At 46.6% G+C, this 144179-nt stretch overlaps 3 protein-coding genes and 1 long non-coding RNA gene across 5 annotated transcripts in view; 3 read left to right on the forward strand and 1 right to left on the reverse strand.

The window, feature by feature from the left end:
- Positions 1-672: 672 nt before the first annotated feature.
- Positions 673-30692, forward strand: CCDC126 (coiled-coil domain containing 126). Its single transcript, XM_068238651.1, has 3 exons — positions 673-1017; positions 22489-22871; positions 30009-30692. Exons 2-3 carry the CDS (start codon positions 22634-22636, stop codon positions 30188-30190), a joined length of 420 nt encoding a protein of 139 aa, XP_068094752.1. The 5' UTR covers positions 673-1017; positions 22489-22633; the 3' UTR covers positions 30191-30692.
- A 14096-nt stretch (positions 30693-44788) lies between these two features.
- Positions 44789-88781, forward strand: FAM221A (family with sequence similarity 221 member A). 2 transcript variants are annotated; one of them, XM_068236017.1, is made up of 7 exons: positions 44789-44920; positions 66789-66962; positions 68752-68942; positions 74127-74333; positions 74453-74545; positions 83951-84039; positions 88647-88781. In XM_068236017.1, the coding sequence occupies exons 2-7, from the start codon at positions 66871-66873 to the stop codon at positions 88704-88706; spliced, it is 732 nt and encodes a 243-aa protein (XP_068092118.1). In that variant the 5' UTR covers positions 44789-44920; positions 66789-66870; the 3' UTR covers positions 88707-88781. The 2 variants fall into 2 exon arrangements, with proteins under 2 accessions (XP_068092118.1, XP_068092117.1); XM_068236016.1 differs by lacking the exon at positions 44789-44920 and adding an exon at positions 59167-59316.
- An 8107-nt stretch (positions 88782-96888) lies between these two features.
- On the reverse strand, positions 96889-100367 carry LOC137519321 (uncharacterized). Its single transcript, XM_068238271.1, has 3 exons — positions 100079-100367; positions 97305-97706; positions 96889-96905 (listed from the first exon to the last, which is right to left on the reverse strand). The coding sequence occupies exons 1-3, from the start codon at positions 100365-100367 to the stop codon at positions 96889-96891; spliced, it is 708 nt and encodes a 235-aa protein (XP_068094372.1).
- Positions 100368-131673: 31306 nt separating this feature from the next.
- The window catches only part of LOC137518327 (uncharacterized), a 23989-nt gene continuing 11483 nt past the window's right edge, over positions 131674-144179 (forward strand). Inside the window, exons 1-2 of the long non-coding RNA XR_011020788.1 lie at positions 131674-131973; positions 133190-133341. This is a non-coding gene — a long non-coding RNA (uncharacterized lncRNA). The remainder of the gene's footprint in view (positions 131974-133189; positions 133342-144179) is intronic.

Genomic DNA, 144179 nt, shown 5'->3' on the forward strand with positions numbered 1-144179 from the left:
CCTATTATTAATCCGCTGTGTTTAGATATTTCTTCGTTAAAGGATAACAGGAACAGTTTCACTTGTCCACGGAAAAATCACTGGACACTGCAGCGATTTTCCCGCAATCGTGTTTAGCGCTTCTATAGCACTGAAACGCGATCGCCGGGAAATCGCCTGAAAATGGTGCAGGCTACGCGTTTGGCGATTTGCGTTAATCGCCAGCAATTAACGCAAATCGCCCAAGTGAGAACGGCCCCATAGAGTTTTATTACACTAGCGCTAGGGTTTGAGCGTTTTGCTGAAATGGCCGGCAAAACACTCTAGTGTGAATGGGGCCAAAATATAGCTTCTTCAGCCTGTACAAGACAGATTTCTGTATTGAATTGTTTTTCAAAACATTCTGCAACCTAAATTTACAAACTTTGTCTTATTAATTAATCATCAATCCTATCCATATCAGATCATAAATTGAGACTCATCCTGTAAATCATGAATAATGTAAGCCCTGCATCGTGTTTTCCACTAGTACAAGCTGTAGACATGCAGCCATTAGCCCTAGGAACAGGCAGAACGAATTAAAAAAAAATCCATAGCGTTCCGGAGAGTTCTTCAGCACGTGAAAGCAGATGACTACTAGCTCTAGCATTATAGGATAGACAGAGAACATAACAGCTCCCCTAGCCAGATATTCCCCAGCAATTATTGACAGGAAGGCAAGAGGCACTAGGAGGGGAGGGAGAGATCCTGACCAATCACAGGCCGCCTTACAAGCAGTCTCTCTGGGCCGGTGCGCCTCCTCCAATGGGAGGCGAGGTTTCATGGTCGGCAAGGAAGAGGCTCAGTGCTGTGTGGCTGCACTTGTCATTGTTCAATGTGGAGAGACAGCGAGAAGCAGAGATCAGCGATGGCTCAGCCTTGTCAACAAGGGCCAGTCTGAGGGCAACACCCAGAGAAGAAATCACAAGCCAATAATATCCACCTGCAGGCAGCCTCCACGCCTGCTTAACCAGCCCTGCTTCCCTCACTTCATTATAGGTAAGCAGAGAGTGAGCAGCACTAGTTTACTTTAGCACTAGTTGACTGTTGATCACATGAAAGCAAATTTGAACTTCATTTTTAATGCATACCTATGTAGAGGGAAGGCTCTGGATACTTATTGAGCCTTTTCAGGTTCTTGCTCTTTACTGTCGTTACTGTGCCTAGGAAGCCACCCATACTTCTAGCTCTTCGTCATCCTTGCGCAGCCTTTGTAAATACTCGTGCCCCTGGGTAGTTCCGAAGACCAGCGCGTCCATACTGTGCATGCGCGAGCCCAGTACGGATTTGCTTGTCTTTGGAAGTACTCGGGGGACGCAAGTCAATTTCTGAAGGCTGCGTAAACCTCCCGAAGAACTATTCAACCTACTAGGTCGAATATCTTCCATTGGGGACAGCGCAGCCACGACTCGAGGACTGGGGAGGCTCCAATGTCCTTTTACGCTGGCACGGCGCAAATTTGGAACCATCGCATCAATGAAAAGCCGCACTGCGTGCTATAACTGCGGTGCGGCCAAAGAAAATAGAAAATGAATGTGTAACTTCCGGTGCACTTTGTGATTACTGCGGAAGTCGCACGGTAACGCACTGCAGCGTCTGCGTTACCCGGAGTATTTGCGTCGCAGGCAGTGTGTCATGTTCCATTGCCAGTAATGGACATTGCAATGAGCTGCGTTGGGTAGTTACGTGGTAAATGTAGAGGGACCCTCAAATTTTCGATTCTTCCTAGGCTTGATACCATGCTTATAAAGTAGAGGGTCGTTGTGGGTAGCTACATTTGTCCTACACTTGACATTTGACTGTGATACGGTGGCCGGCTTTTTGGGCATGTTTGTTCAATGCTCCTGCTCTGTAATGACATGATTTCCTACACGCAGAATAGTGTACTTAGAGGCATATTCCTCTCTGTCACATTATAGCGTGCAGTGTGTTGTTCAGGCTTGAACAACCATTATTTCAATTAGGATAGATATCAGTCTCCGTGTAGATCAGGATTTGAGTGGCTTGTACTGTTTTACAATGCTAAATATTTGAAAACTGATTTAATACTTTCTAAAGTGTATTTTTCAAAATGGAGTATGTTCCCCTCAGCTGTCCAAAATAGTGGAAATCCATATAAACTTTAATGTATTTTCCTTCTTTTAAACCAATACATTTCTTGAGCTTGTAGAGGGACTATACATTAATTCATCTCTATAACTGGCAGTACACTCGGGTTGTAGTGACTGTATTGCCAATCTTGGCAGCAGTACTGTCTTTGGTGTTCTATATTGCCATAAAACATCCCACTGCTCTACAAGAGTAATTGCCTGCACAGGATAGGTGCCTTTTCCCTTCTCAGCAGCTGGCCTGATCCATTGCAATAATGGTTTTGCACATTAATTTTTTTTGGTTGACCTATCCCTATACAAACATGCTGTTCAGCTCTCCGCTGATCTCAGTTTTCTGCTGTGTGGAGGAGTTTAGAAGACAACTTCTGGCACCTGTGGCACGACATAACAATGATCAGGTATGGTTCCAACACCCCCTAATAGCTAATGAGTTTTTGGCATACATTTGGAAAAGTTACCTGAAGATTATCTTGATCATTTTGGGGAATCTAAAGCTATGTACACACATTCGATAAATATCGGTGTGAACCCAATTAAAACATCCATTTAACAAGCTTTTGACCAATTTTTAGGTAGGTAACTACGCACGACCAACAGTCACTGATGGCAACAAAGGACCGATACAGGGAGTAGGTTGAAATCCATACAATTGGATTTTTTTTCCATCAAGGATAGTTCATCAAAGGGAGTGTGTACAGTTGACTAAACAACATTTAATGTTGTGTACAGCACACTCACTACAGTCATTTGTTCATAATTGCTCATGTTTGTAGAGATATTGATAATTTCAGTTAATTGCACCTCGGATGTCACTTCCACATTATCTGTCAATACCTTCTCTCTTGGATTGTTCATGTGTATATACGAGTTGGTTGTTTAACATTGTTAACCTTCACTGATCAATCATTATATTTACTTAAGTTAGGGTTCTTTCAGACAGGCAACTGACAGGCGGTGAATTCCGCCTGTCAGCTGCTCTCCTGCAATGGCTGGCGCTTGTTAGTGTGTTACAACCGCTGCCATTTGGCTGCATTTAAATTGCACTGGTGGATGGCAGACGGATGCTGAACTGCTTGTCAAGCAATCAGTTCAGTGGTCTATCTGAAAGAGAACTTACAATCAGGCATGGGCTCACGAGTAGTTACAAGTCCCTAAGTACTCAGATTCGTGATTTAAATGATGCTTAATTGCCTCATGTGTGCGGTTGGATCTGAAGAGGTAAGTTACCCGTAAGTCTGTCGTCCTTCCTGTGCTCCAAACAGCTTGCACGTGTCCTATTGGACGCGTTGTAAGCCTCACTACGCGCACTTCCTCCTTCAAGCCAGCTGTTTGGAGCACAGGGAGGACGACAGACTTATGGGTAACTAAGGCCTCTTTTCCACGAACTGTTTCTAGGCAGTGAAATGCCTCTCAAACTCTCACAACTGCTCACTTCTGCCTGGCAACTGCTCACTGCTGCCTGGTAACTGCTCACTGCTGTCTGGCAACTGCTTGCTGAGCACACAGCTCAACAGTTCGTGGAAAAGAGGCCTAAGACCTGTTTTCCACGAACTGTTGAGCTGTGTGCTAAGCAAGCAGTTACCAGGCAGCAGTGAGCAGTTACCAGGCAGCAGCAGGCAGTTGTGAGAGTTTGAGAGGCATTTCACTGCCTATCAACAGTTTGTGGAAAAGAGGCCTAACCCCTTCAGTTCCAGCCGCACACCTGAGGCAATTAAAGAGACACTGAAGCGAGAATAAATCTCGCTTCAGTTCTTATATTCAGCAGGGGCATGTGTGCCCCTGCTAAAACGCCGCTATCCCGCGGCTGAACGGGGGTCCCTTCACCCCCAAACCCCCCCTGCAAAATCTACGACCAACTTGGTCGTAGATTTTGCTGCTCTTGAGGCAGGGCTAATGGCTGCAGCCCTGCCTCTCAGCGCCGTCTATCAGCGACGCATCGCCGCCTCTCCCCCGCCCCTCTCAGCGAAGGAAGACTGAGAGGGGCGGGGGAGAGGCGGAGATACACGCTGACAGACGCGCGTGAGGCAGGGCTGCGGCCATTAGCCCTGCCTGAATGTGGAAGAGATGCTCGCAAAGAACGGAGGGGATTTGGGAGGTAAGGGACCCCCGTTTAGCCGTGGGATAGTGGCGTTTTAGCAGGGGCACACATGCCCCTGCTGAATATAAGCACTGAAGCGAGATTTATTCTCGCTTCAGTGTCTCTTTAAGCCTCATTTAAATCACAAAGTTCTTAGGGAGTCGTAACTACTTGTGAGCCCATGCCTGCTTATAATGGTCGATGTGCTTTTTAGGCCAGTCTCAATACATAGGGGTCGATTCATAAAAGGCTGTGCGAAAAAAAAAATCTGGTCGGCAAAATACTGCATTTGGTATTTTAGACTTTTGTGTGCCAATTCATAAAAATGTTCACAGGTGCGGTAAATTACCAAAGCCCATTAACAAAAACCTTTGCGGTAACAGCAGAGCAGTGTGGAGTGTCTCTATGTTGTTGCAAGCTGTTCCGTGCAGTGAGGGCATTCAGATATCCCTTTAGATGTACAGGTTTTGTTATACTGCCTCTGCTTGCTATGAATCTGTCTATTAGTCTTAACATTCTATTTAACCAGCTGAGCGGTCTGGACGAGCTCAGCTCGTCCAACACCGCCAGCGGCTGCCGCTCAGGCCCTGCTGGGCCGATTTTAATGAAATAAAAAGCAGCACACGCAGCCGGCACTTTGCCAGCCGCGTGTGCCGCCTGATCGCCGCCGCTCTGCGGCGATTCGCCGCGAGCAGCGGCGAAAGAGGGTCCCCGCAGCCGCCTGAGCCCAGCGTAGCCGGAACAAAAAGTTCCGGCCAGCGCTAAGGGCTGGATCGGAGGCGGCTGACGTCACGACGTCGGCTGACGTCGATGACGTCACTCCGCTCGTCGCTATGGCGACGATATAAGCAAAACAAGGAAGGCCGCTCATTGCGGCCTTCCTTGTTTATTCTGGGCGCCGGAGGCGATCGGAAGATCGCCTCCGGAGCGCCCTCTAGTGGGCTTTCATGCAGCCAACTTTCAGTTGGCTGCATGAAATAGTTTTTTTTTTTATTTAAAAAAAACCCTCCCGCAGCCACCCTGGCGATTTAATCAGAACGCCAGGGTGGTTAATTGCGACAGCTTAGAAGAACTTCAAGAAACTTTATACATGCCATGCTTAGGTTATGTTCCCCACTAGTTCCTACACATCTTCAAACAGGAACCCAAGAGGTTAAACAGTCAAAGGTATTCATGGAAAGCCTGTTTTGTTCAGATCGCTCTGCTGCTGTTTGGGGGGTTTAGAAGCTTGTCCCGCCTGAGAAGGCTGTGGGTCCTATCAGATTCCATCATTCAGACTTGCCGGAGAACAGGGACTGTTTCTATGGGCTCCCTGCTCCTGTCAGTCACCGTTCTCACTACTACTACGCTTTTACTTGTGAGTCACGGCTACAGCACAGTCTCCTTGCACATACGCCGCATTCTTTTCACCACTTCAAAGCAGACAGTATTTTTTTGTGGCATTACTGCATGTTGTAGGCTTTATGATTGACATTTACTGACATTTGTTGAGGTATTTACCAGACAAGGTGTCATTTACCTCACTGCTTGATAATTTCAGATTTTCATGCAGTAACAGCCTTTATTATTTATTTATTGTATTTATAAAGCGCCAACCTATTACGCAGCACTGGACATTAGTTTAGGTTACAGACATTATTTAGGGGTGACATACAGCAATACGACAATACAGGGATACAAGAAAACCAGATCACACAGCACAGTATGAGTACAAGGTAAGTCAGTCACTGGATGGGAGCATGGAGATTAGGCAAGTTAGGTTCACTGAGATGCATAGCATGGTTTCACAGTAATAGAGGTGCATGATTAGGTAGGACACAAAAGGAGGAGGACCCTGCCCAAAGGCTTACAATCTAGAGTTGACAATGGCCTCAATTCACTAAGCTTATCTCCTGACTTTAATAACGTTTCTAGAGTTGTTACCAAGGTGATAAGGCATGTAGTATTCAGGAAACATTTTACCTCAGGCAAACCTAAAGTTAACTCTTCTGTCTTTAAGTTAACTCTCCAAATCCTTAAAATAACTCCAGAGTTAAAGACAGGCTGTTAATTAACTGTGTGTGAAAATAACTACAGAGGAGGTAACTTAAGGAAGGAAGAGATAAGATAACTCTCTCACTGTGTGGAGGTAAGTGTTTTTTTTTTTTTTTTTTTTTCCTCATGCCTTCTTATCTCCAGCATGATCTTGGTGAATTGAGGCCATTTTCCTAAGGGCTCTTTCACATCTAGAACGCGTACAGAAGCCATTCTGCACACATTATATGCCCTGCGGCGTGGCGTTGGGATGTAGCGGTGCAACGCAGTCAGCGGCCGTAGTAATTAATTCAACCCGACGGGAAAACGCCGGCTCCCGACGATTAAAAGCTCCTGGGTGCGTCGAACCTCAACACATCGAAATGCAGCATCGGGTGTGAAAGGTAAAATGAAAGTCTATGGACTTTAATTTTACCATGGTTCACCCAAAGTTTCGACGTTGCGATAAACCGCAGAAAACGGGCTCTGGTGTGAAATAGCCCTAAGTGCAAAGTTAAGTCAGCTGTTTTTTGCATTACCAAATGCGGTAATGCTTTATGAATCTACCCCATAGAGTCAGTGCTAATACGCTTGATTGAATTTAACACCTTTGATCATTTCATGCACGATTGCAGTTATAGCTTTTGACTGATCCATTTTCATGCTGCGTTAAATTAGCATCAACTTAGTTTTATGTACACCTTATTGAGCATTCCCGGCTCTCAACAAAAGATAGCCACACCTCCAGAACCGCTGGAATGCAATCACTGCTTGCTGGTTGCTCTGTAAGGGCCTGTTTCCACTTGTTGCCGCACGCGTCAGTAAGACGCGCAGGGGCACTTCCGGGTGTGCGGTATCGCAGGGGAATCCCAGAAGCCATGGCATGCAAGGCTATGGGATTCGCAGCCTCCCACTCGAAATCTGTGGCCAGTGTCGGCCGAATCGCTAGGGTAAGCGAATCGGCCGGCGACGCCATAGTTCCCTATGGCAGTTTCCCCGCGCGATTTGCCTGCGGGGAAACTCTGTGGTGGAAACGGGCCCTAACTCTGGGTGCTTAAAGTCCTACCCCATAGAGCCACATTAATCCATGCCATACACTGATTGAGGATCAGCCAATCCGAAACAGTCTGTATGCATGTTGGATTATTGTGGCTCTGTACAACAAGCTGACACATCATTGCATTCCAGCGGTTCTGAAAGTGTGGCCAGCTTACAGAGACACCAAAGAATGATTTGCATATTCAGTAGTGATGCATCGTGGGAGACATCTTATGCTTACTCCAACCTGAATAATCGCAAATACCTTCTGTTTTAAGAGCGAACATTTTTTTTTTATGCAAATATATCCAGCTTGAAAATGGACCAATCAGTTTTTAAACCTGGGTGACACTTGATTAGTCCATCTTCAAGCTGCATATATTTGCAAAAAAAAATTACATAATCCTGCATGAGCTCTGAATCATTTGCATCTCATTGACCAGCTCTGTGCAGGACTCACCTGAAATGCATGCTTTGAAGATTCCCTCTCCATAAGGCCTCTTTTCCAACAACTGTTTACAGAGAGTGAAATGCGTCTCGAACTCTCACAACTGCTCAACAGTTCGTGGAAAAGAGGCCTAAAGCAAGTACGTTAACCACTGATCATCACACTGAGTAGCAGAGTTTCCCTATGTGGAAATCTACAAAACATGCTGTAAGGCCTCATTTCCATGGACTGTTGAACTGTGTGCTCAGCAAGCAGTTACCAGGCAGTAGTGAGCAATTATCAGGCAACAGTGAGCAGTTACCAGGCAGCAGTGAGCAGTTGTGAGAGTTTGAGAGGCATTTCACTGCCTATCAACAGTCCGTGGAAAAGAGGCCTTAGTGAGTCCTGATGCTGCTGGCAGGGTAGCGCCCCATTCAAGGGTAGCGGTGTTGCGTTTCCTGTAAAGTCAGGAATTAAAGTAACAAAAAATTTGTATTGCACTTTATTTGACCTTTGCGTTGCATACAGTGATGCATACTGTCAATGAAAAGTATACTTCACAGCCACTGTTATTGCATGCATTACTGCACTGCATGCAGTGTTTTGGGATGCTGCATCCCGTCAGATCACACCGCATCGGATGAACCGTGAAGAACGTTGCATATATTTACCATTGCAGGGCGACTTTCTGCATTAGAATGCAGGGCTGTGGAGTCGGTACAAAAATCTTCCGACTCCAACTCCGACTCCTCAGTTTCTGAAACCACGACTCCGACTCCGGGTACCCAAAATTGCTCAGACTCCGACTCCTCGACTCCGACTCCTTAGTCTAATACTTAACAGTGCTGTGGATTTTGTACAAAAATCATGCGACTCCGACTCCCGACTCCGGGTGCCCAAAATTGCCCCGACTCCGACTCCAACTCCACAGCCCTGTTAGAATGTTTCCGTTATGTTGCACTGCAAAGTTCCACTGTGAAAGTGGGCCTCAAGCATTCCTCTGCAATTTTTCTGTGTTTAATTCAGGCATTAGGTCTGCATTTATTTCTTGTGTAATTCAGGTTTCAGTGCAAGTTAATAGCGACACAGTAAAACATTGTATGCAATTTTGATGTTAATTAGATACATTTTTATGTAAATTATAACTTAATTGTCCAAAGACAGGGCCAAGAGGCGCTCAATAATTTGTTTTGGAGGAGGCAGTTGAATTTCTTACAACAGAGATGAAGAGAAGTCTGTGAGGGGTCACACTGACCGAAAGTGACAGCAGTCTTTCAAGCACGATTTATAGTTAGCAGTGCACTTTTAACCCACGCGTCAGCTAAGACCCGCTGTCCACTGTGGGATATGCATGTGGTGTGCAATGTTATGCTTCATGGTTTTTTGTTTTTTTTTTTTTACTTTTTTAAATAGCGTTTTGTAAGCAATTTCATGAGCGTTTTCTGGCATTTTGGTAGCGATTTTAACAAGTAAAATGCTGCCGATCTGCACAAGTGTGATCCCTGCCGTAATTGCAGCCGAAAGGCACTCAGTGGCCAATAGATCGGAGGCTGAACTCCCTGCTGCCTGCTTCTGTACTGCTTTAAGTTGTAACCTCACCCTTCATCCATGTATGCCAAATATGTAGGTGTATTTTGCATGTGAGTAATGTGCATGGTTTATTTTTATTTTTTTGCTTTTCTTGTTCAAATAAACATGCCTTAAGGTACATACACACGTTGGATTTGCGCAAACGGTTTTGCGCCAAGCGGATCGCTCAAGTCAGCTGAACGACAGACTGTACACACGCCCGATTTGCCGTCCGAACAATCGGTCGTTTGGACGTCTAAACGGCGGGTCATTTGCGCAAATCCGACGTGTGTATGTACCTTAAGACTAATGGATACTGGCTGCAGGATCTAATGCCTGTAGTCTAGTTTTATACTGTATGTGCCATTGCATCTAGTATCAGACGATGACCATGATGTTAATGGAGGTCTTTTGTCGAAAGCTCAACAGATGACAAGTTTCTATTACATGGGTTTAGTATTGTTGCAGCTATCTTGTGTGAGTACAGGGTTAAAGATCAGTCTTATGTAATGAAATGTGATTGTGAACTGGTGCGTTTTACGCCTTACTAATCAAAAATAGTCTAGATAAATACATATGCAAACAGTCACTACTTGTTATCGCTTGTCCTTATAATAAAGCAAAGGAATACATTTTACTGCTGGGCAGAACATGTGGAGAGCTGCCAGTCCTCTCTCGCACATAAAACTAATGCCAGGTAAATGCGCAGTGAGAAAGATATAATGTGGCCCTCTCAAGGTGAAGTTCACTGGAGAAAATGACTAGTCCTGCCCTGAATGTATCAAAGGGAACCTGAGGTGGAATAAAATAAATAAAAAAGCAGATACTTGCCTAATGCTACGTACACACATGCGACTACGATCGTTCGTTGTTAACGACGAACGATCTTTTAATTGACGAAAGAACGACCGGAGTAAAGTTAGTTCTAAAAAGTGTGTAACGATCACATCGTTAGAACGAACGTTACACCACGTAAAAGCACTCAATGCGCCTGCGCATAAAATTGTAAAGTTCCCTGGAGAAAAAGTGAAATGCGCATGTCCAGCCTGGTACAAACGATCTTTACCAACGATGTACTACTTTTGCAAACGATCGTCGTTGGTTAAAATCCGCCGAGACAGAACTTTCTTTTGTAGCGATTTGGCTCGTTCGTCGTTAGACTTAATAGTCGGTGGTTCGTTTTTTGTAACGATCGTCGTTGGTAAAGATCGGGGAACGATCGTTACAAACGACTATAGTCGCATGTGTGTACGCACCTTTAGAATACGGAAAACTAGATCCTTCAGAGGCTTCCCGCGTCCTACTGAAGATCGCCGTTGCCATGCGCGGATCCCTGGAACATATCTGACAAGCTCATTGGATATGTTATCCTTGCCATGCCCCCCCCACCCCCCCTCTGTGTCCACGCTCCGCAACGGGGGATCGGAGGACAGCATGCGAAGCCTACAGGATCCAGAGGCTTCCCTTTTCTTGGGTAAGTATTTGACTTTTGACCCAAGTCAGACTGGATTAGCTGCATGCTTGTTTCAGGTGTGTGATTCTTCCGCTATTGCAGACAAAGATCGGCAGGACTGCCAAGCAACTGGTATTGTTTAAAAGGAGACAATAATATCCCTCTCAGTTAAGGTTCCCTTTAATGCCGTAGGGTGAGCCATTTATCAGCTTTACCCTGCGACCAGATCTCCCGGCGGCTTAATTTTACATATGCTGGTCGGGTTACCACATCCATTGGATGAGGAAAGCTGACAAATGGGCGGAGTGAGGAGACACCTCGTGCTGTGAGGGAAAGTTTGTTGGTAAATATATACTGTGTACCCCTGGATCACTGCACTATTGGAGGTGCGAAAGTGGGGCACAGTAATGGGTAAATGCACCTGTTCCATCTTGCATACATATTCAACTTAAGAACAAACCCACAGTACCTATTTCGTTGGTAAGCTGAGAACTGCCTGTTTTTGTTTTGCGATAAATCGGCAGCACTTTCTTCGTCCTCATTTATTGAATTTCCATAAGAATGCAGCAGTGCGACCTCCTCACCGCTCCAGTCGGTAGCACCTCAGCCCTTCTTGCTGTCCATGCTTTTCCATTGGATTCTGCCTGTCATAACCCTCTGCCCTCCTTCTCTTCCTTGGGCCATTTTCCAGTTCAGTACTGGGAATCCTCTTCATCTTCCTTTTACACATTTTGTTTGTGTGATCAGTCAATGGAAACATGTCTGCTTGTGCCACAGCCCTGCTTAGATGCCTGCTGACAAATCTGCTAAAGAGCACTTCTCTCTTGTATAGGGGATCACATAAGGGAATAAGGGACAGTTTATAGGATTTCACACTTCAGTACATCTTCTGTGTGTTTTGGATAAAATTGGAGGTGGCTATACAATCAGTACAGAGGTACATTTCAGTGTACCTGAGCCGAAGTTCTGGTACAAAATCGCATACTTGCCTTAGTTGCCTAAGAAGAGGGAAAATTCTGGATCCTATTGAAGCTTCCTTTGCTGTCCTCTGCTCCCCTGTCGTCGAGCCAGGACCCTCCAAAGATTACCGGCGAGGGCTTGTAGGTAATCCAGATGGGTTTGCACTCCTTCAAACAGGATCTCGGGCCATATTGCTTCTGTGCTTGCGCACTAAGATGGAGCCACTATTCATGGCTCTCGTGGCTGCAGCATGTCCACACTCATGCTAGAAGAGTAATACGGGCCTGATTAGCTGGAAAGTCCGCAAGCTGCAATGCTGGGGACCAGATACTGGCGAGGGATGCCTCATGAGGATCCAGAGGCTTTCCCTAGGTAAGTATCTGTTCATTTATTTATTTTTTTAAATAAATATTGGCCTCTGGTTTTCTAAAGAGGAACAGCAGTGAAAATATATATCTTTTTATTTTTTTAACACCATATTCATTTATAGATTTAGTCAGTGTTCGCCCATTTACATTCTGAAATGTATCACTGGTGGTGACATCTTTAGTTCTGAAAGGTGATCTGTACAGAATGCTCGCAAGGGCTGGTTTACACTACAAGAGCTTTTTCTAAACGCTTTGTGATTTGAAAATCTCTTGCTAATGTAATGCTATGTGTGTGTTCTCACTGGAGCAATGTGATTCTATAAAAATCCCCCATAGCATTGCATTAACGAGAGCTTTTGAAATCACTAGCACTTAAAAAAAAGCTCTTGCAGTGTGAACCAGCACTTACTGAGAGGTATATGCACAGAGGGATATACTACTTGCTTGGCAGTTGGAAAAGGCCATTATTTCTCACAATGCAACGAGGTTCACAGAGGGCAAACTGTCACAACCTTGGTCATGACATCACGCTGGGAGAGGTTTTACCACAATATCAGTCAAACCCCCATGATGATCTATTCGAGAAAAGGTTACGATTTCTCGTTGGAAAGAGGGTATCGACTACTAATTGGGATTAAGTTAAAATCCTTTTTAACGTTCCTCTTTAAGTTCTTGCCATATTCTAATTGTGGGGAAATAGTCTTTTTATGCAACAAAAATATCCATGTTTCCCAAGTGCAGACTGAATATGCGATATTATGGTAATAAGCCAAATGCATCCCTACTACCAGGTTAATAAGTGAGGTATACCAACAGAGCTTCCTGGGGAGAATCAGGAAATATTTGAGTTACCTGGATAGAATTGCCTTTGACAGCTGATGGGGTGATTTGTATGGCTTTGCTGACATGCCTGTTTCTTTCACTGAATACCTCTGTACTGCCCTTCTCACAGAAAACTGGAAATTGTAATGCAAAGACAACATAAAATATGCTGTATTCAGCACATAACTAAATGGGGCCCAGAGGCAAGTGAGGCCCAGTTTGTTCATAACCTGTTCACATTTCCTCAGATCTCACATCTCTTTGTGATATGCACTGTCGGGTGCTGTTGATTGTCTCCATACTGAGGAGGCAAAGTGGTCAGTCTCTGAAAGGTTGAACATTTCAGGGTCATTCCTCCATTTAATTTGTATGGTAGCATATGCCTTGCCTCAACTTCTGCTCCATCCTTCTCTAAGGCCACATACAAACACCAGACCATAGTCTTTTGAAAATGAAAGATCACAGACCAATTTTACCCCCTTCCATGTAGTATGAGAGCCGTACTCTACACAGTCTATTCTATGGAGCTGAACTCCCCATCAGACAGAAATCTTTGCAAGATGCTGCACACAAAGATGCTGTAAACATTCAAAAGATCAGTATCTGCAAAAGATCAGTATCTGCAAAAGATCTGTTCCTGCCAAAGATCCGTTCCTGCAAAATGCATTATATCTGCAGATCATCATACACACCTTGTTTAACAGACATTCAACTGCAGATCAGATCCACCAGGATGGATTTTCAGATCTGCAGATGATTGTCTGATCTGCAGATGAATGTCAGTTAAACAAGGTGTGTATAAGGATCTGCAGATCTCGTAGACTATGAATGCAATTTGCAGGAACGGATCTTTGGCAGGAACAGATCTTTTGCAGATCCTGATCTTTTGTGTCTGTACAGCATCTGTGTGTGCAGCAACTTGCAAAGATTTTTTTCTGATGGGGAGTTCAGCTCCATAGAATAGACTGTGTAGAGTATGGCTCTCATACTACATGAAAGGGGGTAAAATTGGTCTGTGATCTTTCATTTTCAAAAGACTATGGTCTGATGTGTGTATGAGCCTTTAGGCATTCCTCTCACCACTAGAGTCAGTCTTGAAAGCAGCTGCATAACTTCAGGTGGTCCTCCACTATGCCACATCACTTCTCCACACACCCAATTGATAAAAATGACAGCTTTTTGAAAGGCTATTGATAACATTTACTGTCTTTGGATAGGTTACTGGACTTAAATTGATCGACTAAAGTTGGTCTTTAAAGCGGACCTGAACTCTTGCACAGCACACAGTGAAGAGTCTTTATTCCACATATAATTGCTGGAAAAATGCACTTCTCTATATTCCGTGTTTCTTTAGGCAGATAAGCCTGTCTAATTACTGTAGTTCTTATCAGCCACTGTATAAAGACTGCAGGAGAACTATGTTTTAAACACTGAGGCTTAAAGAGAACCCGAGGTGGGATTTCATTATGCTAGTGGGGCACAGAGGCTGGTTGTACACACTAACACCAGCCTCTGTTGCCCCATGGTGTGCCTCCATGTCCCCCCTGCGCGCCACTATACCCCCGCAGTGCTGGCAACACGCAGCGTGTCGCCAGCACAATGTTTACCTAAGCACTGTCTGTCAGCGCCGCTCCCCCACCTCCACAGCATCCGCGCTACCCGCCCGTGTCCCTTCCCTCTCGCTGATAGGAGGGAAGTGACGCGGGCGGGTAGCGTCGATGCGGAGGAGGCGGGGAGCGGCGCTGTCAGACAGCGCTTAGGTAAATATTGTGCTGGCGACACGCTGCATGTCGCCAGCACTGCGGGGGTATAGCGGCGCGCAGGGGGGACATGGAGGCACACCATGGGGCAACGGAGGCTGGTCTTAGTGTGCACAACCAGCCTCTGTGCCCCAGTAACATAATTAAATACCACCTCGGGTTCTCTTTAACCCTTTCAGCGCCTTCTGCAAATGTGATACCAAGTTAAAAAAAAAGTTGTTTTTTTTTTTTTTTTTTTTTTTTTTTAGGATTTCCATAAATTGTAATGAGAATGTTTGTTTTTTCTATAAAGGTTATCATGCTGTGGCTGATCTTTTAGAGCAGAGAGGAAGTTCTGATTTTAGTTTCACTTTGATGTTTCATTTTAATGTTTATGTACTCCTAGGGCTGTGGAGTTGGTACAAAGGTAATCCGCCTCCAACTCCTCAGTTTATGAAACCTCCGACTCCAACTTCAGGTACCCAAAATGGTTCAGACTTCTTGACCCTGACTCCTTAGTCTAATGCTTACCAGGGCTGTGGATTTTGTACAAAAATCATCCGACTCCTCAGTTTATGAAACCACCGACTCCAACTCTGACTCCAGGTACCCAAAATTGCTCCGAATCCACAGCCCTTTGTACTCCAATGTCTAAGGCCCCATTCACACTTACAAAATGCAAAACGCCAGCAATTTTTGCAGGAGTGATTTTTTTTCCCGCCATTTCACACGGAAAAATCGCTGAACGCTGCAGCGATTTTGCCGCGAACGCGTTTAGCGCTTCTATAGCACTGAAACGCAATCTCCTGAAAATGGTGCAGGCGACGTGTTTGCGTTTCGCGGTTTTGCCCATTTTTGGGAGATTTGCAACGATTAGCGCAAATCGCCCAAGCAAGAACAGGCCCATAGGGTTTCATTATGCTAGCACTTTTAAAAAGCGCTAGCTCGCGGCAAAACGCTCTAGTGTGAATGGGGCCTCTTTGATTAACAAAAATCTATAGGGGCCTTTAGCTTTTATTTCTATGTTTCTGTAACTTTTCCTTTGCTGCCCTTTTCTGCAAATCACTTAATTAGGTATCTGTCCACTAAGGTCAGTGTTTCCCAACCTTTTCTGGCCCGGGGAACACTTTCTAACCAAATTTTTCTCCGGGGAACGGCGGGCGGGTGGGGTGGGTTGCGCGGGTGTTTGCGCGACCTAGTGAACAGTGCCATGTGCAGCAGGCTATGGGGGGGGGGGGGGGGGGGGCTGGGGTGCGGCTGCATAGCTAGCATAGTTGCCCCAATATTGGGGGGGTTTAGTTGCCCCAGTATGGCTAGTATAGTTACCCCAGTATAGTGCCCCAGTATAGCTAGTATAGTCCCAGTATGGATAGGTAGTGCCCCAGTATAGTGCCCAGTATAGGTAGGTAGTGCCCAAAATATCTAGTATAGTGCCCAGTATAGCTAGCATAGTGCCCAGTATAGGTAGGTAGTGCCCAGTATAGCTAGTATAGTGCCCAGTATAGGTAGGTAGTGCCCCAGTATAGTGCCCAGTATAGCTAGTATAGTGCCCAATATAGCTTACTAGTATGGGTAGGTGTGCTCCTCCCCCCTCCGCGGCTACCACTCCTGTTACCTTATCATGAGCGGGCGGCCGCTTGTCCGATTAGATTCCCCCGTAGTAGCGCTCTCCTCTGTGGCATCTCCTATTACAGCAGCGCGCGCTCGGCGGCTGCTGTGATGAGCAGGAAGCGGTACAGTGGCTTCCTGTAGCGGCGATATGCATCGCCGTTACCATGGGAACCGCTGTACCGCTTCCTGGTCATCACAGCAGCCGCCGAGCGCGCTGCTGTAATAGGAGATGCCACAGAGGAGAGCGGCTACTACGGGGGAATCTAATCGGACAAGCGGCCACCCGCTCATGATAAGGTGACAGGAGCCGTGGGGAGGAGCGAGAGGCCAGACCTGTACGGCACACCAGGCAACATCCCGCGGCACACTAGTGTGCCGCGGAACAGCGGTTGAAAAACGCTGACTTAGGTGATAGTATATCTGAATCCCTGGAAAACTAGTCATACAAGATTGGCACCCAGTGTGGCAAAACTATCAATTACTCTGCACATCACTTGAAAAATTGTTCGAACTGCACCATTGGATGTATTGCAATGCTATGGGCTGTCGATCTACCGCCGCTTCTGCCCCGCTGCCCCGTCCCGAATCGATCTAGATCTTCTATCCTGACTGATGAATACTTTTGGTTGATTTTGGTCAAAACTGACAAATGACCAATTACGGTAAAAAAATTTTTTGGAGTGGGAGGGGGCTTTAATTAGCAGACTGAGAGAATCTGCAGGGAATTAATCGGGAAAATCGATAAGTGTATGGGCATCTTATTTCTACTCGACTTCCCTTAGCTACTGAATAGAGCAAATGATATTTACATCCCCCTCTTTCCTTTTTGGTTCCTCGATATATTTTTAAAAAATAACAGGTGAATAGTCTGAGAGTTCAGAAAATGTCTCTGGGATTGTGCAATTTCTTTTCCTCCCATCAGACTTGCTCAGAGGTCTCATTTGCTATAACAACTTTCTCGGCCACTTATGTGCTCCACTTATCTGCTGTGCATTTCAGAACACTCAGGGCTTTTTTTTTAAGGAACAAAGGCAGCAACCGGTATCGGGCAGGAGGGCACACAGAGCCAAATATAACACAAATAGAACAGTTTGAGGATTAAAACTCTGAGATAAACGTACAACAATATAACAGGCTGTTGGATTTTATCTTGGCCACGTGGAAAATCATACTGTACTATTTCTGCAACCGGAGGGGCACTGTAATCGCTTCACCATGAACTGACCAGAGTATAAAATGCTAAAAGTCACCTGCAGCAGCAGGCATGGCCTCTATTCTTTCACAGCACCCCTCCACCATCTCCTCTTACCTATATGTACTTATGAAGAAGGGTCAGGTGTATGTAATGTTTTGTAATGGATACATTTTTAAAGGGGAAAAAAAAATGTTTTATATATAAATGTCTTATTCAGTGCCTTGGAGGCAAGAGAGGATTTTGCCAAGCCTGTATGCCACAAGTGGCAGCAGAAATTGCCTGTGGGAAAGTTGCGCTTGCAGAACTTTCCATAATTTCTTCCCTTCATACACTTTCTCACTAATTTCCACTTGGCATTCTTCACTGTGCACACAAAACCGGCTGTTGTCCATCCTGGTGACCTCCTCAAATCCAGTAAACCTAGCCACACAGTGTAAGTTGACAAGATATTGATGATCCACAACTTTCCTGATTCAGTCCCATCAATTCAATTTGAGCTGTGTCAAAAATGTGTGAGGACCTCAGAAGGATTAGGACAGTGTTTCTCAAACCTGTCCTTGTGACTCCCCAACAATGCATGTTTTGCTGGCAACTTCACATTTGCACAGGTTGGAGTAATTAGTGTCTCAGCTACATGGAATCCACCTGGCTGAGATGCCAATTACCCCACATGTGCATAGGTGAGTTTGCCTGCAAAACATGCACTGTTGGAGTCACAAGGACAAGTTTGAGAAACGGTGACCAAAAGCTGAGGTGGGAGTGGAGTCATAGAAGGTGACAGCCTTGTGGATGATTCTGTTCTGGTGAGGACCTCGACCCTTGAGGACTGGAGTTGGACAGCTCTGTATTGCAGTATCATGCTGCACCTCACCTGGAGACCTTGGTGAAATCTTTGCTTTAGGGCCTGTTCAGACTATCTGCGTATGAAGAATGCGTTTAAAATCAAAGAAACGCAAGTTGAAAAACGCATGCGTTTTTCTTGCGTTCTAATGCGTATTCTATTGCGTTTTGCACACACACGTGACCCAGGGGGAAAAAAAAGAATTATGGGAACCGCAGAGGAAAATGGACGCTAAAAACGCAATAGTACGCGTTTTTGATACGCGTCCATAGACTTTCATTGCGTCCGTTTCTATGCGTGACGGACAGAACTGCGTGCAGCAGTGCGGATGAGAAACGTATGCGTCTCATACGCATACATGTGAACTAGCCCATTCAAAAGCATTAGGAGCCGTTTCTATGTGTTTTTGGTACCCGTACGTGTTCCCTGAAAACGTCTAGGAACGCGCATAGTCTGAACAGGCCCTTACCATTCCTACCAAAACATGCATCTTGTATTGTGTGATTTGCCCATTGCACTATGCTTCTGTTCTATTTGTATTATGTTCTGTTTATATTTCTTGCTCACACATTGCACTCTGTATATAGCTCCATGCAAAATAACGATACTATACAAATAAAAACAAATAAGAAAGTGGCGGCAGTAACAGTTAAATCATACTGTGGTAAGCATGTCTGCCAGGTGCAGGAAAGGTCACGTTTTTCTGAAGTAGATATTAAGGATTTGTTAGCATTAAGACCTACCGTATATTGTTTTTTTCTTTCAATCTGCCATGTAGACATTTCCCCTGATCTATACTTATGTCGCTAAGCTAACTTGTAGTACTGTAAAATCGCGGTGAAAGCCAGGAGCTGAAAGCAACGGCATGGCATAAAGGTGTTCTGTGGAGAGATTATTGCGGCTTGTTCAGTATTAAATCATTAAACAGGCTTTGCTACTTTCAGAACAGATCCAGCTGTTAGGGTACACAGAGCCCAATGCATTTACCTCCACTCAAGATGAAAAACGGATTATTTTAGCAAGATTACCATTTGATTCTATTCATAGGAGAGAAAAATTCCAGGCCTCCTGAGGGATCAAAAAAGCAAACCATGTTTTAATAAGCCTAATTTGCTGCAGAACAGCTATTCCACTGAAACAAATACACCTCTGTGGTTTGAGGGCGCACAAAATGGTGTTCCTTCTTATTCGGGTATTACATTTTTTCAATAGACTTGGGGTTCTCTTTTGCTGCATAAAGGCTTTTTAAAGTGACCCTTGCACTTTCTCACATGAACTGAATTCAGGTTTGTGTAACTGCCATCTCCTGCATCATCCCACTCTGCCACTTCCTGTCTATATGGAGTAGTCTTCTCATAGACCTATATGTGCTCTCTTTATTGAAAACTGGAAAACAAAACTTCGCTTTTTTAAAAATGACAAAGCATTGGCAATTATTCAGGTTGAAGTGATTTTGGAGATGTCTTCCAGTGCATCACTGCTGAATATAGATATCCTCCATTGTTGTCCCTGCAAGATAAACACCTTTCCAGATCTGCTGGAATTCAATGATGTGTCAGCTTACAGAGCCACACTAATCCAACATGACTGTTTCAGACTGGTTGGTCTTCATCAGTGCATGGCATGGATTAATGTTGCTCTATGGAGTAAAATAAAATTCCCTTTTTAGATTTTTGAAAACCATTATTGCTGCTGATGAGACGTAGTGTAACTCTGAAGTGACTGAAAATATATTTTTTTTCATCACCACCTATTAAGATTAAACTGCTTCTCTCCGGGACAATTATTGTGTTTAAAGACTTCAACTTTGTGCTTAAAGAGGGATTGCCTGCCACAAAATCAAATTTCATTTACCCACTACACTGTTTTCATTAGGGCCTGAGCCCACTAACGCAGTTGTGTCCGATTTGCAGCATCTGTAACATTGATGTGTTGCTGAAAAGCGGACAAAACTGTGTATAACTGCGTTAGTGGACTCAGGCTCTTATGCAGCCTGGAACCTCACCCTGCATTGCAAGTACTCCAACCTAATCAGAAATGTTTCTGCTGTAATAAATCTTATCTCAGCCTGGCTGTATTTGGTCATTTGTTGACGAGAAGGAAGCTTGTCATCACCCCTCCCACATTCCTACTCCTCACTGATTGGCTGAGGGCAGTTCAGTGCTACTGAAATAAGATCTATGCCTGTGCTCTCGTGTTTACAAAGCAAGCTAGCTATGATAGTGCAGATTCTAGTAGAAAAAAAAGTAAGGCATTGGCTTCAGTCAGAGAGAATCAAAATGGCAAATCTTAGTAACGGAATTCTCTTTATTTACTAAATAAAATTATCTGAAATCAAAACGTGGACAGTACAAAACAACTGTTATATAAGTAGGTAACTACTTTTTCTACTTATATGTGTTTTTTTTTTTCCTAGCCCAGTATGACTGACCCTGCTGCTTTAAGGCTGCTTTCACAGTGGGACGTTAAAGTCCCACATTAGAGCAGCCTGTAACGCAGCCCAACTCACAGCACGGAAAAATCAATGTGCTGTTCACAGTGCCCACGTTGCGTTAGAGTATAACGCTGCACGTTTAATGAAAGTGCAGCATGCTGTGCGTTATACTGGTACTTTGCTGCGTTACACTGCTTGCACATGCTCAGTAAGCGGAGAGTCTGCAATTGTTTCTAGCCACATGGCTAATTAATCACTGCACTGTAGTGTTGTCCAGATCATGAACGATTCGGATCTTTGATCCGGATCTTTTTTGTGAGTCTTCCAGACATCCGGTTCACAGTGGATGTCTGGAAGAAACGGGAACTTCAGCTTCTGTGCACAAGCACAATCTTCCTGCTGCATCTCTCCCTTCCCCATTAGCACCCTCAATGTTCCCTCATTCTCCTGCACCTCTCACTCTGCTGCACCCCTGCTTCCTGCTTCCCTAGTAAAATTATTCAAAGATTCGGTTCAAAGATCCGATTCAAATCATCCGAATCATTGAAAAGATCCGAACTTCCCAGTATAGAACGAAAACGGTGCACCAAGAGCCGCATAACATGGCTCAATCTGACGTCCAACTTCAACACCACCATGCGTTGCGTTAGGGGCACGTTATGTGACCTTAACGTCCCCTAAAACGAAACGTCTTGCGTTTTTCAGCTTTTAACTTTTTGAGAACCAAACATTTTTAAAATCCTGTAAATGAAACCTAAAGTACAAAAAAAAAAAGTTTCACGTGAGGAGGTGGAGACGGGTTCGCTGGGTGTATGACCCCTCTGGGCCCTTCTGCCCCCACCTCCTACTTTGCTCTTCTGGGATGGGTTGAGGTCTGACCTTCCTACACATAAGGGCAGCTATGTGTTTTCACTTAATCAAAGGAGATAGTAGTCTATTTTATTTATATATATATATATATATACATACATACATACATACACCACACACCACACACCACACACCACACACCACACACCACACACCACACACCACACACCACACACCACACACCACACACCACACACCACACACACACACACACACACACACACACACACACACACACACACACACACACACACACACACACACACACACACACACACACACACACACACACACCTTTCGTATGAGTTATAGGCTTCTCTGTCTTAAAGATAGTACTCTGGTTTTTCCTTCCATTGTTATAGCACTGGTTTTAGAGAGACCCGCTGTGTGGTTCCTATGTTAATTCTTCATTTGCATTTCGTTCTGTAAACAATGTGACATTCAGATGGGTGATATTTTTATACTTGTTCTATTGTCTTATTGTTCTGTTTCTTTTTGAAAAAATAATAATAAAGAATCTTTAAAAAAAAAAAAGTTATCTGGGGCTTCTACCAGCCCCCTGTAGCTGCCCTGTGCCCGTGCTCTTACCAAACAATCCTACGTTCCCCCGCCGCAGCTCAATTTTGCTTTCTTCAGTTGTATCCTGGCCGCCCGTCCTCGTTTGCGCTCCTGTAGCCTAGTGCGTCCTGAGCAGAGATGTTCTCATACCACGCTTGTGCAGGACGCTCCCAGCGACAAGAGCGTGGCTAGGGCCACGGAGGCACAGAGCACGTCGACTTGTAAGTCAGCAAAAAATGCAACTGAGCCGCAGCGGGGGACCAGAGGATTGTTTAGTATTAGCATGGGCACAGGGCGGCTGCAGGAGTACTTCAGGTCCACTTTAAAGCTCTAAAAAGTTTATATTTATTTTCCCGATTGCTAAAATATTTTTTGTATTTTTAGATGCTGGAAATGATCCATGGAGAGGATCATTGTCTTATAATGGGCTGTGGGAATAACCGTGCCCCTTCCAGGAGAATTCCTCATGTCTGATATGCTGGGAAGAAGCAATATTTTGGTGTAAGCTGACTACACTGGGAGCCATACCATGTTTTTAACATTCTCCAGGAAGTCTATGTCACAGAAGCTCAGCATTCTACTTCTCGCCTTTGGATTCATTTGGGGACTAATGTTGCTGCGCTACACGTTTCAGTATCCCCGGCACCAGAGCAGCTCAGAGCTGCGGGAAGAGATACTGGACCTGAGCAGAAGATATGTCAAGGCCTTAGCTGAAGAGCATAAGGAACTCATCAATGGTGGGAATGGGAACTCCATGGCGGGATATGGTAGGTCTTACAACATGTGTATGAGAGTCATTAAAGAGAACCTGTAAGGAAAAAAAAAACTTACCTGGGAGGGGGAAACCTCTGGATCCTAATTAGGCTTTTCCTCTTCCTCCTGTGCAGCACAGATCCATTGCTGAGACCCCCGGACAGCAGCAGATGACAATATTTACATTTGGAAGCGCAGGCTCAGGACCATCTCTTCCCCCCCCCCCCCCCCCACCCCCTGAGCTCTGGCGTAAATAGCCAAGCCTGATCAGGTCCGCTGTACCGTAGACCCGATGGGGCTTGGTTCTACTGCAGGCACTACTGCACCGACAAGCTTGACAGCAGATGTTCGGAGCAGATTAGAAGCAGTTTGGAGATGTATACATGATAAAAAATGCCCGTCCGGTTACCCATTGATGGAACAGGAAATTGAATCATGTATACTCAGCATAATAGAGGAAGAATGGATAGTTATAGATCGCTAGTAGAATAAACAACGCCTCTAATACTGTTCACTCTCACAGGACATGCTCTGTTCCATGATCAGCCTTCTAGCTGCGATCGCAGATAGCAGGCTGTTAGTAGATAAAAGGTGAAATAAATCCCCTTTGTTTACATTCATACAGCGCTGCTATCTAGTGCAACGCTGTACTACGGACACTCGGCTGATGCCTATGAGGGGGATCACTCGGCCAAACCCTCAGACCCCCTTCTGATCGGTTGGCTGAACAATATGGCCAACCGATCCCTCTCTGATCTTTATCTGAACAGAGGGATGTATCTGCTCGAACCCCTTCACACTACACACAGATTTTCAATCGATTTCAGCATGAAATCTTTGAAAATCTGTGCATGCCTGCCGGGTCTCCCAGTTTCCCCTCCCCTCTCAGGGCCGTGTGATGTAGCTGAAGCCATCTCGCCTCTCCACTGTGCAGTCCTGGTCTCTGCTCTCCTTGCTGGCTGCTGCCGTCACTCCCCAGTCGCATGTGTGATGTAGTGCTGTAGACTTGTAGAGGACTGACACAAAAGACATCTTTGTGCCCCATTTCATGACTCTGCAGTCATGAGTTGGGGCACATACTGACTCACAGAAACCTCTGCGCTGTTTGTGACTATGCAAATGCATTTTTTTTTGCAAACTAAAACCTTTGCCTTTTTAATCACCTATAAGGGATAGGAGTTGTTCCTGAACTTGTTTGTGTTCAATAGTTTTTATTGATTTTACAACAAATAGTAAAAAAGACAATAGAACAGCAGAACATAAGGCGCGATTTCATAATAACATAAGAAATCATAACGGCCTTAAACTATATCTTGGTTGCACATAGATGTTTAAGAATACAACAATAAACATTCAATAGAAAAACATAGGATAGCAGCACTTTTAGGCTTATAAACAGCATTTGTATTGCAATGAAACAATAAATCACTAGTTTCGAATAGGAAAGGTTAATACGTATAGAATTGCAAAGCGGAACTCACGAGAACAACTTCCCATTAATTAGACCAAATATGGTTGGGTAGAGTTATTCTCTACAAAATGCTTCAGGGAGCTTGTGAGATCCAATCTCCAGCTAAGTTGGAACTTGATTCTGGCTGAACTTGTGTTTGAATGGCTGGTCTGCAATGAGTAATTGTGTGAGTGTGCAAAGGGTTCATTGATTTTTGCCTCATGAAGATGGGTATATGGGGTTATACAGTACACCAACTATAATGATCTATGTTCTAAATTCTGTTGCTGTGGTTGCCATTAAGTGAAAGTTTAATTTGTTCATTGACACTTTTTTTTTTTTTGTCTTATACTTGTCTGATATGTATACATGCTGAATCCATGTCATCTGGGTTGAGCTCGATCCTTCGGGCAACATTGCAGTGTACTGGCGTATCCAGCTACAGCTGTGGGATGTCACTGTTTCTATGGAGCAGGGATGGACCTGCATATGGTGGACAACAGAATGGCTTCTGGCAGGTTGGGTGAGGAGGGGAACAGTGCGATTGGGCTTTGTTGTTGACAAAAGAATTGGCATGCTGAATCTTTAAATAGACACTGATGCAAATAAATTTTGTCCTTTTTACCTTATTATTCACTTCAGTGCTCTCAACACACGTAAACCATCGCGTCTCCACCGCTAAACGAGGCCTGCAGAGCCCCCAAATCCCCGGGGGGCAATCCAGCCGGCATTTCCGCAAATAGGCAGAGTTTTCAGTTTCAGCTCTGCCTCTCCTGATATCAATCGCGGTGGATCGCCGCCTCTCCCCGCCCCTCTGTCTTCCTTCATAGAGAGGGGTGGGGAGAGGCGGAGATCCGTGCGGCGATTGATGTCAGGAGAGGCAGAGCTGCGACTCATAGCTCTGCCTCTCAACGCAGCAAAATCCATGACCAAGTTGGTCGTGGATGTTTGCAGAGGGATTTGGCGGTGGGTTACTTGTGCTGAGAGCACTGAAGCGAATTATAAGGTGAAAAGGGCAAAATGAATTTGCTTTAGTGTCTCTTTAAGTGACGTCTGAGGGCACCTGTACACACACTAGACTCTTAACCCGAGATGGTACTGAACAACCGCGTTGGCCGACGTCATCTAGCAAGTGAATGTAGATTTAGTGTATAGGTGGCATGTGAGGACAAAGGCTAGGTTCACAGTGGTTAGTGCATAGGTGGCACGGGAGGACACAGGCTAGGTTCCCAGTGGTTAGTGTATAGATGGCATGTGAGGACAAAGGCTAGGTTCACAGTGGTTAGTGTGTAGGTAGCACGTGAGGACAAAGGCTAGGTTCACAGTGGTTAGTGTATAGATGGCATGCGAGGACAAAGGCTAGGTTCACGGTGGTCAGTGTATAGGTGGCATGTGAGGACAAAGGCTAGGTTTTCAGTGGTTAGTGTATAGATGGCATGTGAGGACAAAGGCTAGGTTCACAGTGGTTAGTGTACAGATGGCTTGTGAGGACAAAGGCTAGGTTCACAGTGGTTAGTGTATAGGTGGCATGCAAGGACAAAGGCTAGGTTCACACAAGGCAGTTACATAACACACGCGTTATGTCTGTGAACTGCAATGGAGACTGGACATAGACTTTAATACAAAGCCTGCATGCAGCAAATTAGAATAACGCAATCGGTTACTACACCGTACTGTGACCAGGCCCATTTTTATTTATTTATTGGACGTTAGTTATGGTTACAGAAAATATTTAGGGGTGATATACGGGAATATATGTAAACCAGATCACGCAGCAGAGTATGAGTACAAGGTAATACTTAGTCAGTCACTGGATGGGTGCATGAAGATTAGGCAAGCTGAGTTCACTCAGATCCATAGGATGGGTATACGGTAAAGGAGTTGCGTGATCAGGTAGGAGACACAAGGAGCACCCTGCTGAAGGCTTACAATCTAGAGGGAAAAGTAGGGGCACGAGAGGTAGGGGACCAGAATTAATCTTTGGGTTTAGAGCACCAGTGAGAAGGAAGGGGGGGGGGGGGGGGGGTGTCAGACCAGAGTAAAAAGGTGCGTTTTTGACGGCCTTCGTAAAGATGTTGAAGGATGGAGCAACCTTAATGGGGGGAGGTGGGGAATTGTATGGTTAGTGAGTTGACGTGCAGAATTTTTCTGCAACGCAATTGAGCAATGTGAACTAACCTAAAAGGAGTAATCTTTTCATATCACTTCTGGCTCACTGTGCAAGATGTGGAATGTTAAGAAGGCACAAAGTCCTGCAGGGTGGAATTTGGATATTGTGTAACGAGTGAAGCAAGGTGTGGTATTGAAAGTCAAATTCAGAAAATGTCCCAAGCTTTGCATTAAAATTGAGAAACTTTTAAAACCCCCATAAGTATGTAGTTATGAGATGTTTAAAATGGCAGTTATCTGCCAAGTAGCCTGCTCTGTTTCCTGGAGAGGGCATAAAGAAGGATGAGTGGGAGGCACCCCACTGGAGTAACCACTAGATCACTGGCCAAGAATTTTCCAACTTGGCCAGTAGCTGAATGGGTGGTCAGCAATCTTTGGAGACTATGAAAATGGGGAAAGAGAAGACGGTACTCGCCTTTCTGATATTCCCCCCCAGTGGTTCGTCGCATGCCTCCGCTCTACCCGGCATCTTTGCTTGCTCTGTCTTAAAGAGAATCTGTATTGTTCAAATCGCACAAAAGTAAACATACCAGTGCGTTAGGGGACATCTCCTATTACCCTCTGTCACAATTTCGCCGCCCCCCGCCGCATTAAAAGTGGTTAAAAACAGTTTTAAGAAGTTTGTTTATAAACAAACAAAATGGCCACCAAAACAGGAAGTAGGTTGATGTACAGTATGTCCACACATAGAAAATACATCCATACACAAACAGGCTGTATACAGCCTTCCTTTTGAATCTCAAGAGATCATTTGTGTGTTTCTTTCCCCCTGCATCTCTCATGCACTGAAGTTTCAGGCTGCTCTTTTCTTCCTGCAAACAGCTCTGCCTGTGTCTGTAATTCTTCAGTATGTGAAAGCCCAGCCAGCTCAGAGGACGATTTATCCAGCTTGTAAAAGATAAGAGAGAAGAGAGAAGCTGCTCTAATCTAAATAACACACAGGCAGTGTGCATAGAGGGCCTGGAAGGGGGAGTTCATAGCAGAACCACAACACTGAAGAACTTGGCAGCCTTCCAGACACAGGCTGACAAGTCTGACAAGAGAGAGATAAGTTGATTTATTACAGAGACTGTGATAGTACAAAGTGCTGCAGTAAGCCAGAACACATTAGAATAGCTTTTGGAACTTGTAGGATGATAAAAAACAGGATGCAATTTTTGTTACGGAGTCTCTTTAAGTGTCTGGTCCTGGCTTGATGACGTCATCAAGCCGCGACCCAGAACTTAGAGTGAGTGTGAGCAGGCATGCCGGCCAGAGTGGAGGGGGCTAGAGATGCCCATCGCAGGACCCAGGAAGGTGAGTAAAAACCGCTGCTGGCTGTGCGGGGGACACCAATGGGGACTCTATATCTGTACTGGGGATCTGGCTGCCTGACCCCCCAAACGCCACCCCCCCCCCCCTCCCGCAGGTAAAATGCCCTGGTTCTTAAGGGGGGTTAGGCAGCCGATCCCCAGAGGGTTAATATGCAGTCGTGCAGAGTGGTAGTACAACTAAAGGTTGTTGCGCCTATTGTTATTAATGCTGTCGAAAGGTCAATTGCTGCATTATGGCATTCCCAATCCCCAACATCAAGCGGTATACTGATAAATAAGGTTGTAGAAGTTAAGTGGATGGAGGAGGAGTTAATGGATAGAGTAGACCAAATAATTCACTTGATAAATTCCACGATGCTTCAGCAGCCTTGGCAGATCCATAGAGGGATATAGAAATCTCGACACTACCTTAAGCCCCATCTACACGATTCTTTGTGCGATTCGATTACGATTCTATTTATGATCCGATTAAATTTGACATGTCCGATAGGGATTCGATTTGCCATTGTTTTGCAATGGCGAATCAGATCCCGATCGGACATTTGGGATTTAATTCGATCGTAATCGAATCGCACAAAGAATCGTATCGTGTAGATTGGGCTTTAAAACCTGGGGAGTTCTTGCCCAATGTCTATTTTCTGTTACTATACTTATACCTATCTGATACTTTGTGGCTGTCTTTGCAGTGGGTTGACTTGATTTGATTTCTTTATTTTATATTATACTGTTTTACTGTGGTATAGGCACAAAGGTTTTATGTACCTAATGATTGTATTTCTGTACCACTCTATACTGCTGCATATGTATATTTGTTTAAATTTTAATAAGAAGATAATACAGTATATTAAAATAGTAAAATAACAGGTGCAGACAAGTACTTAAAGTGACACGGAACAGATAATTAATAGGACATTAGTAGAAAAGAGTCTCTTTTTTTTTTATTTTTTTTTCAGTTTTATATGGGTTATTTACAGTATAACATTGCATCATTCATTCATTTAAAAAACACATTTTTAAACTGCATTTTAAGCTGTAAAACGGAGCAGAGCTAATGGCCCTTTGAACTTTCCTGCAGTAAAACCTTATCTCAAGCTGTGTGTTTCTTAGCTATTTAGAAAACAAGATTTAAATGGTTTTGTGGAAAGGTTAACCTCCCTGGCAGTAAGCCCGAGCTCAGCTCAGGCTATGCCGCGCAGGAGGATTTCTCAGGCCCTGCTTTTTTTTTTTTTTTTTTTTTTAATTAAACGCAGCTAGCACTTCGCTAGCTGTGTGTACTGCCCGATCGCCGCCCCCACCCTCCCCCAGACCCCACTCAGTGCCAGGCAGCGCTGAGGGGTGGATCGGGACTCCCTTTGACGTCACGATGTCGGTGACGTCATCCCGCCTGTCGCCATGGCGACGGTGGAAGCCCTAATGGAAATCCCATTCAGAACGGGAATCCCTGATGGGCCTGATCGCCGGAGGGGATGGGGGGATGCCACTGCTCAGCGGCTGTCATGTAGCTAGCGCTAGGCTAGCTACATGATTAAAAAAAAAAATAAAATAGTGCTACGCTGCCCCCTGGCGGTTTTAATTGACCGCCAGGAGGGTTAAATAAACAAAAACTGACTTACCTGGGGCTTATATCGCCCCCCCCCCTCCCCCGCAGCTGTCATGTCCTGCGCCATCCGCCTATGATCATCAGTTCCCCAATGCTGGCCCCAGGCTAATATTCGTCTAACAAGACTAATAATGCTCGTTCCCGCACGCGTCATTGGCAACTTGCGGCGCAGTACGAAGTTTTCTTGTACTGTGCAGTAAGCTCTTGATGACGTGCGCGGCCCGCGCAGCCACAGTCTAGATACCTGATTTAGACCGGGAACGGCGGAACGTAGGAGGACGGTGCGGGACATGACAGCTGCAGGGGCCAATAGAAGCCCCAAGTGTTGTTTTTTTGTTTATTTAACCCCTCCACAGAACCCATTTAAGGTTGAATTGGTTGAATAGCTCAGAGAAGCTCTATTGCTTAGATAAAAAAAATCAAGTGCTTTAACGCTTCCTGTACTGGAAAACATGAGACTTTTTTTTTCTTTGTTACTAATGTTCTATTTATCTGTTCTACACATACAATTCATTATCTCATAAGTTTATTTTTGCTTCAGATTTACTTTAAAAAGCTATAAACTGTGCCTAATGTGTGTACACCACATTTACACCTGTTTTGTCTCCAAAATGAACAGCTGACCTGAAGAGGACGATCGCAGTGCTTTTGGATGACATCCTGCAACGCCTTGGTAGACTAGAGAACAAAATTGACTATTTTGTTGTAAACGGATCGTCTAGCAACAGCACTAACAGCACCACTGGGAATCCAGTTCCACTTAGTACTAGTAAACGCAGCCCAGCCTCCGGAAAGAGATGATGCTAACACAGAAACAGAATGAACTGCTGGGCGTCTGACTGGATGCCTCTATCACCACCTCTCCAGCCGTAGGGATGGGTACAAGCTGTTTAGTCAAGAGCTTTAATACCAGAACAGACTGCTGTAATGCCGAGTGTTCACCACTTGTCACAGTTCAAGCATCATTGGCCATATTTTTTTTAAATAGTTATGTTTTCTATGTGAGTGGGTTTTATTATTGCCTTTTGATTTGTTCTAGGTTATAAACTTTAGTACTGTATAGTGATAAAAGGCAGAGAAATATTTTGAAGCTGTTGTACAGAAGTGTATACTTGTAATATACGGTATATTATATTTTGCTACTTAGAGCTTTTTATGTTACAGCTCGGGTTCCTGACAGTGTGACCCAAAGAATGTATTGATTTGCACTATTTGTTAAAAGCGTAACTATAGATGACTTGCTGTATTACTTATTTTATGAGTTCACATGAAGAAATAATAAAAGATAGAAACTTCACTGTAATTCAGACCAAATATTTGCATTAATAATTATTTTGGTAATAATAATGCTGTTAGAGGACCTGAACTGTTGCACAGTTGTTGTAGAAGGAAAACCGAGAGACATGCACCCTGTATGTATTTAGAGAGATTAGCCTGTCTAATCACCCCTCATTTGTGACTAAACACAAGTGTAATTTGGTATCTTCAGCCGTGTCAGCTCAGGAATCTCCCCTGCCAAGGCAGAGCTGCTAATTTGTAAACACAGGATGTTAACCCCATGTCTGCTTCCAAGAAAGCAGGAAGTAGACACGCTGCAGATTTGTAACAGCTGTAACAAAGAAATGTTTTTTCTTTAAAGGATACCTGAGGTGACGTGACATGAGATAGACATGGGTATGTACAGTGCCTAGCTCACAAATAACTATGCTGTGTTTCTCTTTTTTTTTATCTTTCTCTGCCTGAAAGAGTTAAATATCAGGTATGGAAGTGCCTGACTCAGGCAGGAAGTGACTACAGTGTGACTCTCACTGATGAGAAAGTCCAACTATAAAACACTTTCCTAGCAGAAAATGGCTTCTGAGAACAGGAAAGATATAACAAGGTCAATAGTTCATAGATTTTAGCTCTGACATACTTCAATGAATATGTCATTGAGCAAAAACAATAAAACAGTTAAACTTAAAAAGTAGATTTAACGACCCCCTAACGCCGATAGGCAGCAGCAGGTCGTAAGTTGTTTTACATGGAAACGGTCGCCTTTCCATGTCAGTTCACGGAGGGTGTCTCCGTGAACAGCCTGCGAGCCTCCGATCGCGGCTCGCAGGCTAAATGTAAACACGCGGGGAAGAAATCCCCTGTGTTTATATCATACGGCGCTGCTGCGATGATCCCCGGCCTCTGATTGGTCGGGGATCGCCGGGATCTGATAGGCTGAAGCCTATCAGAGGCGGCGCAGGACGGATCACCGTCTTGTGCCGCCCATAGGAAGGAGGGGAGGAAGGAAAGGACAGGGAGGCTGGGAATCGCTGCGGAGGGGGCTTTGAGGAACCCCCTCCGCTCGGCCACACAAAGCGGCGGCGATCAGACCCCTCCAGCAGGACATCCCCCTAGTGGGGAAAAAAGGGGGGGGGGGGAAGTGTGATCGCCCTGCCTAAAACCTGATCTGTGCTGCGGGCTGGAGAGCCCACGCAGCACAGATCAGCGAAAAACAGCCCAGTCCTTAATAAAATAAAACTGTGGAATATCATAAAAGTCATTTTTAGGAGATGGAAGATAGATTTCATTAGTTCATTTTTGCCTCGTGTCCTTTAAGGCCTCTTTTCCACGGGCATGTGATAGGCAGTGAAATGCCTCTCAAACTCTCAGGGCTGGTGCACACCAAGCGGCTTTTGTCACGTTTTCAGATCCGCTTCTGGATGTGTAAAACGCTAGGGTAATGTATTTCAATTGGGTGGTTCACACCAGAGCGGGAGCCGTTTTGCAGAAACGCATACTCCTGGGCTGCAGCATTTTTTGGATTTCAGAGGTGTTTCTGCCTCAATGTTAAGTATAGGAAAAATGCAAAACGCTTTGAAAAACGCCAGAACAGAGCAGTTTTCCAGGTGTTTTTGTTACTGAAGCTGTTCAGTAACAGCTTTTACTGTAACGATATTTAAATCTGCTACACAAAAAAGCTCCAAAAAACGCCAGCAAAACGCTTCATAATAATAAGAAAAGGCGTTTCAAAAACCGCTAGCATTTTGCGGATCTGCAAGCGATTTTTGGTGTGCACCAGCCCTCTCAACTTCTTGCTGCTGCCTGGAAACTGCTTGCTGCTGCCTGGCAACAGCTTGCTGAGCACACAGTTGAACTGCCCATGGAAAAGAGGCCTAAATTATGTTATGCTGTTGCGTATCTTTTAGAGCAGAGGAAGTTCTGAGTTCAGGTCCGCTTTAAAGGACTTATGAGGCGAAATAATCAGTTAAATACCTGCATGAAATATCAATGCACGGAGGGCACCGTTCCGCCGGGTCCCCGCAGCTCAATGTGCCCCCCGGGCCGGGCTCTCCTTCCTCCACTAAGATTGCCGCCGAAGCTGGCCGCGGCTGCGCAGTCCGCATATGCGCGAGTGCGGCTGCGCAGCTCTAGGGCCCCCCCACGCTATAGGCCGTCTCCTGTTGCGTGTATTGGGGGGAAGGCCCAAGAGCTGCGCAGCCACACTCGCGCATATGCGGACTGCGCAGCCGTGGCCAGCTCCGGTGGCCATCTTAGTGAAGGAAAGAGAGCCCGACCCGGGCTGTGGGGTCGGGACCGGCCCGGGGGGCACATTGAGCTGCGGGGACCCGGCGGAACGGCACGGAGGGCTCCGTGCATTGATATTTCATGCAGGTATTTAACCTTTTTTTTTTTACTATTTCGCCTCAAAAGTCCTTTAAGGGGAATCTGTACTGGGAGAAATATGGCGGCTGCTACTGCTACCCCCACTTGTAAGGGATGCCCTCTGGCCTGATTGCCAGATTTATCATCTTTTGTTCTACTGTATTACAGTTGGAGGCGACGGCTTGCAACAACCATGCAGCTGTTGATAATAGTTATTTATAACTAAATTGTAGACTCCTTTGAATCTTGGGTTATCAAATCACAGCGGATCAACATGGCAGCTGGCATGCAGCATTTGGTTTCCCCAAATATAGGTTTACTTAAAGGGGAACTGAAGAGAGAGGTATATGGAGGCTGCCATGTTTATTTCCTTTTAAGCAATACCAGTTGCCTGGCAGCCCTGCTGATCCTCTGCCTCTAATACTATTAGCCATAGCCCCTGAACAAGCATGCAGCAGATCAGGTGTTTCTGACTTTAAAGTCAGATCTGACAAGACTAGCTGCATGCTTGTTTCTGGTGTTATTCAGATACTACTGCAGAGAAATAGACCAGCAGGGCTGCCAGGCAACTGGTATTGATTAAAAGGAAATAAATATGGCAGCCTGCGTATACCTCTTACTTCAGTTCCCCTTTAAAGCGGGCCTGATCTGTGGATTTCAAATTGGATAAAATCCAATATGACATTAATCTGAATGACAGCCACCTTCTCATCTAATGCAGCAGATCTCTGAAAGATCCCTACTGTGGCACAGTGGCAGTTCTGCAAGCTTCCTACTGTGGCACTTGTGGAAGATCCCTACTGTGGCTGGCGCTCCACTCTCCTCCTCTCCACCACTCGGTGATGGCCTAGGAGAGACAAAGTCAACCATAGTACCTCTCAGGCCACAACTACCAGGCTCTTGTAAGGCCTCTTTTCCACAGACTGTTGATAGGCAGTGAAATGCCTCTCAAACTCTCACAACTGCTTACTGCTGCATGGTAACTGCTTGTTGCTGCCTGGTAACTGCTCACTGCTGCCTGGTAACTGCTTTCTGAGCACAGTTCAACTGCCCGTAGAAAAGAGGCCTAAGAGAGCTTCCACCCACCCATGACCCCATTTCCCAGCAGCCCTAGTGAGTACTAAAAGCTGCCATAACAGTTTTGTAATGGCACATAAGGCCAGTTTCAAACATTTAGGGCTTATTTTCACCAGTGGTCATATTGCTGTATATCCCTGCATGAGAATTCAGACCGGGAAATGCAGCCTATTGATGTCCCTTAAGCGAAGTACTCACCTCGCGATGCAGGGAGATGGATCCAGCGACGTCTTACTAACGACGAGGAATTAATCTTCCGGCCGGCAGATATGCGCGATGTTACAAGACAGGCACGACAAGAGTTCAAGCGATCACGGTACTTTACGTGGGAATCATCAGGGCTCTTAAAGATCCGATCCGCCGTGACGCTCATTATCGCTGCGCGACGCTATGCAACGTTCACATGATTGTGCGCCTGTACCCACGTCCCAAGATCGCGTAAACGCCCATGCGTCGCTCAAAAAACACCAATCTTCAGGAAAATCGTTGGAAGAATCGTGAGATGGATACAGGCATTTGCAGTCAAATATAATGCAAATTTGGGATCCGCAGTTCATTGCACTTGCTGCCATTTTTCTTCACTCTAGTTCTTGTGTTCCCATGCATAGCTAATATGTTTGGCCTGGTTTCCACGTCGTAGATTAGGGATGGTCAATGAGATGAAATAGTTCCAAGGTCATGCAGGGTTACGTAAATGATGTATGAAAATATATGGAGCTTGAAAACTGATCAATTCATTTCCACCTTGGCAGGATTCAATTGGTCCATTTTCAGGTTGCATAATTTTGCATACAGATTGCATACGCCTGTATTAACTCAGAACAATTTGCATTTCATTGACCATTCCTATTGAAATAGGGCTTTTATTTGCATGTCTTTTATGAAGACCATTTCTGAGTAGACTTCCCTGAACAGTAGATGTGGGGTACGAGGGTCCCACTGGTTCCTGCTAGTCTAAGCTGATGGTGCCACTGGAAATCTCACCCGCCTCTTTATGGCCTGAAATAGCCACCACTGCACTACAGGTCTCATTCTGTTGGCATATTAGGTCATTTGATAAATGAGCAGTGGATCCAAAATGGACTTGTGCCATCACTCTTTTTACATTTCCAAGACCTATAACCATTGTCAGACTGTTAGTTTAAATGGAACCTGAAGTGAGAGGGATATGGAGGCTGTCATATTTACTTTTAAACAATACCAGTTGCCTGGCAGCCCTGCTGATCTATTTGGCTGCAGTAGTGTCTGAATCGCACACCTGAAACAAGCATGCAGCTAATCTTGTCCGATCTGACAATGTCAGAAATTCCTGATCTGCTGCATGCTAGTTCAGGGTCTATGGCTAAGAGTATTAGAGGCAGAGCATCAGCAGGGCTGCCAGGTAACTGATAATGTTTAAAAGTGAATACATATGGCAGCCTACACATACTTCCCACTTCAGGTATACTGTAAGTGGTTTTTAATCTCCCTGGTGGTACGCAGATGCGGAGGCTGCGTCCGTGGGAGGGATTTTTTTTAATTCGAAGTATTTTTTTAATGTTAGTTAGCACTAGGCTAGCTAACTGTGGCCCCCACGTCTCCCGGCACCGGTCTGACTCCCCCAATCGCCGCCGGCAACACTCACCTGTCCGCGATGCCGCGAGAGCTGCAGCTTCCCAACTCGCTTCACTCGTTGCTATGGCGACAATCGGACATGACGTCATGCGCAGTTCTGATCCTCCCCATAGCGAAGCCGGGTGCTGATTGGGAGGCTGCGCCATCGCTGGATCCCTGGGGGGGTACATATACCGGCGGCGATCAGAGGGGACCGGAGGCACTTGGGGGACATGGTTATCTAGCAAAGTGCTAGCTTAACCAAATAACACCATTTTTATAAAAAAAAAAAATCCTCCCGGGGCCATGCGATCCCCTGTGGCGGCTAGCCCGACACTGTGTCGGGCTTACCGCCAGGGAGGTTAAATACTTTATCCAACATTATGTCGCATGACTGAGTCTGCCTGTTGCACTGCTTGACATAATGGCTGTTTTTCAAGCTTTAAGCCCAATCTACACCATACAATTCTTTGTACGATTCGATTAAGATTCTATTTACGATCTGATTAAATCCGACATGTCCGATCGGAATTCTATGTTCAGTCTCCATTGCAAATCACACTCATGATAACGCTTGCATTATGCAACTGACCACTGTGAACTTGTTTTCAGGTTTGTGAAAGGAAATCGTCAGATTACATTCTCTGTCCCCAAAGATGACTTTTGTGCTTCTGTAGTTGGTTGACAGCTCAGTTCATTATTCTTCCGACTTTTAATCATTTTCAACTCTTTGACGATTTAAATGCAGTAAAAAAAATATTGGAATCATGTATGTCTCAATGAACTAAGAAGAATGTAGGTGATGCTGAAGGGGACAGGCAAAAATGGTGCACAGCGCCAATAGTGTCAGAATGGCGCTGCACTTAAAACGATATTTATCGTTTTATGTTAATTTTTTTTTTTTTTTGCAGGGATCGGGCTGGAGAGGCAGCGGGCAGTAGACTGGCAGTGGGGGTCGGGCTGGAGAGGCAGCGGGCAATGGGCTGGCAGCGGGGTCAGGGTGGAGAGGCAGCGGGTAGTAGGCTGGCAGCGGGGGTCGGGCTGGAGAGGCAGCGGGCAGTGGGCTGGCAGCGGGGTCAGGGTGGAGAGGCAGCGGGCAGTAGGCTGGCAGCGGAGGTCGGGCTGGAGAGGCAGCGGGGTGGAGGGAGGATTACGTAGCATGTGTACATTACCTTGTCCCGGCCGGCGATCGCTCCTTCTCTTCATAGCTTGCAGGAAGCTGAAGCCGCATGGTGATTGGCTGGATGCAGGACTCGTGCAAGCTATGAAGTGAAGGAGCGATCGCCGGCCGGGACAAGGTAATGTATACACATGCTACCTAATCCTACTCCCTCCACCCCGCTGCCTCTCCAGCCCGACCCCCGCTGCCAGCCTACTGCCCGCTGCCTCTCCACCCTGACCCCGCTGCCAGCCCACTGCCCGCTGCCTCTCCAGCCCGACCCCCGCTGCCAGCCTACTACCCGCTGCCTCTCCACCCTGACCCCGCTGCCAGCCCACTGCCCGCTGCCTCTCCAGCCTGACCCCCACTGCCAGCCTACTGCCCGCTGCCTCTCCACCCTGACCCCGCTGCCAGCCCACTGCCCGCTGCCTCTCCAGCCCGACCCCCGCTGCCAGCCTACTACCCGCTGCCTCTCCACCCTGACCCCGCTGCCAGCCCACTGCCCGCTGCCTCTCCACCCTGACCCCGCTGCCAGCCCACTGCCCGCTGCCTCTCCAGCCTGACCCCCGCTGCCAGCCTACTACCCGCTGCCTCTCCACCCTGACCCCGCTGCCAGCCCACTGCCCGCTGCCTCTCCAGCCCGACCCCCGCTGCCAGCCTACTACCCGCTGTCTCTCCTCCAGCCTGACCCTGCTGCCTGCCCACTGCCTCTCCTCCAGCCCGACCTCCTCTGCCTGACTAGGTCCCTGAATTTTTCAATGGCGCACTGTTCTGCTGTTTTATAAAACGCTATTTACCGGTTTAATGTATTTACATTAAAACGGTAAATAGCGTTTTATAATCGGCAGAATGGTGCACCTATTTTTCACTGTATGCGATGCTGAAATAAAGAAAATACAAATGTTCAGTGTATAGCCACCTTATTGCTGAGGGGTAGCTGGGTGTGCAGTTTGCCTGCTGAATTATCTAAGCACAGTACACGCTGGAAGACTTGGCTTAGCTGATGCATGTTTATTTATAAGACTTCAGACACAGCCAATCCCTCTTCTCAAACAAGATAATCCTGCAGCATGTGGGAAAGTCCACAGAACACTGGAAGTGTGTGCGCTTCATGCCTGCTTCTCTCACCACCACCTCTGATGCTTCAAGGGAAGCTACCTACAGACCCAATTGTGGTCCATTATAATTGCCAACATCGACTGTTCTGGCTGATCTTTTGTTGCATGTGAATAGAATGACAGATCTTTCTTGGCTGAAAACCCAGAGCCTCTCTGGCCAAGCATTACAAGCAGGAGGGGAGTGTAACATAAGCCAGGGCAGCCCTCCTGAGGCCTCTTTCACATGGGTGGCAGGTGGTGAATTCACCACCTGTTAGCTGCTCACCTGCACCGGCCAGGTGCTTGCTAGAGCTCAGTACTGGAGCGTGACAAGTGTCCCCCTGCCACCCTAGAGGGCGATCTGAGTGGGGCCACAGACTCCGCATGTCACGGTCGTCTGACGCGTAGTAACACCACTGCAGGTTAGCACGATTAAATTGCAACGACAGGTGGCAGACAAGGCGCTGAATTGCTCGACAAATGCGCGCAGTTCAGCCTCCTGTCTGAAGGGGGCCTGACAGGCATGCATTTGAAAAATCTGCATGTTTAAAAGGGCGCAGGATAACGGTAGTAGAATCTGTAGTTCTACAGATATTCTACTGCATTAATATAGTAAAATATTGATATTTACTGATATTTTACTATGACCTAACCTCTCCCTACACTCATACAGAACCCTCCCCTAGTAGTGCCTAACCCTAGAACCTCCCCTGGCAGTGCCTAACCTATTAACCCCCCTGGTGGGCAACTTACCTTAAACCCCACCTAACCTTAACCCAAAGATCTTGTCTAAAAGGGCCCCTGAATTGCGGTTATAGTAGCTACAAATTGCAGCGACAAATAGCGGCTACACGTAGAAAATAGCGGCTACAAATTTAATCCTGTGTGCGCCAAGATTTCTGTACAGCCGCTAAAATCAATAGGGAAGGTAGCTGCAGACCTTTAAGGGTACGTTTCCACTTGTGCGGCGCGATTTGCTTGCGGAAAACGCGTCAATGAATCCGCATACGGTTGCGGATTCGTTGACGTTTCCATACGTATTTTCACGCGGAATCGTTCACGATTTTAACGACACGATTTTAACCATGTCAATGCCGGCAAGCATTGACATGGGTTTTTAAAGAAAATCGCACGCGGAAACGCTTGCTTGCGGTTTTTCTATTTAGTTACATGACCGACGATTCACGTGTGGTTGTGCGGCGTGCGTATTCTGACGGCTCTGCTGTGCAGATTTTTTCTGCATAGCGAGCCGCACACAATTCCTGAAAAGTGGAAACGGCGCCATCCACTTGTATTGGTTGAGCGAATCTGCATGCAGGAAACGCATGCAGATTCGCTCTAGTGGAAACGAGCCCTTAAACTTGCAGTGTTTTCAAATGACCCTCCTGACAGTGAGTGGAGAAAATCAATTCACAGCTTTGCCACCACACTGTTGACTGAACTCTGACAACCAAAACAGGGCAAACAGGCTAAGTACAGTACCGTAAGCTTTCACATACCTACTGTAAATATAAAGCTACAGCGATTAAACAAAAATATATCTATCACATATACACACTTTGGCCCTTATTCAGTTAACTTTTTCTCCTAAGTTTTCTCCCAGGATATAATTTTTCATCTTCTGTTTAAAATAACTTTTTTAGTACTCAGCAAATTAATAAGTACCAAAACGTGGGGGAGGGGGGAAATACCATCAAAATTATTCTGAGTATTTTCCTGCTTGCTGCCGGCTTAAAAGACATTTTCTTGATAAGGTGCAGAAATATCACCTCAGAAAAAACTTAGCAGAAAAAGTGAATAGAATAAGTTTGTGTGCTTGTATGTACAGTTTATAGATCATCGAGGCTAGAAAGAATGATTCACATCAGCAAATAAAAGGTAAACCAGATTTCTGAGAGAAAACAACATAGAACAGTGAGGCTAAGTTCACAGTGGGACGTTAAAGTCGCGCGTTAAAACAGCATTTAACGCAGAATAACTCACTGCAATAAAAATCAATGCCCTGTTCACAGTGCACACGTTGCGTTGGTGTCTAACGCTGCACGTTAAGTAAAAGTACTGCATGCAGTGCGTTATACACTTTATTAGCTGCGTTGGACTGTTTGCACATGCTCAGTAATGACTTGGAAGCAGGGGCGTAACAATAGGCCCTGCAGCCCCTGCGCCCGCGGGGGGGGGGGCCCAGCCCCCCCCCTGGGGCCCGCTCGTGGCCGTTTTTAGGGGCCTGGAGGGGTGGCAGCATGAGGGGAAAGCCTTGCCCACAGTCGGCGGGGAGAGGGGAAGATCCCCCCTCTCCCTCACCTCGGGGCTCTCCCCTCTGCGCTCCCCTCCAGCTAGTGTACCAGCTCCAGTGTGTGGGCAGCGGGCAGCGGCGGGCAGATACATACCTTCTTTCGTGCGTTCCATCGGAGACTTTTCGCTCTAGCGGCCGACGTCACTTCCGGAAGTGACGTCACTTCCGGAAGTGACGTCAGCCGGTAGAGCGAGAAGTCTCCGATGGAACGCACGGAAGAAGGTATGTATCTGCCCGCCGCTGCCCGCTGCCCACACACTGGAGCTAGTACACTAGCTGGAGGGGAGCGCAGAGGGGAGAGCCCCGAGGTGAGGGAGAGGGGGGAACTTCCCCTCTCCCCGCCGACTGTGGGCAAGGCTTTCCCCTCATGCTGCCACCCCTCCAGCCCCCTAAAAAACGGCCACGAGCGGGCCCCGGGGGGGCCCGCTGTTAATTTCTGCAGGGGGGCCCGGTGAGGCTTAGTTACGCCCCTGCTTGGAAGCATACTTTTCATTGCCTGTATTTTTTACTGTATCTGCTGTATGCGACGGTAACGCTGCGCTGCCACTTTTTGGGCGCATTGCGTTGTAAGCTTGCGGTGTGACTTTAACGTGGCATCAAAACGTAACGTCCCACTGTGAATCTAGCCTGAATATACTGTACATACAGTGTATAACAATAAGGGTTGGCAAAAGATTAATGTGCACATCCAGAGACCAGGGCAGTGTCTGCCTAGGAACATTGGTTTGGTCTCTGTCATATTGGTCTGCCTTGATAGAATTTTTCAAATATTTGATTTGTCTTTGAGTACTGTGGGGAGCCTCCTGCTTCCTCTCTCCCTTCCCTCCATAGGACAGTGCTAGATCTGGTCAGGGAGATGCTAAATTCCAGCTTGTGAACAAAATTAACTGTATGCAACTTAAAACTGGACCAATCAAAATCAGCAGGAGGTGCATTTGGCTGCCAGATTCCAAGCTGTCTGCAGAGTTCATACTGCTTCAACCCAGATAGATAGACCTACACTGGGAGCAGGGAAACAGTCAGTTGAAGCTGATGTGATTGTTGTACTAGATACACACAATGCAATTTCTCAACAGGTCGATGGGTAATCTAAGGCCCCATTCACACTTGAAAGCGCAAAACGCCGGCGATTACCACCGGCGTTTTGTGGGAGTGACTTTTCTGTTTTTTTTACACGAAAAAAAAATCGCTGGACACTGCGACGATTTTTCCGCGATCAGGTTTAGCGCTTCTATAGCACTGAAATGCGATCGCCGGGAAATCGCCTGAAAATGGTGCAGGCTACGCGTTTGGCGATTTGCGTTAATCGCCGGCGATTAACGCAAATCGCCCAAGTAAGAACGGGCCCAGAGGGTTTTATAGCACTAGCACTTTAAAAAGCGCTGGCGCTTGGGCGTTTTGCTGAAATCGGCAGCAAAACGCTCTAGTGTGAATAGGGCCTAACAGGACGTTGCATCATGTGCACATGTCTAAACTGCTTTCAGTTGACAATGGGATGGATGTTCAGATCATTACTTCACACAATTGATCCCCTTATCGATTGGACAAGCAGTTCGAACAAGTCGAAATAATTGGTGTGACTTGCTGATATGAAGGTCAATTGCATTGTGTGCACCTAGCATTATGGCCTGAAGAGTATCTGCACACAGTACAGCCCCCGAAAGACTTTGGCCCATTGACAAGATGGAAGACTTGACATTGGACGGTCTGCAGGTGGTGGTTTTTTTTCTGTTTGTTTTTTGCTGTTATCACTTGTACTTCAAATAAACATTTGTTTGTGGTTTCTTCAGTGCAGAATTACCATAAGGCTGGTTTTACATGTTTTTTCCATTGCAGTGAGAATGCGATGCTGCTCCTGCAACCCACCGCAATGCAAAAACCGACAATCGTGACCCTGCAGCAGAGTGCGCCGAGAGGGTCATATGCATAGCGCCATCTCCCACTGGGCAGGAAGTACGTGATTGGGAATCCTGTTGGTCTAAGCATGTGCACCGTATCTCGCTCTGCTATTTACACTATGTTTGTCGCCCTTATACTTCCATTACCCTAAGCACTGTGCGTTAAGCACTGTGCGTTAAGCACTGTGCGTTAAGCGCTGTGCTTGCGGCAACGTGCTGTTACCCTTACGTGAAAGTCTCTCCATAGACTTTCATTGTTTTTGCTGCAAAATAGGGTAACGCAACGCAGGTTTACCCTGCAAGTGTAAAAGGGGCCTTAAAGAGACACTGAAGCGAAAAACAAAATATGATATGATTTGTATGTGTAGTACAGCTAAGAAATAAACCTTTAGGAGCAGAGACATTCGGTAAAGGGGCCCATACACTCAGCCGATTTTCCCGATCGATCGATTGATCGTTTGCAAATCGGTTGGCCAATCGACCGATCGATGGCCGATTTCGATCGATTTCGATGGATTTCCATCGAGCTGGCAGGATGGAAAATTTAGGTCGATCTGATGAGATTGCTTATCAGTTTGCATTGCCATCAGATAGAATCAAACTGAAATCTATTGGAATTCTATGGGCTTGATTCACAAAGCGGTGCAAACACTTTGCACGCCTGTGAAAACCCCTTTATCACGCCTAAACTCAGTTTAGGCATGATAAGAAGAAACTCGCGCGAATTTTCCGCGTGCAACCGCGCGCGCAGCGGCCCCCGCTTCGCGCGAAGCTCCCATTAAGCCCTATGGGACTTTGCGCGTACGCGCGGAAACTTCACGCGAGTTAGAGCACAAAGCGGTGATAACTTTGCTGGTGCAAAGGTTATCACGCCTAAAGTCTTTTAGGCGTGATAACTGAGTTATCACCGCTTTGTGAATCAGGCCCTATGTCTAATATTGTTTCCAGTACAGGAAGAGTTAAGAAACTCTGGTTGTTATCTAGGAAAAAGAGCCATTGAGCTCCAGGACTTTCAAAGTCTTCTGAAGCTTATTATCTCAACTGTCAGTCACTGTGTTGTTTTTTCTTCAGCAGAGGACAGGTTAATAGTTCATTGGCCTGCTCTGTAAAATCATTTAGAATGCTTAGTAGTGTGTAAACTGCAAATATTAGAGAATGCTGCAGTGTTATAAAAAACACTATATAACTGAAAATAAAAATATGATATTTTCATTGCTACTAATGTTTTAGTAATTATCCGTACTACACAACCAATTCATTATATCATATTTTTTTTCGCTTCTCTTTAAAGCAACCTTAAAGCGGATCCAAGATGAAAAACTAACTATAACAAGTAACTTGTCTATATATCTTATCTAAAGTTTAGATGGTTTACACAGAAAATCTAGCTGCAAACAGCTTTAATAGAATATGATTATGTCTTCCTGCGATACAATGACAGCAGCCATGTTCTGTTTGTAAACATTACACAGAGGCAGGCTTATCTGTATCTTGATCAGAAAAACCTAATCCCCCCTCCCTTCTGCCTCTGAAATCAATGGCTAGTAACACCTCCCCCTCCTCCTGCCCAGACTGAGCTCCCATGAGCCCTTGCTACTGCCAAGGCTCTCTGAAAACCTGTGGGTGTGGCTTATTTAGTTTATAGGGAATTTGAGTATTAAAACAAAAACAAAAAAAGTATTTGACTTGAGGAATGCCCTATAAACAATAGGAAAGGAACACAATTATGCAATGAGTAAAAGTTCACCTCGGATCCACTTTAAGAAACTTGATACTTACCAAATTAGAGGGAAGGCCAGGATAGCATAGATCCTTCCTAGTCCTCTATCTAGCCTGTCATTCCTACACCTTCCCAGTGTTTAGCTATTTCACTGAAAAGCTCTTTGTAAGTACTTGGGTAATTCGTGGAACTACTTCGCTTCCTCAAGCATTTCCAAGGATCAGTGCATCCATACTGTGCATGCCTGCGTCCAGGCTTGCGAGTGCACAGTACGGATGCCGTTGTCCTCAGAACTTATTTGGGGATGCAAGCAGTTCCAAGAATTACCTAAGTACTTACAAAGAGCTTTTCGACCGAAAGGGCTGAATGGCTACATCGGGGGACGGTGCTGAAGGGAGGACTGGGAAGGCTCTATGCTATCCAGAACCTGAGTGTCCTCCTTGTCGCTGTTTGCCGGGACCCTCCATCAACGCTCCTCTGGCGTGGAAAGCCTCTATAGGATCCAAAGGCTTTCCTCTTAGGCAAGTTCACTTCGGGTACACTGTAACAGTCCCTGAGCAGTTAAAAATGAACAGGGACCTGAGCAGTTAAAAATGAAATTGGTACTAAACTTGGGCTTCCTCCAGCCCACTGTAGGCCGCGAGGTTCCCCGGCATCCTCCTGGCTCCTCTCCTGGTCCCGCTGGCGGCTCCGGTACTGGCGACTTTTGGGCTGGAAGTCGTCCATACACTTTCTGGATGGCCACACTCTGCGTCATTATGCCAGCTGCTACGCCTCATCATACCGGTGACAGCCCTGCACATGTGCGTTTTTCTAACTGAACCATGCATGTGCAGGACTGTCACGCCAACCGGAGTGATGACACTGAGCGTGGCCGGCCAGCAAGTATACGGATGACTTTAAGCCCGAAAGTCGTCAGTAACAGAGCTGCCAGCGGGACCGGGAGAGGAGCCAGGAACAACGGAACAGAATATGCTGCTGTCCTGGAAGCTGAGCAGCATATCTGTTGAAGTAAACCTGTAACTTGCCCAACAAAAGTTAGACACTTACCTACGGTAAGTAGAGGAAGGCCTCAGGATGGTCCAGAGGCTTTTAATGTTTTAGACTCCACCGCTGCTGGCCGTAACCCTCTTTACGGCCCTGCTCCCCTTCATGTACAAGTGTCACTGTACTGTGCATGCGCAAGTATGCCTGCACAGTAAGTCGAAGCTGCTCGAACGGCTTCAGTTTACTGAGTAGACGCTGCTGTACAAGGCCTTGTTAGATAATTTCGAAGGGACCCTCCGTACTAATGGTCGGTTTGTGGATGGATCGGGGATCTTTGGGACCATCCACAGATTTCCTTCTATTTGGTAAGTAACTTTTCTTTGGGTGGGAGGTCTGCACAGTGGACATTATGGATCTCGCAACCTTCTTCTGGCCAAATAAAGTCTCTTCTACCATCTAGTGGCAAAACAAAATCATTACATTTTATTGCAAATATAGTATAGTATCAATGTGCATTGATTTACTAGACTGTTAAAGGCTGTAGGCTTCACGACACCCTAGCCGAAATTCGTCTTTAGAGGGCCCCCCCCCCCAAACACACTGTTGTGATGTGGTAGCCAAAGGTGCCCCCCCAGTAGTTGGTAGCCAGAGGTAGCCCCCTGTACATGTAACCAGATGTGGTTCCCCCTCCCCAGTATAGTTAACCGATGGAGCTTCCAACATTAGGTAGAGAGGGCGCTCCCAGTATAAGGTTCGCAAAAGAACTGGACCACGCATGCGCAGTAGCTGCGACTAGAGCACTGTTTCCCAATCCTGTCCTCACGACCCACCAATACTACATTAGTGCGCAGGGGCTATTCTGGTTGCATGCTTCCTACATCCCGCGCCCACAGTGCTCTGCACATGCGCATGACGTAGTTGTGACGTCAGCGCATCTGGCTGCGGGTGTGCAATGTAAGATGTGTGCAAGTGAGTCAGTGCCTGCGCACTAATGCCGGCCCCGGAAGAGGCTGCCAAGTAGCAAATGAGGTGTAAGGAGGAAAACGGAGGAGCGGTGGGCATGAGGACAGCTTCCCATACATGCTTTTTTCCCTTGTTTTTCCAACTGACTCCACATTGACTTTTGCGTTAGACAATAAAATTACATTGCTAGCGCGATGTAACTGTATTGTAATGGTAAATTCACATTGGTGTGTCAACAATGCAGTGGAATGCATCAGCACAATAGATAGGGGGGGGGGGGGGGGGGGGGGTGAGCTGTCACTCTAAACGAAAAAAAACCCCACAGAGACAAAGGGAGCCCAAATGGTGCAATATGTCACACTCAATAGATGAAATAAGAAATCGTATACAGAGGGTACTCACAGAGGTAGGTTGTAATGGGGCAACCAACCACTGCAGGCAGGTGGAGATCAATAAACCTGACTCCACTCAGGGGTCCCGGTCAGCCGGAAATGGATGCACCTTCAAGGAAAAAAGGGTCCTAGGGATTCATAGACGGGGTCCCAAGACGGGGTCCCAGGGTATCCCCCACCCTGAGACAGGAAGGGGGGGGGTATTAAATGCACAACAGGATGAAAAGGCACCCAAAGGATAATAAAGTGAATTAAAATCTATAAAATAAATAAGGTGGCTTATCTTAATGAAGACAAATTCATATATATTTTGTGGGTCTCCGCTAGTGTTGGGCGAACATCTAGATGTTCGGGTTCGGGCCGAACAGGCCGAACATGGCCGCGATGTTCGGGTGTTCGACCCGAACTCCGAACATAATGGAAGTCAATGGGGACCCGAACTTTTGTGCTTTGTAAAGCCTCCTTACATGCTACATACCCCAAATTTACAGGGTATGTGCACCTTGGGAGTGGGTACAAGAGGGAAAAAAATTTAGCAAAAAGAGCTTATAGTTTTTGAGAAAATTGATTGTAAAGTTTCAAAGGAAAAATTGTCTTTTAAATGCTGAAAATGTCATGTTTCTTTGCACAGGTAACATGGTTTTTACCGCCAGGCAGTCATAAATGTAATAAAGAGAAGAGGTTCCATAAACAGGGACCGGTAACGCTAACCCAGCAGCAGCAGCAGCACACGTGATGGAACAGGAGGAGGCGCAGGAGGAGAAGGCCACGCTTTTTGAGACACAACAACCCAGGCCTTGCATGAGGACAAGAAGCGTGCGGATAGCATGCTTTTTACCGCCATGCAGTCATAAATGTAATAAAGATAAGAGGTTCAATAAACAGGGACCGGTAACGCTAACCCAGCAGCAGCAGCAGCACACGTGATGGAACAGGAGGAGGCGCAGGAGGAGAAGGCCACGCTTTTTGAGACACAACAACCCAGGCCTTGCATGAGGACAAGAAGCGTGCGGATATAGCAGCAATGCTTTTTGCCGCCATGCAGTCATAAATGTAATAAAGAGAAGAGGCTCAATAAACAGGGACCGGTAACGCTAACCCAGCAGCAGCAGCAGCACAGAGCACACGTGACGGAACAGGAGGAGGCGCAGGAGGAGAAGGCCACGCTTTGAGACACAACAACCCAGGCCTTGCATGAGGACAAGAAGCGTGCAGATAGCATGCTTTTTACCGCCATGCAGTCATAAATGTAATAAAGATAAGAGGTTCAATAAACAGGGACCGGTAACGCTAACCCAGCAGCAGCAGCAGCAGCACAGAGCACACATGATGGAACAGGAGGAGGCGCAGGAGGAGAAGGCTACGCTTTGAGACACAACAACCCAGGCCTTGCATGAGGACAAGAAGCGTGCGGATATAGCAATGCTTTTTGCCGCCATGCAGTCATAAATGTAATACAGATGAGAGGTTCAATAAACAGGGACCGGTAACGCTAACCCAGCAGCAGCAGCAGCACAGAGCACACGTGATGGAACAGGAGGAGGCGCAGGAGGAGAAGGCCACGCTTTTTGAGACGCAACCCAGGCCTTGCATGAGGACAAAAAGCGTGCGGATATAGCAATGCTTTTTGCCGCCATGCAGTCATAAATGTAATACAGATGAGAGGTTCAATAAACAGGGACCGGTAACGCTAACCCAGCAGCAGCAGCAGCACAGAGCACACGTGATGGAACAGGAGGAGGCGCAGGAGGAGAAGGCCACGCTTTTTGAGACGCAACCCAGGCCTTGCATGAGGACAAAAAGCGTGCGGATATAGCAATGCTTTTTGCCGCCATGCAGTCATAAATGTAATACAGATGAGAGGTTCCATAAACAGGGACCGGAAACGCTAACCCAGCAGCAGCAGCACACGTGATGGAACAGGAGCAGGCGCAGGAGGAGAAGGCCATGCTTTTTGAGACACAACAACCCAGGCCTTGCATGAGGACAAAAAGCGTGCGGATATAGCAGCAATGCTTTTTGCCGCCATGCAGTCATAAATGTAATACAGATGAGAGGTTCAATAAACAGGGACCGGAAACGCTAAACCATCCCAGATGTTCATTGGTCATGTTACTTGGTTGGGGTCCTGGAGTGTTGCGTAGTCATTTCCAATCCAGGATTGATTCATTTTAATTTGAGTCAGACGGTCTGCATTTTCTGTGGAGAGGCGGATACGTGAACCTTGCAGGCAACGGCATTCTTCAAGCTTCGGGTTATTTTGCTGACCACGTGCTCATGCAACTCAGGCACTGCAGAGCGCGCAAAGTGGTAGCGGCTGGGAACCACGTAACGTGGGATGGCCACTGACATCATGCCCTTGAAGCTGTTTGTCTCCACCACTCGATATGGCAGCATTTCGCAGGCCAGAAGCTTGGCTATGCTGGCTCTTACTGCCACGGCCCGGGGGTCATTTGCTGGCAATTTCCTCTTGCGCTCAAACATCTCCGAGACAGACAACTGAACCGTAGGGCTGCACAACGAAGGGCTGTTGGTTGTTGTGTTTGATGAACACTGGGAGACCTCAAGAGCACTACTCCGGAAAGTGACAGTGTCAGCGTCATCTGATTTTTTGGAATGTTTTGAACCACGCAATGGCTGGGCTACTGCTGCTGCTGAGGCGGGTCTGGTGGTGAGTCTGGTGAACCCAAGGGAGGCAGTGTTGCTGGTGGTACCCTGTCCTGCCGCGTTTGCCCACAGAGTGGGATGTTTGGATAGCATGTGGCGGCTCATGCTGGTGGTGGAGAGGTTGTTAATACTTTTCCCCCTGCTCAGGCGGGTCTTGCACACCTTGCAAATCGCCATGGTAACATCCTCAGTGCAGTCTTCAAAGAAAGCCCAGAATTTGGAGCACCTGCCTTGCTGGCGATTTCTGTTTGCGCCTCTTTTGCCTCTCACTTGAACTTCCACGCTTGTGGTGCCTGAAATTGCGCGCCGCCTACCTTGTGGCACAAGGCGAACTCGTGCAGCAGTGGGTTCTTCAACAGACTCATCTGTGCTGCTGCTACGACGGCGATGTTCTCGTTCACAAACAAAATCTGGGTCTATGTCCACATTGTCCATACCCTCCTCTTCCATCTCCTCAAACTCGTCATATGTCATTGTGGGGGGCCGCCGCCGTGGAGTACAGCTCCCCAGCACAACCGTCAGGGGAAACACCTCTTCCCTTGCCCCTCCCTCTTTCACCGGATTTCTTCCTCATTTCACTTATCCTTACAGTACACGCTGACTGGCAGCAGTACAGTGGCAGTACAGAAATGCTATACAGTGGTGGGTGAGCGGTGTACCACTATTGCCAGCAGCGACACAGAGCACAATGCTATACAGTGGCGGGTGAGCGGTGTACTACTGTTCCCAGCAGACAAAGAGTGGCAGTAAACACAATGCTATATAGTGTGGCTGAGCCGTGTACACAGAGTGGCAGTAAACACAATGCTATATAGTCTGCTATATAGTCACCCCGAACGGGGTGATGTTCTGCAGCACCCGAACAGTGGCGAACACTGTTCGCCCAACACTACTGGGAACGCAGATTTTAGTACCTAAACACACGATACAACATGTTTTCCGGGGTCGGACTCTGAGGCACATACAGATGGTCCCGATCATCATCCTCATCATACAACTCTTCTCCTGAGTCTGACCCACCCACCACCTCTGCCACCCCAACATCCCCAGACACAGTCACAGACCCCTCATCGTCCTCAACATTAACTTGGGATGCTGGCCTGAGCCCGACCTCCTCCTCCACATCAGGCCCCATCATCCCCTCAATGGCAGCCCTCATTAATCGCTCTGGCGCCGGACCGATGGACACAACGTTCTCCTCCGGGGAGGGCTGCTGCTGACCACTGGCTGCTGGGGTGGATGTTATAGCTTGCGTGGGGCGTTGGCTGTTGCTGTTGTTGGGAGTGCTGCTCACAGCGGAGGTCTCTGAGGAACTCATGGTGAGCTCATATAGTGGTTGACGGTGAGTGGAGTATTACTGATCCCAGCAATATACACACTGACTGGCAGAGTACGCAATGCTATATAGTCTGGCTGAGCCGTGTACACAGAGTGGCAGTGAACAATGCTATATAGTCTGGCTGAGCGGTGTACACAGAGTGGCAGTACACACAATGCTATATAGTCTGGCTGAGCCATGTACACAGAGTGGCAGTAAACAATAGTATATAGTCTGGCTGAGCGGTGTACACAGAGTGTCAGTAAACAATGGTATATAGTCTGGCTGAGCGGTGTACACAGAGTGTCAGTAAACAATGGTATATAGTCTGGCTGAGCGGTGTACACAGAGTGTCAGTAAACAATGGTATATAGTCTGGCTGAGCGGTGTACACCGAGTGTCAGTAAACAATGGTATATAGTCTGGCTGAGCGGTGTACACAGAGTGTCAGTAAACAATGGTATATAGTCTGGCTGAGCGGTGTACACAGAGTGTCAGTAAACAATGGTATATAGTCTGGCTGAGCGGTGTACACAGAGTGTCAGTAAACAATGGTATATAGTCTGGCTGAGCGGTGTACACAGAGTGGCAGTACACACAATGCTATATAGTCTGGCTGAGCGGTGTACACAGAGTGGCAGTACACACAATGCTATAGAGTCTGGCTGAGCGGTGTACACAGAGTGGCAGTACACACAATGCTATGTAGTCTGGCTGAGCGGTGTACACAGAGTGGCAGTAAACACAATGCTATATATAGCGTGGCTGAGCGAGGTGCACAGTGGCAGTACACACAATGCTATATAGTCAGGCTGAGCCGTGTACACAGAGTGGCAGTACACACAATGCTATATAGTGTGGCTGAGCGAGCGGTGTACTACTATTCCCAGCAGACACAGAACAGTAAACACAATGCTATATAGTGTGGGTGAGCGAGCGGTGTACCACTATTCCCAGCAGACACAGAACAGTAAACAGAATGCTATATAGTGTGGCTGAACGAGCGGTGTACCACTATTCCCAGCAGACACAGAACAGTAAACAGAATGCTATATAGTGTGGCTGAGCGAGCGGTGTACCACTATTCCCAGCAGACACAGAACAGTGAACAGAATGCTATATAGTGTGGCTGAGCGAGCGGTGTACTACTATTCCCAGCAGACACAGAACAGTAAACAGAATGCTATATAGTGTGGCTGAGCGAGGTACACAGAGTGGCAGTAAACAGAATGCTATATAGTGTGGCTGAGCGAGCGGTGTACTACTGTTCCCAGCAGCGACACACAATGACTGGGGGGGACCCTGGCTAGCGTGGCTGGAGAGCGAACTACCCTGCCTGCCTACCCAAAGCTAAACCCACAGAGAAATGGCGGAGATATGACGTGGTTCGGGTATTTATTTACCCGAACCACGTGACCGTTCGGCCAATCAGAGCGCGTTCGGGCCCGAACCACGTGACCCGTTCGGCCAATCACAGCGCTAGCCGAACGTTCGGGGAACGTTCGGCCATGCGCTCTTAGTTCGGCCATGTGGCCGAACGGTTTGGCCGAGCACCGTCAGGTGTTCGGCCGAACTCGAACATCACCCGAACAGGGTGATGTTCTGCAGAACCCGAACAGTGGCGAACACTGTTCGCCCATCACTAGTCTCCGCCCACCTCCTCAGGCCAAATCAAGTGCCACCCTACGTTCAGAGTTGGAAATAGTGCGTTCTATGTTCAGAGCCAGAAATAAGGTGCTCTATTTCTGGCTCTGGACATGGCACTTGATTTGGCCTGAGGAAGTGGGCAGAGACCCATAAAACGCATTGCCAGTGCTATTAACCAGTTAACGGCAAGCTGCCTTATTAAAATGTTCTGTTTGAGCCTGTTAACAGCCACAGGACGTTTTAATAAGTCACCCGCGCCTGCTGTGCACGTGTGCGCCCCCCGCCACCATTACACATCGGGACACCACGTTCTGTGATTGGGGAAGACGAGTGCTCCTCTACCCAATCGCAATGCCTGGAATGAATAGACATGACCCCAATCAGAGGCAATGTCCATTCATAAAACAGGGAGCAGTCAGAGGCTGTAAAATGTAAAAATATATATATATATATATATAAAAGACTCGAACACGTCCTATAAAACAGGAGAATGTTTGCAGCACCATCTTGTGGCCAAAAAGTAAAATTACACATACAGACATACATACACATACACTTATTATTATTATTATTATTATTATTTATTTATAAAGCGCCAACATATTCCGTGGCGCTGTACAATGTAAGAAAACAAACAAGGGATACATAATGATACAGACAATGATATACATGAAATATTAAGTTACCAAGACCGTGCATGTAGATGGAGAAGAGGAGGGGACCGAGGACAGAGCCTTGAGGTACCCCTACAGACAGAGGATGTGAAGAGGAGGCCTGATCTGAATAAGAAACAGTGAAAGACCTTCCAGACAGGTAGGAAGATATCCAGGAGAGAGAGAGGTCCTTTATTCCTATAGATGAAAGGATCTGTAGGAGTAGAGTGTGGTCGACAGTGTTGAATGCTGATGACAGATCTAGAAGGATGAGTATGGAATAATAGCCTTTGGATTTAGCTGTGAGGAGATCATTAGCTACTTTGGTGAGGGCTGTTTCTGTGGAGTGGTTTGGCCGGAAGCCAGATTGGAACTGATCGAGCAAGGAATTTGCAGATAAATACTGACTTAGTTCTGCATGGATGTGGCGTTCAAGTAATTTAGATGCAAATGGAAGAAGTGACACTGGGCGGTAGTTAGCAAGTTCGGTGGGGTCTAGAGATGGTTTTTTCAGTAGTGGTGTTACAACAGCCATCTTGAGTGAGGATGGAAAAATTCCAGTGGAGAGGGACAGGTTAAACAGCGATGTTAGGGCAGGGATGTGGATAGCTGTGGAATGAGATGTGATGGGATAGGATCCAAAGAACAGGTGGTTAGATGGGATTTGCAGATAAGGGAAGAGAGCGAATGTTCAGAGAGTGGAGAGAAACTGGAAAGAGAGCAGTCAACAAGAGGAGTGGAGATGGAGTTTGATGTCTGCGTGGAAAACACACTACGGATTTTTGCAATTTTATCTGTAAAGTATGTTGCAAATTCTTCAGCTGATAAGCATGAAGAAGGAGGAGGAGGGGGTGGACGGAGAAGGGAGTTGAAAGTACTGAACAGGCGCTTTGGATTGTGCAAGTGGGAGGATATGAGGGAGGAGAAGTATGATTGTTTTGCAGAAGAGAGAGCGGTTTTAAACGTGTTCAACTCTTTTTTGTAAGTAATGAAATCCTCATTAGTATTAGTTTTTCTCCAACGGCGTTCAGCTACCCTAGAGCACCCCTTTAGCTGTTTAGTAGCTTTGGTCAGCCAGGGTTGGCGACTGACACGGTGCGGGCGGACATTGGTGAGGGGTGCGATTTCATCCATGACTTGCGTGGTTGAGCAGTGATAGTGTGCAGCTGCTGAGTCAGGGTCAGTGAATGGTTGTGTGAGGAGAGGTGCCAAGGCATCAGAGACAGATTGCATGTCTATGTTGCGGTAGTGCCTGCGTGTATATGAGCGTGCTTGAGGCAGGGTGGTAGGAAGAGAGGAGGAGAGAGAGAAGTTTAGTAGGTTATGATCAGAGAGCGGGAGAGGAGAATTAGTGAAATCAGTGATAGAACAGAGACGAGTGAATATGAGGTCAAGTGTATGACCATTAGAGTGAGTTGGAGCAGTGGACCACTGAGACAGGCCGTAGGAGGAAGTAAGTGACAGAAGTTTAGTGGCGGCAGAATTGTTGGTGTCAACATGAATGTTAAAGTCGCCCATAATGATGGTAGGGATATCGGAGGACAGGAACTGGAGGAGCCATGCAGAGAAGTGATCTAGGAAGAAAGAAGCAAGGCCAGGAGGGCAGTAGATTATTGCGATCTGGAGGTTAGAGGGAGAGTATAGACGGACTGCATGGACTTCAAAGGAAGGTAGAGAAAGAGAAGGAATGGGGGTGAGTGGCTTGAAGGAGCATCTATCAGAGAAAAGAATGCCCACACCACCACGTTTATTCCCACTTCTAGGCGTGTGACTAAAGTGGAATCCCCCATAAGAGAGGGCGGCAGGTGAGACCGTGTCAGAAGGCGTCAGCCATGTTTCTGTGACCCCAAAGAAGGTAAAGGCGTTGGAATTGAAAAGGTCATGGATGAAAGGAAGTTTGTTGCAGACTGAGCGGGCATTCCAGAGAGCAGCAGAGATAGCTGGGGGAGGAGGGGGGAGAAGAGGAATATTAATAAGGTTGTGGCAGTTTCGGTGTGCATGTGGTTGGCTGTTAGCAGTGCGATTAGCGTGCAAGAGTGAGGAGCGAGCCGGCAGTGAGGGTCCGGGGTTTGGTGAAATGTCACCTGCAGCAAGGAGTAATAGGAGGCAGAGAGAGCGGAGGATAGGGTGGGATTTAGATTTATGGGTAGAGTTGGAGTATGAAATGTATAGCGCGGTTGTATGAATAAGAAAGTTTCGTGAGAAGCAACCTGTGGAGATGATAAAAGAGAGGGAGAAATGTAGAGCGTGTTGCTGACAGCAGGAGGATGCAGTGAGTGTACAGATTTGAGAATAGTGGGGGAAAGCAGGCTAATCATGAAGAGCAGAGACAACATTATTGCACTAACCGTGAATCAGATTGCTAAAGTCTTGTGTCTGTTCCTTCTGGTCTCTTCTGGCTTAATTCTGGTGTAATTCGGTCGTTCTCTTTGTACTTAGAAACCGGCGTACTTTGAAATACCGGTGCACAAATCGACCAAGGTGTAATCGACTGAGAGTTGCATTTATATAGTAAGCCTGATAAGCGTATGCTTAGCAGGCCTGATTGTAGCCTGACTGATGCAGGTGAGGGAATGAGCTCAGCCTGTAGCAGATCACAGTAACTCAGGTAATTAAGCAGGAAGCTGCTTGATTGTCTATAGGTGTTGAGGCCAAATTAGCATGGAGCCAGAGGAGAGCAGACTAATTAATGGAATATACAAAGCCAGTCACTTAGCTATAGTAAAATTCAAAGTATTACAGCACTTCAGAATATTCACAGATTGCAGTAAAATCGATAGTTCAAATAAGCGCGGATCATACCATAAGAGTTAGATTGCGTTCACAGAATGAAATATTAGTAACTTATACTTCTAAAGCCCCCCCCCCCCAAAAAAAAAATAATAATTTGTAAAATAAAGAAATAATCAGTTAAAAAAAAAACCATACCTAGTTTCCTTAGGAACTCTTTTAGCTTTTTAATCTATATTTTATGAGGGTATATGACTAATACTTTACTACATAGGGGCTTGTAATTATGGACCGGATTAAAAAAACAAACAAAAAACAACAACAGAAAAATAATACCTATATTTCCAAATATATTGTCACCATACATTGTGACAGAGACATACTGTAAATGGTTTAATAATCGGGACAAATGGGTAAATAAAACATGTGGGTTTTATCCACAGGAGAACGTTTTATTTTAAAACTATAATGGCCGAAAACTGAGAAATAATGAACTTTTTCCATTTTTTTCAAGTTGAAATACATTTAGAATAAAAAAAAAATACTTAGCAAAATGTGCCACCCACAGAAAGCCTAATTGGTGGCGAAAAAAAACAAGGTATAGATCATTTTGTTGTGATAAGTAGTAATAAAGTTATTGGCGAATAAAAGCGAGGAGCACTGACAGGTTAAAATTGCTCTGGTTAGGGTTTTTCCTGTAACTTGCCAAAATGTGTCAAGCAAGGGTCTAGTATACAGTGCAGGAGAGTATTGACGTGTATACATGTCAATACTGTTCACAGCATGTTTTGTATTGACGTGTATAACCGTCAATACCGTTAGGGAGGTTAAAGATTATTAATTTATCTATGAATTTATCTTCATTAAGGTAAGCCACCTCAAACCTTATTTATTTTATAGATTTTAGTTTATTTTATTTTCCTTTTCATCCTGTTTGTGCCGTCAGCACAGTGGACGTGTTAACAGGTGCAGTGAAGCATACTTTGTATGTACTGTATGCTTCACAGTATGTGTCGCACTGTACTGGGTGATATAATCATTAGCCTTACCCTGTGCTAAGTTTTAAGCCTCTGCTAATTCTTAAAGGGAACCAGAGAGGAAGCTATGTAAAAAATAGAGAAAGCTTTTATACATGCCTGGGGCTTCCTCCAGCCCCATAAACCTGGATCGCTCCCACGCCGCCATCCTCCGCTTTCTCTATCGGCGGTACCGGGTCACGTCACTTCCGGCGGACGCGGCCAATTTTCCGCATGAACAGCGGCTCCCTCCACAACCTTACGCATGGCACGCGTAAGGCTAAGGAGGGAGCCCCTGTGATGCGGAATATTGGTCGCATCTGCCCGCCGACTGGCGGAAGTAACGGGACCCAGTACCGGCGGACAGAGGAAGCCCCAGGTATGTATAAAACCTTTCCTCCCAACGTCTCAGGTTCCCTTTAACAGCTTGACCATACCTCCCAACTTTTTGAGATGAAAAAGAGGGACCCTTAAGCCATGCCCCTGCCACACCCCTGATCACGCCTCCATCACAACCCTAGTCACGCATTCCATGAAGATTTCATAAGAAAAATATAGTTTTATAATTCAAACCACACTGGTCCTTTCTATTCTGGTTCATTTTCCTTAACCTCCTGAGCGGTCTGGACGAGCTCAGCTCGTCCATCACCGCCGGAGGCTGCCGCTCAGGCCCTGCTGGGCCGATTTTTATCAAATAAAGTGCAGCACACGCAGCCGGCACTTTGCCAGCCACGTGTGCTGCCTGATCGCCGCCGCTCTGCGGCGATTCGCCGCGAGCAGCGGCGAAAGAGGGCCCCCCTAGCCGCCTGAGCCCTGCGCAGCCGGAACAAAAAGTTCCGGCCAGCGCTAAGGGCTGGATCGGAGGCGGCTGACGTCAGGACGTCGGCTGACGTCGATGACGTCACTCCGCTCGTCGCTATGGCGACGATATAAGCAAAACAAGGAAGGCCGCTCATTGCGGCCTTTCTTGTTTATTCTGGGCGCCGGAGGCGATCGGAAGATCGCCTCCGGAGCGCCCTCTAGTGGGCTTTCATGCAGCCAACTTTCAGTTGGCTGCATGAAATAGTTTTTTTTTTATTTAAAAAAAACCCTCCCGCAGCCACCCTGGCGATTTAATCAGAACGCCAGGGTGGTTAATATTAACACTTTAAAATTAGTAATGTGAATTTAAAGGAGGAGAGTAAAGTTTAAAATCAAACAAATTTTTTGTAGAGAAATATATATATTTCCATAGAAAGAGGGACAAAGTCCTGAAAGGCTTGACTGGTAAGTTGAATATCTAATCTTTAATAAATTAATACATATTATGCTTACCTGATGAAAATTTATGCGTGCTCTAACACCAAGTTTTAACCCTAGCAGGTCTGGCTCTGCAAATCTGGCTCAATTGGCTATTCATGAGGCAATGCTCATGCAAATATGCATTTGCTTTCGCACGCCAAACTATGCAGGGTCAAGAAACAAATACCGCAAAGCGGTCGCCCTGCGGGAATTAGTTCATGCCACATTAGCACTATTCAGGAGCGCCACGGGGAGGCTTCCCAATGCCCCCATACAACCGGGGGACCGCGAGGTCCCAGGCACTCTCACCGCCTGGGAACCACAGCAGCATCCCGGAGGGGGAGGCTGGGTGGCGCAGGCAACCCCCCCAAGCGTGGCCAGCGCCGGGGGAGCCGTCCGCTCCAACCTCCCAATATTAAAAACAGGCACTTACCTTAACGTCCATTGCGTTCTGCTACATGCGCATTAACTTGGGGGCACCACATGAGAAAGGAGTGAAGCATGGGTCACCCCAAGCTTTAGAGCTCAGGGCTGGCTCACACACAACACTCCAGAGGGGGGGGGAGGACAGGTGCAAACAACTCACTCCAGGGCTCACACCACCAGAGCAAGTCATCTTCCACCTGCCTCCAAAGGATACAACTGCAAAAAATGCTTACCTGAGGAAAATGTATGCGTGCATTAACACCAAGTTTTAACCCTAGCAAGTCTGGCTCTGCAAATCTGGCTCAATTGGCTATTCATGAGGCAATGCTCATGCAAATATGCATTTGCTTTCACACGCCAAACTATGCAGGGTCAAAAAACGAATACCGCAAAACGGTCGCCCTGCGGGAATTAGTTCATTCCACATTAGCACTATCCAGGAGCGCCACGGGGAGGCTTCCCAATGCCCCCTAGGAGGGAGCCCCTGTGATGCGGAATATTGGTCGCATCTGCCCGCCGACTGGCTGATGTAACGGGACCTAGTACCAGCGGACAGAGGAAGCTGAGGACGGCGGCGTGGCAGCGATCCAGTCTTATGGGGCTGGAGGAAGCCCCAGGTATGTATAAAACCTTTCCTCCCAACGTCTCAGGTTCCCTTTAACAGCTTGACCATACCTCCCAACTTTTTGAGATGAGAAAGAGGGACCCTTAAGCCACGCCCCTGCCACATCCCTGATCACGCCCCCATCACAACCCTAGTCACGCATTCCATGAAGATTTCATAAGAAAAATATAGTTTTATAATTCAAACCACACCGGTCTTTTCTATTCTGGTTCATTTTCCTTAATATTAACATTTTAAAATTAGTAATGTAAATTTAAAGGAGGAGAATAAAGTTTAAAATCATATTTCATAGAAAGAGTGACAAAGTCCTGAAAGGCTTGACTGGTTAATTGAATATCTAATCTTTAACAAATTAATACATATTATCTTTATAAGAGAAGATTAAAATCTCGTTTTACTATGAACATTTCATTTTAAAAGCCAAATGTTTCTGCAAATTATTGTAACACGTTGGAACTGGGAAGTTTGCAGCAGTGTGAGGATTCTTGAAGCTGTAGTTCAGGACGACACTTCCTGCCTATACAGGTGTGTCTCTGCAGGCCAGTCTCACTCTCTACCAGCAGCAGGAAGCCCATTATTGATGCTGCACGTTTGGATTCAGGATCCGCCCTTACGTGCTTCCTGAGCTTCCGTGTCAGATGCCTTCCTGGACCCTCCCCCTCCTCACGTCTAATTGGGGGAGACATGGAGAGGCTGCAGTTCAAGGGGGCTGCAGGGGCGATAGATGATTACCTGGAATACAAGAGGTGAGAACTCTGATAACTGGGGATATCCTCTGCAGTGTGTGGTGTGATCAGCATACAATATGCTGCAGTGCTGAGCTCTGTGGCTGCATTTGGTAGTGGTACATTCTAGAATTGTATTCCGTGTTCAGATCCCCATGGAGACTTTGTTGTAGCAACAACTCTTCTACGCCTTCCCCACTAGGGATACAGCTCGCACCTGCATTACTGTGTCTAGAATTCAGAATTGCAACTTACCCCAGGGATCCATCATACCATACAATACAAAAACATTTGTCATCTCTTGTGGGTTTCATCTAGGCTAGGGAAATAGAGAATAGTTCACAAAGCAGGGTACAGAATTCTCCACAGAAACACCCCCCCACCTTAAACTAAAAACTGATCATGATGACTTCTGGTATTGTGATATTAAAGGGGGCCCAAACTAAAAACCGATCATGTACACACAATAATAAACATTTAGTTGTAATATGTAATTCTGCATTAAAAAAAAAAAAGTTTTCACACTGTCCCGCCGATGTGTTGTGATAGCATTGCAGTGCAACCATACAGTGAAGCATACAGTATAATGAAAGTATGCCTCACTGCTACTGTAAACACGCACGTTGACTGGTAAACACACAGCATGCAGCAGTGTACTCAGTGTGAAAGCGCCATGTACCACTAAACAGACACAGTGTGAAGGGCACCACCTGGCATACTGTCAAGGTAAGGACTGTGTTGCATGTTGGGGCAACTACTAGGCAAGCTCCCAGAATCGCTAACAAAATTGCAGACAAATCACACGCATTTGCATTTTTCATGCGTTTTTAAATATGGTGGTTGAATTTGATACAGCAACCCACTTACAGTTTTTAAAACTGGGAACTATGGGAGTAGCAGCTACCGGTAGATAGTATTGTACTTTCTATTTATAATGCTGTGGGTGCAGTTTGTAGTTTAGTTTGGTTCCTATTTAAAGAGACTCTGAAGCGAGTGAGATAGAATTTGATTAGTGTAAAGCAGCTTACATAGTGCCAAAACGCCGCTATCCTGCGGCAAAATGAGGGGTTTTTACCCCCCCGAATTCCCCCTGCAAAATCCACGACTTTCTTGGTTGTGGATTTTGCTGCTCATGGAGGCAGAGCTATGAGCTGCAGCTCTGCCTCCATGCGTGTCAATTGCTGCACGGATCTCCGCCTCTCCCCCACCCCTGTCTGTGAAGGAAGAGTGAGAGGGGCGGGGAGAGGCGGCGATCAGCCGGGATTGCAGGAAGCGCTCTCTAGACAAGCAGGAAGCGCTCTCCAGACCTAGAAGAGGGGATTTGGGGGGCCCCTTGTTTTGCCACGGGGTGGTGGCGTTTTGGCACTATGTAAGGTGCTTTACACCAATCGAATCCTATCTCACTCACTTCAGAGTCTCTTAACCTAAAGTGACACTAAAATTTTCAGCCTTACTTCTATCCTATAAGTTCCTATACCTGTTCTAATGTGGTCTGGATTACTGCAGCCTTTTCTAGTTACACTGTCTCTGTAATATATCTCATCTTATTTTCTTTGTTAAACTTTGTCTACTCAGGGAGAAATGGGCTGCCTCTGTTGTAATGAATACAAGTTATTCACGCCCCCTGCAGGCTCTGTGTGCTTTGTTTACTCCTCACTCTCTGCTCTCAGTTTCAGCTTGTTTGTGAGGCTGAGGGGGGAGGGAGCTGCCCTCAATGTAATAAAAACTTGTAGTATACTGTAACAAATCTCTATATCATCACTTCTTGGTTAGCGGACATGTTTTTTGTTTGTAAACACTGCCTAAAACTGGCAATTAAAAGCCAGGATCGCGGCGAAACGGCAAAGAGGGATCCAGGAATTCACATTGACTCGATTGGTATGTTTTCTATTGTACAAATCAGAAAACAGATTCTCTTTAACTTACCTGGGGTTTTCTCCAGCTGAACGCTGTATAAACAGCACAGGAGATTTGGGCACAGCCAGCGCCACCATAGGCCATAATAGGAATTACGGCTATAGCAGCGCTCAGTGAGAAATTTGGGCGCTATCAAAAGACTGAGCACAAATTATTAAAGGGGAACTTCAGCCTAAACAAACATACTTAGTTATGTTAATTAAAATAGACAGGTAATATAATCTCTTACCCACTCTGTTTTAAAAGAACAGGCAAATCTTTGATTTCATGATGGCAGCCATCTTTTTGGTTGAAAGGAGGTGACGGAGCATGATACAGTTCCAACTGTCCTGTGTGCTGATCACCCCTCCCAGTTGCTAGGCAACGTGAATAACAACATAGGAAATCCCATCAGGCTCTGCAAAGCATCAGGGAAAAAAAGCCCGGGCTTTTTTTCTTTGATGGGTGGAGCTTAGGTAAAAATGCAGCTAAAAATGATGCTTTGGTAAGAAAAACAAAGTTCTGATGCTGTGAACCTGTTAAAGAAACACCAAGCCTTTTCAGTTTTGCTGAGTAGATTTTTAGTCCGGAGGTTTACTTTAACCACTTCAGCCCGAGAGCAATTTTCACATATAGGCGCTGCTCCCATTCATTTGCCAATAACTTTATTACTCCTTATCACAACTAAATGATCTATATATTTTTTTTTTCAGGACAAATTCGGCTTTTAGTGTGTGTTAATTTTGTTTAGTAATCACCTTATTTTCTATGCATTTTAAAGGGAAAATAAGGGAAAAAGATAAAAAAAAAACAATCTATTTCTCCATTTACATCCATTATAGCTTTAAATTAAACAGTGTTGACTAAGTTAAACCCACTAATTTTATTTGCTCATCCATCCTGGTTATTGCAACATTTAGATTATGTTCCTAGCACAATGTATGGAGAGAATATTGTATTTGGAAATAAAGGTGTCTTTTTTCTGTTTTGTGTTTTTTGCTTTCTCATTGTACACTGTCAATGATTACAAGGCCTTATTTTGAAAAATAATAGTAATATACCCTTATGGCATACATATTTAAAAAGCCAGGTTCCTAAGGTAACAAGATATGTTGTTTCTTTCATATTCTGTCACTTTGTTTTCATTTTACAAGTCTTTTATTTTGGTACAGAATATGCAAAAATGTTATTTCTTTTGATTCAGTTTGTGACTAAAAAAATACAGGAGACATGCGCCTCAACCCTAAAACTCTTTAAACTCTATTCTACTACTTATCACGGTTAAAATGATACCACATATGTCTCTTGTAGTGTTGCTAAAACTTTCCCAAGTTTGATCAGAATTCTGAAAATGACTTTTTATATTTGATTGAGTTTGTCCCTACCTACTTTTCATGTGACGTGGGTCACAGCTTTTAGACACACCAAAATGGATTCCACAACTCGTCACGGTTAAAATGATACCACATGTGCCTCATTTAGTAGCAAACTGGTGGTGCACTCTCCACAACAACACTGGACAAATTATATTTGTCCAGTTGGGCTTAAGTGGTTAAGAAAACGCTGTAATTTGGCCGCCAGCAATAGCTGGAAGCCAAATTACATCTTTACCCCACTATCCATGGTGACCTGTAGGGGGAAATAGTAATTAATGCTGCAGGGACTTGTGCAGGAGCAGGGTAAGCTGTTTATCGGCTTTACCCTGGGCTCAATTCTCCCGGCGGCTGAATAATAGGTACACCCTCCAGCCCCATGTCCTAGTGCCTGGCCATCATACGGCTCTTCTCCCTTCAGTTGCTATGCGCCACTGAAATCTGACCAAGCTGTGGATGCGTGACCTCAGCTACGTGCTTCCTTGACCGTGCTCCCTTAATTTTTTTGAGCTGCGCAAGTGTAGAACTCTACCGACTGCGGTAGCATGATGGAGGCGCGTGCGGCTGAAGGGACAAGTGCTGAAAGCCAGCAAGACACCGGGATGACTACGGGTGACTGGAAGAAGCCCCAGGTAAATTAAACTGGGGATCTTAGTCACTTTAGGTTCCTTTTGACCCCAATGAATGTTGAAAAATGCTTTCCATCTGTAAGTCATGTTACATTTTGCTAATTTCCAAAAAGCAGGGGGAGCGCAGCATAACATTACTGCTTTGAAAGCGCCCAGCTTTGGCCGGAATAACCTGCTTCGCTCTTTATCAAGGCATAATTCATTTGGGAATTACAGTGGGTTGCAAAAGTATTTGGCCCCCTTGAAGTTTTCCACATCTTGTCATATTACTGCCACAAACATGAATCAATTTTATTGGAATTCCACAAGAAAGACCAACACAAAGTGGTGTACACGTGAGAAGTGGAACGAAAATCATACGTGATTCCATTTTTTGCAAATAAATAACTGCAAAGTGGTGTGTGCATAATTATTCGGCCCCCTTTGATCTGAGTGCAGTCAGTTGCCTATAGACATTGCCTGATAAGTGCTAATGACTAAATAGAGTGTACCTGTGTGTAATCTAATGTCAGTACAAATACAGCTGCTCTGTGAGGGCCTCTGAGGTTGTCTAAGAGAATATTGGGAGCAACAACACCGTCAAGTCCAAAGAACACACAAGACAGGTCAGGGATCAAGTTATTGAGAAATTTAAAGCAGGCTTAGGCTACAAAAAGATTTCCAAAGCCTTGAACATCCCAAGGAGCACTGTTCAAGCTATCATTCAGAAATGGAAGGAGTATGGCACAACTCTAAACCTACCAAGGCAAGGCCATCCACCTAAACTCACAGGCCGAACAAGGAGAGGGCTGATCAGAAATGCAGTCAAGAGGCCCATGGTGACTCTGGACGAGCTGCAGAGATCTACAGCTCAGGTGGGAGACTCTGTCCATAGGACAACTCTTAGGCCACATACAGACATCAGACCATAGTCTTTGGAAAATGAAAGATCACGGACCAATCTTACCACCCTTCCTGTAGTATAAGAGCCATACTCTACACAGTCTTTTCTATGGAGCTGAACTCCACATCAGAAAAAAATCTTTGCAAGATGCTGCACACACAGATGCTGTACAGACACAAAAGATCAGTATCTGCAAAAGATCTGTTCCTGCCAAAAATCCATTCCTGCAAATTGCAATGATAGTCTATGAGATCTGCAGATCATCATACACACATGATTTAACTGACATTCATCTGCAGATCAGATCCACCAGGATGGATTTTCAGATCTGCAGATCTGCAGATGAATGTCAGTTAAATCATGTGTGTATGATGATCTGCAGATCTCATAGACTATCATTGCAATTTGCAGGAATGGATTTTTGGCAGGAACAGATCTTTTGCAGATACTGATCTTTTGTGTCTGTACAGCATCTGTGTGTGTAGCATCTTTCCAAGATTTTTTCCTGATGTGGAGTTCAGCTCCATAGAAAAGACTGTGTAGAGTATGGCTCTTATACTACAGGAAGGGTGGTAAGATTGGTCTGTGATCTTTCATTTTCCAAAGACTATGATCTGATGTCTGTATGTGGCCTTAGTCATGCACTGTACAAAGTTGGCCTTTATGGAAGAGTGGCAAGAAGAAAGGCATTGTTTACAGAAAGCATAAGAAGTCCCGTTTGCAGTTTGCCACAAGCCATGTGGGGGACACAGCAACCATGTAGAAGAAGGTGCTCTGGTCAGATGAGACCAAAATGGAACTTTTTGGCCAAAATGCAAAACGCTATGTGTGGCAGAAAACTAACACTGCACATCACTCTGAACACACCATCCCCACTGTCAAATATGGTGGTGGCAGCATCATGCTCCCCCCGGTGCATCTCTTCAGCAGGGACAGAGAAGCTGGTCAGAGTTGATGGGAAGATGGATGGAGCCAAATACAGGGCAAACTTGGAAGAAAACCTCTTGGAGACTGCAAAAGACTTGAGACTGGGGCGGAGGTTCACCTTCCAGCAGGACAATGACCCTAAACATAAAGCCAGGGCAACGGTGGAATGGTTTAAAACAAAACATATCTATGTGTTAGAATGGCCCAGTCAAAGTCCAGATCTAAATCCAATCGAGAATCTGTGGCAAGATCTGAAAACTGCTGTTCACAAACGCTGTCCATCTAATCTGACTGAGCTGGAGCTGTTTTGCAAAGAAGAATGGGCAAGGATTTCAGTCTCTAGATGTGCAAAGCTGGTAGCGACATACCCTAAAAGACTGGCAGCTGTAATTGCAGCAAAAGGTGGTTCTACAAAGTATTGACTCAGGGGGCCAAATAATTACGCACATCCCACTTTGCAGTTATTTATTTGTAAAAAATGTTTGGAATGATGTATGATTTTCGATCCACTTCTCACATGTACACCACTTTGTATTGGTCTTTCACATGGAATTCCAATAAAATTGATGCATGTTTGTGGCAGTAATGTGACAAAATGTGGAAAACTTCAAGGGGGCCGAATACTTTTGCAACCCACTGTATAGAACAATGTAAAATTGTATTTTATTATAGTATACCTCCCTTTCACTGTTTAAATTGTGCATGCAGCACTGCGAGTTCTCCATTTACTGTATTTAATGCTGCGTACACACGTGCGATAAGTTTTTTGGAAGATGAAAGATCCTGACTGATCAGTAGTTTAATCTTTGTAAAAAGTTTACAAAAGACTTCCAAAGATGGGGACAAAAGATATTTGTCTATTAAACTTTCAATCTATCCCGGCAGATTTGGTCTGCAGAGTATTGTTCGTTAAGGTGTGTATGAGATCACCAGATATTTCTTAACTTTTGTGTGCATGGCACATGTGTGAGAAAGAAGTAGACTACAAAAGCATTTCTCGGGTGTTTTTTTGCATGTTAATAGCATTGTTATGGTGCATACACACGTCACCCTTCGGGAATTGATCCTCTAAGCCAACATCGCTGGTCGGCTTGTACAGAGGTGTGTCAGCTATGTAGCTGATGATGCGTTCTGATGCTATGAAGGGGTGGAGGGACGACGAAGCGGCATGTTCATGATGTCATGCGGGGGAGTGGTGTAGAGTCTGTAGACAATGCGATTGGCCATCGGCGGGGGTGAGTTGATCAGCAGGGCACATCGCTCGCAAGTTGCGGTCGGTGGCCGCTGTATACACATCTATCGGCTGAGGCGGTTGTTATTGGCCGCCTTAGTCAGGTGTGAGTACGGTAGTTGAAACCTTCCTGACAAACCTATGTGGCAGATTGATTCCTCCTTATCAGAGTATCTGAATTGAGTTGAGTTGGCTTTTGGCGGCTTCCAGCAGTTTTCCTCTCTGCAGGAGCACATGGAGACAGAGCAGTAAGTGACTCTGGAAGCAGCATGATAGGTCAGCTCAAATGATGCAAAAAAATCAGTATCAGAATGCGGCATTCGCGGAGCTGCCCGTTCAATTGAATTGGCAGCACTTTAATAACAAGCGCCAGGGCCAGCAGGAAATGACTCGGAATCACCCGTGTGAACCAGGCCTTACTCTGGCGTTTTCCCAGGACATGTACTTGAAGTTGTTGGGGGTCCAATAAAATCAATGCCTATATTCTACATTTCAAAAACACAAGACCAAATTTGACTGCTTATATGGGAATTATTTTTTTCATTTTCTGACAGAATTGTTGGTGAAGACGATGGAGGAAAACTGTTTACTCCAGAAGAATATGAGGAATACAAGAAAACTATACTTCCAGTGCGTATGCAAAACAGGTTATTTGTCAGCTGGAGATCACCAACAGGAATTGATTGTAAGCTTGTAGGCCCAGAGACTCCATGTTTTTGTACTCACAGGTAAGTGTGTCCAGGTTAAAGCTTAATTATAAGGATGAAAAATTTTGGTTTTGTATAGTGGATTTTTTTTATTGGTGTCCTGGGCCATATGCAATTAAAGAGACACTGAAGTGAAAAAAAAATATGATATAATGAATTGGTTGTGTACTATGAATAATTACTAGAAGATTGTAGTTCTATGTGTGGAGTAGCACTCACTGGCACGCCATCCAGTCAGGAATGGTAGGTGTGCTGGAGAAAAATCCCGGACACCACAGGATTCAATAGTATAAAAGTGTAATAATCCGCACCACCTTCATGCATGTATCTTCATTTATTGGTAGAAAAAGACAAACATATTAAAAAGAACTGCAGGGCAAAACAGTCCGCTGTTTCGGGCTACCTGCCCATCTTCAAGTTGCCCAGTTCTGATTAAAACACATATCAATGCACACATATATATACATCTCATCCAATCGTAGAAGGTATACAAATTAGAGAACCTGATGGAGAACTGATCATTTGCATATATTGGCCACACCTATAAGGCCACAAAGTAAGCTGATTGGCTAAAACGGAGTTTCAAATTCCCAGTACAATGTAAATATAATAAAGATCGTTATCAGCATATCTCACAGTAATCAGATCTCTCATGATCTATATAAACAACCATATCCATCATCGTGTAAGCTCATAAGCAAGAACGGGTGTCAAAGATAGAAATAAACACTCACATGGGGATCGAAAATCCTATAAACAAACAAACCCCACTGGCAAGGAATTATGGGAAAGGTCTGCCACCCATAATTCCTTGCCAGTGGGGTTTGTTTGTTCATAGGATTTTCGATCCCCATGTGAGTGTTTATTTCTATCTTGACCCCTGCAGGTGAGGGGAAAAAGAGCGATTCTTATCATATTGTGCTTCATAGGATGCTTTGTGTACCTGAGACGTCTCTTATGGGGGTATTTATACTTATCTGGGACTTCCTCCAGTTTTTGGCCCGCAAGTGGTTTCCCCGCTATTATATTTGGCCTGCGACCACTTGAGCGCTAAGCCTATATGGCTAATTGCTGAAATTATGATGCCACATGGTGAAGAGAGAGTGACCACTAGGGAACTGTAAAGGGGAGGGATAGGAACTGTATAAGGGAGGAAGGACCACTAGACACCAGGGAACTGTATAGGTATTGGGGAAGTTAGGGGGCCACTAGACACCAAGGACCTCTAAAGTGAAAGGAGGACCACTAGACACCAGAAAACTGTATTGTGGAGGTAGTCACTAGACACCAGCAAACTGTTAAGAGAAGGAAGGGGAGAGGGCGCTTTAGATAACGGGGAACAATGGGGGGCACTAGACACCAGGGAACGTTCAGATAATGTAGTGTACCTGAAGTGAAAAAAATAGATATGTACCTCAGCTCAGTAGTGGGAAGCATCTGAATGGTTTGGAGGCATCCTGATTCCTGCAGCCCACTATTCTAGCGCTGGGTACCTCTAAACATATTTGACAGAAAAACGATTCTTAGTTCATGCTGTATTTTGCTAATTTTGTATATAAAATGTATGCAGCTTGGAAATGGACCAATCGAATTCCACCTTGGCAAGATTTGATTGGTCTTTTTTAAAGCCGCATACATTTGCATGATTCTGCATCAATTTGGAACTAGTTGCATCGCCTTGTCGATCCCTAGTGCCCAGCAGCATACTTTGTTTTAAAAATGAGGTAATAATTATTAATATGCATTTCTCCAAGTATAGTATGCATGCCTGATTTTTTTATGTGTGTTGAATTGTTTTTCTGTATTTTAGGTACAAACAGCATAAGACAGATTTTAAAGAGCTTCCAAAGGATCGCCCCATTCACTTGCCTTGCAAAGTCAGCAAATGCCAGTGCAAATCCTATGGCTATGTCCCTCGCAATGGATCTCAGCCCATTCGTTGTAGGTGCAAGCACTATTCTGATGACCACAGTGCAGCAGGATCCTACCACTGCACAAAATGTAAGAGCAATTTCTCTGTCTGACCACTGCACAAAATGTAAGAATTATTCCACTATCTGACTGACAACTGCACAAAATATAAGAGTAATTCCACTGTCTGTCTGATCAGTGCACAAAATATAAAAGTAATTCCTCTGTCTGACCACTGCACAACATGTAAGCGTAATTCCTCTATCTGACCACTACACAAAAATGTAAGAGTGATTCCTCTGTCTGACTGACGTTGACCAAAATCCAAGTGGATTCTTTCTTTCTTTATTTATTATAAAGTAAAGCCAGACACACACAATGTGATCCATGTTAGTTTAGGAAAGCCATTGATATTAACCAGATTTCTGTTTACCTGGTCCACCACTTTGCACAAGTAGATCTTAGACAAGATTTCAGCATAAATCATGTGTAGGGTCAGTGTTATACTGGTGGAGGCAGTCAACCCTTCCACTAGTGAAACGGAGTAGTACCCAGGTGTGGATTCTAAGTGACCACGGGTTTTCACCAGAGCCCCAGCAAGGGACCATGGCCTCTGCATCCTAGTGCGCACCAGATCACACATGGGTTAACCTCAACTAGGGGTCGATTGAATGGAGACACCCCAGTGAGGAGTATCCAATAGAGCATGAGCAACTTTGAAGTCCAGGCAGGTTGTAGGCATGCAGCAAGCAGGTGAAAATGGTATTCAGGCAAAGGATTGGGACTGGTAGATTTCACATGTAGTCAGTATCTGGTCAAAAGATTGGAACCGATAGCAGTAAGCGGTCAAGCAACAAGGTCAAGCCAAGGGGTGCAGATCATGGGTAGTCAAGTAAGCGAGGTCAGAATGAGCGTAACAAGTAAAGTAGACCGGCCGACTGTGACAGCGCATGGAGAGAAAGGGACACCACAGGAACCCAGATCATTAAGTATGACAATCGATCAAGTCTTCAGCTTTGTGCTGCCCAATGTAGCTCAAAGCAATGAGAACCTTGCATACTGCTGCAACCGGTGCCCTTTTACCCCCCCATTCTGCTAGCATCAGCTGTACAAAGAACCCAAATTCCTGATCAATGCCTTTCTAATTTTTTTTTTTTTTTAAACCCTTTTATTAAACTTCCCTGCAAAAAGTGGCAGCACCAGAAACCAAACCATACATTATTATTATTATTATTATTTATTAGATTTATATAGCGCCAACATATTACACAGCGCTGTACAATAAATAAGATTACAGACAATAATAACAGGGGTGACAGAACAATACAGGTAAGACAATAGATACAACAATACAGGTAATAGCAAAAAGATACACAACACAATGCAGACAGTAGTACAATGCCAGATCATAAACTGGAGTAGTAGTGGTAACAAGTTCCAAATTCTGGGTAAAATGCACACAGTCAAGTATGATACACAAAGGGGAGAGGGCCCTGCCAAAGGCTTACAATCTAGAGGGAGGGGTTGGTGACACAAAAGGAGGGGGTGCAGCAAGAAGTTATTGGCAGAAAGGATTAGGGCAGTGTTGAGTTGATGTAGGCCTCATTGAAGAAGTGAGTTTTGAGTGCTTTTTTGAAGGTGGGAGTGAGCCTGATGGGCAGTGGGAGAGAGTTCCACAGGATGGGGGCAGCTCTAGTGAAGTCCTGCAGTCGTGCATGGGAGTGCGAGATGCGTGGGGTGGTTAAGAGGAGGTTGTTGGAGGAGCGAAGTGGGCGGCCAGGTGTATATCTGCTGACCAGGTCAGAGATGTAGCTTGGGCAGGACTTGTGTATGGATTTGTAGGCCAAACATAGGACCTTGAAGCTAATTCTGAAGTGAATTGGAAGCCAATGAAGGGATTTGCGTAGGGGAGTCCTGGAGACAGAGCGGTGGGAGGATTAGATGAGTCTGGCTGCTGCGTTCATGATGGATTGTAGGGGGGCTATGCGGTTTTGAGGGAGGCCTGACAGGAGGGAGTTGCAGTAGTCCAGGCGGGAGATGATGAGGGCATGGACAAGGAGTTTGGCAGTGTCTGGGGTCAGGAAAGGCCGGATCTTGGAGATGTGTAGGTGGAAATAGCAGGCCCTAGCTACGGTTTGGATGTGGGAGGTGAAGGAGAGGGCCGAGTCCAGGGTGTCACCCAGGCAGCGGGCTTGTGTGGTTGGATGAATGATTGTGCCATTGACAGTGACGTACAACAACAAACATTTGTAAAGCGGTTTTCTCCCATGGGACTCAAAGCGCATAAGCATGGCTCCGACCATCGTGGTACAGAGGAAGAATTTTATAAGTCTGGAAATGCCAGGCTAAACAGGTGGCTTTTCAGTCTGGATTTGAATAGCTCCAGGGATGGTGCTGTCTTTACTGGGTGTGGCAGGGAGTTCCAAAGAGTAGGGGCAGCATGACAGAAGGCTCTATCTCCAGATTTTTTGAGGTGCACTCTGGGAGTGACCAAGTTTATAGAACTTGCTGATCTGAGGTTGTGAGAGGTGTGGTGCAGCTTCAGCAAGTCCTTCATGTATCCAGGGCCCAGATTGTGCAGGGATTTGAATGTCAGAAGTCCAATCTTGAAGAGTATTCTCCATTCTACTGGTAGCCAGTGCAGTGAGCGAAGGATCGGTGTAATGTGACAGTGGCGAGACTGGTTTGTTAGCAATCTGGCAGCAGCATTCTGCACTAATTGCAGGCGACGCCGGTCCTTTTTGGGGAGGCCCGCATAAAGGGCATTGCAGTAGTCCAGCCGTGAGGTGATGAAGGTGTGGACTAGGGTTGGAAGATCCTCTGGGGGAATCAGATGTTTAATCTTTGCAATGTTCTTCAGATGAAAGTAGTAAGATTTAACTACAGATGAAATTTGGTTTCTGAAACTCAATTCCCCATCGATTAGTACGCCAAGGCTGCGCACAAGGTTGGAGCTGTTTATGTCTGAATTCCCAATCCTGATTGGTGTTGCTTTAGGATAGAGCTGTTTTGATGGCGAGTGCTGGCTTTGGACAAACAGGACCTCAGTTTTGTCAGCATTCAGTTTCAACCAGTTATCATTCATCCATGCCTGTAGCTCAGCTAAGCAATAGTTTATTTTTGGGGTAGGGTCTGTTCCACCAGGTTTGAAGGACATGTATAGCTGTGTGTCATCGGCGTAGCAGTGGTACGTCAGGCCATGTCGTAGGATAATTGTACCGAGTGGCAACATGTAGATTGCAAACAGCAGAGGGGATAGGATTGATCCTTGTGGCACTCCGAATTGTAGAGGTGCAGGTTTGGACATGATAGGACCTAGGGATACTCTCTGGGTTCTGTCAGTCAGGAATGATCTGAACCACTGGAGGACTGATCCACTGATGCCACAGTACTCCTGCAGTCTGTTAAGCAGGACGTACAGTGCCAAATCAACCTGTTTCATCTAGGTGACCACTGCACAAAGTGTAAGATTAGTATAAAAGGACCTCTTAACTGAGAGGGATATGGAGGCTGCTATATTTATTCCCTTATAAACAATTCCAGTTGTTTCGCAGCGCTGCTGATCTCTTTGGTTGCAGTAGCGTCTGAATAACACACCTGAAACAAGCATGCGGCTTATCCAGACAACTGATCTGCATGCTTGTTCAGGGTCTGTGGTTAAAAGTATCAGAGGCAGATGATCAGCGGCACAGTGAGGCAACTGGTATTGTTTTTAAAAAAAATATATATGGCAGCCTCCATAACCCTCTCAGTTCAGGTGTCTAATACTATTATTTAACTGTCCAGTGCACAAAATGTAGATGTGAGTTCACCATCAAACTACTGTTCAAAATTTAAGTATGGTTTTCCTATCTGACCACAATACAAAAGATACAAGATCTGTCATCTTATACATATTGCTTCTCATGCCCTGGGGAGCCTGTTTTGAACATGTATAGCTGTAAGGATTGAACTAATGAGTAGCGGATACCCCTTTTCTCATGAGAAATCTTTACCTTTTCTCGAATAGATCTAGTCATACCCAGAGTCCACTTGGAAACTTTTGGTCCCAGAGCCTTCTGTCATGCTGCCCCTACGTTTTGGAACTCCTTACCTCAACAGATCAGGACAGCCCCATCCCTGGACATGTTTAAATCTAGACTGAAAACCCCACTGTTCAGTCTGGCATTTGCAGAAATATAACTTTTGTTGTGTGAATACTTCATCCTACTAATTACTGAATCTGAGAGAGCCTAAGCGCTTTGAGTCCTATGGGAGAAAAGCGCTATAGAAATGTTATTGTATTGTATTGTATAAGGACGTCTGTATGGCTGATATTGTGGTGAAATCCCCTCCCAGAGTGTGATGTTATGACCTAGGTCCTGACATCACACTGTGGGAGCCTTGGTGCATTGTGGGAAATAATGGCTTTTTCTAACTGCCAAGCAACCAGTATCTCCCTCTGTGCATTATGCATATCTATAAAAAACAACCAACCTTTTAGCCCAGGAGTCCCCAAAGTTTTTTGGTCAAGTGCCGGGTCAACATACTTCAAATTAATGGGGGGGCCAGAGTATACATAATATGATGTAGAAAACATTACATTGAAGCTAGGTAGTGTAAATTGTATTGCCTGTTAACACGTGCAGTACTTTTGTCTCCCATTTAACCAAAGCAGATATTATGCCCCAATACAGCACGTGCAGATAGTTAAAAAACAAAAAACCTCTTTGTGCCATGCAGGGAAGCATACCTGGGGGACAACTTGTCCCCCAATTAGACAGCAGTGTCACCTGATGCAGAATTGGAAGCCATCGAATGACTGCTATTCTATATACGAGCCACCAATATTTAAAGAAAACCTGTACTGAAAAAAGTTCCCCTGGGGGGTACTCACCTCAGTAGGGGAAAGCCTCTGGACCCTATTGAGGCTTCACCCGTCCTCCTGTGTCCCACGGCGGACTCGCTGCAGCCCCCGGAACGCACAGGCGACAAATCCGACAGCCTGTGCAATATTTACCTATCCAGGCTCCAGCGGGGGCGCTTTTGTGGCTTTTCTGACGGAGATAGGCGAAAAAAGACGATCTCTGTTGGGACCGCTCTACTGCGCAGGCGACTTTTTTTTATATTTCTGCCAGTAGTAAAGTTGATTACGAGCACATTACATGGCGAATATCAATCCATTTCTTGATCTCTGTTCTATTTTTTAAACTTCCTACTTGCAATGTGTTGATTTCTTTGTTTCCCTTTTTAGCTAAAGTTCCTCTTTAAGTTTGTTTTGATCTCTTTACACAGGTGCCGGCTGTTCAGGGTTCCACAGCTCTTACACATGTAGTTGCTCTCAGCCAGCGTACGCTCATGATACTGTAGTGGAAACTAAAGAAGAACGGCAAGCCCAGGGAAAACCAGTAGGGCGGGATGTTCCCTATGCTGCTATGGGAGGCCTGACGGGCTTCAGCTCTCTTGCTGAAGGATACATGAGGCTTGATGAAAGTGGAATAGGTAGGTAAAAGTCAGTTATAGGCCTGGGCAATTCTGTCGTTTCCATCTGTGATCTAACCTATTTCCACTAATATTGCCGCCAAATTCTCAACATGTTGCTGCATTTCCATTTGCTTTAGGTACCCCTGACAGAAGTTTCTTGGTAGCTTCAGAAGATGGTGGATCCCACCCTTTCCTAAGAGCATATGATCCTTCATCCTCAAAAATCTCTGGTAACTGCACCTAAACTATATTACCACATAACTTAAAGTGTAACTGTTAGGCATAAAATCTAAAATAATTTCTCTGTTTCTATGGTTTAAATGAGTAAAAATGATGTTAAACAGGCAGTATAAAATTTCAGAATCAGTCTTGCTTTTCTTATTCAAGATTAATCAGTTGTACATCAGCCGCAAAGGAGAAGTTGCAGTGCATGCTGAGTCTCTTCCCCCCCCCCCCCCCCCCTTTCTTTCCTCCCCTTCTCCTCACTCGCAGTTTATTCAGCCTAATTGGCTGAAGCCTCTATCACTCCTGTGCCTGTTCCTCTCTGATTGGTCGCCTCTTAGTGTGCCACCATTCGCCCCCTCCTTACATTGTAGCCGCATCTGTGGGCACCCCTGTGCCCCCCGCCACGCCCCCGCACTACTTCCACATCCACTCTTACCCCGCAGCATCCCCCCTCCCCGCAGCATTACAGATCGCAGCGGGAAGAAATAAAGGCAGCGCACAAAAACTCGCCTACTCGTGGTTCCAGGCGCTGGAGTTCCTGTCTATACTCTCGGCGCTACTGCCGCCTTGTACAGCGGTAGTGCAGAGAGTATAGATGGGAACTCCAGTGCCTGGGACCATGAGTAGGTGAGTTTGTGCGCGCTGACTTTATTCCTCCCCGGCTGTGATCTGTAATGCTGCGCAGAGTAAAGGAGGAAATTACATCAGGATTGGCTTCAGCTAGGGGGGTCCCAGGAACAGAATTCTCAATCTACTATTTAAAATTCACTGAAATCATTCTTAATTTTATTTTGCTTATTCTGTTAGATTGAATATAAAGATTTTTCCAACATGTCTGATCGGATTTTTATTGAAAAAAACGGGATAATCGTTTGTTTTTTTCTTGATCGAAAAAAAGGATTCTTTTCAACTTTCATTCGATCGTTTTGGTTGAATAAAAACGGGAAAATCGAACATTTTTTTTATTGCACTGTGTATTGGCACCGTTAGACCAGTGTTCCCCAACTACGGCTTTTAATTTTCACTGCGACGCCACAGCTGGACTCATCCTGCCTCCCCCCAGCTTGACAGCCCCAAAATGCAGGATTCAATACTGTGGATACTCAGAACAGGAGATAGCCTGAAGTTATCTATCTATACATACATACATACATACATACATACATACATACATACATACATACATACATACATACAGGCTACAGCACACAACAGGAAAGCAGTGACAGGGGCACTTGGTTACGCTTTAACGCGTTTATGCTCACCAACTGCGCCAAAGTGTCCCCAATCTGGTGAATCCTGCTATATTCCTATTTAGTCCTAAAATATATATATATATATATGTATGTATGTATGTATATAAATATATATAAATAAAATATAGCAACTGATTTGCATTGCATTGAGTGAAATAAGTTTTTGAACCCTCTAACAATAAAAGACTTAATACTTAGTGGAAAAACCCTTGTTTGCAAGCACAGAGGTCAAACGTTTCTTGTAATTGATGACCAAGTTTGCACACATTTTAGGAGGAATGTTGGTCCACTCCTCTTTGCAGATCATCTCTAAATCCCTAAGGTTTCGAGGCTGTCTCTGTGCAGCTCTGAGCTTGAGCTCCCTCCATAGGTTTTCTATTGGATTAAGGTCCGGAGACTGACTAGGCCACTCCATGACCTTAATGTGCTTCTTCTTGAGCCACTCCTTTGTTGCCTTTGCTGTATGTTTTAGGTCATTGTCGTGCTGGAACACCCATCCACGACCCATTTTCAGTTTCCTGGCAGAGGGAAGGAGGTTGTCGTTCAGGATTTCACGATACATGGCTCCGTCCATTTTCCCGTTAATGTGATTAAGTTGTCCTGTGCCCTTAGCAGAAAAACACCCCCAAAGCAAAATGTTTCCACCCCAATGCTTGACGGTGGGGACGGTGTTTTGGAGGTCATAGGAAGCATTTTTCTTCCTCCAAACACAGCGAGTTGAGTTAGGGCCCGTTTCCACTATAGCGTTACGAAATCGCCGGCGAATCACCGCAGGCAAATCGCATGCGGGTGCGATTCCGCATGCGTTTTTTGCCGCGATTTCGCATAGGTAAGGCTGTATGCGATTTTAACCATGTCACTGCCTGTGTGAATTAACATGGGTACCTATGCGAAATCGCATGCGAAATCGCGGCAAAAAACGCATGGGGAAAACGCATGCGATTTCCCTATTAAATACATTGCGTGCGATTCGCCTGCATTCCACACGCAGGCGAATTCTGAGGCCCCTACCCTGCAGATTTTTTCTGCACAGAAAAACGTGCGGGGAAACGCACAAGTGGAAACAGTCCCATCCACTTGTACTGACTGTGCGAATCCGCATGCGTTGCCCGCATGCGGATTCACGATAGTGGAAACGGGCCCTTAATGCCAAAGAGCTCTATTTTGGTCTCATCAGACCACAGCACCTTCTCCCAGTCACTCACAGAATCATTCAGGTGTTCATTGGCAAACTTCAGACGGGCCTGCACATGTGCCTTCTTGAGCAGGGGGACCTTGCGAGCCCTGCAGGATTTTAATCCATTGCGGTGTAATGTGTTTCCAATGGTTTTCTTGGTGACTGTGGTCCCTGCTAATTTGAGGTCATTCACTAACTCCTCCCGTGTAGTTCTAGGATGCTTTTTCACCTTTCTCAGAACCATTGACACCCCACGAGGTGAGATCTTGCGTGGAGCCCCAGAGCGAGGTCGATTGATGGTCATTTTGTGCTCCTTCCATTTTCGAACAATCGCACCAACAGTTGTCATCTTCTCTCCCAGCTTCTTGCTAATGGTTTTGTAGCCCATTCCAGCCTTGTGCAGGTCTACAATTTTGTCTCTGACACCCTTGGACAGCTCTTTGGTCTTTCCCATGTTGGAGAGTTTGGAGTCTGCTTGATTGATTGATTCTGTGGACAGGTGTCTTTTATACAGGTGACTAGTTAAGACAGGTGTCCTTAATGAGGGTGACTAATTGAGTAGAAGTGTCTAACCACTCTGTGGGAGCCAGAACTCTTAATGGTTGGTAGGGGTTCAAAAACTTATTTCACTCAATGAAATGCAAATCAGTTGCTATCTTTTTATTTAGGGTTATTTTTTCGATTTTCCTTTTGATGTGCTATCTGCCACTGTTAAAATAAACCTACCATTGAAATGATACTGTTCTGAGACTTCATTTCTTTGTCATTGGACAAACTTACAAAATCAGTAAGGGCCCGTTCACACTGCACGCGTTTCCAGCCGCGTTTTGGAACGCGTGCAGGTGGCCAAAACGCACGACATCAGACATTGCATAGAGTGCAATGTCTGATGTTCACACTGCATGCGTTCCGGACCTGTGCGGTCCGGGAACGCATGCTGCACGCAGATTTTGCAAAAACGCGTGGCTGTCCCATTCACTTTTCAGTGATGGGATCAGCCACGCAACGCACACAAACGCGGATGGCCATGCGTTCGTACGCGTTGCGGTCCGCACGCATGGCCATCCGCATTTCTGATCTGAACGGGCCCTGAGGGGTCAAATAATTATTTCCTCCACTGTGTATATATATATGTGTATATATTTTATTTAAACAAGTAAAAATAGTGCATTAAATGATTATATAAAAATTGACAAAATCAACCAACAAATAATATAGTTGAAACGATTGGTGTCAGCACGCAGAGAGAATCTGATTATTGGTGATCTGCAGTATCACCAAGAATACAGATATATACCTGATTATTGATGATCTGCAGAATCACCTGTAATACAGATATTGCTAACCTCTGGACACCTGAAGCGTGTGAGTGTTTGGTGCAACAGTAGAAATTGGACCACCTGGGTTGCAGGTGGTCCAATAAGTAGAGACAGACTCTACTGCAGTCAAGGACTCCAGGAGAAGGAGACCTTGACTGGTTTAGCAGCAGTGCCCCCTCTGAGAAGCAGAGGGCCCCTGCAGGGAGGCTGAGCACCCAAGGGGTGGGTGACAGCCAGAAAGGTCGGGCAGGCCGGGTCGGCAACACATTGACAGATAAAGTACAAAAACAGTAAGGGCCTGTTCAGACTTGCTGCGTTTGTAGAACGCGTATAAATTCAAAGAAACGCAAGTTGAAAAAACGCATGCGTTTTTCTTGCGTTTGAATGCGTTTTCTATTGCGTTTTGCAGAAACAGGTGACCCAGGGGAAAAAAAAGAATTATGGGAACCGCAGAGGAAAACGGACGCTAAAAACGCAATAGTACGCGTTTTTGATACGCGTCCATAGACTTTCATTGCATCCGTTTCTATGCGTATCGCACAGAACTGCGTGCAGCAATGCGGATGAGAAACGTATGCGTCTCATACGCATACATGTGAACTACCTCATTAAAAAGCATTACGAGCCGTTTCTATGCGTTTTTGGTACCAGTACGCGTTCCCTGAAAACGGCTAGGAACGCATATAGTCTGAACAGGCCCTAAGCTGATTCGGTATCCAAGGCAAGCATGGTTTGGCAACGGAATATCAGAAGTGCAAGGTACCGAATCAGAGATCAGAGGAGTGGTTGGGAAAGCAATACGTCATAACAGATATCAAACAATGCCTAGTCTGGGTGTGAGGTCCGTGGTCTCTACACCCTGAAACTAGCCTAAGGAATAACACAGATGATACACAGTATTCCTAGTCTGGGGTGTGAGGTCCGTGGTCTCTACACCCTGGAACTGGTCTAATGAATATCACAGATGATACACAGTATTCCTAGTCTGGGGTGTGAGGTCCGTGGTCTCTACACCCTGGAACTGGTCTAATGAATAACACAGATAATACACAGTAAACTGGCTAAGTGTGGATTCCCAGGTCCACTTGGTTCCACCACACTGAAAGATCTGACTAGGTCTGAGTGCTAACACATAAGTATTCGCAACGCCAGACAACCAGCAACTGAACAGCAAGAGATATATATAGTGGAGCGCTCTCCAGCTCCCATCAACCAATCGACAACTGAGCTGGGATCAGCTGACCGCCACGATCAGCTGACCCTTCTCCTATTTTTTTAGAAGATCCTGTATATATTGGTCGATCTGCTCCTGACCCATCCCCGCCTCTTGAGCTTTAAATCAATCACTCTCTAACCACATTACCACTTAAGGCCCATACACACGTCGGATTTTAGCGAACGACCCGTCGTTTGAACGTTCCGTCGTTCGGACGTTTCCGCGTCAAATCCGACGTGTGTACAGACTATCGTTCGGGTGATAAGACTGGTTACCAACGATCCGCCAGGTCATGCTGAAAAATGAAATCTTCATCTCCATAAAGATGAAGGTATTACTGTGCTCAATTGGCCTGCCAACTCTCCTGACCTGCCAACTCTACTGTGGGTAATTGTGAAGAGAAAGTTGAGAGACGCAAGACCCAACACTCTGGATGAGCTTAAGGCCGCTATCGAAGCATCCTGGGCCTCCATAACACCTGAGCAGTGCCACAGGCTGATTGCCTCCATGCCATGCCGCATTGAAGCAGTCCTTTCTGCAAAAGGATTCCCGACCAAGTATTGAGTGCATAACTGAACATAATTATTTGAAGGTTGACTTTTTTTTTTGTTTTAAAAACACTTTTCTTTTATTGGTCGGATGAAATATGCTAATTTTTTGATAGGAAATTTGGGTTTTTATGAGCTGTATGCCAAAATTATCAATATTAAAACAATAAAAGGCTTGAACTACTTCAGTTGTGTGTAATGAATCTAAAATATATGAAAGTCTAATGTTTATCAGTACATTACAGAAAATAATGAACTTTATCACAACATGCTAATTTTTTGAGAAGATCCTGTAGTTGAAATTGCACTGGAAACCCCCACTGGAGTGTATGACCGGTATGTAGGAATGGATAAAGAAGAGATTTTTTTTTTTGTGTGTGTGTGTGTGCGTGGATTTCGGATTGTGTGGAGGTAGCGAGATACTGCCCTGACTTTCATGTGGGGGGTGGGTTCAGGGGGGCCCCTGCTTCACCGCTTCATTGGTTTCTTTATGTGTAAAACAATTCCTTATTTTTTTTTTCCCCTGTATCGCTTATTCTTTTTTTTTTTTTTCAAACCATGATGACCACACAATACAACTCAGGAGTACAGCAGGGGAAGGACACTGCTGTTACGCCACTAGTTGAGTAACTCACTAACCTGGGATTGTGTACTGAGTTTGAAAAAAAAGGGGGGGGGGGGGCTCAAGAAAAAAAAAAGAAAAACAAACAAAAAAAAAGTTACAAAAATTTCTATCTAGGGTTACGGTGGAGCTGGCGTCGTCTACGTTTGTTGAAATTAAAGTCTTGCTTTAACCTTCCTGAGACTCTGTCCTGAGTCCACTTCTTGTGATGCTACAGTTGAAAGGCACACTCTGGTATTTGCAAATGGTCCTTATAGAGCATCAGACTGTTAAGGAAGCCTCTGGAGGTGCCTATCTTGCTGCTAACAGCACGGTTTGCCACTTTTATTTGGCCAGAGCAAGTGGGCACGTACCCATGAAACGTGTTGCCAATGAATAATAAAAATTCATCTAATACAAGAATTTGTCTACTTTGAATTAAGCCTCCTCACCCTTTTCTCTCTTTTTTTTTATTTGTTATTGATTTTAACATATTTTATTGCATCTGGGTGCCTCTTCTACCCTACCTTGTGCCTTTACCGTCCATTTGGAGGGGTATTTTCCCTCATTGAACCTCGGTGGTTCTGACCACTTTTTAGGTCAATCGAGCTGTCCTTGTAGGGTGTTTTTTATCACCCCCCAACAGGTGCATACATAGCGTATTGGCTTGGGATGGGGCCTAGTGTTTGCACCACTCTGCAACATGTTTAGTGTGAAGATCCATAGAATTACAAAACCTTCTTTATAAAATGTTTACTTCAGGAAACTACTTGGGCAGTTTACTAGCAGCCAGGGGGTTCCACCAGTCCAAATCAAAACTTCCCGTCAATATCAGGAGAAAAGGGCAGAAGGCAATCCTTTTGCCTGGCTTATCTCTGACAGGGGCATTTGTTCACTTTGATTTAAGTTTTGTACATTACAGCCCCTCTATACACAGTGGAAGCTTTGTTGAAGTAAGCAAAGCATAATAAGCTGAAAGACAAATAGCATTAGATAGTAGCAATTAGTCGCACAAGAAGATTTCCCCTGGGGATCTCTCAATGATTCCCACTGCTAATCATGTTAATTTATGCGGTTTTATTTTAATTAAAATGGCAGGGGTTAAGGAGAAGACGTCAGGTTTTATGCTGCTAGGAAATTTACACTTGCAAAACAACATAAATACTGCTCAAAGTACCACATTTCCAGGGTGATAGAAGCAGATATTCATGTTCATTGTGCATGATGTCAGCCACTGTATTACTTAACTTATTGTTGTGTTTATTGAGCTTTGATTTACACATCCAGTCATTGACAGGGATAAGCACTTGGCTCAGCAGCCTAAATCTACTTCTTGTGTTTGTTTTTGGGCTGGTTCAGACAGATGCCTGAACCAGCCACCCATGGCAGCCCGGCGTCTCATTGCAAATGCTTTTCTGCAGGCTTGCAGAAAAGCATTTGTCGACTTTCGGCAGCATTTTTCATCTCTGCAAGCATGGCGGTAAGTGATCCTGGAGGCAACATGTTGCTCCCAGGATCAGCTAAGTGCCAGGCAGATGATGGTGAAAATCAGGATCAAAATACTGTGTTCTCTTACTGGCATTTGCGCAATCCTACCGACAGCTGTCCAGCATCTAAACGACAAGACTGTCATTTACTGTCGCAGAACCGTACGTTTTAACCAGCCCATAGACTGTACTGTTTGAGACTCCATCCCCACAAACTAGCTGGCTTAAAGTGCACCTATACTCTTGCACAGGAGACAGGAAAACAGTAATCCACCCTGTGTGTGTGTTTTTAAAGAACAGCCTAATTCTTTTGCCCCAGCAAGTAATCACAAGTGTAATTTAAGCTGTGTGTTGCGGGTGTGCCAAGTTTATGTGCTTATATGTTACCACAGGAGGTTAACGCTTTCTGTGCTCCCGTGAAACCAGGAAGTTCTGTAGGAGTTCTGTACGCTGCAACAATTTTTTTTTTCTTCAAAGGTTATTATTGCTGTTGCTTGTCTTTTTTTTAGACCAGAGAGGAAGTTATTGGTTTAGGTCTACTTTAATAAGGTAATTTACTTCTTTCGATATTTAGTAAGGTATACCTCATTTAATGGTTAATAAACTGTAAGATTCTATCCCCATTTAAGCAGGGATGGATTTCAAAGTGTGGTTAAGTCACACCTGAACCGTGGAAAAAGTAGAATTGTACTTCCCTGTGGCTTCCTGGCCCCCATAGTCTTTCAGGCCCCTCAGTGTCCTCCAATCCCCACCATTGGGCCACTGTCTACCCTAATTAATGTCTCTGACCTGACTGTGTCACATGCTACGGTGCATTCGCTGTCCTGGTTGCATGCATCCTGGACCGTGCTCCTGTAGCTGGAAGCATTATGTGCATGCACGGCTACAAGTCTTTACAAACTGCCCATGCGCTGAACTTTCCTGGCTACAGAAGCACGATTAAGGAGGTGAGCAGCCGCCAGGACAGCACATGTGCCTTAGCTCAAGACCCAGCTGGGCTGGAGAATTTAATTAGGGTTGATAATGGCACAACGGAAGGGACTGGAAGAAGTAAAAATCAACTTTTGTTCCCCAGTTCAGGTGTGCTTCAAAACAATCCTAAGTATAATAAAATAAAAAAGTTAGATAGTTCATAGGCTTTCTGGATCTTTCTTCATGCCACAGATCCAGCACTGGGTCTCTATCTTCTGGCTTGGGAGTACGCCTGTGAACAAGTGCATTCTCAAGGAGCATGTGCGAGTACAGTCTGCACATGCTCAGTATAGAAGGAAGTGTACAGGTTTTTCTCATCCATGCAGTGCTTCCCTCTCTTGGGCCTGCATGGACATTGCTTGCGAATGTCCTGCGTGGAAGAGCTCATTCACAGACGCGCTCCTGGTCAGAAGAAAGCAATTTGACCCACTGGGTCAAATGGGTATAGAGGAGCCTATTGCTGGATCCATTGACTGGAGAAGTATCTGGCAAGTCTTTGGCCTATCCAGAGGCTTCCCACTAATGAGTCAAGAATCTAACTTTTATACTTATGAGAATGTCCCATATACTTATGACACTTGGCCAGGGACTGGACACTTGGTTTACTATACCCACATTTCTACTATATCCAAGTTTACTGTAACGAGATTATACTGTATTAGTGAATCAGCAGCTATCCAGCCTGGATGATTGCACTTTTTTTTTTTTTACACAGGAGACTAAAACCGCAGGAGTAAAAACATCCAGTTGTTTCAGACTGGTCAATGATATTGTGTTGCTTGTAGTTTTTGTTATATTTTTTTTAATCCGATGAAATGTTTCTGATTTTCTTAGAACTCCCTGAGGGTGAAAAACCAGTGTCCAGGCTGAAGAGAACAGAAGAAGAAGACATGGCCTTTTTTGAAAAACGCTACCAGGAAAGGGTAGGTAGATAAAGATTTTTTGTTGCTCAATGAGATGCAAATACTGAGCTGATGCAAGATTATTCAAATATGTGCATCTTGAAATGGACCAATCAAATCGTGCTAAGGTGGGAATCAGTTGGTCAATTTTCAGGCTACATAAATTTGGATACAAAATGAGTATAATCATACGTCTACTTGGAATTATTTGCATGGTATGGACCATACCTATTGGAAATATGTATGATAGTGTTCTGGGATTGCCTGAGGGTGAAATGTACCATTGAGGCAGTCGCTGCATGGTGGAAGATGAAGCTTCCTAGCAGGTGTTGTCGCTTTTTCCTCAGTACTCCATGTTGTGTGCTGCAGTTAGTAGGATTGCACACTGTGATTGGCTGTTTTGCGGATGCAGGTTACCCCTACAAACAAATTGAGCATCTCTGTGGCATTGGTGAATCACTCAATCGAATATAACTAGTTCAAATGCAAAATCATGATTGGAAGTAATAACATGGCACAGAAGATTTGACACTATTCTTTGACAGCTTGCAGAGAACGCTATGATCATTGATCTCTACTACAAAAGGGTGGGAACAATGACCCTAAGATAGCGAAGGCTTGTTCACAAAACGCTTTGAACATATATAGTGTTCAGCCCAATATATCCAACATTGCATTTTTTTTTTTTGAATCTCCAACAATTATATTATGGCATAAACAGGGATGTCACCCTTTAACCAGTTCACCCCCAAGGGTTTTTATCCTAACGGACCAGAGCAATTTTCAGTTGTCAGTGCTCCTCCCTTTTATTCCCTAATAACTTTATTACTACTTATCACAAGAAAATGATCTATACCTCGTTTTTTTCGCCACCAATTAGGCTTTCTGTGGATAGTACATTTTGCTAAGAATTTTTTTATTCTAAATGCGTTTTAATGAGAAAAATAGAAAAAAAAGAAAAAAAATCATTATTTCTCAATTTTCAACCATTATAGTTTTTAAAATAAAACATTCTCCCGTGGATAAAACAAACACGTTTTATTTGCCAAGTTGTTCCGAATATTAAACAGTTTAAATGATGTCCCTATCACAATGTATGGCGACAGTATATTAGTATAGTTTTATTTTTATTCTGGCCATAATTACAAGCCCCTATGTAATAAATTAAAATTAATTTCCCCCCATAAAATATAAATTAACAAAGCTGAGTCCCTAAGGCAACTATTTATTTATTTATTTTTTTAAGCTGATTTTTTTTTTAGAAGTGTTTTTTTTGGGGGGGGTTGGAAGTGTAATTTTATTAAGATCTGTATGTACTTGAAAATTAATGTATTTTGTAGGTGTAATGTACTTTTTGGCCACAAGATGGCGCTAGTGAACACTAATAGGAAATGTTCACTTTTTTTTTTTTTCTTCACTTTATTTAATTGTTACATTTCCTGTTATTGTGAATGGACGTAGCCGCTGTTCGCGGTCACGTCCATTCACTCCAGGCACTGCGATTGGGTAGAGGACCGTTCGGTCCTCTTCCCCAATCACCCAGCACGGAAGCCCGACGGAAAAAGCGGCGGTAGCGGCGCACACACGGCGGTAGCATCGGCGGGAACGCGGGACATATTAAAACGTCATGTTGCTGTTAATAGCGGTAAGTATGACGTTTTAATACGTTAGGATGTCAGTAAATGGTTAATAGAGGAGCAACAACACTCTGTGTACTTAAAGTGTACCTGAAGGGAAAAAAGTGCCCCTAGGGCAGGGGTATCGAACTTAATCATGGAAGGGGCCAAAATCTAAAACATAGCCTAAGTCGCGGGTCAAATAGTCTAAAATAAAGTGGCCTAACTATGGTGACCGCTCCTCCCCTTCTGCTGAATGGTGCAGTGGAGTTGTTTAAAGTGTACCCGAGGTGACATGAGATAAACGTGTGTGTGTGTATGTACAGTGTAAACCCTATTATAAACCAGGCTGTTTTACTTGCATGGAAGAGACAGCTTCTGTCTTGTTGGTAATCTAGTAAACATTACTGATAAGCAAATAGCAGCCATAAAAGTTTTCCTGGCAGAATACAACTTCTGAGAGCAGAGGGAGCTAGATAAAGATCAATAGTTCATGTATTTTCATTTAGGGACACTTAATAGTCTGCCACTGAGCAGAATAAACAAAACATTCATTCTACTTCGTAAACGTTTAAATATAAAATAAACCCATGAGATATCTAAAAAAAAAAATGTTATTTTTAGGAGTAGGAAGATAAATACAATTGTTTATCCCATCGGTTTATTTTCACCTCAGGTTCACTTTAATATTCACCTGCTACATTGCTGTGTTTAGCCTTTAATCTTCCTGGCAGCCACACGCTTTATCTTGCATACCTCTGGCTCTGAATGCATGTCATGTGATCAGAAGCTGGAGGTATAGAGTGTGCAGCTGCTGGGAAGAACAGAAGTGACAATACGCTGCACTGGTGTAGATAAATATTACACTGCTCTGCTACCACACAGGGAGAGTTGGATCCAAGGAGGGGGTCCCAAGGGTTGTTGCTGCTCCCCGGCTCAAACTGACGGTTTAAACAGCAACTCTGTCATCCTCTGGAGAGGAAAGCAGTGTACTGTCCTTCTTTACTGCTTACAATGATGCCTATTTGAACCTCTTGAGAGCCACATAAAATGGCAAGGAGGGCCGCATTCAGCCCGCAGGCCTTTTGTTTCACACCTGTACCCTAAAGTGTACTTGCCTTGGGAGGGGGTAGCCTCTGGATCCTAAAAAGGCATCCCCCTCCTTCTTACTCACCAGAGGGGATCCAGCACTTGAAAAATTCCCCGACAAGGGCTTGTTAGCGGTGCGTGCAGGAGCAGTAGTGGCTTTCCAACAGGCCCAGGCAGAAATAGCCAAGCCCAATTGGGTCTGATCTACTGCGCAGGTGCTGACGCCTCCTGTCTGCACAGTAGAGTGGATCCTATCGGGCTTGGCTATTTCTGCTGGAGTCAGAGGGGAAAGCCGCTACTGCTCCTGCACGCAGTGGTGACTGGGATTGTTTTTGATTTCTTTTGTACGGGGGTCCCAGTGGTAGAAGGGGTTTGCAGGAGGACAGCTGGTGAAGCCTCTTAAAGGGAAGGTTCAGGGAGTGGGTAAAAAAAATAATCCATATCCACTTACCTGGGGCTTCCTCCAGCCCGTGGCAGGCAGGAGGTGCCCTCGCCGCAGGCTCCCGGTCGTCTCCGGTGGCCGACCTGGCCAGGCCCGGCTGCCAGGTCAGGCTCTTCTGCGCTCCAATCTGCGCCTCACGGGGGCGTGCTGACGCAGTACAGCCCGGAGGACGTCTGATGACATCAGCACGCCCGCGTGGAACGCAGAAGAGCCCGTCGGAGCGCAGAAGAGCCCGACCTGGCAGCCGGCCTGGCCAGGTCGGGTCTGCCAACGGGAGCCTGCGGAGCGGCGGCGAGGGCACCTCCTGCCTGCCACGGGCTGGAGGAAGCCCCAGGTAAGTAGATATGGATTTTTTTTCCCACTCCCTGAACCTTCCCTTTAAGGATCCAGAAGCTTCCCTCTGCCGAGGGATACTTTAATAGATGAATATTGATATTGTGCATTTATATATGAATGTTTTCATTCTGTAACAAATAAAATAATTGCTTTTAAATCTGTGAAAAAAAAATTACATTTTTGTGCAATTTTGTACTGTATCGTCTAATGAGATCTACTGTAATTTTAGACTATTGGGCTCTCGCTTTTTTACCCCCAAAAGTGGAAAAAGTCACTACGTCTTATATTACAAATGCAGGGAGTTCCGGACTTGTGAACGTCTGCCAATATGAATCCTCAACCTGCCACAATGTTGGGGACTCCCTGTACTGTGCCCATGCAGGGGAGGTCATAGGGGGTCACATGAGGTACAAAGGTGGCATAATCCACAAGATGCCCCTTCACTATGGATGCACCAGGATTAGTTTATATCTTTTCCCCTGGTTTTTGTCCTGTACGCACACCACCCTCTTTTTACTATATCCAGAGTCACGCTAGGTCAGTTGCATAACACATGCGTTATAATGACTGTACACTGCAGTGGAGTCTGGACATAGACCTTTATGGAAAGCCTGCATGCAGCAAGTTAGAAAAACGTTGTTACAACGCAGTACTGTGAACAGACCCGTAGTATTGTATAGGCAATGAGTTGACATGCAGAATTATTTTGCAACGCATCTGACCACTGTGAACAGGGCCTCAGGGTCATGTAGGAGCAAAAAAAGTTAATTATTACAGAAGTTTTATTATATCCGGGTTGACTATTCCAGGCCTTGCTCCCATAGACTTATAATGGAGATTGGCCGGGACCTGGAGAGGTAGTTTACTATAACCGAATGTTTACTATACCAGAGCTTATTATAACGATATTATACTGTAATCCCACATCAACGCTGGCTTATTTGCATCTCACTGACCATCCATATTGCTGAATATAAAAATAATGTCCGCTTGTTCATTTTTATAAACCATTCTGTGTAATACACAAGAACAGCCACAAGATGGCACCAATTGCTGGATAATCATTGTTTATAATGCGTCATTTAAACAGAACAAATTATTTTTTTGGAATATAAATGGCCTGTTAACAGTATTTCATCTTCTAGTTGCAGAAAGAAAAGGAACAGAGAAGACTAAATGTAAAGCGCCCCACACAGAGGCCATAAGGAGAATTCTTGCAATTTACAGTTTTCATTCTTAATTTATATGTGTGTTTTTATTAAACATTCCGTTTGTACGTATTCTTTAGACTAGTGGCAGTATTTTTTGTCTGCCGTTTGGTTTCAGTTTCAACTGTGCTAAAGTGCAAATTATACATCGTAAAGTGTACCTGAGATGTTGTTAAAGTTTGTATTTATACTTACCTGGGGCTTCCTCCAGCCCGATGAGCTGCGTGGGCTCCCTTGCCATCCTCTGGCCACTCCATTCTTGTGCTATGCCCTGCATGCCACAGGGCCAAGCCATGCATATACAGAAGAGCAGGCCGGCTAGATTACCGGAGGGCATAGCACAAGAATGTAGAGGATGGCGAGGGAGCCTGCGCACCTCATGGGGTTCGAGGAAGTCCTAGGTAAGTATAAATAAACACATTAACAATGTCTCAGGTTTCCTTTTAAAGGAAATCTTAAGTGAGTTTAAGAAGTTGAGATTTGCTTTATGCACCCCTCCCCCCGCAGTATGTCTGGTTCCTTCCTGTCCTCCTAGTCCACTCAGTTGTTGTGCCCCCAACTAAGGTCTGCGACTGGCTTAGTCACAGGCTATAGCGCATGCCTGGCCATGTGCCTCCTCAATCATGCTCCCTTTGTAGGGAGTATTCTGTACATGCGCAGTTGCTAGTTTTATAAACTGCGCAGAACACTGCGCAGATGCCATTAGGCTCTTGCGTTGACAGCGGCACAACATGGCGGACTGGGAGGACCGATGAGGACCTGAAGGACGACGGGCTAGGAAGAAACCCCAGATAAGTAAATCTTAACCCCCCCCCCCACACCTAAAGGGAACCTGGGGTGGATCTTCGGGGGGCAGATGGGACACAGAGGCATGTCCTCTGCCTCATGACCTGGCTCTGTGTCCCCCAACTCTCTGATAATCAAGTCAATGAATGGATCCAAAGTCTGTCCAACAATAGCCCAATGTCAGGTGTGTTCAGAAGTTCAGTAAAGCAGGTGCAACAAAGCACAAGATATAGCAGCAGACCTAACAATAAGGAGCATCAATAGAGTGGGTGTAGCGAAGCACAGGATATAAAAGCAGATGAAGCAATGAGGAGCCACATGCAGATAGGCAAAACTGGATAGTGGTGTGGCTGAGGGGCAATCCGAGGGAAGACCACCTGTGCCCAGTGGTACGGAGGCAGTGTCAATTTAGCTCACTCACCCCCTGCATACACCTACGTGCGACACCACAAACTGACAGATTTCATGTACAGTGCAATAAGCCATATTTGGAGGAGTGCCATTGCTGGTTTCTCCCCTTCAGCTATCCGATCAGCTGTGCCTTCCCCTCCAGCTGTCCACTGCAGGGAATCAGGTCACTACAGGCGCCAGCATCCCTTCCATTCCTGCAGGCCAGTCACAGGCTGAGGATCTCTGCAAGCCTGTTCAGCATGGGTGTCTGTGTAGGCAGCGGCATCACTGCTGCACTCCTCTCCGATCCTCTATTAACTCAAGCATAGAAAGAGGCCAGTCCACACACTCCACCACTCAGACACACAGCAAGTAGCTGTGTAGTGACTTGCATATAAGCCTGGGGGTGACATTTCAGCACCTTTTGGGTGCTTATACGTGAGCATATACGGTAAATAAATATGGGCAATAGATATAAATGCCAGTATTGTGAAACAGTTCAAAGTGGTTTGAAGTTACCACATAAGCATTATGAAATGTCTGTGTATAAACAAACATTTTAGGGTGGGTGAACCTGCACTGACCATAACTTAGAACCAGTTCACAAATGAATTTTGTTCTCACATAGTCAATTTCTGAATGACTTACCCCGGTTTTGCAAATACTTTTTTCCCATTTAGTTCTGCCTGCGGTGTAGCTAATTGATGCTCATTATCAGGGATGTAGCAATAGCCATAGCAGCTGCTATGGGGCCCTGGAGTACAGGCGACCACATGTTACTTAATGTATTCACCATTCACTTTCTTCTGTCTCTCCACCCTCTGACGTTGTCTCAGTACCCATAAACTATGTGCAGTGTTGATAGCATGAGAATGTAATTAACTCTTAGCCATAGGGTTGCTTAAGAGTGCCTCCATCTGAGGGCCCTATGAAAGCTTAGCTATAGGGCCCCATGATCTCTAGCTACGCCACTGCATTCTACAAATGTTCATTGTTTAAGTGCCTATCTGATGGTGTGTATCTTGTCTTTAAAACATTTAAGTCCGTATAATAAAACATCCACAAACCATAAAAGAATCCATTTGAAGCTACCTTTTTAACTTTAGCTATACCACAAAATGTAAAATATACCCTTTTAAATACAATTTTGTTCCTTTCTGTGTTGTCTTATTGTATTCTACAAATTGTCATTTGTTTTATTGATGTTTTCTGCTTCCTAGGTTCTCAGCATGTGGTATGTGTACCTTGAGGATACTTGGGTTGGGTTCAAGAGTTCTTGAACATGGCCAAGCCAGCCTATTACAGTGAGTTGTGGGATAGGCATAAGACAAGACACAGAACATTTATATCACGCTTTTCTCCTGGTGGACTCAAAGTGCCATAGCTGCAGCCACGCTCTTTGATCTTGCTTAAAGGAGAACTGTAGAGAGGTGTATGGAGGCTGCTATATTTATTTCCATCTAAGCAATACCAGTTACCGTATTTTTCGGAATATAAGACGCTCCGGCATATAAGACGCACCTAGGTTTAGAGGGCAAAAATCAGGGAAAAAAAAAACAACTAAACCTATGTGCGTCTATACTGCAGGGGCGTCTTATGGACATTTATCCCCCAAAAACATTTTCTAAGCTACTCTATCTACACTACACTGCCCAGTTACACTACACTATGCCCTATTTCCCCATCAGTTACACTACAATACACTATACAGCAATACACTACACTTAAACTACACTGCACTAAACTACACTGCACTAAACTACACTGCACTAAACTACACTGCACTAAACTACACTGCACTAAACTACACTGCACTAAACTACACTGCACTAAACTACACTGCACTAAACTGCACTGCACTAAACTGCACTGCACTAAACTGCACTGCACTAAACTGCACTGCACTAAACTGCACTGCACTAAACTGCACTGCACTAAACTGCACTGCACTAAACTGCACTGCACTAAACTGCACTGCACTAAACTGCACTGCACTAAACTGCACTGCACTAAACTGCACTGCACTAAACTGCACTGCACTAAACTGCACTGCACTAAACTGCACTGCACTAAACTGCACTGCACTAAACTGCACTGCACTAAACTGCACTGCACTAAACTGCACTGCACTAAACTGCACTGCACTAAACTGCACTGCACTAAACTGCACTGCACTAAACTGCACTGCACTAAACTGCACTGCACTAAACTGCACTGCACTAAACTGCACTGCACTAAACTGCACTGCACTAAACTGCACTGCACTAAACTGCACTGCACTAAACTGCACTGCACTAAACTGCACTGCACTAAACTGCACTGCACTAAACTGCACTAAACTGCACTGCACTAAACTGCACTGCACTGCACTGCACTAAACTACACTACACTACACTGCACTAAACTACACTGCACTAAACTACACTGCACTAAACTACACTGCACTAAACTACACTGCACTAAACTACACTGCACTAAACTACACTGCACTAAACTACACTGCACTAAACTACACTGCACTAAACTACACTGCACTAAACTACACTGCACTAAACTACACTGCACTAAACTCCAATTAACTACACTACACTGCACTAAACTCCAATTAACTACACTACACTACAATACACTACAATACACTTTCATACATTACCTGATCTTGCAGCCGCGATCCTCCCCCCGGCTGTCGGCGATCCTCTTCAGCATCCTCCTTTCACCCTGGGTCCCGCAGTGCGATCCTCTTCAGTGGCAGCGGTAGGCAGGGGCACTGGCCGCCTACCGCTGTGCAGAGCCGCCGGGGTCCGCTGGGCCATCTCCATAAACACTTCCGGGGTCCGCTGGGCCATCTGCATAATCGCCGCTGGAGTCCGCTGGGACCTCTGAATAATAGCCGCTGGAGTCCGCTGGGTCCTCTGAATAATAGCCGCTGGAGTTCGCTGGGTCGCCGCCTCCATACACGCAGTCATCTGCACTAGCCGCGCACGTGCGCCAGGGGTCATGCATGACGTCATGCATGACCCCTGGCGCACATGCGCGGCTAGTGCAGATGACTGCGTGTATGGAGGCGGCGACCCAGCGAACTCCAGCGGCTATTATTCAGAGGACCCAGCGGACTCCAGCGGCTATTATTCAGAGGACCCAGCGGACTCCAGCGGCGATTATGCAGATGGCCCAGCGGACCCCGGAAGTGTTTATGGAGATGGCCCAGCGGACCCCGGCGGCTCTGCACAGCGGTAGGCGGCCAGTGCCCCTGCCTACCGCTGCCACTGAAGAGGATCGCACTGCGGGACCCAGGGTGAAAGGAGGATGCTGAAGAGGATCGCCGACAGCCGGGGGGAGGATCGCGGCTGCAAGATCAGGTAATGTATAGCGGCATTTCAGCTTCCCTGCGCACTCTGCATTGATTTTTTTTTGTATCTTTAGAATATAAGACGCACCCACATTTCTCCCCAAAATTTGGGGAAGAAAAAGTGCGTCTTATATTCCGAAAAATATGGTACCTGGCTATCCTGCTAATCTTCTGCCTCTAATACTTTCAGCCATAGATCCTGAACAAGCATGTAGCAGATCAGTTTTTTTCTGGCAGTTTTGACAGATATGATAAGAGTAGCTGCATGCTTGTTTCTAGTGTGATTTATACACTTCTTCAACGAAATAGATCAGCAGGGCTGCCAGGCAACTGGTATTGCTTAAAAGGAAATAAATATGGCAGCCTCCATTTACCTCTCACTACAGTTCTCCTTTAAAGGATACCACAACTGACATGTGGCATAATGAGATAGACATGGGTATGTACAGTGCCTAGCACACAAATAACTATGCTGTGCTCCTTTTTTTCTTTCTCTGCCTGAAAGAGGTAAATATCAGGTATGTAAGTGGCTGACTCAGTCCTGACTCAGACAGGAAGTGACTACAGTGTGACCTTCACTGATAAGAAATTCCAACTATAAAACACTTTCCTAGAAGAAAATGGCTTCTGAGAGCAAGAAAGAGATAAAAAAGGGGGAAATTCTTATCAGTGAGGGTCACACTGTAGTCACTTCCTGTCTGAGTCAGGACTGAGTCAGCCACTTACATACCTGATATTTACCTCTTTCAGGCAGAGAAAGAAAAAAGGAACACAGCATAGTTATTTGTGTGCTAGGCACTGTACATACCCATGTCTATCTCATTATGCCACATGTCAGTTGTGGTATCCTTTAAGGTCTCCTCATAGAAAACAAAGTGGAAGAAGAAGAGTATGAGTGAGGGACGAGGACAGATCAGACACAGGTGATGCCTCCTAAGGGTCAATGAATATGCCCAGTAATGAGCACCTCCTACAAGGTGATACCCTAAAAGTGCAGGCTTTAAAGGATACCTGAACTGAAATGTGACATGAGATAGACATGTGTATGTACAGTGCCTAGCACACAAATAACTATGCTGTGTTCCTTTTTTTATTTCTCTGCATGAAATAGTTAAATATAAGGTATGCAAGTGGCTGACTCAGTCCTGACTCAGACAGGAAGTGACTACAGTGTGACCCTCACTGATAAGAAATTCCTCTTTTTTATCTCTTTCTTGCTCTCAGAAGCCATTTTCTGCTTGGAAAGTGTTTTATAGTTGGAATTTCTTATCAGTGAGGGTCACACTGTAGTCACTTCCTGTCTAAATCAGGAGTCAGCCTCTTGCATACCTTATATTTAACTCTTTCAAGCAGAGAAAGAAAAAATGGAACACAGCATAGTTATGTGTGTGCTAGGCACTGTAAATACACATGTCTATCTCATTATGTCACATTTCAGTTCGGGTATCCTTTAACCACTTCACCACTGAGGGGTTTTACCCCCTGACCACCAGAGCAATTTTCACCTTTCAGCGCTCCTTCCATTCATTCGTCTATAACTTTATTATTACTTATCCCAATGAAATGAACTATATCTTGTTTTTTTCGCCACCAATTAGGCTTTCTTTAGGTAGGACATTATGCCAAGAATTATTTTATTCTAAATGTGTTTTAATGGGGAAATAGGAAAAAAATGTGGGAAAAAATTATTATTTTTCAGTTTTCGGCCATTATAGTTTTTAAATAAAGCATGCTACTGTAATTAAAACCCATGAAATGTATTAACCCATTTGTCCCGGTTATAAAACCATTTAAATTATGTTCCTATCACAATGTTTGGCGACAATATTTTATTTGGAAATAAAGGTGCATTTTTTTTCAGTTTTGCACCCATCCCTAATTACAAGCCCGCAGTTTATAAAGTAACAGTGTTATACCCTCTTGACATAAATATTTAAAAAGTTCAGTCCCTAAGCTAACTATTTGTTTTTTTTTTATTGTATTTTTTTTTTTTTTTTTAATTACAAAAATAAAAATTGGGGAGTTTGGGAGGTAATGAGTTAATTTATTGTGTACATGTAATGTTTGAATATGTAAAATGCTTTTAGGGTGTAGTTTACTATTTGGCCACAAGATGGCCACAGAGTGTTTGTTTACATGCGACCTGTAAGCGTCCGGAAGGACGCTTACACGAAGCAGTAGGAGGCTGGGAGACTCACAATGATCTCGCTGTTTCTGAAAGAAGCAGCAGATCATTGCGGGGGCTAGATCAACGAACGGGAATGGATTTTCCCGTTCATTGATCTCCGGGCGGGCGGCGGCGTGCACGAGCGGCGGGTGCGCGCGCACGAGCGGCAGGAGCGCGGACAGCGGCGGTAGCGCGGAAGGTACGGATTTCTCCGTCCCTGGTTTTTTAGGGGGGAAAAAAGGGGCGGAGAAATTCGTACAGCTGGGGGTAAAGTGGTTAAAGTAGATGCCTCATTAAATAGAAAAACTGTAAAACCAAACGCACAGGAGAAATGACTCTAGTTAAACTATTAACTAATCAGAATCCTAATAACAGGGCTCCCTCTCCATTAAAGGTGAAAATCTAAGAAAACTACATGGAACACCTCCCCATTCTGAGTGTAACCTTAACTAAAGGAATACTGAGATACCAACTGAGACGTAAACTACCGTCGGAGTGATGATGTAAATGCTTTACCCAACATGACTCACAACATTCTTGTAACAAGCAAATCTCCTCATTATGTATATACACCTCTATATGTGCCCTGAATTGTGGTAATCCTAACCAAACTGTTTCCTTACCCTGATTACACTGAAACTGTCCTTGGTAGGTTTTGGGGCTTCAAATCAATAGAGTGCTTGGGGCCCCATGTGAAACTTGCACTGGGGCCCCAAGCTCCTCAGCTACGCCACTGCGCCTTGGTATTCCTTTAATCAATCTATCTCTAGGGTGACAGTTTCAGGAGTGAGTGCTGCACAGACATGCTGTTCCACTATAACTGAACAGAGGGTACCCTTCTCTAGAGAGTAGAGTGAGCAGTAGAAAAGGACACAATGGTCTAATTCATCATTTCACAATTTACAAACAGTGGGCTGCAAAATGACAGCGCCAAGGATTACTGGTACCCTAGCATGTTTAAGAGGTCTCAGAATTACATAGGATGTGGATTTTCTGACAAAAATAAGACACAATAAAACAATAGAGATGAAATTGCCTTAATTTCTAAAGTCCTGAACATTCGTTTAAGGCCCCTCAGCCATCTTCTTGCAGAGTGCTGGTTTCCCACCATCCAGCACTATGAATGACACATATGGCTATTGTTGGTGTTCAAACTCAGCATACTGAATTTGGAACATCCAAATACTCTCGAATACAACACTTCTGCCCCAGTGGCTGGATAGTGTACTGGTTAAGAGCTCTGCCTCTGACACAGGAGACCTGGGTTTGAATCTCAGCTCTTCCTGTTCAGTAAGCCAGCACCTATTCAGTAAGAAGTCCTTAGGCAAAACTCCCTAACACTGCTACCACCTATAAAGCGCGTCCTGGTGGCTGCAGCTCTGGCGCTTTGAGTATACCAGGAGAAAAGCACGGTATAAATGTTCTGTGTCTTGTCTTGTCAATGCAAAGAAGTGGACAGAATCAGGGAAGTTAACATAGCTTGTGTTTCACATGACTTCTAAAGCTGGAAGGAGAAAGCATCAGTCCCATGAAGCGCGTTGTGAAGCACAAGTAAGTGAACTCCCCCTGACCCTGTCCACTTTTCGTACTGAAATGGCACCAAGATGTGGTGTTCGGAAATATTCAGGTGTTCCAAATTCAATATGCCAAATTCAAAAACCAACACTTTCAACTAAATCAGAGTTCCCCAACCCTGTCCTCAAGCACCACCAACAGTACATGTTTTGCAGAAAACCACAAACATGCACAGGTGAGGCAATTAGTGTCTCAGCAGAGCTGATTAACTACCTCTGTGGATTTCCACAAAACATGCACTGTTGGTGGGCCTTGAGGACAGGGTTGGCAGAACGCTGCACTAAATAACACAGATAGTACCATAAATATACAGGTCATAGACACTCACCTTCAGTGGTGGACACAAAATTATCTGGAACATTAAAGCACAGGGACAGCTTCCATTTATTCATGCTACCGACAGCTAAGGAGAGCTCACGAAGCTTTGGTAGTCTAAACAGGATGTACTGGAGAGCCCTCTCTGGTATATTGCCTTCCTTTGAATGAAGAGATAGAGAGTACAAGTTCTGCAACAAGACTATTCTAGTTAACGGGAGGACACCTGAGAAAGTCACCCGACATAAAGACAAATGGGTCAGTTGTTGGAAAAGTGCGATCTCTGAAAAGATATCTTGGTCCGTCACCCTGGAACAGTCTGTCAAATGCAGTTGCTGCAGGTTCACCAGTGGTCTTAATCCTTGGAGGATTTCTCCTTTTAGGCAAGAGTCCATGGTGATGCTCAGAGGCGTAGCTAGCGTTTTCAGCGCCCGGGGACAAAGACTATTAATGCGCCCCCTAAGGTGAAGGGTTGTGACCAAATGTGAGCGTGATTATGGGTGCTCCACATTTGGTCACGCCCCTTCAAATGTACATGGAGGTTAGCAGGCTCACGCTCACCCACCCTCCCTCAGTATGTACCTTCCAGCATGTTCCAAGACAAATTCAGCAATCATGAGCCCCCCCATCAAGACAAATTCCGCAATCATGAGTAAACATGAGGCCCCCAACATGACCAACTCAGCAATCATGAGGCCCCCAACATGACCAACTCAGCAATCATGAGGCCCCCAACATGACCAACTCAGCAATCATGAGGCCCCCAACAAGACAAATTTAGCAATCCTGAGGCCCCCAACAAGACAAATTCAGCAATCATGAGGCCCCTAACAAGACAAATTCAGCAATCATGAGGCCCCTAACAAGACAAATTCAGCGATCTTGAGGCCCCCAACAAATCATGAGGCCCCCAACAAGACAAATTCAGTAACCATGAGGCCCCCAACAAGACAAATTCAGCAGTCATGAGGCACATAAATAGACAGCATTTCACATAAATAGGCAGAATGCCCCCTTAATATGGTAGACACCTCTCACCTGGCAGCAGTTCCCCAAAATACACTCAATCTGACAGCAGTGCTTCCCCAAAAATAGGTAGCCCCAGGTCTATAGGTGTCCCCAGAATAGGTGGCCAGCAGTATAGATGTCCCCAGAACAGGTAGCCAGGGGTAGAGATGTCCACAGACCAGGTAGCCAGGGGTATATGTGCCCAGTATATGTAGGCAGGGGTATGTGTCCCCAGTATATGTAGCCAGAGGTATATGTGCCCAGTATATGTAGCCAGGGGTATATATGCCCAGTATATGTAGCCAGGGGTATATATGCCCAGTATATGTAGCCAGGGGTATATGTACCCAGTATATGTAGTTAGGGGTATATGTGCCCAGTATATGTAGGCAGGGGTATATGTGCCCAGAGTAGGTAGCCAGGAGTATATGCCCAGTATATGTAGGCAGGGGTATATGTGCCCAGAGTAGGTAGCCAGGGGTATGTGCCCAGAGTAGGTAGCCAGGGAAATATGTGCCCAGAGTAGGTAGCCAGGGGTATATGTGCCCTGAGTAGGTAGCCAGGGGTATATGTGCCCAGAGTAGGTAGCCAGGGGTATATGCCCAGTATATGTAGGCAGGGGTATATGTGCCCTGAGTAGGTAGCCAGGGGTATATGTGCCCAGAGTAGGTAGCCAGGGGTATATGCCCAGTATATGTAGGCAGGGGTATATGTGCCCAGAGTAGGTAGCCAGGGGTATATGTGCCCAGAGTAGGTAGCCAGGGGTATATGTGCCCAGAGTAGGTAGCCAGGGGTATATGTGCCCAGAGTAGGTAGCCAGGGGTATATGTGCCCAGAGTAGGTAGCCAGGGGTATATGCCCAGTATATGTAGGCAGGGGTATATGTGCCCAGAGTAGGTAGCCAGGGGTATATGTGCCCAGAGTAGGTAGCCAGGGGTATATATGCCCAGAGTAGGTAGCCAGGGGTATATGTGCCCAGAGAAGGTAGCCAGGGGTATATGTGCCCAGAGTAGGTAGCCAGGGGTATATGCGCCCAGAGTAGGTAGCCAGGGGTATATGTGCCCAGAGTAGGTAGCCAGGGGTATATGCCCAGTATATGTAGGCAGGGGTATATGTGCCAAGAGTAGGTAGCCAGGGGTATATGTGCCCAGAGTAGGTAGCCAGGGGTATATGTGCCCAGAGTAGGTAGCCAGGGGTATATGTGCCCAGAGTAGGTAGCCAGGGATATAAGTCCAGTATATGTAGGCAGGGGTATATGTGCCCAGAGTAGGTAGCCAGGTCAGGTGTCCCCCTCCCCAGCAGGAGGGGAGCAGCGCAGAGAAGAGCTGCTCTCCCTTCCTCGCTGTCCCCTCCAATGTCCGGGTGGCTGGCAGCGGCGGGCGGAACTTACCTCCGTCTCGTCGCAGCGCCGGATGGATCTGCCACTACTCTGGTCTGGTCCAGACCAGAGCAGCGGCTGCGCACCCGAACTTCCGCCCGGCGCTGGAGCGAGACGGAGGTGAGTTCCGCCCGCCGCTGCCAGCCCAGCCACCCGGACATTGGAGGGGACAGCGAGGGAGGGAGAGAGTACCTAAGGTGAGGGAAGGAGGGGGGATATGGCCCCCCTTCCCCACCGTCCGCACAGCTCTCCCTCTTCTCTGCGCTGCTCCCCTCACCCGCCGGAAAAAAAAAAAAAAAAAAAACCCCACAGCTCAGCCAGGCGGAGGGCGCCCTTGGGGATCAGGCGCCCCGGGGCACTTGTCCTACCCCGACCCCCCCTAGCTCCGCGCCTGGTGACGCTGGTCAAGTCCGGCAAGGAGCTCGTCATTTTCTTGAACTGTTTCAATGTTACACGGGTCACCTCTACAGATGAGATTTTCCGGCTCTGAAGAGTGTCCCAGAAGCGAGCATTAAAACCACCTATACTCTTGAAGATTATGGTGCTGTGTTTCCACAGGGATGGGTGGTCCACCTGCATCCGTAAATATGTGCACATGGCCCGAACATTTGCCTTTTCTGTCGGGGAAAGGTATGCAAATATGTGAAGGAGGACTTCCTGTGGCAGCTGGAGCCACTGTATTTCTGGCATCGCAACACAACGTGCAATGTTCTCAATTTATACCTGATCCACAAAAACAAGAGTTAAAAAGAAAGCCAGAGAAAGATCATCTTTAGGACTAGCGCATGTGAAATGTTGACTTTGGTTTGCATCCAGTTTCAGAGAAAAGTTAACATAGAAACTTGCAGGGTAATATAATACAGACTTAAAGGATACCACAACTGACATGTGGTATAATGAGATAGACATGGGTATGTACAGTGCCTAGCACACAAATAACTATGCTGTGTTCCTTTTTTTCTTTCTCTGCCTGAAAGAGGTAAATATCAGGTATGTAAGTGGCTGACTCAGTCCTGACTCAGACAGGAAGTGACTACAGTGTGACCTTCACTGATAAGAAATTCCAACTATAAAACACTTTCCTAGAAGAAAATGGCTTCTGAGAGCAAGAAAGAGATAAAAAAGGGGGAAATTCTTATCAGTGAGGGTCACACTGTAGTCACTTCCTGTCTGAGTCAGGACTGAGTCAGCCACTTACATACCTGATATTTACCTCTTTCAGGCAGAGAAAGAAAAAAAGGAACACAGCATAGTTATTTGTGTGCTAGGCACTGTACATACACATGTCTATCTCATCATGTCACATGTCAGTTGTGGTATCCTTTAACCCTCCCCTGTGCCCTGCACACGCCTTCCCCTAAGACCAGCACCAAGCCACAGCCTTCCCCTATGCTCAACGCCAAGTCACAGCCTTCCCCTATAGCCAGCGCCAAATCAGAGTCTTCTCTTATACTAGGCCTGAAAGATAAATCGAATTTAAACCGAAATCGCAATCACCAAGATCACAATTTGCGAATCGTCAAAGTGGTAATTATCACGATCACGTCATTTCCACATGGGGAAGTGTAAAGAAGCTGCTTCAATTTTCCCAAAAGTCCCAGTGTGTGCGGCCCGCAGCATTGGACATACCTTCCGCACGAGTCCAACACTGTCCGGCCTCCATCGCCGTCTGCTGACTCTTGTGCTTGGCAAAACTTCCGAGTTCCTGTATGTCACATGACATACAGGAAGTATTCCGTGCATTAGAGCCTGCAGGAGGCGAAGTGGATAGACAGGCATCGCCGGACTCTTGCTGGAAGCTATGTCCAGCACTGCTGCAGCTTGGGGGACAGTCGAGGAGGCACAGAGAGACACAGAGTGGGCACAGAGACACAAAGGGTACAAGAGAGAGACTCAGAGGAAGCATAAAGAGGCAAAGGGGGCACAAAGAGAGTCAGGGGGACAGAGGAGAAATGAGCAGGCACAGAGGGTGAACAAAGCTTGATTTGAAGGAAATCGTGAATCGAAATCGCAATTTCTTCACCTGCATTTACAGTGGTTACCTTAGCGGTGACCCGTGTTTGTGAGTATAATTGTCTCACTTTTTCATTATACCTACTTACCAGGGGCGTCGCTAGCCCTGTTTTAGGGGGGCACGTGCCCCCAATCTTTCCTGGGGTGCCACGGATCTCCCGGCCGCCGCTGCCCCCTCTGTCAGCGGCTCCCTCCAGCCGCCGCCGCCGCGTCTCAGACCTCAGGATCAGGCGGCGAGCCGGCGACCAATCGTGCGGGCGCTAGGACCCAGCGCCCGCACTGATATGCGGAAGTGACATCACTTCCGCATATCGAGCGGGTGCGTCCAGCGCCCGCTCGTACATCTGGTCGGGTCGCCGCTGATCCTGAGGTCTGCTGAGAGGTAGGGGGGGGAGCGGCGGCGGCTAGAGAGGGGGCCTCCCTGTCACTCACTCACTCACTCACTAAAGGGGCTCCCTGGCACGCACTCACTCCCTAAAGGGGCTCCCTGGCACTCACTCACTCCCTAAAGGGGCTCCCTGGCACTCACTCACTCCCTAAAGGGGCTCCCTGGCACTCACTCACTCCCTAAAGGGGCTCCCTGTCACTCACTCACTCCCTAAAGGGGCTACCTGTCACTCACTCACTCCCTAAAGGGGCTACCTGTCACTCACTCACTCCCTAAAGGGGCTCCCTGTCACTCACTCACTCCCTAAAGGGGCTCCCTGTCACTCACTCACTCCCTAAAGGGGCTCCCTGGCACGCACTCACTCCCTAAAGGGGCTCCCTGGCACTCACTCACTCCCTAAAGGGGCTCCCTGTCACTCACTCACTCCCTAAAGGGGCTCCCTGTCACTCACTCACTCCATAAAGGGGCTCCCTGTCACTCACTCCCTAAAGGGGCTCCCTGGCACGCACTCACTCCCTAAAGGGGCTCCCTGGCACTCACTCACTGCCTAAAGGGGCTTCCTGGCACTCACTCACTGCCTAAAGGGGCTTCCTGGCACTCACTCACTGCCTAAAGGGGCTTCCTGGCACTCACTCACTGCCTAAAGGGGCTCCCTGGCACTCACTCACTACCTAAAGGTGCTCCCTGTCACTCACTATCGGGGTCCCTGTCACTCACTACCTAACTGGAGGCGCCTGTCACTCACTAGCTAACCTGGGGGTCCCTGTCACTCACTACCTAACTTGGGGGGGCTACCATATTAAGGGGGCATTCTGCCTATTTATGTGAAATGCTGTCTATTTATGTGCCTCATGACTGCTGAATGTGTCTTGTTGGGAGCCTTATGATTTGTTGGGGGCCTCATGATTGCTGAATTTGTCTTGTTGGGGGCCTCATGATTTGTTGGGGGCCTCATGATTGCTGAATTTGTCTTGTTGGGGGCCTCATGATTGCTGAATTTGTCTTGTTGGGGGCCTCATGATTTGTTGGAGGCCTCATGATTGCTGAATTTGTCTTGTTGGGGGCCTCCTGATTTGTTGGGGGCCTCATGATTGCTGAATATGTCTTGTTGGGGGTCACATGATTGCTAACTGCGAGACTATGGGAAAAGCTGAATCCTTATCATATGAGACAATAGCATTAAACCTACTTTTTTAGCGTTTTAAAACAGAAAATAAAACTGGGAGGTTCTAAAAAATTGAATACATTTTTCAGGAGTAGGATGGATGAAATTGTTTATCTTCACAGTTTATTTTCAACTTGGATTTTCCATAATGTTCATGTATGAGTTAAAACGTTTGTACAGTATTTAGTTTAAATTGCTGTTGCCACTTTGCGATAGATACCGGTAAGTGACTTTTGGGTTGCAGTTTGGGCACTCGGCCTCCAAAAGGTTCGCCACCACTGTCCTAATCTGATGTCCCACCATTGCTAGGTTCATGTAAATTTGTCTCCACCCGTTACCACACCTATATTCTGGTCCATGGCCCACCCATTTTTTGGTGCGGCGCGATAAGCACGCCACACAACGTGATCGTCATTTTTTTGGCACGCTAGCTGCAGTGTGCTGAATTCTGCTGCCTACAGTATGTACAGTATACGCTGTTCTCTAGTGCTTGCACTGTGTGCTGATTTACCTCCAGTGTGTACAGTGTAAGGTGTTACTCTGTGCCTTTATTGATTGTAAACCAGCTGTATTGTATGCTGATCCCTGCTACTTTCAGTATGTACAGTATTAGCTGTAAAGCCTAGTACACACATACAATTTTGATTAGCCAATTTTAGCTCTGTTCATAAAATTCATTGTCTGTTGGCCCACTTACTGCACGGGGGTGGGAAATTGGGGGTCAGTGATTGACCAATCAAAATTGTATGTGCGTATACATCTTTGATCTATGCGTATACTGATTGTAAATTATCCAAATAAAGGACAGGGGGCTCCGTCCAATATTTCGATGGGCAGGCCCGTTATCCGTAGCTTACACCGCTGCTAAGTTCATGTACATTTGGCCCCACCCATGGCCACGCCCACTCACCGCATGGCCACGCCACGCGCGCCGCATGTACCTCCCCTCCTGGTGCCCACAGGTGCCACTGATCTCCAGGGACCCTAGAAACGCCCCTGCTACTTACCCTCCGCATACTACACTATATTGGGCTCTTGGTGTCCCCTTTGTTTTTCCTAAAATCGTTCAGACCTACCCTATACCCAGCACCAAGCCACAGCCTTCCCCTATGACCAGCACCAAGCTACAGCTCTCCCCATCCCCAGGGCCAAACCACAGTCTTCCCCTATACCCAGCACCAAGCTACAGTCTTCCCCTATGCCCAGAGTCAAGCCACAGTCCTCCCCTATGCCCAGCACCAAGCTACAGTGTTCTCCTATGACCAGCGCCAAGCTACAGCCTACCCCTATGCCTAGCGCCAAGCTACAGCTCTCCCCATCCGTATGTGTAAGGGAGAGAAAGGCTGGCGGCACTAGATGAAGATCAGAGGAGGATGGCTAGTACTGGAGTATAACCTATAGTTACGTGCGCAACATATAGATTGCTTACTGTGTCATCAGAAGAAAAAGATTGAGGCACTGTAACTTGCAAAAGGTACTTTTACTCACAGTATACAGACAGCGGAATTGCGGTGGGGGTGACGGGGCCTGACAGGCCTGGTAGTTTATAGTATAGTGTGCATTTTACATTTCTTGTAATTCAAGTTTTGTATCCACTTTGTTGTTTTTTTAATAGACGGCTGTGTGCCCTAAAGGGTTAATGAACACTCTGACAGCTCGCCGCTACTGCTGGCCAATAGGCGAGCGCACGATGATATCCCCAGAAGGAAGTAGATGACGCATAGAGGCGGGGAGACCCGCAGCTCACCGATTGGTTAGAGCAGCGTCCGAATCTCTTCCGGGGGCGGAGCTTATGCGCCGGAAGCCGCGGCCAGCGAAGGCGGACGGCGTCAGCCGCAACTATGGCGGTAAGTGAAACCTATTTAAAGCTGGGCACACTCGGGTCTTGTTGTACATACCTTTGGCCTCTGAGGAAGCTTATTCTAAGCGAAACAGCTGTCAGGCCCCGTCACCCCCACCGCAATTCCGCTGTCTGTATACTGTGAGTAAAAGTACCTTTTGCAAGTTACAGTGCCTCAATCTTTTTCTTCTGATGACACAGCTCTCCCCATCCCCAGGGCCAAACCACAGTCTTCCCCTATACCCAGCACCAAGCTACAGTCTTCCCCTATGCCCAGAGTCAAGCCACAGTCCTCCCCTATGCCCAGCACCAAGCTACAGTGTTCTCCTATGACCAGCGCCAAGCTACAGCCTACCCCTATGCCTAGCGCCAAGCTACAGCTTTGCCCTATCCCCAGTGCCAACCTCAAGCCTTCCCCTATTCCCAGTGCAAAGTCACAGCCTTCCCCTATGCCCGGCGCCGAGCCACAGCCTTCCCCGTGCCTAGTGCCAAACCACAGCCATCTGCTATGCCCAATGCCAAGCCACTTCTATCCACTATGTCCAACACCAAGCCACAGCCATCGGCTAAGCCCAACGCCAAGACACAGCCTTTCCCTGTGCCCAGTCACAGCCTACCCCTGTCCCCAGTGCCAAGCCACAGTCTTCCCCTATGCCCAGCGCACGGCTACAGCCTTCCCCTATCCCCAGTGCAAGGCTACAGCCTTCCCCTGTCCCCAGTGCCAAGCCACAGTCTTCCCCTATGCCCAGCGCAAGGCTACAGCCTTCCCCTATCCCCAGTGTAAGGCTACAGCCTTCCCCTGTCCCCAGTGCAAAGCCACAGTCTTCCCCTATGCCCAGCGCCAAGCCCCAGTCTTCCCCTATGCCCAGCACCAAGCCACAGTCTTCCCCTATGCCCAGCACCAAGCCCCAGTCTTCCCCTATGCCCAGCGCCAAGCCACAGTCTTCCCCTATGCCCAGCGCCAAGCCACAGTCTTCCCCTATGCCCAGCGCCAAGCCACAGTCTTCCCCTATGCCCAGCGCCAAGCCACAGTCTTCCCTTATCCCCAGCTCCAAGCCATAGCCTTCCCCTATGCTCAGGACCAAGCTACAGCCTTCCCCTGTGCCCAGTCACAGCCGAGCATACATTGTAACCCTTTCCCTATGCCTTATACCAACTTTAACCCTTCCACTATCCCCAGTGCCAACTGTAACACTGAAACTGATCCACTGTGCCCAACAAAAATAAATCCTTACATCTAAAGATTCTGTTGCAGGAAAACAGGAGGACTTACAACTGAACACTGCATTCTAGGAAGTCAGATGTCTGAGTGCAATAGTTCCAGAGATGAGAGAGACGGAAAGATAGACAGACGCACTCGAAGGAAAGTTCACATATAGGATAGTTACAGCTGTCATTCCAGTAAGCCTTTAATAAGCTTTTACTGGAAGGAACACATGCTCCGCTTCATGTATAACTGCTACAAAGATCAAAACAAAAGGAGAAGTTGCATGTCTTAACATGATGTTTACAATATACAATGAGCAAACATGAAGTGTGTTTCATCTCAAGAAAATATTAGAACTGCACTGAACATGCTTCATGGTCTTATTCAATAAGCAACGGAAATAAAGAAAAAAAAAAACCTAAATTACAATGGCTCCTTTGTGTCAGGAGAGAATTTCACCCATTCTGCATCTGCAGGCAAAATGCTGGAGTGACACACCTTAAACACCAGACAAAAAGTCAGGGTACAGCTAGTAAAACATCTAAACAAATATATAATTTCATTACTAGGCTAGCATAAGACGCACAATATTTCATTAAAAGGAGTACTGTACTTTTAAAATGTACCGCCAGCGACATGTGACATAATGAGATAACCGTGCATGCACAGTACAAAACATCTTAATAACCAGGCTGTTTTACTTGCTTTATTTTGCTGCCTGAAATAGTTTATTCCTAGGCATGGAAGTGACAGCTTCTGTCTTGTCATACCTTGTCAGGAACATAGTAAACATAACTGATAAGCAAATTACAGCCATACAAGTTTTCCTGGCAGAATACAACTTCTGAGGGCAGGAGAGAGATAGAAAAAGGTCAATAGTTCATGTATTTTAAGTCTGGGACACTTAAAAAAAGCGGTCACTGATTAGAGACAGTAAAACATTCAACCTACTTTGTAATTGTTTAAAAATAAAAGAAAACCATGGGATACTTTTTTTAAAAAAAGGCATTTTAGGAGTAGGATAAATATAATTGTTGATCTCATCCGTGTATTTTCACCTCAAGTTCACTTTAGTACCTCTTCATAGCTTTAAAAAGAACCCGAGGTGTGAGACCCATGGAAGCTGCCATATTTCCTTTTAAACAATACCAGTTGCCTGGCAATGCTGCTCTTCCTGGTCAGTAGCATCTAAATCACACACCTGAAACAAGCATGCAGCTAATCTTGTTAGATTTGTCAAAGACATCTGATCTGCATGCTTGTTCAGGGTCTATGGCTTAACATTTTAGGGGCAGAGGATCAGCAGGACAGCCAGGCAATGTGCATCATTTAAAAGGAAATAAACATGTCATCCTCCATATCCCTCTCACCTCAGGTTCCCTTTAAAGTGTTAGGCAGGGTTCACACTGGCTGTAAAAACCTTCCTCTTATTGGAATGGATCAGCAGACATGCAAATGGATTATATGCAAAGCAATAGGTCTGTTCACATAGGTCTGTTTGTTCCTTTCCGATAAGCTGAACTTAAGGTTCTGCAAGAGACGATAATTCAAGATGGATGCCGATGGAATCAGTGGAAGCTTATGAGAACTTGCATGTCTTGCGTCACCTCAGGTCCACCAGCCGCTGAACTCAAGGTTCTGCAAGAGACGATAATTCAAGATGGATGCCGATGGAATCAGTGGAAGCTTATGAGAATTTGCATGTCTTGCGTCACCTCAGGTCCACCAGCCGCTCGCTACACTGCAGGGGAGAAGCAGCGGTATACAAATCTGAGGCCTGGCAGAAGTATGGGGCTCCCCAGGAAGGATACTCATTGGTTCAATGAGTGGTGGACCAACAAGAATACTCCTTGATGGAGGGAGGATTCCTATTGGTTTGTTGCAATCCAATAGGAAGTGCCATATGCATCTGGTGGGGCTTTGATCTGTATACCGATGCTTCTCTGCAATTCCGGCAGTGGATCAAGCTGTGGGGGATCCAGCGGCAGGTGAACTGGATGGATGGCCGCAGAAGCAGACTGAATGCAGAATGGAAGGCAATGTGAAGGAACAGAACACAGCATATCCCGAGCAGGTCCACTGTTAACGTGCCACTGTACATCCAGCACAGTGTGAATCCAGCCTTAGTGTACTAATGTGCTGCAAATTACCAAACAAAAGTGCTACATGTTGGGGTCTCTGGTTACCCATTTTAAAATACAAGCATGTTCCTGCTACTATTTATACTACAAAATTGCTGGAAATCCTCAACTGTGCTAAGAAACCTTTCTTCCAATATGCTACACATGTACTGCCTGTTATTTTCAGTCCAAACTACAACATACAATATACCACAGTCAAAACTGAAACAGATTACACAAAATGTGATTTGTAGGTTATGTTTTATTCCACTATAGTCCTTGAAGAGGAACTGAAGTGAAAATAACAATTAATAAAACTGCTTTTTTTTTTTACATTATTCACTTATTAGTCAGTGTTTGTCTGTTGTAAAATCTTTCCTATCTCAAATTAACATTCTGAAATGTATCACTGGTGGAGACATCTTTAGCTCTGCCAGGTGATTGTGCGGAATGTTCTATGCACAGACTTAGATACCGGTTGCTTGGCAGTTGGAAAAAGCCATTATTTCCCACAATGCAACGAGGTTCACAGACAGCAAACTGTCAGGACCATGGTCATGGCATCACACTGTGGGAGGGGTTTCACCACAATATCAGTCATACAGACCCCCCTGATGATCTAAAGATTTCTTTAAAGGAAAGGGGGTATCAGCTACTGATTGGAATAAAGTTCAATATTTGGTTAAAGTTCCTCTTTAAAGGGAACATAAACTGAGAGGGATATGGACATTTCCTTTTAAACAAAGCCAATTGCTTGGCAGCCCTGCTGATCTCGTTGGCTGCAGTAGTGACAGAATCATAGACCTGAAAAAACATGCAGCTAATCCAGTCTGACTTCAGTCAGAGCACCTGATCTGCATGCTTGTTCAGGGGCTGTGGCTGAAGGTATTAGATTTTATTATTTTAAAAGGAAAAATCCATCTTCTTCTCAGTTTAGGTTCCCGTTAAAGAGACACTGAAGCGATAATAAAAAAAAAATTAAAAGATAGAATGAGTTGGTTGTGTAGTACGGATAATTACTAGAACATTGGTAGCAAAAAAAATTCTCATAGTTTTATTTTCAGTTTTACAGCTTTTTTTTTTTATAACATTGCATCATTCTTTAATACTTGCAATTTACACACTACTCAGCATTCTAAATGTTTTTACAGAACAGGCAGTGAACTTTTGACCTGTCCTGAACTGTTCTCTGCAAAAGAAAAAACAATACAGTTGAGATAAAAACCATCAGAAGTCAGAGCTCTCTGCGACTTTGAAAGTCCTAGAGCTCAATGGCTATTTGCATAGATGACAACTGGAGTTTCTTAACTCTTCCTGTACTGGAAACAAATATTAGACTTATGTCTCTGCTCCTAATGATTTATTTCTTAGCTGTACTACACAACCAATTCGTTATATCAATTTTTTTTTCGTTTCAGTGTCTCTTTAAAGCGACTCTGAAGCGAACAAAAATTGCTGTTTTTACTTTCTAGTTCGCTTCAGTAGTCTCATTAGATGTAAACCGCCGCATCCCCGGCACAAAACGAGGGCTTTAGACCCCCCAAATCCCTGGGCAAACATCCACAACCATCTTGGTCATGGATTGTGCTGCCCTGAGAGGCAGAGCTTTCAGCTGCAGCTCTGCCTCTCCTGATGTCAATCGCCGTGCGGATCTCCGCCTCTCCCCGCTCCTCTCTGTGAAGGAAAAGTGAGAGGGGCAGGGAGAGGAGGCGATCCGCAGCGATTGCCATCAGTAGAGGCAGAGCTGCAGCTGAAAGCTCTGCCTCTTTCAGGAAGCGCCGGCCGAATCCCCCCCCCCCCCAGATCCCCCCCCCCCACCCCGGGATTTGGGGGGGGTCAAAAGCCCTCGTTTTGCAGCGGGGATGCAGCGGTTTACATCTAATGAGAGTAGTGAAGCGAACTAGAAGGTAAAAATAGTAATTTTTGTTCGCTTCAGTCTCTCTTTAAAGGACAACTGTAGTGAGAAGAATATGGTGGCTGCCATATTGTTTTACCTTTTAAACAATACCAGTTGCCTTGCAGTCCAGCTGATCTACAGTATTTGGGTGAAATAGTGTCTGAACAACACCAGAAACAAGCATGCAGCTAATCTTGTCAGATGTAACAATAATGTTATAAACATCTGACCTGCTGCATGCTTGTTCAGGGTCTATGGCTAAAAGTATTAGAGGCAGAGTTCAGCAAAGCTTGGTGTACAGAGGCACCAGAGTAGAATAAAAACATTTAAAAAACGTATAAAAGAGGGGGATGTTCAGGTGGACTTACTTCCCTCAAAAATATAAAACTCAATTGAGTCACAATATATCAATACAAAAAAATGTTTTATTCAACTCCACTTAGTGCAACGCGTTTCGCGGGTGTGGTCTCCCTTCATCAGGCAAACAGGAGTATAACTCAATGGGTCTAAATGCAGAAGTGAGCGCCTCTCGACGTCTTGCCTCTCGATGTCTTGTCTCTTGATGTCTTGTCTCTCGATGTCTTGTCTTGCGATGTCTTGCCTCTCGATGTCTTGGCTCTCTATGTCTTATGTCTTGCCTCGCGATATCTTGTCTTACCTCGTGATGTCTTGCCTCTCGATTTCTTGCCTCGCGATGTCTTGCCTCTCGATGTCTTGAACGCGATGTCTTGCCTCGCAATGTCTTCCCTCGCGATGTCTTGCCTCTCGATGTCTTGCCTCACGATGTCTTGCCTCTCGATGTCTTGTCTTGCCTCTCAATGTCTTGCCTCTCGATGTCTTGTCTTGCCTCGTGATGTCTTGCCTCGCGATGTCTTGCCTCGCGATGTCTTGCCTCTCGATGTCTTGTCTTGCCTCTCGATGTCTTGTCTTGCCTCTCGATGTCTTGTCTTGCTTCTCGATGTCTTGTCTCGCGATGTCTTGCCTCTCGATGTCTTGTCTTGCTTCTCGATGTCTTGCCTTGCGATGTCTTGCCTCTCTATGTATTGCATCTCGACGTCTTGTTTCTCGATGTCTTGTCTCTCGATGTCTTGTCTTGCGATGTCTTGTCTCTCGATGACTTGTCTCTCGATGTCTTGTCTTGCGATGTCTTGCCTCTCGATGTCTTGTCTCTCGATGACTTGTCTTGCGATGTCTTGCCTCTCGATGTCTTGCCTCTCGATGTCTTGCCTCTCGATGTCTTGTCTTGCCTCTCGATGTCTTGTCTTGCGATGTGTTGCCTCTCGATGTCTTGCCTCTCGATGTCTTGCCTCGCGATATCTTGTCTTGCCTCGCAATGTCTTGCCTCTCGATATCTTGCCTCTCGATGTCTTGTTTCTCGATGTCTTGCCTCTCGATGTCTTGCCTCTCGATGTCTTGTCTTGCCTCTCGATGTCTTGTCTTGCGATGTGTTGCCTCTCGATGTGTTGCCTCTCGATGTCTTGCCTCGCGATATCTTGTCTTACCTCTCAATGTCTTGCCTCGTGACGTCTTGCCTCGCGACGTCTTGCCTCTCATTGTCTTGCCTCTTGATGTCTTGTCTTGCGATGTCTCGTCTCTCGATGTCTCGTCTCTTGATGTCTCGTCTCTCGATGTCTTGTTTTGCGATGTCTTCCCTCTCAATGTCTTGCCTCGTAATGTCTTGCCTCGCGATGTCTTGCCTCTCGAAGTCTTGCCTCTCGATGTCTTGCCTCTCGATGTCTTGTCTTGCCTCTCGATGTCTTGCCCCTCGATGTCTTGCCTCTCCATGTCTTGCGACGTCTTGCCTCGCGACATCTTGTCTCGCGATGTCTCTCCTCGCGACGTCTTGCCTCGCGACGTCTTGCAATGTCTTGTCTTGTGATGTCTTGCCTCTCGATGTCTTGCCTCTTGATGTCTTGTCTCGCGATGTCTTGTCTTGCGATGTCTAGCCTCTCGATGTCTTGCCTCGCAATGTCTTGCCTCGCGATGTCTTGCCTCGCGATGTCTTGCCTCTCGACGTCTTGCCTCTCGATGTCTTGCCTCTCGATGTCTTGCCTTGCAATATCTTGTCTTACCTCGCGACGTCTTGCCTCGCGATGTCTTGTCTCTCGATGTCTTATGTCTTGCCTCGCGATATCTTGTCTTACCTCGTGATGTCTTGCCTCTCGATGTCTTGCCTCGCGATGTCTTGCCTCTCGATGTCTTGAACGCGATGTCTTGCCACGCAATGTCTTCCCTCGCGATGCCTTGCCTCTCGATGTCTTGCCTCACGATGTCTTGCCTCTCGATGTCTTGTCTTGCCTCTCGATGTCTTGCCTCTCGATGTCTTGTCTTGCCTCGTGATGTCTTGCCTCGCGATGTCTTGCCTCTCGATGTCTTGTCTTGCCTCTCGATGTCTTGCCTCTCGATGTCTTGTCTTGCCTCTCGATGTCTTGCCTCTCGATGTCTTGCTTCTCGATGTCTTGTCTCGCGATGTCTTGCCTCTCGATGTCTTGCCTTGCAATGTCTTGCCTCTCTATGTATTGCCTCTCGACGTCTTGCCTCTCGATGTCTTGTCTCTTGATGTCTTGTCTTGCGATGTCTTGCCTCTCTAAGTCTTGTCTCTCGATGTCTTGTCTCTCGATGTCTTCTCTTGCGATGTCTTGCCTCTCGATGTCTTGTCTCTCTATGTTTTGTCTTGCGATGTCTTGCCTCTCGACGTCTTGCCTCTCGATGTCTTGCCTCACGATGTCTTGCCTCTTGAAGTCTTGCCTCTCGATGTCTTGCCTCTCGATGTCTTGTCTTGCATCTCGATGTCTTGCCTCTCGATGTCTTGTCTTGCCTCTCGATGTCTTGCCTCTCGATGTCTTGTCTTGCCTCTCGATGTCTTGCCCCTCGATGTCTTGCCTCTCGATGTCTTGTCTTGCGATGTCTTGCCTTTTGATGTCTTAACTCTCGATGTCTTGTCTCTCGATGTCTTGTCTCTCGATGTCTTGTCTTGCGATGTCTTGCCTCTCTATGTCTTGTCTCTCTATGTCTTGTCTTGCGATGTCTTGCCTCTCGATGTCTTGCCTCTCAATGTCTTGCCTCTCGATGTCTTGCCTCTCGCTGTCTTACCTCTCGATGTCTTGTCTCTCGATGTCTTGTCTCTCGATGTCTTGCCTCTCGATGTCTTGTCTCTCGATGACTTGTCTTGCGATGTCTTGCCTCTCGATTTCTTGCCTCTCGATGCCTTGCCTCTCGATGTCTTGTCTTGCCTCTCGATGTCTTGTCTTGCGATGTGTTGCCTCTCGATGTCTTGCCTCGCGATATCTTGTCTTACCTCGCAATGTCTTGCCTCTCGATATCTTGCCTCTCGATGTCTTGTTTCTCGATGTCTTGCCTCTCGATGTCTTGCCTCTCGATGTCTTGTCTTGCCTCTCGATGTCTTGTCTTGCGATGTGTTGCTTCTCGATGTCTTGCCTCTCGATGTCTTGCCTCGCGATATCTTGTGTTACCTCTCGATGTCTTGCCTCGTGACGTCTTGCCTCGCGACGTCTTGCCTCTCGATGTCTTGCCTCTCGATGTCTTGTCTTGCGATGTCTCGTCTCTCGATGTCTCGTCTCTTGATTTCTCGTCTCTCGATGTCTTGTTTTGCGATGTCTTCCCTCTCAATGTCTTGCCTCGTGATGTCTTGCCTCGCGATGTCTTGCCTCTCGAAGTCTTGCCTCTCGATGTCTTGCCTCTCGATGTCTTGTCTTGCCTCTCGATGTCTTGCCCCTCGATGTCTTGCCTCTCCATGTCTTGCGACGTCTTGCCTCGCGACATCTTGTCTCGCGATGTCTCTCCTCGCGACGTCTTACCTCGCGACGTCTTGCAATGTCTTGTCTTGTGATGTCTTGCCTCTCGATGTCTTGCCTCTCGATGTCTTGTCTCTCGATGACTTGTCTTGCGATGTCTTGCCTCTCGATGTCTTGCCTCGCAATGTCTTACCTCGCGATGTCTTGCCTCGCGATGTCTTGCCTCTTGACGTCTTGCCTCTCGATGTCTTGCCTCTCGATGTCTTGCCTCGCGATGTCTTGCCTCGCGACGTCTTGCCTCGCGATGTCTTGCCTTTCGACGTCTTGTCTTGCGATGTCTTGCCTCTCGATGTCTTGCCTCTAGATGTCTTGCCTCTCGATGTCTTGTCTTACTTCGCAATGTCTTGCCTCTCGATGTCTTGCCTCGCAATGTCTTGCCTCGCGATGTTTTGTCTCTCTATGTCTTGCCTCTCTATGTCTTGCCTCTCGATGTCTTGTCTTGTGATGTCTTGCCTCTCGATGTCTTGTCTCTCGATGTCTTGCCTTACCTCGCGATGTCTTGCCTCTCGATGTCTTGCCTCGCGATGTCTTGCCTCGCGATGTCTTGCCTCGCGACGTCTTGCCTCTCAACGCTTTGCCTCTCGACATCTTGCCTCTCGACGTCTTGTCTTGCGATGTGTTGCCTCTCGATGTCTTGCCTCTCGATGTTTTGCCTCGCGATATCTTGTCTTACCTCGCAATGTGTTGCCTCTCGATGTCTTGCCTCGCGATATCTTGCCTCACGATGTCTTGTCTCTCTATGTCTTGCCTCTCGATGTCTTGCCTCTCGATGTCTTGCCTCGTGACGTCTTGCCTCTCGATGTCTTGCCTCGCGAAGTCTTGCCTCTCGATGTCTTGCTTCTCGATGTCTTGTCTCTCGATGTCTTGCTTCTCGATGTCCTTTCCCTCGATGTCTTGCCTCACGATGTCTTGCCTCGCGACGTCTTGCCTCTCGACGTCTTGCTTCTCGATGTCTTGTCTCTCGATGTCTTGTCTTGCGATGTCTTGTCTCTTGATGTCTTGTCTCTCGATGTCTTGTCTCTCGATGTCTTGTCTCTCGATGTCTTGCCTTGCGATGTCTTGTCTCTCGATATTTTGCCTCGCGATGTCTTGCCTCGCAATGTCTTGTCTTGCCTCTCGACGTCTTGCCTCTCGACGTCTTGGCTCTTGACGTCTTGCCTCTCGATGTCTTGTCTTGCGATGTCTTGCCTCTCGATGTCTTGTCTCTCGATGCCTTGCTTCGCGGCTCGCGATGTCTTGCCTCTCTATGTCTTGCCTCTCGACATCTTGCCTCTCTACGTCTTGTCTCTCGACGTCTTGCCTCTCGACGTCTTGCCTCTCGACATCTTGCCTCTCGACGTCTTGCCTCTCGATGTCTTGTCTTGCGATGTCTTGCCTCTCGATGTCTTGCCTCTCGATATCTTGTCTTGCCTCTCGATGTCTTGCCTCTCGATGTCTTGTCTTGCCTCTCGATGTCTTGCCTCTCGATGTCTTGTCTTGCCTCTCAATTTCTTGCCTCTTGATGTCTTGTCTTGCCTCTCGATGTCTTGCCTCGCGATGTCTTGCCTTGCGATGTCTTGCCTCTCGACGTCTTGCCTCTCGATGTCTTGTCTCTTGATGTCTTGTCTTGCGATGTCTTGCCTCTCGATGCCTTACCTCTCAATGTCTTGTCTCTCGATGTCTTGCCTCACGATGTCTTGTCTCTCGATGTCTTGCCTCTTGATGTCTTGCCTCACGATGTCTTGTCTTGCCTCTCGACGTCTTGCCTCTCGACGTCTTGCCTCTCGACGTCTTGCCTCTCGATGTCTTGTCTTGCCTCTCGATGTCTTGTCTCTCGATGTCTTGTCTCTCGATGTCTTGTCTCTCGATGTCTTGCCTCTCGATGTCTTGTCTCTCGATGACTTGTCTTGCGATGTCTTGCCTCTCGATGTCTTGCCTCTCGATGTCTTGCCTCTCGATGTCTTGTCTTGCCTCTCGATGTCTTGTCTTGCGATGTGTTGCCTCTCGATGTCTTGCCTCTCGATGTCTTGCCTCGCGATATCTTGTCTTGCCTCGCAATGTCTTGCCTCTCGATATCTTGCCTCTCGATGTCTTGTTTCTCGATGTCTTGCCTCTCGATGTCTTGCCTCTCGATGTCTTGTCTTGCCTCTCGATGTCTTGTCTTGCGATGTGTTGCCTCTCGATGTCTTGCCTCTCGATGTCTTGCCTCGCGATATCTTGTCTTACCTCTCGATGTCTTGCCTCGTGACGTCTTGCCTCGCGACGTCTTGCCTCTCATTGTCTTGCCTCTTGATGTCTTGTCTTGCGATGTCTCGTCTCTCGATGTCTCGTCTCTTGATGTCTCGTCTCTCGATGTCTTGTTTTGCGATGTCTTCCCTCTCAATGTCTTGCCTCGTAATGTCTTGCCTCGCGATGTCTTGCCTCTCGAAGTCTTGCCTCTCGATGTCTTGCCTCTCGATGTCTTGTCTTGCCTCCCGATGTCTTGCCCCTCGATGTCTTGCCTCTCCATGTCTTGCGACGTCTTGCCTCGCGACATCTTGTCTCGCGATGTCTCTCCTCGCGACGTCTTGCCTCGCGACGTCTTGCAATGTCTTGTCTTGTGATGTCTTGCCTCTCGATGTCTTGCCTCTTGATGTCTTGTCTCGCGATGTCTTGTCTTGCGATGTCTAGCCTCTCGATGTCTTGCCTCGCAATGTCTTGCCTCGCGATGTCTTGCCTCGCGATGTCTTGCCTCTCGACGTCTTGCCTCTCGATGTCTTGCCTCTCGATGTCTTGCCTCGCGATGTCTTGCCTTGCAATATCTTGTCTTACCTCGCGACGTCTTGCCTCGCGATGTCTTGTCTCTCGATGTCTTATGTTTTGCCTCGCGATATCTTGTCTTACCTCGTGATGTCTTGCCTCTCGATGTCTTGCCTCGCGATGTCTTGCCTCTCGATGTCTTGAACGCGATGTCTTGCCACGCAATGTCTTCCCTCGCGATGCCTTGCCTCTCGATGTCTTGCCTCACGATGTCTTGCCTCTCGATGTCTTGTCTTGCCTCTCGATGTCTTGCCTCTCGATGTCTTGTCTTGCCTCGTGATGTCTTGCCTCGCGATGTCTTGCCTCTCGATGTCTTGTCTTGCCTCTCGATGTCTTGCCTCTCGATGTCTTGTCTTGCCTCTCGATGTCTTGCCTCTCGATGTCTTGCTTCTCGATGTCTTGTCTCGCGATGTCTTGCCTCTCGATGTCTTGCCTTGCAATGTCTTGCCTCTCTATGTATTGCCTCTCGACGTCTTGCCTCTCGATGTCTTGTCTCTCGATGTCTTGTCTTGCGATGTCTTGCCTCTCTAAGTCTTGTCTCTCGATGTCTTGTCTCTCGATGTCTTCTCTTGCGATGTCTTGCCTCTCGATGTCTTGTCTCTCTATGTTTTGTCTTGCGATGTCTTGCCTCTCGACGTCTTGCCTCTCGATGTCTTGCCTCACGATGTCTTGCCTCTTGAAGTCTTGCCTCTCGATGTCTTGCCTCTCGATGTCTTGTCTTGCATCTCGATGTCTTGCCTCTCGATGTCTTGTCTTGCCTCTCGATGTCTTGCCTCTCGATGTCTTGTCTTGCCTCTCGATGTCTTGCCCCTCGATGTCTTGCCTCTCGATGTCTTGTCTTGCGATGTCTTGCCTTTTGATGTCTTAACTCTCGATGTCTTGTCTCTCGATGTCTTGTCTCTCGATGTCTTGTCTTGCGATGTCTTGCCTCTCTATGTCTTGTCTCTCTATGTCTTGTCTTGCGATGTCTTGCCTCTCGATGTCTTGCCTCTCAATGTCTTGCCTCTCGATGTCTTGCCTCTCGCTGTCTTACCTCTCGATGTCTTGTCTCTCGATGTCTTGTCTCTCGATGTCTTGTCTTGCGATGTCTTGCCTCTCGATGTCTTGTCTCTCGATGACTTGTCTTGCGATGTCTTGCCTCTCGATTTCTTGCCTCTCGATGCCTTGCCTCTCGATGTCTTGTCTTGCCTCTCGATGTCTTGTCTTGCGATGTGTTGCCTCTCGATGTCTTGCCTCGCGATATCTTGTCTTACCTCGCAATGTCTTGCCTCTCGATATCTTGCCTCTCGATGTCTTGTTTCTCGATGTCTTGCCTCTCGATGTCTTGCCTCTCGATGTCTTGTCTTGCCTCTCGATGTCTTGTCTTGCGATGTGTTGCTTCTCGATGTCTTGCCTCTCGATGTCTTGCCTCGCGATATCTTGTGTTACCTCTCGATGTCTTGCCTCGTGACGTCTTGCCTCGCGACGTCTTGCCTCTCGATGTCTTGCCTCTCGATGTCTTGTCTTGCGATGTCTCGTCTCTCGATGTCTCGTCTCTTGATTTCTCGTCTCTCGATGTCTTGTTTTGCGATGTCTTCCCTCTCAATGTCTTGCCTCGTGATGTCTTGCCTCGCGATGTCTTGCCTCTCGAAGTCTTGCCTCTCGATGTCTTGCCTCTCGATGTCTTGTCTTGCCTCTCGATGTCTTGCCCCTCGATGTCTTGCCTCTCCATGTCTTGCGACGTCTTGCCTCGCGACATCTTGTCTCGCGATGTCTCTCCTCGCGACGTCTTACCTCGCGACGTCTTGCAATGTCTTGTCTTGTGATGTCTTGCCTCTCGATGTCTTGCCTCTTGATGTCTTGTCTCTCGATGACTTGTCTTGCGATGTCTTGCCTCTCGATGTCTTGCCTCGCAATGTCTTACCTCGCGATGTCTTGCCTCGCGATGTCTTGCCTCTTGACGTCTTGCCTCTCGATGTCTTGCCTCTCGATGTCTTGCCTCGCGATGTCTTGCCTCGCGACGTCTTGCCTCGCGATGTCTTGCCTTTCGACGTCTTGTCTTGCGATGTCTTGCCTCTCGATGTCTTGCCTCTAGATGTCTTGCCTCTCGATGTCTTGTCTTACTTCGCAATGTCTTGCCTCTCGATGTCTTGCCTCGCAATGTCTTGCCTCGCGATGTTTTGTCTCTCTATGTCTTGCCTCTCTATGTCTTGCCTCTCGATGTCTTGTCTTGTGATGTCTTGCCTCTCGATGTCTTGTCTCTCGATGTCTTGCCTTACCTCGCGATGTCTTGCCTCTCGATGTCTTGCCTCGCGATGTCTTGCCTTGCGATGTCTTGCCTCGCGACGTCTTGCCTCTCAACGCTTTGCCTCTCGACATCTTGCCTCTCGACGTCTTGTCTTGCGATGTGTTGCCTCTCGATGTCTTGCCTCTCGATGTTTTGCCTCGCGATATCTTGTCTTACCTCGCAATGTGTTGCCTCTCGATGTCTTGTCTCGCGATATCTTGCCTCACGATGTCTTGTCTCTCTATGTCTTGCCTCTCGATGTCTTGCCTCTCGATGTCTTGCCTCGTGACGTCTTGCCTCTCGATGTCTTGCCTCGCGAAGTCTTGCCTCTCGATGTCTTGCTTCTCGATGTCTTGTCTCTCGATGTCTTGCTTCTCGATGTCCTTTCCCTCGATATCTTGCCTCACGATGTCTTGCCTCGCGACGTCTTGCCTCTCGACGTCTTGCTTCTCGATGTCTTGTCTCTCGATGTCTTGTCTTGCGATGTCTTGTCTCTTGATGTCTTGTCTCTCGATGTCTTGTCTTGCGATGTCTTGCCTCTCAATGTCTTGTCTCTCGATGTCTTGTCTCTCGATGTCTTGTCTCTCGATGTCTTGCCTTGCGATGTCTTGTCTCTCGATATTTTGCCTCGCGATGTCTTGCCTCGCAATGTCTTGTCTTGCCTCTCGACGTCTTGCCTCTCGACGTCTTGGCTCTTGACGTCTTGCCTCTCGATGTCTTGTCTTGCGATGTCTTGCCTCTCGATGTCTTGTCTCTCGATGCCTTGCTTCGCGGCTCGCGATGTCTTGCCTCTCTATGTCTTGCCTCTCGACATCTTGCCTCTCTACGTCTTGTCTCTCGACGTCTTGCCTCTCGACGTCTTGCCTCTCGACATCTTGCCTCTCGACGTCTTGCCTCTCGATGTCTTGTCTTGCGATGTCTTGCCTCTCGATGTCTTGCCTCTCGATATCTTGTCTTGCCTCTCGATGTCTTGCCTCTCGATGTCTTGTCTTGCCTCTCAATGTCTTGCCTCTCGATGTCTTGTCTTGCCTCTCAATTTCTTGCCTCTTGATGTCTTGTCTTGCCTCTCGATGTCTTGCCTCGCGATGTCTTGCCTTGCGATGTCTTGCCTCTCGACGTCTTGCCTCTCGATGTCTTGTCTCTTGATGTCTTGTCTTGCAATGTCTTGCCTCTCGATGCCTTACCTCTCAATGTCTTGTCTCTCGATGTCTTGCCTCACGATGTCTTGTCTCTCGATGTCTTGCCTCTTGATGTCTTGCCTCACGATGTCTTGTCTTGCCTCTCGACGTCTTGCCTCTCGACGTCTTGCCTCTCGATGTCTTGTCTTGCCTCTCGATGTCTTGCCTCTCGATGTCTTGTCTCTCTATGTCTTGCCTCGCGATGTCTTGCCTCGCGATATCTTGTCTTGCCTCGCGATGTCTTGCCTCGCGACGTCCTGCCTCTCGACGTCTTGTCTTGCGATGTGTTGCCTTTCGATGTCTTGCCTCTCGATGTCTTGGCTCGCGATATCTTGTCTTACCTCGCGATGTCTTGCCTCTCGATGTCTTGCCTCGCAATGTCTTGTCTTGCGATGTCTTGCCTCTCGATGTCTTGCCTCGTGACGTCTTGCCTCTCGATGTCTTGCCTCGCGATGTCTTGCCTCGCGATGTCTTGCCACTCGAAATCTTTCCTCTTGATGTCTTGTCTTGCCTCCCGATGTCTTGCCTCTCGATGTCTTGTCTTGCCTCTCGATGTCTTGCCTCTCGATGTCTTGTCTTGCCTCGCGATGTCTTGCCTCGCGATGTCTTGCCTCTCGACGTCTTGCCTCTCGACGTCTTGCCTCTCGACGTCTTGCCTCGCTGTGTCTTGTCTTGCCTCGCGACGTCTTGTCTCGCGACGTCTTGCCTCTCGACGTCTTGTCTTGCGATGTGTTGCCTCTCGATGTCTTGCCTCTCGATGTCTTGCCTCGCGATATCTTGTCTTACCTCGCAATGTCTTGCCTCTCGATGTCTTGCCTCGCGATGTCTTGCCTCACGATGTCTTGCCTCATGACGTCTTGCCTCGCGATGTCTTGCCTCGCGATGTCTTGCCTCTCGAAGTCTTGCCTCTCGATGTCTTGTCTTGCCTCTCAATGTCTTGCCTCTCGATGTCTTGTCTTGCCTCTCGATGTCTTGCCTCTCGATGTCTTGTCTTGCCTCTCAATTTCTTGCCTCTCGATGTCTTGTCTTGCCTCTCAATTTCTTGCCTCTCGATGTCTTGTCTTGCATCTCAAAGTCTTGCCTCACGATGTCTTGCTTTGCGATGTCTTGCCTCTCGACGTTTGCCTCTCGATGTCTTGTCTCTCGATGTCTTGTCTTGCGATGTCTTGCCTCTCGATGTCTTACCTCTCGATGTCTTACCTCTCGATGTCTTGTCTCTCGATGTCTTGCCTCGCGATGTCTTGCCTCTCGTTGTCTTGCCTCGCGATGTCTTGTCTTGCCTCTCGACGTCTTGCCTCTCGATGTCTTGTCTTGTGATTTCTTGCCTCTCGATGTCTTGCCTCTCGACGTCTTGCCTCTCGACGTCTTGCCTCTCGATGTCTTGTCTTGCGATGTCTTGCCTCTCGATGTCTTGCTTCTCGATGTCTTGCCTCGCGATGTCTTGCCTCGCGATGTATTGCCTCTCGATGTCTTGTCTTGCCTCTCGATGTCTTGCCTCTCGATGTCTTGTCTTGCCTCTCGATGTCTTGCCTCTCGATGTCTTGTCTTGCCTCTCAATTTCTTGCCTCTCGATGTCTTGTCTTGCCTCTCGACGTCTTACCTCTCGATGTCTTGTCTCTCGATGTCTTGTCTTGCGATGTCTTGCCTCTCAATGTCTTACCTCTCAATGTCTTGTCTCTCGATGTCTTGTCTCTCGATGTCTTGCCTCACGATGTCTTGTCTCTCGATGTCTTGCCTCTCGATGTCTTGCCTCGCGATGTCTTGTCTTGCCTCTCGACGTCTTGCCTCTCGACGTCTTGCCTCTCGATGTCTTGCCTCTCGATGTCTTGTCTCTCTATGTCTTGCCTCGCGATGTCTTGCCTCGCGATATCTTGTCTTGCCTCGCGATGTCTTGCCTCGCGACATCCTGCCTCTCGACGTCTTGTCTTGCGATGTGTTGCCTCTCGATGTCTTGCCTCTCGATGTCTTGCCTCGCGATATCTTGTCTTACCTCGCGATGTCTTGCCTCTCGATGTCTTGCCTCGCGATGTCTTGCCTCACGATGTCTTGTCTCTCTATGTCTTGTCTTGTGATGTCTTGCCTCTCGATGTCTTGCCTCTCGATGTCTTGCCTCGTGACGTCTTGCCTCTCGATGTCTTGTCTTGCCTCTCAATGTCTTGCCTCTCAATGTCTTGTCTTGCCTCTCGACGTCTTGTCTTGCGATGTGTTGCCTCTCGATGTCTTGCCTCTCGATGTCTTGCCTCGCGATATCTTGTCTTACCTCGCGATGTCTTGCCTCTCGATGTCTTGCATTGCGATGTCTTGTCTTGCGATATCTTGCCTCTCGATGTCTTGCCTCTCGATGTCTTGCCTCGTGACGTCTTGCCTCTCGATGTCTTGCCTCGCGATGTCTTGCCACTCAAAGTCTTGCCTCTTGATGTCTTGTCTTGCCTCCCGATGTCTTGCCTCTCGATGTCTTGTCTTGCCTCTCGATGTCTTGCCTCGCGATGTCTTGCCTCGCGATGTCTTGCCTCGCGATGTCTTGCCTCTCGACGTCTTGCCTCTCGACGTCTTGCCTCGCTATGTCTTGTCTTGCCTCGCGAAGTCTTGCCTCGCGACGTCTTGCCTCTCGATGTCTTGTCTTGCCTCTCGATGTCTTGCCTCTCGATGTCTTGTCTTGCCTCTCGATGTCTTGCCTCTCGATGTCTTGTCTTGCCTCTCAATTTCTTGCCTCTCGATGTCTTGTCTTGCCTCTCGACGTCTTGCCTCTCGATGTCTTGTCTCTCGATGTCTTGTCTTGCGATGTCTTGCCTCTCGATGTCTTACCTCTCAATGTCTTGTCTCTCGATGTCTTGTCTCTCGATGTCTTGCCACTCAAAGTCTTGCCTCTTGATGTCTTGTCTTGCCTCTCGATGTCTTGCCTCTCGATGTCTTGTCTTGCCTCTCGATGTCTTGCCTCGCGATGTCTTGCCTCGCGATGTCTTGCCTCTCGACGTCTTGCCTCTCGACGTCTTGCCTCGCTATGTCTTGTCTTGCCTCGCGAAGTCTTGTCTCGCGACGTCTTGCCTCTCGATGTCTTGTCTTGCCTCTCGATGTCTTGCCTCTCGATGTCTTGTCTTGCCTCTCGATGTCTTGCCTCTCGATGTCTTGTCTTGCCTCTCAATTTCTTGCCTCTCGATGTCTTGTCTTGCCTCTCGACGTCTTGCCTCTCGATGTCTTGTCTCTCGATGTCTTGTCTTGCGATGTCTTGCCTCTCGATGTCTTACCTCTCAATGTCTTGTCTCTCGATGTCTTGTCTCTCGATGTCTTGCCTCACGATGTCTTGTCTCTCGATGTCTTGCCTCTCGATGTCTTGTCTTGCCTCTCGACGTCTTGCCTCTCGACGTCTTGCCTCTCGATGTCTTGTCTCTCTATGTCTTGCCTCGCGATGTCTTGCCTCGCGATATCTTGTCTTGCCTTGCGATGTCTTGCCTCGCGACGTCCTGCCTCTCGACGTCTTGTCTTGCGATGTGTTGCCTCTCGATGTCTTGCCTCTCGATGTCTTGTCTTGCCTCTCGATGTCTTGTCTTGCGATGTGATGCCTCTCGATGTCTTGCCTCTCGATGTCTTGCCTCGCGATATCTTGTCTTACCTCGCGATGTCTTGCCTCTCGATATCTTGCCTCTCGATGTCTTGTTTCTCGATGTCTTGCCTCTCGATGTCTTGCCTCTCGATGTCTTGTCTTGCCTCTCGATGTCTTGTCTTGCGATGTCTTGCCTCTCGATGTCTTGCCTCTCGATGTCTTGTTTCTCGATGTCTTACCTCTCGATGTCTTCCCTTTTTGATGTCTGGCCTCTCGATGTCTTGTCTTGCGATGTCTTGCCTCTCGATGTCTTGCCTCTCGATGTCTTGCCTCGCGATATCTTGTCTTACCTCGCGATGTCTTGCCTCTCGATGTCTTGCCTATCGATGTCTTGTCTCTTGATGTCTTGTCTCTCTATGTCTTGTCTTGCGATATCTTGCCTTTTGATGTCTTAACTCTCGATGTCTTGTCTCTCGATGTCTTGTCTCTCGGTGTCTTGTCTTGCGATGTCTTGCCTCTCTATGTCTTGTCTCTCTAAGTCTTGTCTTGCGATGTCTTGCCTCTCGATGTCTTGCCTCTCGCTGTCTTACCTCTCGATGTCTTGTCTCTCGATGTCTTGTCTCTCGATGTCTTGTCTTGCGATGTCTTGCCTCTCGATGTCTTATCTCTCGATGACTTGTCTTGCGATGTCTTGCCTCTCGATGTCTTGCCTCTCGATGTCTTGTCTTACCTCTCGATGTCTTGTCTTGCGATGTGTTGCCTCTCGATGTCTTGCCTCGCGATATCTTGTCTTACCTCGCGATGTCTTGCCTCTCGATATCTTGCCTCTCGATGTCTTGTTTCTCGATGTCTTGCCTCTCGATGTCTTGCCTCTCGATGTCTTGTCTTGCCTCTCGATGTCTTGTCTTGCGATGTGTTGCCTCTCGATGTCTTGCCTCGCGATATCTTGTCTTACCTCTCGATGTCTTGCCTCGCGACGTCTTGCCTCGCGACGTCTTGCCTCGCGACGTCTTGCCTCGCGACGTCTTGCCTCTCGATGTCTTGTCTTGCGATGTCTCGCCTCTCGATGTCTCGTCTCTCGATGTCTTGTTTTGCGATGTCTTCCCTCTCGATGTCTTCCCTCTCGATGTCTTGCCTCGTGATGTCTTGCCTCGCGAAGTCTTGCCTCTCGATGTCTTGCCTCTCGATGTCTTGCCCCTCGATGTCTTGCCTCTCCATGTCTTGCGACGTCTTGTCTCGCGATGTCTCTCCTCGTGACATCTTGCCTCGTGACGTCTTGCAATGTCTTGTCTTGCGATGTCTTGCCTCTCGATGTCTTGCCTCTTGATGTCTTGTCTCTTGATGTCTTGTCTTGCGATGTCTTGCCTCTCGATGTCTTGTATCTCTATGTTTTGTCTTGCGATGTCTTGCCTCGCGATGTCTTGCCTCGCGACGTCTTGCCTCTCGACGTCTTGCCTCGCGACGTCTTGCCTCTCGACGTCTTGCCTCTCAATGTCTTGCCTCGCGATGTCTTGCCTCGCGATATCTTCTCTTACCTCGCGACGTCTTGCCTCGCAATGTCTTGCCTCGCGACGTCTTGCCTCGCGATGTCTTGCCTCTCGATGTCTTGTCTTGCGATGTCTTGCCTCTCGATGTCTTGCCTCTAGATGTCTTGCCTCTCGATGTCTTTTCTTACCTCGCAATGTCTTGCCTCTCGATGTCTTGCCTCGCGATGTCTTGCCTCACGATGTTTTGTCTCTCTATGTCTTGCCTCTCTATGTCTTGCCTCTCGACGTCTTGCCTCTCGATGTCTTGTCTTGCGATGTCTTGCCTCTCGATGTCTTGTCTCTCGATGTCTTTCCTTACCTCGCGATGTCTTGCCTTACCTCGCGATGTCTTGCCTCGCGATGTCTTGCCTCTCGATGTCTTGCCTCGCGATGTCTTGCCTCGCGATGTCTCGCCTCTCAAGGTTTTGCCTCTCGACGTCTTGCCTCTCGACGTCTTGTCTTGCGATGTGTTGCCTCTCGATATCTTGTCTTACCTCGCGATGTCTTGCCTCTCGATGTCTTGCCTCGCGATGTCTTGTCTCTCTATGTCTTGCCTCTCGATGTCTTGCCTCTCGATGTCTTGCCTCGTGACGTCTTGCCTCTCGATGTCTTGCCTCGCGATGTCTTGCCTCGCGATGTCTTGCCTCTCGAAGTCTTGCCTCTCGATGTCTTGCCTCTCGATGTCTTGTTTTTCCTCTCGATGTCTTGCCTCTCGATGTCTTGTCTTGCCTCTCGATGTCTTGTCTTGCCTCTCGATGTCTTGCCTCTCGATGTCTTGTCTTGCCTCTCGATGTCCTGCCCCTCGATGTCTTGCCTCCCAATTTCTTGCCTCTCGATGTCCTTTCCCTCGATGTCTTGCCTCGCGATGTCTTGCCTCGCGACGTCTTGCCTCTCGACGTCTTGCCTCTCGATGTCTTGTCTCTCGATGTCTTGTCTTGCGATGTCTTGCCTCTCGATGTCTTGTCTCTCGATGTCTTGTCTTGCGATGTCTTGCCTCTCGATGTCTTGTCTCTCGATGTCTTGCCTTGCGATGTCTTGTCTCTCGATATTTTGCCTCGCGATGTCCTGTCTTGCCTCTCGACGTCTTGCCTCTTGACGTCTTGCCTCTCGATGTCTTGTCTTGCGATGTCTTGCCTCTCGATGTCTTGTCTCTCGATGCCTTGCCTCGCGATGTCTGATCTCGCGATGTCTTGCCTCTCTATGTCTTGCCTCTCGACATCTTGCCTCTTGACGTCTTGCCTCTCGATGTCTTGTCTTGCAATGTCTTGCCTCTCGATGTCTTGCCTCTCGATGTCTTGCCTCGCGATGTCTTGCCTCGCGATGTCTTGCCTCTCGATGTCTTGCCTCTCGATGTCTTGTCTTGCCTCTCGATGTCTTGCCTCTCGATGTCTTGTCTTGCCCCCCGATGTCTTGCCTCTCGATGTCTTGTCTTGCCTCTTAATTTCTTGCCTCTCGATGTCTTGTCTTGCCTCTTGATGTCTTGCCTCACGATGTCTTGCCTCTCGACGTCTTGCCTCTCGATGTCTTGTCTCTCGATGTCTTGTCTTGCGATGTCTTGCCTCTCGATGTCTTACCTCTCAATGTCTTGTCTCTCGATGTCTTGCCTCGCGATGTCTTGTCTCTCGATGTCTTGCCTCTCGATGTCTTGCCTCTCGACGTCTTGCCTCTCAATGTTTTGTCTTGCGATGTCTTGCCTCTCGATGTCTTGCCTCTCGATGTCTTGTCTCTCTATGTCTTGCCTCGCGATGTCTTGCCTCGCGATATCTTGTCTTGCCTCGCGATGTCTTGCCTCGCGATGTCTTGCCTCGCGACGTCTTGTCTTACGATGTGTTGCCTCTCGATGTCTTGCCTCGCGATATCTTGTCTTACCTCACGATGTCTTGCCTCTCGATGTCTTGCCTCGCGATGTCTTGTCTTTCTATGTCTTGACTTGCGATGTCTTGCCTCTCGATGTCTTGCCTCTCGATGTCTTCCCTCATGACGTCTTGCCTCTCGATGTCTTGCCTCGCGATGTCTTGCCACTCGAAGTCTTGCCTCTCGATGTCTTGTCTTGCCTCCCGATGTCTTGCCTCTCGATGTCTTGTCTTGCCTCTCGATGTCTTGCCTCTCGACGTCTTGCCTCTCGACGTCTTGCCTCTCGACGTCTTGCCTCGCTATGTCTTGTCTTGCCTCGCGACGTCTTGTCTCGCGACCTCTTGCCTCTCGACGTCTTGTCTTGCGATGTGTTGCCTCTCGATGTCTTGCCTCTCGATGTCTTGCCTCGCGATATCTTGTCTTACCTTGCGATGTCTTGCCTCTCGATGTCTTGCCTCGCGATGTCTTGCCTCACGATGTCTTGTCTCTCTATGTCTTGTCTTGTGATGTCTTGCCTCTCGATGTCTTGCCTCTCGATGTCTTGCCTCGTGACGTCTTGCCTCTCGATGTCTTGCCTCGCGATGTCTTGCCTCACGATGTCTTGTCTCTCTATGTCTTGTCTTGTGATGTCTTGCCCCCCGATGTCTTGCCTCTCGATGTCTTGTCTTGCCTCTTAATTTCTTGCCTCTCGATGTCTTGTCTTGCCTCGTGACGTCTTGCCTCTCGATGTCTTGCCTCGCGATGTCTTGCCTCACGATGTCTTGTCTCTCTATGTCTTGTCTTGTGATGTCTTGCCCCCCGATGTCTTGCCTCTCGATGTCTTGTCTTGCCTCTTAATTTCTTGCCTCTCGATGTCTTGTCTTGCCTCGTGACGTCTTGCCTCGCGATGTCTTGCCTCTCGAAGTCTTGCCTCTCGATGTCTTGCGTCTTGTCTTGCCTCTCGATGTCTTGCCTCTCGATGTCTTGTCTTGCCTCTCGATGTCTTACCTCTCGATGTCTTTTCTTGCCTCTCAATTTCTTGCCTCTCGATGTTTTGTCTTGCCTCTCGATGTCTTGCCTCGCGATGTCTTGCTTTGCGATGTCTTGCCTCTCGACGTCTTGCCTCTCGACGTCTTGCCTCTCGATGTCTTACCTCTCGATGTCTTGTCACTCGATGTCTTGTCTCTCGATGTCTTGCCTCGCGATGTCTTGTCTCTCGATGTCTTGCCTCGCGATTTTTTTGTCTTGCCTCTCGACGTCTTGCCTCTCGATGTCTTGTCTTGCAATGTCTTGCCTCTCGATGTCTTGCCTCTCGATGTCTTGTCTCTCTATGTCTTGCCTCGCGATGTCTTGCCTCGCGATATCTTGTCTTGCCTCGCGATGTCTTGCCTCGCGACGTCTTGCCTCGCGACGTCTTGCCTCTCGACGTCTTGCCTCTCGACGTCTTGTCTTGCGATGTGTTGCCTCTCGATGTCTTGCCTCTCGATGTCTTGCCTCGCGATATCTTGTCTTACCTCGCGATGTCTTGCCTCTCGATGTATTGCCTCGCGATGTCTTGTCTCTCTATGTCTTGCCTTGTGATGTCTTGCCTCTCGATGTCTTGCCTCTCGATGTCTTGCCTCGTGACGTCTTGCCTCTCGATGTCTTGCCTCGCGATGTCTTGCCTCGCGATGTCTTGCCTCGCGATGTCTTGCCTCGCGATGTCTTGTCTTGCCTCTCGATGTCTTGCCTCTCGATGTCTTGTCTTGCCTCTCGATGTCTTGCCTCTCTATGTCTTGTCTTGCCTCTTGATGACTTGTCGCTCGATATCTTGCCTCGCGATGTCTTGCCTCGCGATGTCTTGCCTCTCGATGTCTTGCCTCTCGATGTCTTGCCTCTCGATGTCTTGCCTCTCTACGTCTTGCCTCTCGACGTCTTGCCTCGCTATGTCTTGTCTTACCTCGCGATGTCTTGCCTCTCAATGTCTTGCCTCGCGATGTCTTGCCTCGCGATGTCTTGTCTCTCTATGTCAAGGGTCCCCAAACGTTTTGGGTCGAGGGCCGGGTCAACATACTTCAGACTGCTAGGGGGCCGGAACATATATAAAATAATGTACAAGTCTTTACGGGCCAGACAGGGAAGCATACCCAGGTGACAACCTGCAGTCCAATTGAACAACAGCGTCACCTGATGTGGAATTTGATTGGAAACCAGCAAATTACTGCTTTCTGGCTTCATTCTATATGCAGACCACCAATATTTAAAGATGTAGCTGACTGCATCTATAATACATTTTGTGTGTGGGGGGCAGGTAAAAAAGCCCCAGGGGGCCACATTCGGTCCGCGGGCCTTAGTTTGAGGACCACTGCTCTATGTCATAAAGCATATGATTGTAGCATGTGGGTATTACGTGCAAACAAACATTTCTGCTCTCTGCTCGTCCCTCCTACCTTCTCTGTCCACTCCCTGCCCTCTGTCCATCTTCTCCCCTTCTCTGTGTGTCCACCCCCCCTCCCCTTCTCCTTTCCTGCTAGTCATTTCACCCCCGAATGCTTACCTAGTAAAATGATCCGAGATTGAATCATCCGGATCATTGAAAAGATCCGAACTTCGCATCTCTAATGGTTATACCGGTCTGGTCGCACATTGAACATCACGCACAGGGTTATCATTGCAGTGCGACTTTCTGCAGTACAATGTATATGTAAAGTCGCACTGCAACACCCCACTGTGAATGTAGCTTAAGGAGATTCAGGCCTTTTGCACACTATATGCGATTCCAATTTGCAATTTTACATGCTTTTTAACCGGTACAGCATGCTGCGTTTTTCTTCTTGTTTTGATCGTATCCAGGGAAAATCGGAATTGCAAATCGAAATTGAGAATCGGATTTGTAGTGTGTAGGGGGCCTCAGGGATATTTGAGGAAGAGGCATCAGAGGGGTGTTCTTTGGGACACCAAACGGTCAGAAAAGACTGAGGCCGGCCTTCACAACACCCTGAGCGAAACTTGAATTTGGTCCCCCTCCTCCACACACACACATGCACTGGGCCATTAAAAGATATCGACATATAAGCAACAAGTGAGCACATTGGGGCATATTCACTAAACAGAGGTAAAAAAGCCATGTGTATAAAGCACATGGGAATTCTATCATTACTATGAGCCCTGTCACACCACAGAGAGTTTTGCGGTTTATTTTGCTTTAAAAAAAAATGCTTCAATTGACTTGCATACAAATTTCTGTAAAATAGCTGAGACTGTGATTTTTTAAATAATTTTGATCACAGCAATTTTGCAGCGATTTAAGTTAAAGTCAAAGGAAGCATTTTTTTTTTAAACAAAACAACCCATAAAATGATCACTGGTGTAACAGGGTCCTTACACCAGTTGCGTAACAGCGCATGTCACACTAGCAGCATTCACTTTACTTAGATAACGCAGGCTACGCTAATATGCAATTGGCATAAGTAGCGCTGCCTGAGCACAGTTACTACTTCTTTTTTAAACCTCCCACGGCTTATCTTAGTCACCCCACCCCCTGATGGCTAATCTTAACCATTTAACAAATTGCAGGGAAAAAAACATTATTCAGGAGCCCACAGTGGCATTGCAGGCAGCCCCAGTGCCTGATATTTTTCCTCAATGCCGGTATTTGAATGGATGTCTATGGCGTTGCCCAAATTCCTCATCCAAGCACCCCATATAGGTCACCAACAAGCCCTGTATAATGTATATGTGATAGAGCCCCCTCCCCCATTACAGAGCAAAGCAGAGGGGTGAATTAAATCAGTGTTTCTCAACATTTTATTGGTATGTACCCCTTTTAAAACCCTGTACTCACCAAGTACCCCCTAGCATAGTAAACATTATCACAAGTACCCCTTGACAAATATATATTTAATCATAGTACATGATAATTGGTTCTAAACAATTTCCAAGCATTTGCTATTGCTTTTAATTAGCTAAAATACTCATTTGGTGGTGTTTAAATAAGATTTATCATTTTCTAAAACACTAAATTTGTTATTCTTGGTTAAGTATATCAAGCCCGAGTACCCCCTGGAACCATCAGAAGTACCCTCTGGGGTACGTGTACCGCATGTTGAGAACCTAGGAATTAAATAACCTCTCCAGCTTCCCAGGCAGCCGCACACAAGCATATGACTGTGGAGGCGGGGCTTAGTGCGCGTAGGGGAGGGGCTTTTCGCGGTAGCCTCTGAGCCCTTTTGGAGGGGAACATTATAGTGCCCTAAGAAGCAGTTCAGGGCAAAGATCCCCTTACAAAAGACGCGATTGGTTAATGTATAATTGCTACCGAGTGGCATTCACGGCAGGTTTTTTTTTTTACAGTCTACATCATTTATCAGCCCAGTATAAGCATCAGAACTCTACGACTTCCGAATCTCATAATTCTGTATACATCCCATCTATTTATTTACCGTACGGTGTCATTTCTACTACCGGCCGCTAGGGGGAGCTCTGGGTCTTCACTATCAAGACAGCCGCTCACTAGCCTGCTTGTTCCTGGAGCTTCTGCCGGTGCATGTCGGGCTATCGGAGATGCAGAGAGAGCTCACACGTCCGTCTCCGCCGCTGCCGCCGCTCGGTCTGCAGAACGAATGTATGCCAGGATGACGTCATGGCAGCTATTGTGACGCACGCGGGCCTCGTGTACCGCTGAGGATGGTACCAGCAGTGACACACGTGACCAGTGCCCTCTGCTTTTGCTGAGTCATCATGCTAGAAGGTAAATTAAGCCCTAGTCCCAGCCTGTCACCACCACTAGACTGCACGGCCTTTATTATTGCTGAAGACACAGCTACCTGGACAATGGAGGTGACCTGTAATTGGTAAATGTTAGGGAGCGTGTGCTGCAATGATGTGATGTGTATGTTGTGTGTGTGCTCCAACATTTCACCATATATTGTAAAAAAAAAACAAAAACAAAAAAAAAGCATACGTTGCTGATGCAGAAGAAAAGTTAAACTTACCTGGGGCTTCTACCAGCCCCCTGCAGTCGCCCTGTACCCTCGCCGGTATGCAAGGATTCTCTGGTTCCCCTCCACGGCTCAGTTTCGACTCTGCCAACAGAGCCATTTGATGGCCACTGCACCTGCGCAGCCCTAGCCACACGCATCCTTGCCGCTCCCGTCACCGGAAGCATTCTATATAGGCGCAGTACGAGAAAATCTCTATTGCGCCTGCGCAGGACGCTCCCGGCAATGAGAGCACGTACAAGGATGAGTGGCTATCCAGCGGGAGGATCGAAACTCAGCCGCGGCAGGGGACCGTTAAATACCGGGGCGGGCACATGGCGACTTCAGGGTGGCGCGGTAGAAGCCCCAGGTAAGTCAATCTCATTTTTTTCTTCATCAGTTTAGGTTTCTGTTAAAGTGAAATCAATAGAATGATTGTCCCCTTGCCAGCTCGCTGGGCTGCAGGCTCTGGCATTGCTCAGATTGGATTCAGTTGGGGGGGCACTTGTCTAACGCCGGTTCTGAGCACTAACTAGCACCCGGCCGTTGCAGGAGAGCAGCCGACAGGTGGTGAATTCACCTCCTGTTAGCTGCCGGTCTGAAAGAGGCTTGTTGCGCACAGACTGGCTCAGTCTCCACCGCTCCACACTCGATTGGCACCTTCACGATTCTGGTTTGCGGGGATACCAACACTGCCTCGAGTGTGTCACACAGCTCTCAATTCCGCATCCACACTCCACTCTAGTGTGGAAATGAGAGCTGTGTGACACACTCGAGGCAGTGTTGATATCCCCGCACACGTCAATTGTAAGTGCGCCAATCAAGGGTGGAGATGGAACCAGCACACGGGGGAGAGCCCGTATAAAAAAGCTTGAAGTGCGGATTCTGCGGGAAACTTGTGAGTGCAATATCATGTTATTGATTTAAATTTAAATAGTTTTACACTGTGGTGCTCTTTCTCAAGGTTTCTTTTCATTCTTTCTCGAGGTTTCATAATGATTGATGGAGTAGAAGTGCTCTGCTATATTGAAGAGGCTATCGCATATGATCTGATCGACATCTCGGCCAGTGTGGTGGGGGATGGCCATAAGCATCCTCCCAGTGTGCGATTAGACCTGCTTTATAGGTCTTCCCATCCGGTGAGTCTGATCACATCGGGTGTGGTGGTGGGTTTATGGATGAATATTGTGGCCTGAGGATCATTTAAACATGTTTGGAACAGTATTGATACACGATCCACGTGGACTTCATTATGTCTGTTGACAACGTTGGTTTCTTTCTGTATGTTGTGTAGCGCTATCTTTCTAGTGGTACATGTGTGATTTGAAGGAAGCAATAGAACTGAAACCACTACATTGTAAAGGACGTAACTGAGCAGCGCTAGTCTTCTAGCATTTTAACTACACCTTCTATGTTACGCCACCCGTCACACGTACGGAGACGTGAGGCTTGAAGCTGGCGGATACACCACTGATTGGGTCACACAAGGTTCTGCTGAGCCCTCCTGTGTAGCTCCACCTTCATATTACAATAATGCCATAGCACATATACAGTGCTAGCGGTGACATAAAGAACACACAGACTCTGGGAAGCGGTCACACTAATAGCAGCGCAAGTTAAATTAGGCGTGGCTATTCCGATAATGCAATTATCCACTATGCCTTCTTTTCATGGCGCAGACTGCATAATATGGGCGCAGGTCACAGATATGCCTGTAATCGGCATGTCATCTGCGGCTATTTGTTATATTTTTCATAGCGTGGCTAACAAAGAAAGTATGGTGAGCGACACATCGAGGACATTGATAACGTAGTGTGCGCCCACAGAAGGGATCAGGCATAGCACCTGTGATTAGGCATGGTGTTCTGTATGAGAGGATTGTTAAATATAAAGAAATCTGTATTAAAGACCAATATTGTACGGTCAGGAATAATGGGCGTATTTTTTTTTTTTTTACCAAACGCTTTTTTAAATATACCTACCAATTACAATTCAACATGCTCCCGATGGTATCTTATTTATCGCTTTATGATGCCTCATAGCTGATAGACTGCGCTCACAGTAATTGCACTTATTTTTCAACGATTAACACCTGTGTGTTATGATTTAATGTTGTATTTATATATACAACATTAAGGCTGTTTTCACAGTGGGATGTCAAAGTCCCACGTTACAGCAGCCAGTAACGCAGCCTAACTCACAGCACTGTAAAATCAATTGTGCTGTTCACAGTACACACGTTGCGTTACATAGTAACGCAGCACGTTTAAACAAAGTGATGCATACTGTACGTTATACTTGGCTAAGCAGCGTTAGACTGCTTGCACATGCTTAGTAATGTTGGAGGAGGAGGTCTCCCCTCCTCCTCCACCGCCAGCCACATGGCTAATTAATATTCACTGCAGAGACTCATGGTAGGACTGTAGTGTTGTCCGGATCATGAATGAATCGTTCATTTGACCTGGATCTTTTTTGTGAGTCGAATCATCCGGATCATCACAATGAAAAATTCAGTTCACAGTGGATATCTGTCTGGAAAAAACAGGAACATACAGAATGTACAATGCAGGGAAAGTGCTGTCCTGCTAGTCATTTCACCCAGTCTGCTTCCTTAGTAAAATGATTAAAATGATTCAAATGATTCGGTTCAAAGATCCAGATCTTTTCAATGATCCGATTCAAATGATCCAATTCTTAAAGAGAACCCGAGGTGGGATTTACTTCTCCCCCGCCTCCTCCGTATCAGCGCTACCCGCCTGCGTCCCTTCCCTCCCGCTGATTGCAGGGAAGTGACGCGGGCAGGTAGCGCCGATACGGAGGAGGCGGGGGTGCAGCGCTAACAGACAGGCAAGAGGTAAACGTGCTGGCGACACGCTGCGTGTCGCCAGCACTGCGGGGGGTAAAGCGGCGCGCAGGGGGGTCTCGGAGGCACACCATGGGGCAACAGAGGCTGGTGTTAGTGTGCACAACCAGCCTCTGTGCCCCACTAGCATAAGTAAATCCCACCTCGGGTTCTCTTTAAAAAGATCCGGACTTCCTATCACTAACCTGGAGCGGCTGCTTTGAGAGCTGCATAACGCATCTCAATCTGACGTCCAACTTCAACACCACCACGCGTTGCGTTAGGGGCACGTTATGCGACCATAACGTCCCCTAAAACGCAACGTCTTAGTGTGTAAGTAGCCTCAATAATGATAGATTGGTAATATAGGTTGAAAAGTAAGGGCTGTTAATGCGAGCACAGTCTGAGCTAGGAGACAACTTAAACCGGTAAATAACCAGGGCTGTGGAGTCGGAGTCGTGGAGTCGGGCAATTTTGGGTGCCTGGAGTCGGAGTCGGGAAAAAATGCACCGACTCCTAATGAATTTGTAACTGTAATTAAACTAGAAAATATGATAAAATGTTCTATTTCTCAGATAATAGTCATTAAAAATAATGTATATATACAGTAATAGCTGTGCTTAGTCCACAAAAATGAAATAAACCAATCAAAATTAGTTACTTGTGCTGCTTCAATAAAGCAGTCCCCGTATTTTTAAGGTCAGATATACATATCTGATTGTGACTGTATATATGATGTGTACACAGGAATCTCTTATATATGTTACGGCCAGAACCCGAAGTGTGGCCACTTCTAGTTCTGGCCGGCCACTTCGGGTTCTGGCCGGCCAATATGCGAAGTGGCCGCAGCGCTGCGGCCAATGTGAGAAATGGAATGTTTACAGCCGTCTCGCCCGGCCAAATTGATGACAAACTTGCTTAATTTTAATGAAATGTAGCCGGCGGCAATGTCATAGAATAGATGAAGCCGCCGGCTTTCGCGCACTGCCTCTCCCCGATCCCCCCCCTCCCTCCTCTCGCCGCCGCCTCCCATTACAATACGTAGCAGCCGGGCGGGGACATGCAGCCGGAGAGTCGTTCGTCGCAGCAGGGGCAGCAGAGCGGGGGAGGCTGCAGACATCGCTTCTGCCAGCACCCCGCTCTGCAGGAACGGCAGGATTCCCCTGCCGCGACGAACGACTCTCCGGCTGCATGTCCCCGCCCGGCTGCTATGTATTGTAATGGGAGGCGGGGAGAGGAGGGAGGGTGGATCGGGGAGAGGCAGTGCGCGAAAGCCGGCGGCTTCATCTATGACATTGCCGCCGGCTACATTTCATTACAATTAAGCATCATCAATTTGGCCGCGGCGAGACGGCGTCAACAAAACATTTCTCACATTGGCCGCAGCGCTGCGGCCACTTCGCGCATTGGCCGGCCAGAACCCGAAGTGGCCGGCCAGAACTAGAAGTGGCCACACTTCGGGTTCTGGCCGTAACATATATACTAAATAACATCTATGCTGTAAGAATAAAGCCTGATGTGTAGCTGTGTCACTAATAGAGATGGTCAACGAGATGGAAATAATTCTGCATTGATGCTGATTTATGCAAATGTATGCACTCCCTTTGCTGATGAAATCAAATAATTTGATATGTTGTTAAAATTTGGTTTGGTGACTACAAATTAAAGGGTACCTGAGACGGATGAAAAGTAAAGTTTTTTATACATACCTGGGGCTTCCTCCAGCCCCCTTCAGGCTAATCAGTCCCTCGCTGTCCTTCACCACCCGGATCTTCTGCTATGAGTCCTGGTAATTCAGCCAGTCAGCGCTGTCCGGCCGCATGCCGCTCCCACAGCTAGGAACATTCTGCACCTGCGCAATAGTGCTGCACAGGTGTAGTATGCTCCTGGCGGCGGAGTGTGTGCATGCGCACTACGCCTGACTGGCTCAAGTACCTGGACTCATAGCAGAAGATCCAGGTGGCGGAGGAGGACAACGAGGGACTGATTATCCTGAAGGCGGCTGGAGGAAGCCCCAGGTATGTATAAAACTTTAATTTCATCTGTCTCAGGTTTACTTTGTTACACAGTAGTACTATACTCTACATATGCACTCCCCACAGAGCTGCAGGGAATCCACTGAGAATGCTGTGCACATTGAACACAGAGGTGTTGTCTGTTTACAATCTCCTCATTCCCCTGCAGAGTACCTGCACATCCTTCTTACATGTACCCACACTTACATTGCCTAGGGCCTGATAGATGTTCTTTGTTCCGGTTTGTACCTTTTACAAGTACTCTTACCAAGGACTAGTTTTAGTCTAAAGGGAATAAATATAGTAGTCTACATATCCTTCTCACTTCAGTTGTCTTGTAAAATTCCTAAGCGTTGGCAGTTAAGAGACGAATTTCATGTTACATACTTTTAATCAACAAAATTGTAATATGCAAATTAGAGGAGTCGGAGTCGGTGGAATCCTAAACTGAGGAGTCGGAGTCGGTGGATTTTTGGACCGACTCCACAGCCCTGTAAATAACTAGATAACATGGAGCGCATGCAGAATTGTAGTGTTACAATATACAGTAAGCTAATACGTGCGAGTGTATAATGAAGCCGCATGCAATACTGCTCACATTCATAGCACTTATTTTTCAACGACTAATATCTGTGTGCATCACTAACGTTGTATTTAGATGATAGACTGGTAATATCCGTTGAAAAATGAGGGATATTAATGTGAGCCCAGTCTATAAAACGGTAAAGAAAGCGAGATTACATTGGGCAAATGCCGATTTATAGAGTTTTACAATTTACCGTAATATCTTTTGAAAAATAAGGGCTTTTACTGTGAGCGCAGTCTATAAAACGGTAAATAACTAGATTACATCGGGCACATGCTGATTTGTAGTGTTACAATTTACCGCAAGTGAATACGGGACAGTGTATCGGTTTAATGAAGCCGCGTGCAATACTGATTTGCTTAGTTTGCTGAAAGCTGCGCCTATTTTAACTTGCGGCTTTATTAAACGTATGCCCGGGAGCCAAGACAAAGTACCATCCCCACTTGGCCTTTAGGAAGGATATACCAACCGTTGCTTCAAAAAAGAGGATTTATGCCACAGCCAGGTTGTGGGCTGAGTCCCCTACCGAAGTAGGGTAACTGAGGGAAACAGGATAGACTAGCAGGAGGTGCCCAAAACATGGAAAGTACTGCAAAGCTCAGTGTGGAACTGTGAAGTAATAAATCATAAAAGTGCATAAAAAGGACTAACCCTACCTTAACCACTTCAGGACTCAGCCTTTAAGCCCCCCTTAAGGACCAGCGCTGATTTCTAAGATCTGTGCTGGGTGGGCTCTACAGCCCCCAGCACAGATCAAATAACAGGCAGAGCGACCAGATCGCCCCCCTTTTTTCCCCACTAGAGGGATGATGTGCTGGGGGGGGGGGTCTGATCACTCTTGCATGCGTGGGGGGGGGGCACCTCAAAGCCCCCTCCACCGCAGGATTCCCCCTCTGCCCCGGAGATCGGAGGCTGCACAGGAACGGATCTGTCCTGTGCAGCCTCTAACAGGCTCCTGCCTGTCATGTGACAGCGATCCCTGGCCGCTGATTGGCCGGGGATCGCTGATCTAGTATGTTACATGAGCCGTGACCAAATGGATTGGGGGATATTTGGGGGTCCTCAAAGTATACAGCGTTCCTCTGATGCACCGGCCAGCCCAGGTGTTTGAGAAGCATGCATGGGTTGGAGAGAAGCAGGCTTCTACATTACAGACTGTATGATAGACTGTGTCCTCACTTAAACACTGGCTCAGAGCTATCTCGGACTTACTTAGCCCTGTGAAGTCACAGGCCCTTGGAAGGTGCCCACATGGCTGGAGACAGTTAACACCTTTAGAGACAGTGTGTCCTCAAAAGACAATCAGTCCAGGAATATCATCACCTGATTTAATTATCTCTGTGGGGAGCCATTGTGATGTGTACAGCAGTGTATTCCAGGTGCTGGACCTTATTGTGTACAGATAGATAAGATAAACTGTTTAACCTTGTATAGTGAGTACCACATGGTTGGGATGGGCAATGCTTCCCAAAGGTGGGGGCTCTGGTGTTGTTAAAGGGAAGGTTCAGGGACTATCCGAAAAAAATAAAAATCCCCATCCACTTACCTGGGGCTTCCTCCAGCCCGTGGCAGGCAGGAGGTGCCCTCGGCGCCGCTCCGCAGGCTCCCGGTGGTCTCCGGTGGCGCGCCCGACCTGGCGCAGGCGCAGAACAGCCCGGAGGACGTCCGATGACGTCAGCGCGCCGGCGTGGGACGCAGAAGTGCCGGGCCTTGGAGCGCAGAAGAGCCCGACCTGGCCGCCGGCCTGGCCAGGTCGGGCGCGCCACCGGAGACCACCGGGAGCCTGCGGAGCGGCGCCGAGGGCACCTCCTGCCTGCCACGGGCTGGAGGAAGCCCCAGGTAAGTGGATGGGGATTTTTATTTTTTCCGGATAGTCCCTGAACCTTCCCTTTAAATGTATAAATTGTTTTGTTTGACTAAATAAAGTGAGTTAAGGTGCGTACACACGTCAGATAAAAATGAAAGATCACAGACCAATTTTACCCCCTTTCATGTAGTATGAGAGCCATACTCTACACAGTCTATACTATGGAGCTGAACTCCCCATCAGATAGAAATCTTTGCAAGATGCTGCACACAAGGATGCTGTACACATGCAACAGATCAGTATCTGCAAAAGATCTGTTCCTGCAAAAGATCCGTTCCTGCAAAATGCATTCAAAGTCTATGATATCTGCAGATCTCGTACACACCTTGTTTAACGGACAATTATCTGTAGATCAGATCCACCAGGTTGGATCTTCAGATCGGCAGATAATTGTCTGATCTGCAGATGAATGTCCATTAAACAAGGTGTGTATGAGATCTGCAGATGTCATAGACTATGAATGCAGTTTGCAGGAACGGATCTTTTGCAGGAACAGATCTTTTGCAGATACTGATCTGTTGCATGTGTACAGCATCTTTGTGTGCAGCATCTTGCAAAGATTTCTATCTGATGGGGAGTTCAGCTCCATAGAATAGACTGTGTAGAGTATGGCTCTCATACTACATGAAAGGGGGTAAAATTGGTCTGTGATCTTTCATTTTTATCTGACGTGTGTACGCACCTTTACTGTTTGGAATCACAGAAGTTCAGAGTGCTGTCTCTTGCTTCTGTGCGGGCTTGCTTAATGACATTGGTTCTGCCCAATGCAAAGGCTTATCCCAGTACCGTCCTGCAGCTGAGTTGGTTCCTGAGGTTCTGGAAGCGTTGACTTGACGGAGTGGCCCGGGTCGGGGTCTAGCAAGCGGTTCCGTCACATAGTACAACGCTGCTACTGTTAGCAGTGTTGTAAAAATGTAAACAAAGCGGATTATTTCCGCATGTGTTTACATTTAGCCTGCGAGCCGCGATCGGCAGCCCGCAGGCTATTCACGGAGCCCCCCGCCGTGAATTGACAGGAAGTAGCCGCTCGCGCGAGCGGCTGTTTCCTGATTAATTAGCATGCAGCCGGCGACGCAGATGTGCGTCGCTGGTCCTGCAGCTACCACTTTGCCGACGCGCGTTATGAGTGGGAGGTCGGCAAGTGGTTAAAGGAGTCATCAGGGCGATTATAACGAAAATAAGTGCTACTTACCGGGGGCTTCGTCCAGCCCCAAGCTCCCAGAATGTCCCTCGCTGCAGCTCAGCCGTTCACAGCCGCTGCCTCCCGGTCCCCGGCGATGACGTCAGGCCGACCTAGAGGTCGGTCTGTACTGCGCCTGCACGAGCGGCGCTGTCCATCACCACCACGTGGTTTGGAGCATACTGTGCAGGCGCAGTAGTTCTGTGCCTGTGCAGTATGCTCCAGTCCATGTGGCGGTGATTGACAGCGCTGCTCGCACAGGCGCAGTACAGGCCGACCTCCAGGTCGCCTGACGTCATTGCCAGGGACCGGGAAGCTTCACAGGCGAACGGCTCACCGCGGAGCTGCAGCAAGGGACATGCTTGGGACTGGAAGAAGCCCCGGGTAAGTAGCACTTATTGTCATCATATTCCCTGATGACTCCTTTAATAAGGAGGCTCGCAAAACTTTATGACAAAAAGGTACAGACTTTTAATCAGCACATAGGACAACGCATTTCACAGCGTAAGCCTCTTCCTCAGGTCAATTAGCATGCCTCGCAGTACAGCGCCGAGCAGGGGGACACCAAATTCTTTTTTTGGGCACCTGCTAGTCTATCTAGTATAGCACATATACAACACCTGCCCGCTGCTTGTTCATGTGCTGTGGGAACCCCAAAGGAGGCTTGAGTCAAACTATACATAAATCCAAGGAAATGAAGAGGCAGCACACCACATGCAACAGAACAAAACACCTCTCAAATTCCTGAATTCCCCATTAGACGGCTTATTACCTGTTATCATACCCACACTGTATATCTTATGTAGTAAGAAAGTGATCTGCAATATGGGCAGGACCACGAGAGCAGGAAAAAAATGTATTTCCAGTATTGAAATAGGGTGCATGCAACATAGTGTATCAGCCCACTTTATACTTGCGCATGGATCGGATCCTAGGTGCATGAGATTTTGTGGGCTTCAAAAAAAAATTAGGTCATGGAGAGGGTCAAATAAACTTAAAAGAACAATTGAAGTGATTGGAATATGGAAGCTGTCATATTTCCTTTTTCAATACCAGTTGCCTGGCAGCTTTGCTTATCTATTTGGCTGCAGTAGTGTCTGAATAACACCAGAAACGAGCGTTATTTATTTAGTGCTGACATATTATGCAGCGTTGTACAGAGTATATAGTCTTGTCACTAAAGGTGGGTACACACGTCAGATAAAAGTCTTTGGAAAATGAAAGATCACAGACCAATTTTACACCCTTTCATGTAGTATGAGAGCCATACTCTACACAGTCTATTCTATGAAGCTGAACTCCCCATCAGACAGAAATCTTTGCAAGATGCTGCACACAAAGACCGCTGTACACATGCAACAGATCAGTATCTGCAAAAGATCTGTTCCTGCAAAAGATCCATTCCTGCAAAACGCATTCATAGTCTATGATATCTGCAGATCTCATACACACCTTGTTTAACGGACAATTATCTGTAGATCAGATCCACCAGGTTGGATCTTCAGATCGGCAGATAATTGTCTGATCTGCAGATGAATGTCCATTAAACAAGGTGTGTATGGGATCTGCAGATATCATAGACTATGAATGCATTTTGCAGGAATGGATCTTTTGCAGGAACAGATATTTTGCAGATAATGATCTGTTGAATGTGTACAGCATCAATGTGTTCAGCATCTTGCAAAGATTTTTATCTGATGGGCAGTTCAGCTCCATAGAATAGACTGTGTAGAGCATGGCTCTCATACTACATGAAAGGGTGTAAAGTTGGTCTGTGATCTTTTATTTTCCAAAGACTTTTATCTGACGTGTGTACCCACCTTAAAGCAGCCCATACACTCAGCCGATTTTCTGGCCGACCGATCGATCCCGATCGATCAATCGATTGCAAATCGGTTGGCCAATCGACCGATCCACGGCCGATTTCGATGGATTTCCATCGAACTTGCAGGGTGGAAAATTTAGGTCGATCTGATGAGATTGCTTATCAGTTTGCATTGGCCTTAATGGAAATCTGATGGCAAAAAAATGCCATCAGATCGAATTTCAATAGATTTCAAACTGAAATCTTTTGGAATTCTATCCTGGTAAAAAATGTTCTAAAAACGCATCAGATAGATCATCAGATGCATTTCTTATCTATCTGCTGCCAATCTGACGAGTGTATGGGCACCTTTACTGTCCCTCAGAGGAGCTCACAGTCTAGTCTCTACCATAGGCATATGACTATGTATGTATTGTGTAGTGCATGTATCATAGTCTAGGGTCAATTTAGGGGGAAGTCAATGAACTTATCGGTATGTTTTTGGGATGTGAGAGGAAATCAGAGTGCATGGAGGAAACCCATGCGGAGGGCTGCCGCACACCAAGAGCAGTTCTGGAGCGTTTTTTAAAACTCTTGCAGGGGGAAAACCGCTTGGCTAATGAAAGTGAATGGGATGGTGCACATCAGAGCGGCTCGTTTTTTCCACAAACGCAAACTCAGGGGCTGCAGCATTTTGTAGATTTCTGAGGCGTTTCTGCCTCAATGTCAAAGTATAGGAAAGTGGAAAACCGCTCTGAAAGACATTAGATCAGAGCGGTTTTCCAGGCATTTTTGTTACAGAAAAGCTGTTCAGTAACAGCTTTACTGTAACAATATATGAAATCTGCTTTACAAAAACGCTCCAAAAAACACGTTTAGAAAACGTCTCTCTAAACATGCCTAGAATCACTCTGAACATCTGCTTCATAAACCTCTAGCGTTAGCAGATCTGCTAGAGGTTGTTGGTGTGCACTGGCCCAGACACAGGGAGAAAATACAAACTCCTTGCAGAACTGGTAGGGATTAGAAGCGGGGACCCAGCGCTGCAAGGCGAGAGCGCTAACCACTACTCCACCGTGTTGCAGCTAATCTTGTCTAGTATTGGAGGCAGAGGATTAGCAGGACAGCCAGGCAACTGGTATTGCTTAACCACCCTGGCGTTCTATTGATTGCGCCACGGTGGCGGCGCAGCTGTATTTTTTGCATTTTTTTTTTTTTAACCACTTGCCGACCACGCACTCATAACGCGCGTCAGCAAAGTGGCAGCTGCAGGACCAGCGACGCAGATCTGCGTCGCCGGCTGCAGGCTAATTAATCAGGAAGCAGCCGCTCGCGCAAGTGGCTGCTTCCTGTCAATTCACGGCGGGGGGCTCCATGAAGAGCCTGCGGGCCGCCGATCGCGGCTCGCAGGCTAAATGTAAACACAAGCGGAAATAATCCGCTTTGTTTACATTCGTACAACGCTGCTAACAGTAGCAGCGTTGTACCAGATCAGCGATCCCCGGCCAATCAGCGGCCGGGGATCGCTGTCACATGACAGGCAGGAGCCTGTTAGAGGCTGCACAGGACAGATCCGTTCCTGTGCAGCCTCCGATCTCCGGGGAAGGGAGGGAGGAGAGGGAGAGGGGGAATCCTGCGGTGGAGGGGGCTTTGAGGTGCCCCCCCCCCGCCAGCCACACGCAG

The sequence above is a fragment of the Hyperolius riggenbachi genome, chromosome 5 (genome assembly GCF_040937935.1).
Source record: "Hyperolius riggenbachi isolate aHypRig1 chromosome 5, aHypRig1.pri, whole genome shotgun sequence".
Lineage (NCBI taxonomy): Eukaryota > Metazoa > Chordata > Amphibia > Anura > Hyperoliidae > Hyperolius > Hyperolius riggenbachi.

Coding starts and splice junctions, on each gene's coding strand:
- FAM221A (XM_068236016.1), top strand. CDS start 59,255: ATGGAGAGGCTGCAGTTCAAGGGGGCTGCAGGGGCGATAGATGATTAC. Junction 66,963..68,751: donor CCATGTTTTTGTACTCACAG/GTAAGTGTGTCC, acceptor TCTGTATTTTAG/GTACAAACAGCATAAGACAG. Junction 74,546..83,950: donor TTCATCCTCAAAAATCTCTG/GTAACTGCACCT, acceptor TGATTTTCTTAG/AACTCCCTGAGGGTGAAAAA.
- LOC137519321 (XM_068238271.1), bottom strand. CDS start 100,367: ATGCCAGAAATACAGTGGCTCCAGCTGCCACAGGAAGTCCTCCTTCAC. Junction 97,707..100,078: donor CTCCTTGCCGGACTTGACCA/GCGTCACCAGGC, acceptor TGAAAACGCTAG/CTACGCCTCTGAGCATCACC.
- CCDC126 (XM_068238651.1), top strand. CDS start 22,634: ATGTTTTTAACATTCTCCAGGAAGTCTATGTCACAGAAGCTCAGCATT. Junction 22,872..30,008: donor GAACTCCATGGCGGGATATG/GTAGGTCTTACA, acceptor CAAAATGAACAG/CTGACCTGAAGAGGACGATC.